Source organism: Akebia trifoliata, chromosome 1, assembly GCF_017979445.1.
Source record: "Akebia trifoliata isolate Shusen 1 chromosome 1, ASM1797944v1, whole genome shotgun sequence".
Lineage (NCBI taxonomy): Eukaryota > Viridiplantae > Streptophyta > Magnoliopsida > Ranunculales > Lardizabalaceae > Akebia > Akebia trifoliata.
Window position 1 is genome coordinate 28734535 of NC_141375.1, and position 127968 is coordinate 28862502.

Consider the following 127968-nt stretch of genomic DNA (forward strand, 5'->3'; position numbering starts at 1 on the left):
AAAGTCAATAACTGAAAATCGCCAATCAAGTTGAATGATTGTGTATAAATCCACCACAAGATCAGTCTATAGGCCCAAAAACATTCTAATTTCTATAAGAAAATAAAGAGAGAGGGTGGCATCAACTTTCCAGATGTAGGAAGCAGTAAATTGACATAAAGAATTGTAGTAATTTCCTCGCACGCTTCACAATAAACACGTATCAAACCCGGATTCTGTATAATGTCGATCAAAGGAATGATCTTATGCAATTTAAGTTGCAAAAGATCCTATCATGATTCCTGACTAATCCGATTCCAATTGACTCGTCCAAGTTTCAATTTGAATCAGTTATTATTATTATTTATTTTTTTACTAGAGTTTGTTTGTGATTACGGCTGGGACATCCTCTTTAGGCTTAAGAGGGTAAAAAAGAAAAATAATAAGGTTGGAGAATCTATTCTGGAGAAATATAAACGTAGTTTAAGGTATAAATTATATTAAGAAAAAGAGAATGGGACTCACCGTTGTGTTTTAGGTAAAAAATCCTCTATAGCTCTTTTTTTCTATAGCACTTTTTTGATGATTAAGAAAGTGCCACATCAACCACACGCTCAAGTTACACCGTTAAAAGTCTTGGATAATGTTATAAAAAAAAAACCTTTTTTTTAGATTATTATATATAGATATATATATAAATATATAAATCTGATTTAAACTATGAGATAATTTAAGATAAATCTTTTTCTTATTTCTTTTTAAGAACAATGCTAGAGTGACTGCACAGGACATTGTGTTCGAAGTTGAATTGACATGAAGGTGTGCTAAGAACCATAGAGGTTTTTCACTTATGTCTCAAAGAAAAACATCTATGATTCTTATCATACCTCCACGTCAGCTCAGTATTGAATTTAGTGTCCTGAGAAGTCACTTTAGCATTTTCCATTTTTTAAAATATAAATCAATTTATATCATTATTCATTACATGTCAATGGTTTGAATCGGTTTACTTACAAGGGATTGACTCGTTCGTTTCAGACCTATGAGTCGATCTCAAAATCCTGGTGGATCCTATACTCTACAAATCATATCTTCAATCAATCAATTTAGAAGATATGGCGTGATTTCACGAGACTTAATATTTTGAAAGATTTATATGACTAATCTTTGCCTAAATTACTATAAAACCATGTAATTTGGTGAATTTTCTTACTTATCGAAGCTTCGGGAGTTCTGCATTAGTGTAGTTTTTTTCTTCTTCTATGGCGTCCAAGCAAACAACAATCACTCTTCTCGTTCTCCTCTTCTTCCTCTTCTCTTTCGGTAATAATAATGCTTCTTAATTACTATCTTCTTCTCTCTTTGACTTTTCAACCTCAAATGACGTTTGAAGCTCTCTATCAAACATGCAGTTTGACATAGATAGGATATAATACGAGGGGAAAAAAAATCTATTGCCACACCAACTTTTACAACCCGTCATTTGATGCAGAGCCTCTTGCGTTCACTCTTTTGTCAAGAAATTAAGTTCTTGATCTAGAACGATGTCCCATTTCTATAGCAACATATGATGTCTATGCTGCACGTTTTGGTTGGCATTTAAATACCGCGGACTGCATGTCTTGTTGGAAATGAATTGATTAGCCAAAATGTGCCACACAGACATCATTCTTATCATATAGGAATGGGACATCTTACCTGATCCTGATTGGCTGATTCTATTATAAGAATTTAAAAAAACAAAAATAAACAAAACAAATTATAAAGGTTTGATTTGCTTAATTTTGCAGGTGAGAATGGAATGGCAGCAGATTGCCAATATTTTGGAGCGTGCTTGAATAACTATGATTGTCACACAACATGTGTGTCGAATGGTTACAATACTTATGCAGCAGTTTGTGTCCCTGACCCGGATCCGAAATCCAACAGCATTGGCACTCGCTGTTGCTGCATCATTACTGATTCACCTGCCCCACCCGCTCCGTAGAGTTTTATTGGGTCTCCTTTTTTAGGTTCTAGTAGTATATATTTGTATCCTTGTCAATTAGTTGTGATATAGTTTTAGATTTACTTGCTCAAGATGTTGGGGTAAATCCAATATGTTTTTATAGTAGTAATAAATTTGGATTTTGAGCCTAGGAGAAATTATGTTTTGTGAATTTCTATTGACCATCAAATTTTTATTGGGAATACATCAATGATCAATTAATAAAATTATATATATTACACCCACACCAAATGATATTAAAGAGACTAAAGAGAGGTTTTTTTTTTTTTTTTTCACACCAACTTGTACTTATAACACATCAATACTATGAAAATTAGATGTTTGTTTATGCTAGTTTGGTGTGTCACAAGTAAAAATTGACATGTTAATAGAAGATATCTAAAAATTTCTTAGAAAAACCTAATAGAGCAAAGACTTTTGATAATATGATGTCGTTTTTGCCCTTGATGCCCCTTGCTCTCTCTTGCTCATAGTGAATAAGAGAAAACTTTTTGATATGATCACTTTGCGATATTCAAAAACATGATTCGATGCAATGGAGTAGAAAATTAATTTTTTGTGTTTAAAACATGAGAAACGACCATCTACGTTATAATATAATGCCATTTAATTTGAAAAAGGCTGGTGTGTTATGAGTAAAAGTTATTGTACTAACCGAAATTAATTTTTATTCTAGTAAATTAGTGTCCAATAAACTAAGAGATATCTCTACCTTTATGCTATGTTTGGATTGAGAGAAATGGAGAGAAGTGAAGAGAAGAAAAAATGAATGAGTTCCTCTCTATTTCTCCCGTTTGAATTGTTAAGTCGGGAGGAGAAGAGAAAAGAATGTGAGTTTTCTTTCTCTCCAAAAGTGGCGAGAAGAGAGAAATGAAGAGAAATCCTTTTAAAATATTTTATAAGTCCAACTCTGCCCCTAGATCTCTTTTAAGATATTTTAAAATGCTAAAGTTATCCCAAGTTCTCTCCTGTCAATCCGAACGTGACGGAGAGAAATTGAGTTTCTCCTCTTCTATTCTCTCCACTTCTCTCGATCCAAACACAGCATTAGTTGAAGAAGAGAGATTTGCTGTTAAAAAAAAAGTGTGCTAACGTCATGAATCCATTACATAACACCACATGTATTGGAAAATTTTAGATTGACTGATTAAGCGGCGAACATTGTTTATATTGTTCACGAGGCATGCCATTAGTTCATCAACTTAGCATTACTTTTTGTTAATAGCAGAGTCAGTCTTGAAATCCTTACCACTCGTGTCTTTCTATCTCAATTGAATGTTTGGTGTTATCCGTGGATTGAGATATGAGATCAGATATTATCTTTAGGAATTAATATAATTTTTGTAGACAAAATTTTCTCAAGAATCCCTAGCCTCTCCTAATGACACTAGGGCTAAATGATACATAATTCCAGAGATTTAGATTATCTATGGGGCAAAACAAAGCTCAAGAAACCTGTTACAATTGTCAAAATCAACAATCATAAATCATTGATCTCAGTGCTTGAACATGAATCATTTGTGAAAAGTGATTCTGAAAATAAGTTTTTCATATCTTGACTTCTAATCCCTGATAACATCAGCTCTACAAAATTAACTAGGGGCATTATCATCTAAAAAATTAAAATTGGATCTGCGCCGCTTCTCGCTTTTCCCTTCTGGCCACTTTCAACTTCTCGAGAACGTCAAAGACACTTCTATGATTTTACCAAACAATAGTTTAAATATTGGAAGGACCAAGTGGGCGAAGTTGATAGACTGCAACCCGATTTTAGTGACAGATCACATTGAGAATGACAGTACGGTTGTGTCATCCAGCAAATGTGCCCCACAAGCACAAATACAAACATGAAGTGAGGCTAGATGTTATGCTTGCAACTTCTCCTAGATATCGATAGACCCACACCATCAGAACTGAACCAACCTCCTTGTTTTCGCATTCAACTCTAAGAAGTCCCTTTCTTAAAATCCCTGCGCTGGGTGGCAAGCTGTCTGCGCCATTCATGGATTGGGACCTGCATGGCCCACAAATGGAAAATTTTGGGCATTTTTCTGTTAGGCTGGAAATATTTGTACATTATATTTACAAAAAAGAAAAAGAAAAAGAAAAGAAAATACCTATACATGTATCAATCAGTTTTTGATACAATTAGATTAGAGACAGAAAACAAGGGTCATGCTGGAGTGACCTCAAGATTGTACCTCACATCGCACATCCTGATGTGGAAGTGTGTAGTAGCCATAGATCCTTTTTGACTCGTATCTCTATGAAAAGGATCTATGGTTCCTACACACTTTCACGTCAGGATGTGCGGTTATGAGGAAAAATCTTGAGTTCACTTCAGCATTATTCATAAAACAAAGAGAATAATATCCTTACAGCAGGAAAGCCACCATAGTCTCCTGGCTCTTTGATGTCTTTCGTGACACAGCTATTAGCAGCAAGGCGGACCTATAACCCCACCCCCCCAAATAAAATAAGATATTTTATTACTGAAAGAATGCTCCAAGTTCACAAAGCAAGCAGAAGGTAATAAAAAATCTGAAATTGAACTATGTCACCATGATTGCAGGGCTCATATTAAAAGCCTGAATTTGAAGTTAATATGATAGGTTAAACAAGCTACACACAGTTGAGCATCACTATTGAGGAGGTACAGAAACTAGTTTATATTGGTCTGGACTGGTCATCGAAGTACCTTTGATGCAACGGAAACATGATCTCGTATGGCTACCTTGCCTCCCAACGTAACATAGTCTCCCATCCTAGAAAGCCAAAGAAAAAATAATGATATTGGGACACAAAATTTATATCTTTGAAAGCATCAACAAGTTCTTAAAGTAACTCAAAGGCACTCAATAGATTTTCAAAATGTTGCAAGGGTAGAATAGTCTGTTCACAATTATTATGGGTTCATTGTATAGGTGTATTTCTGTCACCCTTAATTTATTCTAATATAAATAAGAGCTATCCCTTATCTTCTTGACCTAAACTCAACCCCATCAACATTTTCCACTCAAAAAATCAGAAATAGCTAGAAATCACATACATCACTGAACCAGCAATACCAACTTGTCCACAAAGAATGCAGCACTTTCCGATGACAACATTGTGACCTATCTGTAAGTTGAAGAGGTCGTACTAATTATAAATCCCAATACAAAATAAATAATGCGGTAAGATGAAAGCAACCTACCTGAACCAAATTGTCTATCTTGGAAAAGTCCCCTATAGTTGTATCTCTCCAACTGCACAACCAAAAGCTTGGTTAGATGATCAATCCAAGACACCCTATGCTCCCTACTGTGATTCTCACTCACTCTTGGACTTTTAAGAGATGTCAAATATTAAGAGAAACTTGTTCTGACAACATTATTTAAAATATTCAAAGGCAACATGTGTCTTACCTGCCTCTGTCAATGCACGTATTAGCGCCTATTTCCACATGGTTCCCAACCCTTGCATACAGCATCTGTAACAAAAACCACAAACATAAAAAAGGAAACCCCATCACTTACAAATATATATATATATATATATATATATAATATATATATATATATATATATGGGTCAGGTTCAAGGGCCATATGAGAAAACATATAAGAAAACTTTCGACGGTAAATAAAATTTTAAAATATGGGTTATAAATTTTGGATTGAGCTGATTTTTTGTGAGGATGATCTCTATGATGGGAAGATCATCCAAAAAAAAAAAAAATCAGCCCAATCTGAAACTTCTAACCCCATTAAAAGTGATTTAGAATGTGGACCGTCGATTTTTTACCAATTTTTATCACTAATTTGTAAATCACTTTTGATGGATTTAGAAGTTTCTGATTGAGCTGATTTTTTGTGAGGATGATCTTCTCATCATAGTGACCATCCTTGCAAAAAATCAGCTCAATCCAAAACCTCTAACCCTTATTTTGAAAAACGAAAGTTTTCTCATATGGCCCTTGAACCTGACCCTATATATATATATATATATATATAATATATATATATATATATATATATGGGTCAGGTTCAAGGGCCATATGAGAAAACATATAAGAAAACTTTCGACGGTAAATAAAATTTTAAAATATGGGTTATAAATTTTGGATTGAGCTGATTTTTTGTGAGGATGATCTCTATGATGGGAAGATCATCAAAAAAAAAAAAAAATCAGCCCAATCTGAAACTTCTAACCCCATTAAAAGTGATTTAGAATGTGGACCGTCGATTTTTTACCAATTTTTATCACTAATTTGTAAATCACTTTTGATAGATTTAGAAGTTTCTGATTGAGCTGATTTTTTGTGAGGATGATCTTCTCATCATAGTGACCATCCTTGCAAAAAATCAGCTCAATCCAAAACCTCTAACCCTTATTTTGAAAAACGAAAGTTTTCTCATATGGCCCTTGAACCTGACCCTATATATATATATATATATATATATAAATATAGGAAACTTTGGAAGTGTTTTGGCATATTTGGTTTTGTTTTGTTTTTGTTTTTTTGTTTTTTGTTTTTCGATTTTGTGTGTGTGTGTTGTGGTGGTGGTGGTGGTAGTTTCAGATGCAAATACACATCTCCACTATTTTTCATATTTTTTTTAAGCTAGATTATTATGTCTTCATCTTTCATGTGGTTTGTCATTTTGCTTTTTGCAAGTAGCGGTCCTTGTTAAGTGAATGGGAACCTCAGTCAATACCCAATCATTCCAAGAGTTCTGTGTATTGAGATTTTCAAAGGTTTCTGCTCTGGCATATCTTCCCTGTACAACTAGGTGATTTTTTTACATATTTAGTTTGACCATTTTCAACATAATGCAATTCCATTATAAAATATTGACTTTGGTCTTTCCTAAGAATTTCGTATTCATAATGGAATGGTTTCAAGAAAACAGCAATGAAATAAAGAAACAAAATTGAGTTAGATGAAAGAACTAATCAAAACATCACCAACCTGAGGCTTCTTCGACATGTTTCCTTGCTCGTCCACGAAAAACCCAAATCCTGTCAGGAAGCCGATTGACATCTTGATTTTAGAAAATAAAATACGCAGTCTAATAAAAACGTTATATTTTCGACGGAAACTAATGCAACTTCAACTGCAAAAGATAATTTCTAAGATTGACATTACATGGATTAGTTCATGGAAAGTGATTTTTATACCCCTCTGAAAAGTTCAACGGCAAAGGATTGGTATACAAACTAAAAACCAAAACTATATAGGACTAATAAAAATAAATGTAATTGCAGAAGAAAATAATACCTAATTAGAAGAAGTCTAAATCCTACCATGGATGAAATAACAAATGAGTTGGTATCAGATGAACATATAAAGTCATTGATGTTGCAGTTAGAGGCTTGGTGCAACTATTATGGAAAATTTAGGGAGAAGAGGTTCTATAGGACAAAAATCCCTACATCCTAAGAGATGATCTGTAGCTTAACTGTTCCTCATGTCTATTTGCAGAAGAATATACACACTGAAAATCCTACTAAACCCCGTGGTAATCAAAAGCCTTCCATGTGATAACAGGCATCACCAACTCTACTTTGAGAGAGATCAAGAATTAACTCCAGAATGTTCTAACAATGGAATAATGAATACATATTTAGGTAATCAGCCATCGCTTCACATCATTATGTAAGCTTGGAGGTATAAATAATTAAGGAGGGAGTAGAGATGGGATCTTACAAAGTTTGATGCTCTCCTGGCTACAAGAATGAAACGTGGCATTGCAATAATTTAAGGTAAAAATGGATGTTAAATAGAGACAAGAAAGGTAGAAACCTAATTAGGAGAAGAAACTCTAAGGGCGGAAGGGAAACAAGTAATATATTAGAGGATTAATAATGAGGAGATTTAGGTATGATACATGATGCAATAATCATTTAGACTATATACGGCAGAAAGTAGGAGTAGCAGCATTAACTAACAGTAGAAACATGAATGGATCTATGGCCAAGGTTTAAAATTTCGTTTCCGAGGAACTTTTAGGTCAAGGCAAAACCCAAACATACACTGAAAGGGAATGAAACATCACAAAAGATTCATAAAAACCAGAATTTAGGAGATAAATATTAAAAAGAAAACATGCTTGAGGATATAAAATGACACTTCAAACTATTTTTAACCAAATATATCCCAGTTTTTCATGCCAATGCACATCTATTAATCTGTAAACACAAGTTAATCGATGTTTCTAACTTGTCCTCTCTTCTTGATTTCTGATTTGGAAAATACTTAACATTTCGAGAAAAATCAGCACTAGCAGAAACTTTTATCGAAACTTAGATTCCAGACATGCTTCATATTGAAATGTTCATAAAATAGTATTGACCGATAGATCTTGAAACAGTATGATACTTTAAAACGTGTCCACGGAAAAAAACTACTTTACAACATAGTTTCAGAATCATAACATTCCATGCCAACCTCACACTTTTTTTTTATGGGCAAGCTAGACTTGAACCCACGGCCTCAAAGTTGTTTTGCAATGTCGTTAAACCATCTTAGCTATGGGTCTAAGCCTTCCATATTGCTATGTCTTTTGCCAACCTCGCACTTTTATTTTTTCTGATGGGCAAGCTGGACTTGAACCCACAACCTCAAAGTTGTTTTGCAATTTGTCAAACCATCTGAGCTATGGGTCTAAGCCCTCCATATTCTTATGTTTTTTGCCAACCTCAGCACTTTGTAGAACAGATTTCTTTATTATTTCCATGTCTACCTGCATGTGCTTATTCTAAACAATAAAATCACATAAGTGTGTCTAAGATTAATACAAGGTTATAGTTGACAGAAACAAAGAATGTAAAATCTTATTGCAAACCCCAACACAGTATATATTTCTAGCCAAAAGAAATATCAAGCCTTACCATCTTGGCCGATGCATGCTCCGTTGTGGATGACGCAAGAATAACCTATAGAACAATTACTAAGTGCAGCATTATACCTAGAGAAAATTCAATAGCTTAAGTTAAACAAAACCAATATAAAGTATAAATGGAACATAATGAGATAAGTAGAATTTGGTTTTGTGTGCAAAAAAAAAGGCATAAATGAAGACATGAGAGTTCCGAATTGGATAATTTGAAGCCATTATTGAAGTCAGAACCACTGTATAATGTATTTACAGAGAAAATTTGAAGCAGCATAAACAAGAAACCATACCCAATTTTCGTCGATTGCCCAATTGTAACCGCGGGTCCCACTACAGCTCCTGATCCAATATGAACATTTGGACCAAGTATGGATTCTGAATGAACTATAGCACCAATTTCAATGCGTGTAGTCGGATCAATGTGGGCCGACCTGTGGAAAAAGCCACCCCCATTATGCCACTTGTCAAACTCAGGATAATCTGGAATCCGCGCCATTCTCCGATCTTGTAATTTCAAGCATATGTAGGTTCCATTTAATTTAGTTTACAAAAAAATAAAAATGTGATATAAAATTCTTAAAAAATATATATAATTTTTAGATTGTAATTCTAAAATCTAAACACATTGATAAAGATATCTAACCAATCACACAAAGAACTATAACTTTTTTTAATCAACTGGAAATTATACCATATCAATGTTGATTCAACTTAATTGTAGTGATGAGAGGTTTTCAGCAAACATACCAGCATCGATAACGGTAGTATTTGATCCAATTTGATCGAATGAGAGGTCTGAGAATTTCTTGGGATTGACACACAAGTGAGATCCCCAGGAAGTAATCCATGGCTCTTCGATTCTTGATTGGAGTCGAGTTGATGCGCACCTAAGGGATACTTTTCTTACAGTAACCATCATAACTACCAATAACTAATCCTAAGATAAGCTAAATAAAGTTCTGAAAAATTAAAATTTGAATTCTGGATGAAATTGAAAGAAACCCTAGAACTCAGATCGTGAGAAAAAGAAATTGCATTTTTGCTACCTCGCGCACCATTTATAGAAAATAGGGAAAATTACTTAAATGACCTGGCGGAGGGATTTCTTTCTAATTAATCCCTAAATTTGGGGCTTCTCTTAATAGGTCATTAGTCCCTAAATCAACCTCACTCCGCATTTCTCACGAATGAAATGTTGAATCCGTCCTAACCGTTCCAACCCATCGTTTTTATATAAAAAAAATTAGATTTTCAATATCCCCATTTCGGAGACTCCGTTACAAGAACGCCAAGGATTTGAAAATGAAAGAAAAGCTGTTCTCAATAACTTTTTTTTCAAGTATTTTGAAAATATATGTAAAAAAAAAAAGATTATTTTTTCTTTATTTCTTAATGAAAATAAAGCATAGATAGTTTTTTTGATTTGAAATCATCTAGACAAGTCGTTATATCAAGTTTTTCGTCGAACTTTTCATGCATTTTGATTGAAAAAATTTGAAAAATAAAAACAAATGAATTTTACCATCGTCAAATTTACCAATTTTTTTTGTCGAACTCAACATTTAAAAAACATATATATCAAATTCAACAATAAAAAATGGTGAGTTTGACTATAAATACAAAATTATATGCTAGGCAATTACAATGTTGATGACCTCGACAGTAACGAGGGATTATTAAGAAATATAAAATTTAATAAATGAATTATCAAGCTATCACCCAAAATTCAAGAATCATTTAAAAAGAAATCCCTCCACTCGAGCCTTTAAGTAATTTTTCCTATAAAATAATAAATAGCCAGACTAACCTAACTAATTTAGTAAGATTTCAAATCTTACTAAGGTAATTGGGCCTACATGATGTGACAATTAAACACTGCAATCCTCTAGATTTCATGGTAAAACTCAAATTTCAAAATAATAATTAATAAATAATAAATAATTTTTTTCTAACTTGATTTTAATAAGGGCGACTCTTTTGAAAATAGAGGGCTACTTAATTCCCAGATTTAAATTCAAAATTAAAAGATAGAAATAACTTTTATTTTATTGAGAGTACTTCAACTTGTTTGCTCTTTATCCATGTGGAATTCGATAATATTTTTTATACTAAATGGTGATGTATTTAAGAATTTTTTTTTTTTTTACTTAGTACAAAAAGTATTTTTCTTCTTTGTTCCACGCATTCCAAAGATCGGTATGAGATCAAAAGGTTATTTAAATGGAAAACCCATGGATAAGATTTTTTTTTTTTTTTATATAAAAAATGAGAAACTGGAGAGACCTTCATCAATATTTATATTATGCACATTCCATCCCCCACTACTTATTAACTGGTTTTGGTACGATCGAATAAATTCTGATGCAAACATCCTCAGATGTGTAAACATCTCAATGGTGGGATCGTAATACCATTCAAGAACACTCAAATAATTTATTTTTTTGAAAAGTACTGAACATCCTAGAGTGTGTGCAAACATTTGTTAAAGGAGCAATGCTAGAGTAACTATACAAGACATTATGTTCGATATTGCACTGACGTGGAGGTAAGGTTTGCTCAGATCATTGACACTTTTCACTCGTCGCTCAAGGAAAGCATCTATGATTTTGAGCACTCCTCCACGTCAACACTGCCACAGTGTTGTAGGAAGTCACTCTAGCATTTTCTTTCTTAAAGTATTTGAGTGACCATCAATTCTCCAAAAGCCTACCTTATTTAGGTCCGTCAATGGATTGGATAAAAGTCCAAAATCAAATCGAATAACTTTGGATGTCTCTTGCAATCAAATAAGGGTCCGATTAGATTTGTTGTTTTGGTTCTTGATCAACCATTCCTCAAGTGGATAAAATGTAAGAAATTATATGTGAATTATAAATATGTGGATCAAATCAGATTTGATCTAATGCGAATTTGATCAGATTTGGACTACAACAGCCCGATCGATATTGTCCGCTCTACTCTGTTTTGTTTCATAGAACGCTATCAAGTACTGCTTACGTGATGATAGCTTGACACATGTGAATCGTCACATACGCGGAAAGCACTTCAAAACTGCATTTGTTAAGAGTCCTCAATGGCATACTTGTATTATTTCTGGGCTATCTTCTGTCAATTTGGGGGACCCGGGGCGAAGCCAATTCCGTGTGCATCTGAAATAAATATGATCAGATGCAAGCAACCGTTTTCTTGGAGAGTGGGCTACCCAACTAATTAATTGTTCGGTAAACCTACATAGAAATGTTGGTATGAAACCTTTTCCTTGACAATGAAATTTAAACTTAATATATTAATAATTAATATTAAATAAGAATAAATGAATATCAAATATTTTAATCTCTTAATCTTTTTCTCGGAAGTTTTTATTTATTTTAATCCTTCGGTAAAAACTACTTCATGAAGTTTTTATTTCTACCCTTCTCATTATTTATTTATTTATTTATTTATTTATGAAATATGTATGAGTCCATCTCTTATTCTTCTTTTAAGATGTAACATTTTTCAAATAATATTTTCTTTATGGGCAAAGAAATCATCTTAGTGATTTGTATTTTTGAATTTTTGAATTTTCTAAAAGTAGAGTGTTCGTACTTACGTCCCATTAAGGGGACCGAATGAACCAGGACTGAAGCCAAGGCATATGGGTCCCTCCCCAAGACACGTTCAACACCCACACATTACATGCATCGGGTGAGTGTGGGAGTGCCTTCGAGGGTGGCTGCGAGAAAATATTGCTTATACATTTATATTAAAAAATTCTAAAATCTTTGGTATTGAGTGGTAATTATAGACCATGTTGATTAAAACATTTTAAAAAGTGTTGATTTATGAGTGTTATTAGTGTGACCTACTTATCCAATGATAGATGAGTTGTTTATTTCTAGATGTTGGATGTTGTACATCAAAATCAACGAAATTGGTGATCCGAATTCATGGGCATCAAGCATTTTCCATCACATAATTTTTACTCATTGAAATTGACTTCTTTTTTTTATCAAACTTCAACTGGACAACATATTAATTGCAAATAGTGTACCACGTGACCTGTGGGTGCGGGCATCAAACTTTAAATTAATGTTTTGTAGGAAAAATTACATAATGGTCCCTAGTAGAAATTTTTCTTTCTATTTAATCCCAAGCTTTTGGGGGTTAGTTAAGTAGTCCATTTAGTAAATTTCCCTTTTCTTATCGGTCTTGAACCTCACTCTAGAGATTTCTCATGATTGAAATGTTAAAATTTTCATAACCATTCAAACTCATCATTTTCGTCCAAAAAAATTGAATTTTCGACATCCCGATTAAATTTTGCTGAAAAGAATTTGAAAAAGGAAGAATAAGTTTTTTTTTTTTTTTTTTTTTAGCATTTTGAATATGTGTGTGTAAAAACATTAGGATTTATCAATTTTCTTGCTTCATTTTTTGAATGAAAATCATTCAAGGATGGTTATTTTAGTTTTAAATTATCTACAAAAATCGTTATATCAAGTTTTACGTTGAGCTTTCCATTTATTTTAGTTAAAAAAACTCAAAAAATTACAAGCGGGTGGGTTTTACAGCATCGTGGTCGACAATTTTTATTTTTGAGTTCAACATTTTTATTGTTGAGTTCAATATTTTTTTTTTAATTGTCGAACTCAACAACAATTAAAATTGGTGAAGTCGATAATAATTATTGATGAGTTCAACAAATAAAAAATAAAAAAGGCTTAAACTCGACAATAAAAATATTGAACTCAAAAATAAAAATTGGTAACCTCGACAATGTAAAATTCACCTGCTTTCGTTTTTCCAACTAAAATATATGGAAAGATCAACTTAAAACTTGAAATAACGACTTTTGTAGAGGATTTCAAATTAGAAGAACCATCATTGATCAATTTTCATCCAAAAATGAAACAAAAAAGAATTGAAGAACCCTAGTTTTTTAAATACATATTCAAAATGCTTGGAAATTTTTTTGAAATGACTTTTTTTTCCTTGTCAAATCATTTTTCATTGGAATGAAGTCTCCAAAAGTCGATGGGGATGCTGAAAATCTATTTATTTATTTTTATTATTTATGAAAATGGTGAGTTTGAATGGTTAGGACAATTTTGACATTTCAAACGTGAGAAATGTCTAGAGTTGGGTTCAAGGACTAATTAGAAAAGAGGGTGGACTATTTAGCTCACCCCTAAAAGTTAACGACTAATCAGAAAGAAAAATTAGCAATAGGGAACATTAAGTAATTTTCCTTTTCTTATTAGTATTCTCAAAAGGAAATGGATCTCATCGAGTCCCTCCAATGTCCACCCATTAAAGAATTTGTGACCCCTAAGAAGTCACACTTTGAATGATTTGTGCACCTAAATTAGTTATTATACATGACTTAATTTTATCGATAAACATGTTTTTAATGAGTTTAGTAACTCAATGGTGATTGGATTTACATCTAGGTCTCTAGCATTATCACTCAATGGCTTTACCAATTAAGCTAGTTGGCACATGCATGGTATTATACATGATTCTTTGGTCCTTGGTTTAAGCTACGTTGGATGGTTTTGCTATGTGATTCCCTACTCTAAAGATGAATCAAGTTCATAATGTTGTAGAGGAAATCTAAATCATTCATATTTATCTTGGAGAAGAGGTCCTTGGTCTAGGAGAACATGAATGAAGGGACATCTCTACCAAAATGTTGGGCATCTCTAATATTTTAGAGAAAATTCCAAAACTATGTTCAACTTTTGACAAAATTTTCTACATAGCTCACTATTCGTTTTAATTCCAAAACACGAATAGCGAGATCGAAGCGATTTTAAAGTGAAGATCTAGCTCATAAAACTTTGTGAGAACACTGAATTTTATTTGAAAAGTGACAATTTAATCGGTTTATAAAAGTGATGACCTCGTTAAAAAGTGCGAAATCGTTGCTACTTATTCTAAAAATGACAATCTCATTGATTTATAAATTGGGTTATTTCACTAAAAATCAATGATCTACTTACTTTTTATCAACGAGATCATTAAATCGAATGGATTCAACCTTATACATATGCAAGGAAGGTAATCAAAAAAGAAATAAGACTAGTTCTTCTTTTATCACTTATGAGCCATGCAAGATGAAAGTCTCATGCATGGTTTTGAATGAGAGAAAGAAGTGGGACCCTGTAGATCCATTGTTTTTCCTATTCAAAGATCAAGCTTTGGTCTTTGTGTTTTCACGTAAAAAATTCTTTGTAGATCAAGAGATGTCAAAGGGGCTTCTTACTTCTTAAATAGACCCTCTTACATCGATATTATAAACACTGATTCATCAAGAATATGTACGAAAAACACTCTGAATATACAAGAAAAATCAACGATCTCGTCACCTTTTATCAACGAGATCGTAATTTTAAAATCTCTACAATCTTGCTATTCATGTTTTGAAAATTAAAATAAATAGTGCGACGAAATGGGAATTTCATCATATTTAGCACACAAAATGGTAATTTATCCTATATTTTATTATTTATCAATTAAATTTTAAAACATAAAATATTATTATTTTTATATTACTATAAATAAATGATTCAAATGCTTTAACGAAGTTAATAGTATTTTTGTAATATTAAAAAATTACTTTATATAAATTCCTATCAATAATAGTAGCCTTCCCTCGCATTGGTAATTGGTATCCTTGGTTAATATTATTATTTAGGGGTATTATAAAATAAAAAATCCAATTTGTGTCCTTCGAGTAAGTCCTCGTCTGTAATAGGAAAGAAAACATAGAAGCCCTTTTTACCGACTGGTTTTGATATCATCAGACTGACACGTGTCAGGACCACTTCGATGTGCGTGACCATAAGACCTATATAAATTATAAACCACTGGCACCTAATAACCAGAAATAGTGGCAAATCTCTCATCTTCGTTTCTCTGTCACTAGCGCCCTGAGAAAGAGAGAGAGAACGAGTCAGCTAAACTCTTCAAGCTCGGAGATGGACTTAGATCGACCTAACATTGAAGAATACTTAACACCCGATTCCATCCAAAAGCCCAACGAGAAGCTCCACCTGTAAATCTCTCTCCCTCTCTCTCAATCCATCTTCAGTTTTACCTTAATTTTTTTATTTATTTTAATTTTTGCTTAAATTTTCTTTGGTTTGAAGATTTAGGGCATGTTTCGATATCCATTTTGGCGTCAAAAAGACATTTTTAATATTTTTGATCGAAATGTTTTCTTTTTCTTACTCAAGTATGGCGATCCAAACAGGGTCTTATGTAAATCTTTAGTTATTAATTGTAATTTTGAACTAAATATCATCAGGAGAGATTTGCTTGACATTTCACCCACTTTAACCGAGGCTGCGGGTGCCATTATTGATGTAAGCCACCGATTGCTTTTCTCCGTACTCTATTATTCGTATTTTTCTTTTTCTTTTTATTATGGTTTGATTTAATTCAGGTTCCTTAAATTTGCAATTTCACTTGAACATGCTTATTGGGTGATGGGATACGTTAGTAAGAAATAAAATGAGTTATTTGATTATTGAATTGGAGTTTTAAGGAGCAGTGCAATTGTGAAATTGAATTATGTTTTTGATTTTTTTTTTTTTTCCAATATTAAACAATTGGGGATAAAGTTAAGGAAAGCCAATTAAGATGGTTGGGGTATGTAGGTTGAAGAAATGGGCTTGGAGAAGTCCAAGAATCCATTATGAAGAAGAATTTGAAGATACATGCTTTAAAAGAAGATATAGATATAGGAAAAGTTGAATTTTTAAATGATGCATGTTGCCCTTTCCAAGTAGTTGGGTTAAGGCATGTCAGATGATCAATGTTCAAAAGGGGCGTGTGAGAGGTATGCCTTGAGGCGTTCCCTTAAAGGTGCATTCTTTGTGAGGCAACAGCCTTTAATGGTGGCATGCACTTAAGACGCGTGCTTCACCTGTAAGATCAAACATAGTTAACAGACTGATATTGAGCCCATAATTTTTGGTCCCTTACTTGAGATAAAACAATAGATTCTGAAATATTAGAGATCAGAAATATAAGGATCAATTTTTTTTCTTAATAAGAGACAAAAGGAAATTTTTTTTTTCCCAATGAAGATGATTTTTCTTTCTACCCATCTTTCCCTTTTTTTTTCTTTGATAAGAGTTGAATTCTTGGCGACTCAAAGGGGTAGCCATTGTTCACTTGGAAGGGGCAAATGTTGTTGAGTATTGCTTGCAGACGTTGACTTTTTTGTTGCTCTCTTGCAAAAAGGGTACCAATTGTCGTGATCAATTTTATGAAACGCAAGTCTTTGTTTCTGTAAGAGTAAATATTTTATGATTAATCGTGTTTTAATTGGTTTGCTTTAAGAACTTAACCTTGTGTGCAATTAATAAGGGAGGTTCGTACAACAGTTTAATCAGAGTGCAAACGTGTTGAGACGTAGATTGGGTCTAGCTTGTTGAATCCAAGAGATGGTGTTCCCATATTTTATTTGTACATTGTGGGAGGTTCCAGTTATCTTCAAAAAACATTTATGTGTTTACACAAATTTTACACATCAGTAGGGCTCACTCGCAATTCTACAAAAACTTGAGTTGAATTCAATGGAGAAATGGATGGCTCAAAATGCTTTCACTTGTGGAACACTTTTGGTGGTTTACTGTTCTCTAGGTTGACTGATTTTTAGTTTGTTTGATCTTCTCATTTTGGATACCACACAAACCAAATATAGCCCTAAACTCATCTCCATGTGGACCATATGCTAGCATTGTGGTTTGGAATTGATTATATCAATGTCTACCCTATCTTTGAAACATGCCAATGATCCTTATCTTTGAAACTCGCCAATGATTAAACTTGAAATTGAGAGTTTACAAGGGTGAAAACAATTTGTTCAGTGATGGAGGGCGAATGGGCAACATGGTTTATTGATTCATCATACGAGTTGTATCTATTCTGAATTCAGCCACAATTGGTAGGGGTCACTTTGGTTCTGAAACGTACGTTATTGGCTTGGCGGACATCGATATAGGGATTGAAACTTGTGAATCAACTGGATCAATTGGAATTATTCTTCCATATGAGTATGCTCTTGATGATTGATGAAATCAAAACCAAGGTCTTTGGCCTTCACAGCTAGTTAAAGTTTCTATTGGATTTTCCCTTAGAAAGTTTTGAATCAAGGTTACTTGTTCAACACGGTAAAGTGCTTTTAAGGAGTACCACACTTGGTGTTTGTGACTAGATTCATGTCGTTTATGTTCATCCTTCTTTCCACTTGGGAGAGAGTACGAATAAAAACTTGCACTCTTTCAATTCCCCATTTTGAGGAAAGTGTATGCCTGGTTTTAACTCATAATTTGTTGATATGCCCTTTCCTCTCCATCCAACATTTCTTTTATAAAAATGGACAAATAATTGTAATGTATTGCTACAAAAGTCCAAATGGTGGTGTTGTACTTGTATATGTCCATGTAAACTGGTTTAATGAAAGTATTCTTTATATGTTTAAATTAGTCTTCACGTGGAAGTTTTTTTCCCACTGAAAGTAACCAAAGTATTGACCTTTAGTTATTCCTTTTATTTATTTATTATAAGCAGCTTCTTTATTTACTTTTTCCCACTACTTTGTCTCCTTCATTGTCCTTTAAGTTGTTTCTTTGGAGTTAAATATACTGTTTGTGCAAACTATTAATCAAAATACAACGCTATATGTCCATTTATACTAGTTTCACATAATTCTTTATATGTTTAATGTAGCCTTCATGTGGAAGCTGTTAGTTTGAAAGTATTGACTTTTAATTGTTCCTTCTCTACTTTCGTGTTTCTTTTCTCTCACTCTTTCTTTGTGGTTCCTTCATTGTCTTTTAGGTTGTTTCTTTGGTGTTCTTTAAATATGTTGTTATGCAATTTATTAATCAAAATACAACACTGTATCCTCATTTATATAGTTCATGCAGACTCCCATCAGTGTCTATAGCATGTTTTTTCATTCTATCTAATTATGATTTTGTTTCTTTTGTATTACCCCTTTGATATTGGTTATATTATCTTTTTTTTTTGCTTTCCTTTTCTATTGGGAAAAAAAAAAATTACTGAAAAAAAAATACCTTTAGATTTCTGTAGATTATTGATTTTGTTCTCATGCTTTTAATTTGTTCTCTGAAAACTTTTCGTACTTCCATGGGCACAAATTTATCAGTTAATTTTATGTATATGAGCAGGATTCTTTTACTCGTTGTTTCAAGTCGAATCCCCCAGAACCTTGGAATTGGAATGTGTATTTGTTCCCACTATGGTGCTTCGGGGTGGTAGTTAGATATGGGATTCTCTTTCCTACACGGTGAGACTCATCTTTAATTTTCAATTACAATTGGCATCTATGCTGCAGTGCAAGCATTTTAAAATAGACAATCCTAGTTTTGAGTTTATGTTGTTTTGTCTATTTGCTTTGGTTGGGGGTAGTAACATTTTGGTTCTTTAATCTTTATATCTGATTGGGCTTTATCTTGGTTATAATTTTATTGTAATTCACCATAATTTGGAATTAGAAGTAAATCTAGAGTTATAGATTGGGGCTTTCTCCTTTAGATTTTCGAATTTGCAAAAGAATGGCCTTGATGCTTTCCTGTTCATCCTGTGTTATTGCTGCATTTTCCTTTTCCCTTTTGAATTTATTACTTGATGTTTCATTTGCTTCTTTCCATGTTATTTAGTAAGAAGTGGTTCCTGTGATGAAGCAAACATGACAATTTTTTTTTTCTCTTCCGCCACATCTTCAAAAATTTCTTGATAAAAATTAAAGCCCATTATTTGATTGTTCTTTGGGTCTGGATGGTGGTGCATTTGACATTTTCAATCAATTCAATGACTTATGACTTGTAACTTGAAAAAAAAAAAAAAAAAGATTTATAATTTCAGCATCACTTTGGGATCTTTTTGGGTTGGTTTTGTATGTATTCTTTCAGAATAAGAGCCAAGCTTGTGGTTCAAAGCACAACTAAATTTAGGACGCTGTGACGTGTCTTCAATCCTTCTTAGCATTTTTATTGTATAATACTTGTTTTTATATTTCACAGGGTCTCAATTATATGGAAATTTGAGTTTTTGATAAGCCTACATTATTTGAGATATAGGTAGACTTCAAGTATTTCTGAAAACAAGGCTAAAAATATGTTGATCTGTAAAACCAAAAACAACATAAACCCTGCAACACCCTTATCTTTCCTTTTCAAATTGAATAAGGTTCTGAAAAATACTCAGACTAAAGCATAAAGAGGGTTAGAATCTATATATATTTGGAAAGTTGATGTCAATGTTTAAACATGGCCATTGTACCCAAATGGAGATGTCTCTGTGGCTGGTAATTGTTAATGATGATATCTCACCCTTAAGATCCTCACAATAAACATCCCATCCTGATATTTCTTGCCTAATATATATATTGATGTGGTCTCTTCATCATTGGGCCCCAAGCCCCTGAAGAAACCAGTTATTTCCTGAAACTCCCTCGCTCTGTCTCCCTGAATTAATAATCACCCATCCGATGGATGAGTACCCAAATACAGCTCTTGGGCCAATCTCTTCTGTTTGAGGCCCTAATAGATTTCAGCTAAGCCAGTGATCCTAAATCGAAGCTGCTGGATGTGATGTACAGGAGGTTATGCTTTGCTCCCCTTGGTTAATTTATTCATATTTATATTTCCATGTTAATACAATATTATTTTAGTTCAACGTCCAGCTTCTATTCAAGTAGAAAATAATGGATAATTGGTCCTTGCAGGACTGTTAGTTTATCTTCAAATTACTCTGATGCTCTGGGTAACACTTCTTGGTACAACTGAATTGGTTCCCAGCAGATTGAGTTGTTAACCTGTGCTTTGAGTATAATTATTTCTGTATCTTATTTCCTGGTAGTTGTTTTGGAGAGAGTTTCAGCAACTAACTTATTGTCATTTGATACATTGAGTTGTTAACTCACGTGGAAGCGCTTTCCATTTCTTGTTTCTCCTCTAGATTTTAGGATGCTAAGACGACCTTTTCCGCCCCCTCCGACTGGTGTGATGCTAGAATACCTATATATTATCTCCTCTTAAAGGACCCCAAATTAGTGTCTTGTGTGCAGATTTTAAGTTGCCAGTGAATTTTAACAATGAGGTTGGAGAAATGTTAGTGGAAGAGCTCCTATGTGTAACCTTGTTCTGTCCATTTATGTGGATGGATATGTCATTAACGTGGAAACAATTAGTTTATGTCTTTGTGTATGTATCAAAAGTAGTCTAATGTCTTCCTCGTCCACTTCTTCTTTTTGACGAATTGTAGCAAAATTATTTCACAACTGTTTTTTTTGTTTCCAGCACTGTTGCTCTTGTTTTGGCTATTTGACTTTATACATGCACAACTTGTATTAGGTGGATATATATTTTATTTTGTTATTTATTTATTTTGCACAATTATTTGATTTGGTTTTATACATGCAAATTTTTTTTTTTTTGGAAGTATCAAAAGTAGTTCTAATGTTGAACCACTAAAAAAGATTTGCATTATATATTGATGGGGATGTTCATCAGGAAAAAATTTGATCCTCAGGTTGGAAGTCATTTAGAAAAAAATTGTTGGTTTGGTGTTTAAGATAATAATTATGCATCGCAATTATCTTGCATGAAAATATGGTCTATCCATTTAATTGTCTACTTTTCATCTCCAGGGTGCTGATACTGGCAATGGGGTGGATACTATTCCTTTCCACCTTCATTCCAGTACACTCTCTATTGAGAGGGAATGATAAGTGGAGGAAAAAGCTGGAGGTAAGAATTGTTACTTTTCTATTTTATGCAACCGTTCCACAACTCCCATGCGGCCAGGGGTGGATTTATTTTGGGGGCAGTGGGGGCACTTGCCCCCACAAGAATTTTCGAAGTCTATGAGTGTGTACATGAGTTATTGCGACAGAGAATAGCGGTAGATAAGAAAATCCGCCACTATTGCCCCCACAATTATTTTTCCTCTATTGGTTGCCCCCACTAAAACATTTTTGCTCTTGGTTGCCCCCACGAGAGCAAAATCCTTGCTCCACCCCTGATGCGATTCATGGCGTAAACACTTTTTATGTGTGAATAACAAAATATATTAACTGGCAGTTTCAAGCCATTTGAATTTATAATTTAAATAAAATTTCTTTCATGTCAATAATACTTCCATTTTTCACTATTTCAAAATATTTAGTTGATAATCAAGCCAGCCATGCTTGGGAACGGGAAATTTAATTTTTGTTACCGAGACTAAATTTGTGTAGGAGTGAGGGTGATTGCCTATTGCTGTTCATAGGGAAACAGACATCAGGTGTATGAATGGTTTCGTACATTGATTCACATACTTGTACTTTTTCATTATCTTTGTATAAATGCATGTTAAGCTACGTTTAATATTTGCTCTTCAGAGGTATCTAGTGGAGATGATGTGCAGCTTCTTTGTGGCATCTTGGACTGGGGTCGTCAAGTATCATGGGCCACGGCCCAGCATGCGACCCAAGCAGGTGTGGTAAAGTGTTATCATATCTCTTAGGTGATATATGACGCAATACTTATTTTTGTACAATTCTTAACAGTTGTCAATGCCTTAATCCCTTTCATGGTTTGAACAGGTATTTGTGGCCAATCATACATCCATGATTGATTTCATTATTTTAGAACAGATGACTGCATTTGCTGTAATTATGCAAAAGCATCCAGGATGGGTTGGTGAGTTTATGGTCAATGACCCGTGTTGAATCCCTAGTTACTTCTGTAAAAATTCCATGTATTTCTTTTATTGGATGTTCTTAGGAATGGTTGCTAAATGCAAATTTTTTCCAGTATACTTGATGCACCTTTTTTGTGCCATTTGTTTTAGGAGAGAATTTCACGTCTTTGAGAAAAATGTTTTGTATCCTTGAAGCTGTATTATTTATGTGGCCTGCCTATGTATCTATCATACCTGTCAATCAGTGAGGGTGCCTCTTAAATGAACCATGTTGACAAACTTTTCTCTTTGTTTGATTCACTATTCTCTTGGTGCAGGACTACTCCAAAGCACTATTTTGGAGAGTGTAGGTTGCATCTGGTTCAACCGTTCGGAGGCAAAAGATCGTGAAATTGTAGCAAGAAAGTAAGCATTGTGATCTTGGCTTAAAAAAGGCTGAAAATTCCATGGAGCTACATACCTATATCACTAGCATACTGAGCTTGTATTTGCAGGTTAAGAGACCACATTCAAGGGGTTGACAACAACCCTCTTCTTATATTTCCAGAAGGAACCTGCGTGAATAACCACTATACAGTCATGTTTAAGAAGGTTTGTGTCTCTTCTGTTTCTCTGTAAAAGTTCTTTGATGGTTGGAGACAGCATGATCAGATACTTAAAGGAACCTAAACACTTTTATCTTTATTCTGTCCCCACATTATTTTTTCCTTTTATCCTTTATTGATGGTTAAAGGAATTTTTGTTTGAAGGAGAAGGGAGGGGGTTATTCTACTTTATGATGCCCAGGTTTGGACATAGATACAGAAAGCAAGGATACAACTCATCATTTTCCAAAATCTGGAAGATGGGGAGGAGTTTCTTACCCATATTGGAAAATATAGGATACAGTTACCTTCACGTTTTGAAGGATACACACATAACTCCACAAACATGTGTATATAAACACACAATAGAAGCATTTATATAATAAAACACAAAGTTGGGGTCCACTTGTGGGGGGATAAATGTCATATCCAGCTGCAGTGAACCACTTTTGCTTTTCTTTACTCTTCCTCCCCCACACCCTTCCTATTTTCAATAATACCCTTGTAACTTTACTATCTTTCATCTTTTACTCAACCCCAAAGTTTTTTTTAATAATACCCCCTCAAATTTTATTATTTTTTCTCTTTTACCCCCTTAACCTCCAGAGCGGCACGGGCGAATTTTAGTCTATATAATAAAACACAATTGTAGGGTCCACAGTTGCTACAATCTTGTGGGAGATAAACCTCCCATCAACTACAATTTTGTAGAATAAACCTCCTATCAAGATATAGTTTTGTGGGGCTAACTTTCTTTCCTTTACTCTTCATCCCTTCCAATTTTACTATATTTCCTCTTTTACGCCTTTAACCCATTTTATTGTTTTTCATCTTTTACCCCTTTAACCTCCTTTTTTTTTAATAACAACTTTTTCCCCCCCCGTTCTTACCTCCTTAACCCCAAAGACAATTGTCGGGTCCATCTTGCAATAATTTTGTAGGGGACAAACGTTGCATCGAGTTGCAATTTTTTGTGGGCCCCACTTTACTGTCTTTCTTCTTTATCTGTCTAATATATTTCCTCTTTTACCCCTTTAACCCACTTTATTGTTTTTCATCTTTTACTCCTTTAACCTTAAAACTGTTTAATAATACCCCTATAATTTTTTTCTCCTCTTTTACCCCCTTAACCCCAAAGAATGGCCCGGACTAACTCTAGTCTATGATATTCAAATAAGTGCTATGAAATATTCTATTTATTTTTCATTATTAATTAAATAATGCTGGAATATTGATTTAATATGATATTAATTCAAATTTTATGACTATTGGTAATATACTACTTTTTGTGATTATTGTTGAAATTAAATAGCAGCATACCTTGCTGGTATCATACCCATATGCATACCCCCCCATCCATACCAATATTATACTGATATTGGTACTTTGGTTATATACAGGTATTAAGGTTTACTCTCATTTATGAATTTACTTTGAGACACCTGTAGCTAAGTAGTTTGCATCTTCATTAGCATCTCACCCAAAGTATGCACGACCTAACATTTCTATTGGTGCAAGTATATTTTTGAAGTTTCCACGGCTTCTGTCAGTGTCAATTGCATCATTTTCATCCAACAATTATTGGAGGATTCCCAAAATGCATTGACATTGAAACATTCCAGTTTATGATTCTGACAGTTAACGTGTTCTTATAATGCAGTTCTATTTGTATGGCTAATTTTAAAGTTGTACCTTGTAGTTTTTGTTTTTTAATTCTTGCTTTTCTTTGTTATGTTAGGGTGCGTTTGAACTTGGCTGCACTGTTTGCCCAATTGCAATCAAGTACAATAAAATTTTTGTGGATGCTTTTTGGAACAGTAGGCAGTAAGTATCCCCTTGAAGGATACTATTTTGCTGTTGCATTGTGAACTGTCTCTGTAATTATTCACATGTCCCTTTTATCATGAAACATTTTTCTAGCAGCCTCTGCTAAAAATATACATCATATACAGTTGAAAATGATAGTGATATATATATATATATATATATATATATATATATATATATATATATATTGAAAATTTCAAAAAATGCCATAACCATTAATTTTTAATTTGACTTCATATTAGAAAGCGAGTAAAACTTTGTTTTTATTTTCTTAAGTTCAATTACCCTTCAATGATTCATTTTGTGTTCTATCGAACTTACTGTTTTGCAGGCAATCATTTACAATGCATTTGCTGCGCCTTATGACATCATGGGCTGTTGTTTGTGATGTGTGGTATTTGGAACCACAAAATTTGAAACCTGGAGAGACACCTATAGAATTTGCAGAGAGGTAACAGATCTCTTGATCTGCAATTAGTAGATAGTGATATTTAGCATTTGCTTGTCTTGGTTCTAATTGGTTGGACAAGCTCCTGTCCTACTTTTATTGTCTTAAAATAGGTGACCTTTATGCTTGTTTTATGCTTTTGTTTTCAGGGTCAGGGACATTATTTCTGTTCGTGCAGGTCTGAAAAAGGTTCCTTGGGATGGTTATCTGAAATATTCTCGCCCTAGTCCCAAGCATACGGAGCAAAAGTATGTTCTGTTCTGTTTTGTCTTGTAATTTTTTTAGTTGCAAGAGATTTTACAATTGATAAATAGATTTAAGTTTCCATATCTATGTATTATTTATAAGAAAATTAAAAAGAAAAATATAAAGCTGGATTGGAATGTTTGCCTTTGAGCTACTGAGATTATTTTGATTGGCTTCACCTATCAAAAAGCCTGGCTACTTACCTAGTTTTCTTCTTATGTATTGTTTTAGGTTCTAATTTTTTTCGTCAATGTATATCAGAACTTGCAGGTTATTAGGTTTGGTTCCTATCATCTGCCAATAATACTAGTTTTGGGGTCTTTTTTCTATTGTTGGCAGATTTGGGTTATTTGGTCATACTTTTAGGCTTCACACATTTCTTTTTTCGGGATTTAGAATTGGGTCTCACAAATCATCTTTACTAAAGATCTTAGATGTTTTGTTTGAGGGTCTTGTGTTATTTGATCATGACTTGGCTGAGTCTATCATGGTGGTGTTTGTGTTATGTTTTGGCTTGTCTATCAGGCAACTCTTATACTCCACAAGACATATTGAAGTTCACTGCATTTCTCAAAAGGAACAATTAATCTTCTACTTGTTTCCTCTTTTGAGAAGGTTATTGATTTAGTTTTTAAGTAACAAGTTTTCCTCTAATCAATGTTTGTTTTTTTATTTGCAGGCAACAGATCTTTGCTGATTCAATACTGGGACGCTTGGAGAAAAAGTGAATGAGAGCTGTCTACCTTTATTTCCTTTACTTTTTTCCCTTCCCTCGCTCCTCCCTTAAGCAGTCCTTTAGTTCGTTTCATTGTGTAGACTATATGCTTGGGTGTTCATGTTCGAGGAATTTTCCATTTTTATCCTTGTAGCTTTCGATGTACATTAAAGACAGTTCAGACAATTATACTTCCAAGCAAATTCAATTAAGCTAGTGCAGTTAAGATCATCATACAAATGCTAAGAAAATACATGTAGCTAGTTTTATCAGAGGCTTCAAAATGCAATTCTGAAGACTTGGTAGGTCGAATAACTGTTTCACTGTTTAGGATGAATTGAAAATTCTATTCCACCGGATATGTATATGCTATCATTATGAAATAGACAACCATTAGTAGAAATGACGATCAAATTAAGATTTTGATACGATGTTAGAGGAGGAAATCACATATTGACTCGATATGCTGTGTGGTGCACTCGTATGTTCCCTGTGACATTGCCAATGTTTTGCCCACCTTTGGTGGACGTATGTACATGTATGAAGTTGTGTTATTGGATTTGTTTATGTTATTTTGAATTGTGAACAATCGTTGGTGGTTTGTATTGACTTTGTAGAAAAAGTATTGGAGCATTTTACTTCCCCATCCACCATTTAGACTCTCTACGCCTACGTACTCTTTACACCTTAAAATCTCTCCAATCTCAACAGTACCACCACCCTAGCCAAATCTCATTTGTGTACTCTTTACACCCACTACACCTACCAAACGCCATTTATTCTTCTCTTTCTCTCTACATCCTCCACCGCATTCTCTCTTCTTTTTCTTCTTATATTTGCATAACAATACCCTTAAAAGTGACAGTTTATTATAATCAGCCATTGAAACCTCAATCTCATGGAAATCCAACAATAAACAAAAAAAATAAAATTTAAATTAAACAAAGGTAGGTCAGTACCACCATGCTATGCAGCCTATGACAGCCCACTTTGTGGTGATTTTCACTATGGTACTCTTCTTTTTGGGTGCCCATGTCATTCCTTCTACCTTTGTGGAGGCTTTCGACTTTGATACCCTTTTTTTTTGTCCCCAAAGTCGCCATTGTCCTAAATTGCTCCTTCCAAGATTTGAACCCAATACACCATGTTGGCTCTCATACCAAATGATATGAACTGATGAATTAACCAAAAATACCTTAAGAGTGAGAGGTGTAGAAAGTTGAGTCCATACCCCACATCACTTTGGAGTGCTAACAAAATATTGTTCAAGTGCCCTTGCAGAGGATCCTGCTACCCGATCTGCCCCCACCTCAAATTTTTTAAGGTGCATGAAAAGGGTAATTGTGTAATATTTTCTTAAGGGATTTTTATTTTTGGGGATTTTCATTTGAGAGAGTTTTACATGTTTGGGTAACACTGGGCTTTATAGCTAAAGATTTTTAGGATTGTAAAACTTATGAGAACATAGTGATTGTTCTTATTATGTTCTATGGACATAAGCACACTGTTGAACTATGTAAATCATTGTATTTTTTGGGATTGTGTTATATTTGCTATTTCATTTTTTTTTTTCTTTCACACTTACAGAAATTATGCTATAAACACATAAAAAGGAAGAATGAAGAAGAGAACAGATTGGGGAGAAACTTTAAGAGCCAGTCTCTTTCCCAGAATTTCCTCATTTTATAAAGTTGTCGCAACTGCCTCCTTGCCGCATTTCTAAAGAAGATGCCTACTATACACAGAACTCTATAGTAACCCTAGTTATATATATATTTTTCAGATAGTTCAAAGTGAAACCCTAGTTACAACTTTCATTTGGTTCATAAAGAGATAAGGCATTAATCTTCTTCTAACATTCAGAGCTGAAAGAGAGAGAAAATTAACATCATAAAAAATCAGGAAAAAAATATCAGAATATTTTAGAGAACTCCATTTTGTTCTCGTTGTTATGTTGCTTCATCCAACAGCTATTTCTCAAGCAAAGAGAATGGAGTCTTGTTCTCCGATCTCTGCTCGCTATCCAACTTGGAATATTGTTGTCTTTCGTCAGTGAGGGTGGTTTGAGATCCATGATAGGTAGATTCATTGGAAGAATTCTTCCAAGTTGTGCTGCTTTTGTTATCAAATAATAAGAGGGATTCAAACTCTTCATCTGTGATGAGGTCACACCTTATTTTTTCACCTTTATTAGCTTGGTTGCACTGTAGTGAATTTGTTTCCTCAACATTGCTGTTGCTACTCTTGTTATTATTGCTTTCAAGGTCTATGTCTTTGAACTTACTCAGAATAATAGTAGTCTTTGGAGAAGACTTCATCCAACCTTCTAAAAGTCTTGAAATGTTTTTTAAGCTTGAAGCATAAGTGGAGGTTTGTTTTAACCTTATCAGTGAGGCTTGGTGGATCTTATCTAAGATCCTTTTATCAGTGTATTTCTTGTTAACAAACTCATAATTTTTACAATTTGATGCAATGTAAGGATCAAAAGCCAATTGATAAATCTTAATCTTCTTCTTCAGGTGGGTGTTCCAATAGTTCTTTATATCATTCTGTCCTTTGTGGAAGTAAGAAGCTATGGATGCCCATCTGTTAAAAGAAAGGGTAAAAAAACACAGAAAAAGAGAAGATTTAGAAAGTATGAATGAATCAATAAGTATGTATAGTATGGTTGAACAACAACACAACATGATTAATCAAGAGTAAGTAACAATTTAAAAAAAAAAAAAAAAAGGTTGAGGTGACACATGTACTAATTTTTCAATGAGAATCAAATAGTGTTTGCGAATGAGTCCGACTAGCCTCACTAAGTAATGGTTCTTGGGCTCAAATTGTGGCATCCAAAACCATGATCCGTTGGTTCATTCAGGGTGGTAGAGACAAAATTCTATGTTGAATTTTTTTTTTCTTTTAAAAAAAAGTTATATTTTAACGTTGAATTTTAATTTTAAATTTGGGAGTTAGGTGGAAGTTTGGTGACCGTCCATTTTCAAAACCTTGGATCAAGTCTAGAACATATTTTTTTTATCTGAGTTTTTCCATGAAATCTAGAGGGCTGTGGTGTTGAGTTGCCAATGTGGTAATCCATTTGAGCAAAACGACCCTTAGTAAGGATTAAAATCTTACAATGTTAGTTAGGAAAGTGTAAGTGTTTGAGAATTACTTGTTACCCAATTAAGCTTGCAGATGAATTATCATTCTTTCTTCATGTGCGGTGAAGTTCCCAAGCTTGATTCCAGGTCTGACGTAATTAGTCCATCTCAACCTGCAACTTTTGCTGCACCTCATCAACCCTTCAAAATATAAATTAAAAGGCTACATTTATCAGTTTTAGGTAAGTGAGTCTGGTGGAAACGACCAAGTGTATGAGTTCTTTATCTTCCACACAAAAAATGAACAAAATTCAACAACATAAACCATAATGTATATAACAGATGTAGACATAAAATATTTGTTGTTTTCTTCATAGAAATTAACAAGAACACATATAAGAACAAAATGGGTAACTATTGAAATTGTTACCAGTGTTTGTAGACACTGATCTCCAATTTCTTGGTCCATGTTCTACAATGTAAGAGGCCAAGATGATGCCTTCTTCAGGTGTCCAAGGCCCTTTCTTCATAATATCTTTATCACAGAAAGGATACCTTTCTATCTATATCTTTATATGTACGTTGTTCTCCTCTGAACCATACATCCTAGAACATGTGGTTATTTATATACAAGACGATGAGAAGGCTCTTTAAATTAACTAGCTGATCTACCAAGTTGACTCACCTAGCTTTTATTTTAACTTTTCTTTTTGGGACAAAATTAATTGTCAAATTAAACAATTAAAGTCAGTTGAGAAGATGAATTTCTTCTTTGTCCAGTTTCTCCTTTGAATCACATGGATGGGCACTTAAAAAAAAGTGGAAATTTTAACTCAAGTCACTGTTAAATTCTTATACATCTTAATTATGTTGAAATGGTGTATGTGGTCTAATAGCACACCTCTAAATTATATATATGCTAGAGTTTGGCATTATCTTTGAGATTAAAGGAGTAAAAGAGGAAACATAGTAAAGTTAGTGATGCATTGTAATAAGCACAAGTGGGCCCACAGATCTGGATGAGTGATGGATTCAAAATAATTTGAAAATACCTATTCTTAAATGAAAACATCAAGATCTTCAAGATCCATAGCATGCTATGAACTTTCTGTTTTGAGGCCTGATTCCTTCATTCAACCTACTTTTTAGACGTTTTTGCTATTTTAGGAAAATTTTATTTTGTTAATAACTTTAGTTATACAAATCAGAATCACATAATTGATTTTCTCTTATTTCCAAGGTCAAGTAATATCTATTTCCATCCCTAGGTCGTTTTTATTATTTTTAGTAATTTTTTCTATTTTGACTATATCATGTTTTTTTAGAAAATAAGACTATTTAATTATATATAGTATTGTAACTTCAATATGGGGAACATCTTTGACTAATAAAATTTATGATTTTAGAGAGTTTTCTCTTCATTTTAATTGCTTGGTATTTTGTGTGAATCAACAAATTTTTGATGTCTAATTGTTTGATATTTTTTAGAGACAAATCAATTGGAGGATTGTTCTTCGCACTGCATTAATTGATAACATAACCCTTGACTCAAAACTCGCTTTCACCTTAATGTCATTGTACACAGTTGCTTTTTATTCCTAAAAGATAAAATAGGGATAAATTTAGGGGCATTTACGAAGGAAGCTGTGTACAAGAGATTGCTAAAAATTGTTTAATCTATTGGTTGTAATCTATGAAAATCAGCCCATATTAATTTACAATAATGAGGATCAGGCAAGGTGTTCTATACTAACAGTGTTTATGTGGCATGATTTGGTTGGAGTTTAAAGCACTTCAGTCTCTTAACCAAGCCCTTTTCGATATATAGTCCGTTGTGTTTAATCTCCAATAAAAACATGCCACATGGAAACAATAGGTTTCTACACACAAGGAGTGGGGCACTGTTCTAGATCGAGAATCATTCATTAAATAAAGAGTCGCAACCAAAATGGTGTATACGTGGCAAGTTTGGATTGGAGAATATATACATTGGGCTGCATGTAAGGCTTGATTAGGAACCTGAGGTGCCTTAAACTCCACCTCAAGCATGGCACATAGACACCATTCCTATAAAATAGAAACTAAAAACCGTATTGCATCCTGAGTCTTTAATAAAATCATAAATATGGATTAATGACGAGAAACCTGAAAAGGGAGAAGGGTTTAAAAATAGAAAAGAAAGGGATGCTCTTTAAACTCCCTTTCACTCAAACTCACCACCTCCCTTTCATCTGGTTTTAAAACTAGCTAGGTATCTCATGGGAAAAAGCTTTGAAGCGGGCAGGCCACTTCAAAGTTTTGACAGAGCCCTCTCCATTGGATTACGTGTGGAACTTTCGAGGTGGTATTTCCAATTTTGACAAAAATGTAGGAGTGTGAAATAAATTCAAAATACCACGTGTCTTATAATGAAGAGGGTTTCTCCAAAACTTGAAGTGGACTGCCCGCTTCAAAGTTGGACTCTATCTCATGTCGTCTCAATGCTCATCAATGTTGAGTTTACTCATTCGAGTCCTCTCATTTATGATTAGTCAAATCATTTAGATTCAAAATTATTTAATATATACTATATTTAAGTAATTAGGATGCTATCTCTGCTTCAACATTTCTCATTTTTCTATCTTGATTTTAGAGTATTCAGAATCAAGCTCCAATAAATTTCTATTTTAATGATTTTCATGATCATTAGAATAATAACATTTTCCCAACAAATCGATTTCGACTAATAAAACATTAATTTTTTTCATAGATTTCCTCAGTTATCAAACACACTTAGAGAATCTAATTGGAATATAATTAGTTTAGGTTTATGAATCCCTTAGATTAAGTCAATTTATCTGATGTATCCCTATTGAAAGTACATCACTGGCAAAAAGACCAGTAATCGAACAATATGTTGTAAGACGTTATCTGATGACCATATAAATCCCACATGTAGATGAATTTAGTTACAGAAGAGTTCACATTAGAAGCAATAACAAAGACAGGATTTTCTATCAGTGGGGGCTGAGTTTCGATTATCTTGATTTCTTTTTTTATGCCAATGTTGATCTCATCATTGTAGACAATATGGTTGACCAATACTCTTTATAATTTTCTTGTTATACTTCAGTTTTCATTTAAAATGATAAAAGAAGATAAAAATTTATTTTCCATTGAATTTCATCAAGAATGGGGTCGTAAAAGACCTCAAGGGATGCGGTGGTCTTTTATCCTCAACGTGACTATTTTTATAAATTAAATATGTTTTCAATACATGTGGACCAATTTTAATGGAGGATTTTTGTGGTCTACAAAATGCCGGTGGGAAACATGTCTAAACTCTAAAACACCATTCTTTTAAAAGAAGAAAAAAAAACTTTTCTTAAGTTAGTAAGAAAAATTTCCCGACCACATCACCTTGTGGCATCCTAAAATATGATCTAATGCCACAGGTATGTAGAAGACAAAATTTTAAAAACTTTGAAAAAAAAAAATTATTTTTCATGTTTCATGATTGAATTTTAAACTTAAGTTTAGGAGTTCATTAGTCGTCCATTTTTAACAACTTGGATCAACTCAAAAAAAGTACATATTTTGAAATTTTCTGATTTGAAACTGAGTTTTTTTTAATGAAATCTAGAAGGCTATGTGGTGTTGGATTGCCAATGTAGAAATCCATGTTAACCTAACAACCCTTAGTAAGATTTGAAATCTTACTAATTAGTCAGGATAGCCTGTCTCTTTTTAAAACTACGTGGCTCTTTTTAAAAATTACAGGGATATGTGCAATACTTATAGAAATGTAGGGGCATATCAAAATTACCTTTTCAAACTACACAAAATACATGACATCTCTTTGAAAATTCAGGGTTATCTCGAACATTTACCAAAATCTGTAGAGTACGCCAAATTTTTTTTTTTTTTTTTATAGAAAAAAATCAGTATGATTTACAACCCCCACTCGTCCCTACGTGGCTCCACTCCTGTCAAGAAATGGTTGGTAGTTGGAACTATCACTATGTAGATGATTTGATTGCGTGTGGGATGTGTTTCATTAATTCATGGAAAAACACATAAATTTCCATAAAGCTAATAAGAAGAAAAGGAATAAATTTCATCAAACAAGTTCGTTCAATATTGAATGAACTATACTAGATATCTCAACACATCATCCCATTTCCATCTGATTATCTAAATATTTGTTTTTGCTAAGAATCTGATTATCTAAATATAGTATAGTATGTTATTTTTAAATGATAATTAAGCTGTGCAAATTAGCTGGAATGAAATGTTAACTTATATTCTTGGTGAGAACTGAGAACATCATCGAATGGCTTAATCACATAAAACACCATTAATTAATGAGAAATAAAAAATAAATAAGGAATACGCTTTGATAGATGTTTCTTGTTGAAATCTACTATGGTGACTACATCCATATATAGATGACATGATCGTACAAACAAATCTCTGAAACTTACAGGAACTCTATCTCAGTTTTTTTCCTTTTCCCCTCTATCCTCGATTCCTTTCCATGAACAACGTACTTATATTATGTGATCACATTGTGGTGTGGGATGACCAATCCGATTTAACTATAGGACCCGCTTCGGGCTTGCACTAATCAATCAGTACTCAACGATAGTCCCCTCTCTCTCAACAATCATAAATCCCCCATCTCTCACGCAGTCATACTTTCTCCCTCCTTTCTATTTTCAACAAATGAACCAAGCCAGGCCAGCCCAACTGTTATATGGGCCATGCTTGGGCTTGGTTTGGAACCCCAATTAATAGGAGCATGTTCAAAGCCAGCTCTAGTCTGGCCTAATAAATTTAGACAAATTTCCTAAAACTCTGATCAACTTTTGATAAAATTTCGATTTCCACTCACTGTTCGTTTTAATTCCCAAAACATGAAGAGTGAGATCCAAGGTATTTCAAAGAGACAATCTTGCTAATATAAAATAGTGAGATTGCTACCTTATTTCAGTGAGATTGTCACTTTGACAATCTCACTAGTTACAAAAGGGACAATCTCACAGGTTTATTAGCTTTTAGCGAGATTGTCAGTTTATAAACCAATATGATTGTCATTTTTCAAATAAATATTAGCGATCTCGCTACCTTATTTCAGTGAGATTGCCACTTTGAAATGAGAGAAGGTGGAGTAGAACTGGTTTAAGACCATTAAAGGTTTCGGCCATTGTAATGCTATCAAGAGCATTAAGGAAAAAACTTTGCATTGACACTAAGTTGTGAGTCCAATAATAAAACATGGTAAACTCAGCACTGTAAGCGTGGACCAGATTTTTTTTTTTTTTTTTTCATTTCTTCGACTTTGGTATTGGGTAAGTCTTCTTGAAATACCCACAACGCATGTATCATAGTTTTGAAGCAAACACTCAAATCTAAAATGTTAGAATTTTAACTTCTTCGAACTTCATTTTTTTTTATAAATTGTAAAAACTAAATAAATTATACATCTAAATGTTCAAAATTAAGAATATATAATCTTTTATTTGTCATTCACAATAAAAAAATCGTTGAAAATGATGGCAATCACCATTGGAAGAAAAATTATATCTACACGCTATCAATCTCTAAGGGCCCTCCAATTTCTTTGGGCACCTCAAATATTTAACTATTTTATTAAGAGCAATCCATGTTTAAGGACCTTCCAACATAAACAATAACAAATCTCTTGTTCTACATACTTGCGACTCCGGCAACCTTGGAACTTGGGATTTCAACTCCATTGGTTCCGATGACCTTTGACTCCGACTCTATTGATTCCGATGCATTTATCCTCACATATCATTGGTGTTTCTACTCACAGGTTATCTATTTGGGTGACCTTCAACTCCGACTCTAACTCCATTTATATGATTTATTTTAATTTAAGAATGTATAGTTAGTTGTTAATCTTTTAATTCATGAGTGTTTGTGTATCTTTATTTTCTCAACAATAGCATGACCAAGTTTTATAGCCCCATTTCATTCATTCCCAATGGTCATTTTTGTTGATTGTGTCAAAATCGGACATGTTTGAATCCATGTCAAAAGTGGACATATGACATGCTTCCATATATGTCAAAAATGCACATATGACATATCATACTCTATTTTGGTTCACTGTGTCAAAAGAGGAGAAGAAGAAGAAAAAGAAAAAAACAAAGAGATCAAAGAAGAAGAAGAATAATAAGAAAAAACAAAGAGGAAGAGAGAGATTGGAGGAAGGGGAGGAGAAGAAGAAGAAAAATAGATTGAGAGAGAAGTCGAAAAAGGAGGAAGAGAAGAAGAAGAAGAAAGCTGAGAGGGAAAGGGAGATTGGAGGAGAAAAAGACTAAGGAAAAGGAAGATCCAATGAGAAGAAGAAGAAAAAATAGAGAGGAGTGCCCAAAAAAAATTATTTTTTCCCACTTTGGAGGGCCTTCAAAGTTTCTTGCGTGTTAATAAAATTTCCCTCATTTGAAAACCTAATTATATGATGAAAAAGAGAAAAATGGTAGTTCAGGTATTTCAAAAACATTACAATGTGAATGAAGTCCAGAGACTATTAAGAAAAGAAAAGTTTACAAAATAGACTATCAAGAGACAACCCAAAACTTATGGATTATTAAGAAAATAAAAGTTTACAAAATAGATTGTGTTATTCATCTCATTTCAACCCGCGATTACAAAGTCCTTGAATATTTTTAAACAAACATTGAAAAATCTCTACTAAGAAGGACTACTTAGTTAAGTGGTTAGACCTTGTGGAGGTTGTTCCCAAGGTCTTAGGTTCAAACCCCTTCTTACACTAATCGCTAACCCTATCTAGCCAAAAAATAAAAAATAAAAATAAAAATAAATAACATTAATAATTAACAAAGGTTCTTGGGCCCACATGGATAATTACATTGACAATCCAACACTACGACTTTCTAGATTTCATGGAAAAAACTCATATTTAAAATAAATAAAAAATCATGATGAACTTCATCTAAGGTGTTAAAAATGGTTGGTAACTGAATTCCCAAATTTTAATTCATGGTGTTGAAAATGGAAGGTTACTGTCCCAAATTTAAAATTAATATTGTCCTTGAATTAACTGTCTCATTGGCCCAGGTTTTGTTCTTGGGCTTTTACCCTCAAAGGCCTCGGTACTATGCAGGATCGATTTACCCCTTATAAATATCTCAAGCATCGCACTCCTAGGCGATGTGGGACTAAACCTCTCACCCCATGTTGTGCTACATCTAGGAGTATTGTCCCTAAATTAACTATCCCATGGGCTCAAGGTTTTGCTTTTGGGCTTTTACCCTCAAAAGGCTTCAGTACTATGAATGATTAGTTTATCTCTTATGAATACTTCATGCACCATACTCCTAAGCGATGTGGGACTAAACCTTTCACCCCATGTCGTGCTACCTTCAGGAGTGGGTTACAACATATTATTTATACCCCTTACAAAACATTATAACACTCATTCAAACAATTTCAATAGTTGTTTACAATTATAGAATTAGACTCATATAAACTTTTAAACCTCAAAAATAGAAATCTAACAAAGGAGAGAGAGAGAGATAGAGAGAGAAAAGACTACTAGTTGCACCCCAACTTTTACTTATTTTCAACTATTCCCATATTTTTTATTGGGCGATTCTCCATTTTGTGTGCTAAATATTGGGGGTGCACATTGGATCTGGCCAAATTGAACCGAACCAAACCAAGGCATTTTAGATTGGTTTGGTTCGATTTTTGAGCTCATCTGTTCGGTTCTGATTTACAATTTTGAAAAACCGATTAATTTGATTTAGTTATTGGTTTAGGGAATCCTAGAATCAAACCAAATTCATTATCTATATATATATGGTGAATGTTAATGTCCAATATTTTAGAGGAACATTAGCATTGTCCAACATTTTTTTTTCCAATAATACCTTTTCTTGTTTTATTTTTTTAGTGAAAAAGACAGAGGTGTATTGGTCTTTTACACAATAAATGCTTGTTTACATAATAAATACTATGAGTATTTAGGTATTTTGAATTTAATATCTTTTTTTTTGTAGTAAATGCTTGGGTAATCAATGTTAACATAATAAATGCATTTATTAATGACATAATAAATGCAGATGTAAAAGATTAAAATACCCTTATCTTTTTCACTAAAAGATAAAATGAGGAGGAATATTATAAAAAAAAAAGTGTTGGACAATGCTAATGTCTCTATGAGATCTTAGACGTTAGCATTCCCATATATATATATATATACATTTATTTAACAAATAAAATTAATATAACAAATTTAGTCACCACTCAAAGTAGTCCTAGCTATCTAATGAGTTTCAATTTTGAAAAAATCACTCATGTTATAGAGATATTAATATTATATTGCCAATCTCATTTTCTTTGTTGCATTTTTTGGTTGAAATCATTCATAGTTGTGGGTTTTTTAGTCGTAAGATTTGATAATTGGTGCCTTAATATCTATGTTTAGGAGACTTGAGAACCGAATTTAGATTAGTTTGGATAGGTTTGAGATTTTAGGGCGTAGTCAGTTCGGTTTCTATTCCGGATTCATAAAATCGATCAAGTTTATAATTTATGAATTCACTGATAAAATACTAGCGATTTTGTTATATCAGCAATCTTGCAAGTAATTTATCAACGAATTCCTTGATTATAAAAATGACAAATTCATTGTAAAAATATGTTTTGGGAATTAAAATGAACAGTGTACCCAAAACCAGAATTTTGACATAAGTTGCACATGTTATGGGAAATGTCTCTTTTTTATTTTTAATTGGGGTGTAATAAATAAAAGTTGGGGTGCAATAAAGACTCTAAAAATAAAGAAAAGGCACTTTCCATACTAACATAGTAAGATTTTAGCCGTTACTAAGAGTGGTTGAGGTCAAATTGATTATTACATTGGCAAAATCCAACGCCACCTCCCTCTAAATTTATGGAACAACTCATATAAACCCCCCTCCACCCAACGTGAAAAAAAACCTATATTTGATGGCCTAAGGTTGTCGAATTTCATAAAATTTGACGGATCAAGACGTCAAAAATTTAATTGTCAAATTTTCTTTTTCGATGGATCAAAACCGTTAAATTAGTGGAGGATGGGAGAAATTTGATAGCTCTAAATCATCGAATTGGGGATCATCAACATTTCAATAGTCATAGGCTGTCAAAATTCGTTTTCTAAAATTTGTAGGCTTTGGCCCGTTGAATTTTTCTGGCAACCCACCCACCCACACCAAAAAAAAAAAAAAGAAGAAAAAAGAAAAAGAAAAAAAGAGAGTTGCTATTGGCACCCCAACCCTTTCTTATTACACCCCAATTTGCTAAATTATTTCTTACACCCCACTTAAATTAGAACAAAATCTTCAAATATTACAAAGGTTGCACTACTCAGAAAAAAAAAGGGGGGGGATCAATAGCTGTCTACAATTATGATTAGTCTCATATAAAATCCTAAACCTATATATATATATATATATATATATATATATATATATATATATATATATATATATATAATTCTAAAAAAGAAAAAAAAGAAAAAAAAAAGCATGAGAGTTTTTAGTGGTACGCTAATTTTTACTTATTCTCCACTATTAATATCTTATTTTCTTTATTTTTAACTGTGATGTAATAAGTAAAAGTTGGTGTACCGATAGTAAGTCTAAAAAAATTCAACAAACCATTTTTCTTTTGTTTGGGTTTTGAAAAGAATGGCTACTGACATTCCATGCAATTCTCAAATTTAAAATTAAAATAAAATGATAAAAAATAATAATTTTTTTTTTAAAATTTGAGAGAATTTTATCCTGTACAACCCCGTGCATCGGATCATGTTTTTATGCCCCAAGGTGACCTCAACAACCCTTATTAAGAGTTAAAATCTTACCAAGTTAGTGAGGCTAGTTGAACTAAAAATAATAATTAAAAAAAAAATCAGGGACACGTGCGACCAGTCTATCTGTAATACACTTTTCGTTGTTAACGAGGCTAGTCGAACTACAGTGACTTCTTATGAGACTGCGTTCAACTGCGTTGACGTGTTAGCGTGCTACAGAAATCATGCTTTTCCTAAAGATACGAGCGAATAACATGTATGTTATTAAAGAGTTAAAATCTTCCTAAGTTAGTGAGGCTAGTGGAACTAAAAATAATAAATAAAAAAAATAAGAGGGGCACGTGCGACAGACTATCCGTACTGTATTTTATTTATTTATTTTAATGAGGCTGGTCGACCTGCAGTGACTAATTATGATACTGCGTTCAACAGTGCTGACGTGTTAGCGGGTACAGACCATAACACTTTTCCTAAAGATACGAGATATTAACATCTATGGTTTAATATACACTAGCATCAACATAGTTTTGAACGCAGTGTCAGAGAAAGTCAGTTTAGAACCGCTCTTTTTAAAATCTTCTGACAATCTACCGAAATTTTAGTGTCCGGATATGGAAAATGGAGGAGTACTTACTACCCAAGTTCTCCACCGTTAGATGCTCCTTAAACTATCTGTGACGCAAATCTCAACACTCACCAGCATATAAAGCCAACAGGGAGAGTTCTCTCCTTGTTTGTCTGCGTCTCTCTCCTTCTAGAAGCAAGAAATTAAGGTAATTTCAATTTCTTCTGAAATTCAATGACTTTGTTTGGAATTCATTTTCAAGTAATTAGATTATATAATTCTAGTTAGATAATCATTTTTTCCCTCGAATCCTGCATTTGTAGTCTTGTTTGTATTAGAGTTTTTCATTTCTTGAAGAAATCAAGGTTGGGTTGGTCTTAACTTGTAAAATACGGTTCTTGGATTCTTTATTTGAATTCTTGTATTATTATTTAATTTGTTGCTCTCGTCATCTTTTGAAGAAATCAAAGTTGTGTGATTCTTTCTTTAAAATACAAAACTAACCCAATATGTCTGCTAAAAAATTCTTACAATGGAGGTTTTGCATGGGGTTCTTTCATCAGCCTCCATTTGTATTCTTGTATGATTTTCTCAGTTTCTTTTGGATTTACTAATTTCTTGAAGAAATCAAGGATAGGTTGCTCCTTTTTTTTTATTTAGTAATTTTTTGAAGAAATCAGGGATAGGTTACTCTTTTTTTTAACATGCAAAACTTATCTAATTTGTAAACTTAAATCTTTGGGAAGCGTTCGAAGACCCTAAAGAGGGTTAAATATTTTTCAATACATGAGTTAGAAGTTTTGGAATGGGTTGATTTTTTGTGAGGGTGATCTCCATGTTGAAAATATCATCATCATAAAAAATCAGCCCATTGTAGAACTTCGAACCCCATTAAAAGTGATTTATAAATAATTGACGGTCAACAATTCTTCAACTTGTAAATTGAGGTTAGAAGTTTCAGAATGGGCTCATTTTTTGTGAGATATCATCTTTTCACCATAGAAATCATCCTCACAAAAAATAGTCCATTCCGAAACTTTAACCCATATATTGAAAAATGTTTGGCTCTCTTTAGAGCCTCCGAACGCACCCCTAAATCCTTACATGGGTTAGATTCTTGAGTTGTATGGATTTCTTTCTGAATTAGGTGATTAATTATCTTACCACCATTACAATCATTTACAAAACACGATAACATAATACGTGATATGTTGACAATTAGACCACCAAACCAACATGTCATATTGACTCACTTGCTCATTATTAGTTATCAATCATTGTGGTTGGAGTAAATGTTCCTTTGTAGTTCATCCTTGAACTTCACCGTACTAAACTTTAAACGCCCATCCTAGGATTGTTGGTGAGAATGCAAAACTTTGGGAAATGTTAAGACCACTTAATTGAATGTTCTTAGTATACAATTCTTTGTCCTTACAATCAATGTACAATGACAAGATTTACAGTGGGGGATGTTACCCCCATAATTTTTTTTTTTTTTTTTTTTTACTCTGATTTCCCCCCACATGTTTTTTTTCTCCTACAATTTTTTCCCACTCTTAATAGCCCCAGCTTACCAAACAGAAAAAAAGTTGCCCCAACGTAGGCAAAATCCTGGCTCCCCCCCTAGATTCATTGATAGGTAACAATTGTAGTCAGCCAATATATTCTGAATGACTACAAATATATGCATAATTGAATTGAATCTCAAATAAATGGAACAACCATTGGTGTCACTGTAGGCCAAAGGTCTACATATTCAATCCACTGATTGAAGGGGAGAACTAGTTTAAGACACCACTAGATATACAGTCACACTTCAAATTAGATTTATGTGAATTTAGGCATGTAATAGATAGCATTTGATTTTGTGTATCATCACATTAATTTTTAGATGATTTTATTAGTTAAGAGATTGTTGAGTTAATTTTAGCCACTTAAATTTGGAATTTTTTTGATCAATAAACTAGGGTTAGAGGGTCCCTCCCTTTTTATTAAACTCATCGAGAATAGTTACAAGTTATATCATTTATAAGAATTCTCGATGACTTATGAGAAATACATGGCATATCTTCAGTTACCAAAAAATCATTCACATATGCACCAAGTCGAGCTAGGAAGTCTGCTGCCCTATTTGCCTTCTCTCCAAACAAATTCAAAAGAACACCAACTACAATTCGATCTTAAGAGTTACACCTCTTTCACTATCTCTTCATATTTCCACTCTGGTTGTATGTGACCAGTAATAACATTTATCGAATAAAGAGTATCTGAACTAATTAAGACAATAAGATGCCCTCTCTTCAATGCATAAGACAAGACTCCTTTTATGACATTTAATTCCACAAACATAATGTCTTCTTCCTCACATCTCATCCATCCTACAAAAATAAAATTTCCATTTGAGTCTCGACAAATAAAACCCAACCCAAACCTCCTTATTTTTTATTATATCCATCCATGTTTATTTTTATAACTCCTTCATCATTTGGGCACTTAAATTTGGGAATTTAAGGTTAACAAAAGCAAGTTGCTGGATATTTCTGGAAAAAATTAAAAATAAAATATTGAAGTTTGGAAGGTCAAGATTCTTTAAGAAGGAGATTGGTTGGCACTAGTTAAACATTTTTTATTTTTTATTTTTGCTAGTTAAGCAAGAGGGTAGTGTTCACTAGAAGTATAGGTGGGTTCAATGGGACTTGTACCTCAGCGTAAATGTTTTATAACCTTGAAATTCCTGGATATTGTGATCTCCGGTGGCGATCTTATTAAATAGAGAATGGTTACATGTAGTTAGATAACTAACCTAACTTAATGCAGCCTAATACAATATATCATAACTACCTTAAACTACATCGAGATCCGATTATTCATTTTTTACCTTAATACAATACTCCATAATCTAATACTCTAATACCCTCTCACAATCACATGTTCCTTTGAAGAAGGAATGTGTGATTGATTATGTAATATCAAAGCCTTTGATGTTAATGATTCGATTGTTGCCGAATAAAATTGATCGTACTCCTTGGAGACTATCAGTTGTTTGTTGATGGATTTTTATTGAAATTTCACGTTGTTGATTAAAAGAAAGAGTTTCTCTTGATTGTTTGCCAGAGAGAGAGAGAGAGAGAGAGTATGTCAACTCAAATAGGTATCAATTCGAAAATAATTTGATAATGAACTGATCTCAAATGAACTAATAAATATGCTCAATATCAGCTCCTTCATGGGCTTGATCATTGACAATGGCCTCTATGGACCTTTAAATAGAGAACATACCTCTAAAGGCCAAAGTGAGCATGATTCTCAAAGGTTCAGAGGATCCCCATGAGTATCAATTCGAGTCTTGCTCCTCTCATAGATTGTGAGCCATCTTTATTTATCTCAATGACATTCTCCTCTGGTGCTTGCCAAAACAAATGTTTAACAGGGGGATATACCATGGAGTAGCAACAGCCTCAATTGGGCGCTAATTGATGAAGAATCATCATCAATAATTGTATCCTCAAACATGTTCTTGATGGCTGATTCCACTTGCTTGAACACGGCCTCCATTGAAGTCGATTTCTCTTCAAATATCCTTATATTTCACTCTCTCCATGTAAACACCATCTAAGTGATGTGTTTACTTGACATCCGAAGGCTTTTAATCACCAAAACTTCTACTAATACTGAACCTGAATCCCCTCCTTTAAGATGCGGAACCTTCTCAAACATTAGTTCCACACCCAACTAGAAAAACAATAATAAAAAAATAAGTGGTCATTCGTTTCTTGGTTCTTGTAGTATAACTGACATCGCGATATCCATCCGAATCCTCTCTTATAAAGATTTTCGATATTAGAGAGTTTCCTATGCATAGCTAACCAAGCTACGAATGAAAATCTTGGTACACACCTCTTGCTCCAAACGATATTTTTCCAATCTGATGAACCAATATTATCAAACAATCTTGGTTTCGAAGATTTCGAGAAAAATGGGGTGATGGAAAGCCAAATTCCTCTCGGAGGGAGGCCGTTTAACCTTGCTCTCACATGTGCTCACCTCTATCCCAATCTACCTTGTCTCTATTCTCCCTATTCCAAAGGTAATTTCAGATTCTTTAGAATTGTGCTTCGCTAAGTTCTTTTGGGGAAGTATTGAGGGGGAGAGGAAAAATCATCTTGTAGCTTGGCAAAAAGTGTGTAAACCAAAGTTGGAAGGTGGCCTGGGTATTAGAACTCTTTCAGAGGTGCATAAAACGGGCTTAATGAAAATTTGCTAGAGATTGACAAATGAGAAAGGTCTTTGGATAGATTTCTTTAAGAATACGTCTGTATGTTAAAGATGGAAATTGGTAGAATCCTTCAAATTCAAGAGGTTCTAAACTATGGAGAAGTATTAAGAGTTTCCTTCAACTGACAATTTGCCTTTCTAAAAAGTTGATTGGAGATGGAGCAACATCATCACTTTTCTTACATAACTGGAGAGGATCTTGTCCCCTAATCGACTTCTACCCAAATGAAAATAAAAATAATATGGTGAAGGAGGTCTGAGGTCAAAGTGTTAGGATGTTTCTAAGCTAAGAGACCTCGTTGAGAATCCTAATGCTGTGGCAGAGATTCTTGTATCTAACGTTCATCACAGTAGCTTTGATAAAACGATCTGGATGGCTTCAAGATCAAGAATGTTTTTGTCTCGTTCGGCTTGGGACTCTTTAAGGGTAAGAGAAAACTTATCTCACATATGTAAGGCAATTTGGAATTCTCAGGTTCCTACAAAGATGAAGACCTTGGAGGGTAAGATATTTCACAAAGCTTGCCTGGTGGACTTAGTCTAGAAAAAATGGGGTTTTTCCATGGCTTCTAGATGCCCTTGTTGTGGAGTTGAGGTAGAAACAGTCTTACACATTTTCTTTCAATGTTATTTTATAATAAAGGTGTGGAACTTCTTTAACTGTCACCTCCTAGAAATGGAAACCAAAATAAATGTCACATGCTTTGTTGCTTAAATAGGGGCTATCTAAAAAGTCTCAATTTGGTACAATTATTGGTATGGTCCCCTGGGTAGCCTATTGGAATGTTTGGTTAGTCAGGAATAGATGCACTTTTGATAGCATGACTCCTAGTGCCAAAGGAGTCATTCACAGTTGCCTTAAATGGATTAAGGAGTTGGAGGAGTATCAAACTTTCAAGTTCTTCTTTAGATGGTGCAATTCCAAAGGAGTCATTCTCATTATACAGTCATTGTTCGTTGGCAAAGACCTCCTTCAGGCTGGTTCAAATTAAACTCTAATTGGTATGCAATTGGAAATCCAAGTCATTCAGGAGGGGGTGTCATTCTCTATGATGAACATGGAGACCTTGTGGAAGTGGGGCATTGGGATTTTGGTGTTGTGACAAACAATGAAGCAGAAATCCATGCTTTGATAGCTGCTTTGGAGAGTTTCCAATTAGTTGAAAGAAAAATCATCATTGAATTGGATTCTGCAATCATAGTGAAAGGTCTCCTTGCTCAGAAAGTTTCTTGGAGACTAGATCAATGGGTGCATAAAGCTAACAAGCTGATTTCTAAAATTGACATTCGGATTAATCATGTTTGGAGAGAGGTGAATGCAACTACAGACGCCCTTGCTGTTGCTACAACTCATAATTCTTCATCTTCGATCTTCAAACGAGTTTTGGATTTGCCTTTAATTGTTAAAAACACTTATTTTGGTGATAAGCTTGAACTTTCTCAGTTTCGTTTTGTAAATCGCTAGGGACCTCCCTATGTAAAAATTTTACTAATCTAATACACTTTCCTTGCTTGCTTAACCAAAAAAAAAAAAAAAGATTTGACTATAAACTTACTAATAAGATTCAATGTCCAGGCTATCTTATCCCCTATTAATCTTCTTGGGATTGGTTTGGACTTGATGAATTCCTGCACAGTAAGCATTCGTTCGTTATATGGTTCTGGGAGAGACCAACCATTGTCAGAAAAAATTCATTAACTCTTGCACTGTTATGGATATTAAATTGATTAACAGTACGATGCCCATACCTACTTTCTTCTTCTCACCAGGGATCCCTCCACATCACTGTGTTTTCTCCGTTCCCAACTATGTATTTGATAATATTTCGAATAAAATCTCACACTTTCACACTACCTCTCCAAGCCCATAATGCATTCTTTGGAATTTGACATCCACAAATATCTCCATTGGCCACATATCTTTCCCTCATCCACTTTGCCCCGTTAGTTTCATTTTCCAGTAGTCTCCAATAGAGTTTATCCATGCCAATTTTGTCTATCCTTGTGATGTCAAATGCCAAGGCCTCCTTTATCAAGAGGTTTACACACCTTATCCCAACTAATTGGATGAATAGACCAGACAAGAGTAGGACCACTCTAAAGAAAATTATTCAAGATGTTTTCAATTCTTTTCAAAACACTCACATGAATATTGAAAGAGGCTGGCCAATAAATTTGGAAGTTAGATAGGACATATTTAATTAATTCCAATTTACTTGCATAGGACAACATATTTTCTTGCCATCCCTCCACCCTTTTCGAGACTATCAATTAAAGGTTGGCAAAGAGAATGAGTCAAACGAGATAAAAAATGGGAAGACCCAAATATTTAATTGGAAGAGAACCACTAAACCCAAGAGTTGACAAAACGATTTCATAATTTTTACAAGATTCATTGAAGAATACATGACTCTTAGCATCATTGACTTGAAGACCAGAAGTATTATGTAAAAGATCTAACACCTCCCGAATAGATTGAATCGAAGATAAGTCATTTTGAGAAAATATCAAAACATCACCTGTAAAGACTAAATGGGAAACACCTTGAAGCCCCATAACATTAGGTAGCAAAATAGAATTGGAGAATATTCTATGATTAAGTATGCATGAAAAATCCCCCTTAATAAGAGTGAAGATGTTAGGTGACAACAGATCCCTCTGTCTAAGACCTCGTCCACTTTTGAAGAATCCATGAGATGTTCCAAGAGTCATCTTTTTAGTTGTGAAAGGTAATTAAGCCTTTGAAGGAAGGTGGTTTTGGAGTTAGAAGCAGGGCAAAGCTAGGATTTTGCCCATGTGAGGGCAACCAACAGTAGAAAATATTTTGTTGGGACAACTAAGAATGGAAATTTTTGTGTGGGGGAAAATAGTGGCATATTTTTTTTTTCTGCTGCTAAAATCTATCGCAATAGCTCACTATTCCATTGATTTGAAAATTCTTGTGAGGGAAAGTACCTCCACTGTAAATCCACCACTGGTTAGAAGATTGCTAGATGTCCTAGATGTAGGTAAGACAAATTGTGCTAGAGACGTACTTTTAGAGTAAACATGTAAGTACATAGTTTTGAAAAAAGAGGAGACTAGGTTTGCTTCGATGTGCTATGTTTGTTGAAATAACACGGAGTAATTGTTGATTCATTTAATTTTTGAATGCCCCGTGCCTGTTGTGAATGTGGATGCCTTAGTCTACTGGTGTATTTTAAATATAATAAATTAATAGGAAATAATCTCTTAACCAATAAAACACACAATATTTTCGCTGTTCAGCTATGCCTTTATCCACATATGAGAGTTGAAAAAGTTTCACTATGTTTGAAAATGATTACAACCCCTTTTTTTATAAGTTGGGGTTGGAAGGGAACTCCTTACTCCCTATTAACTAACCAACTACACGAAAAGACCGATCTTTTGGAGAAGGGGCGAACTATAAATATAAGAGTGTTACAGGACTTCAATAAGGTATGACACACCCGAAAGTGGAGGAAAATATACACTCAACACCCATGTCATCCATAAAAGGTGGTAAGAATTGAACCCGTGACCTATATGAACGTAGCACTTTGATACTAGGTTAACCAACTATATACTCTATATACTCTAGAGGGTCATGGGACTTAACTGGGGTATGACACACCCAAGAGTAGAGGAAAATATATACTCAACACTCCCTCCACGCGTTAATCTCCAAAAGTAACATTGAGTATAGTTATAAATTAAATCCTCAAAAAAAAAAAAAAAAAAAAAAACCTACGACTCCTACAAAATACAATTTTCATCATGAATGACTGATAAGCCACCTCCTTAATCTTCTTAACTAACTTCTCAACTAATTTCTCATACTTCAAGGAGGGTCCATCTTTCCAATACTGATCCACTTGATTACACATAGAGAATCTGAGCTGATCATTACACACAATGTGGTTGGAGAGAGCAATATTAATTCAAAGCTTCTAGAATGGCTTTAAACTAGTTTAGACTATTGGATCACAACTATACCATCAACAATGCACACGCCCGGAGCTCCGAATCTGAAACGGCCATTGGATTCATATGCCCAATGAATCCAATACTAGCTCTTATTACTGAAAGAGAAGCATTGGTGTTTACTTTGATGTACCATCCGCCGATGACTTCCCCAAAACATATTTAGAAGGTCGAAAGATTGAGTTAATCAAGCAACCCCATTTTTCAAAGAATGAGGTACAATCACCTGTCGCACCATCATCAATAACGGTTCCATTAAATCTCTCCTAAATATCAGTTGAAAAGAGCTCCAAGAGGATTTTCATGTGGGAAATTTTGTGTTCAAATATTAGCATGCTGCCTTCTTTCTAACTCTCCTTCGGGTCCTAGACAATTTCCCTTCTTGGAATTTTGGGCGGATAGAGAGGACCTTTTGAAGCTAATTAAAGATTCATAGAGTGAAGACATAAGAGGAGATCTTTTACTTCATTTTTTCCTAAAATTAAAAATTAAAAGAGAGGTTAGAAGATTGGAGCAAGAATTTGGTGGGGAATGTGAGGTAGAAATTAAAGGAAGCTGGAAATAAGGTTCAAGTCTGAAGAAATTTTGGCATCTTGAGGATGGGATCATTGCACTTATTTGGAGTGTTGGAAGGCAAAACAAAAAGAAAACAACGATTGGGCATCTCTTGTAGACAAAAATCTAGAGTGTAGTGGCTTTATGATGGGGACAGAAATACTAAATTCCTTCACATGACGACAAAGATTCGAGCTTCACAGAATACTATCAAGAAGATTAAAAAGGAAGATGGGACAATCCTTGAGGACTCACAACAAATTGGAGATAGACATGAGGAAAGCATATGATAGATTGGAATGGTCATTCTTTGTGGTGGTGATGTCCGACTGATCACTTTCTGAAGTTGGCTAATTTGCGAGTGCCTTGAAAGTGACACTTTTTCAGTTTTGATTTATAGATCTTCTTATGGGTACTTTGAGACTTCAAGGGGTTTGCACCAAGGGGATCCTCTATCACCAAGGCTCTCTATTATAGTAGAGGAAGCATTGTCTTGGGGTTTTAATAACCTAGTCTGCACAGGCAAAGTGAAAAGATTCAGAATCGTTAAGGAGTAGCTCCTTCTCATCTTATTTTCCGGGATGATTTGATTGTCTTCACCAAAGCTACTAAAAAACCTTTCTCAAATCTCAAAACTTTTCTTAAGGATTATGAGAGGGCATCAGGACAACAAGTTAATGTGGAAAGGAGTAGATTTTTCCTACCTAGAGGAGTAGAATTGAGGAAAATCAATGTTATTAAAGAAAATCTTGGTTTCTCTAAAGGATCTCTTCCTTCGAACCATCTGGGTGTACCACTTTTCCATGGGTAAGGTTTCAAAAGATATGTGTGCCAATTTGGTCTCTAAGATCTCTCAAAAATTGGAGGGTTGGAAGGCTAGACTTTTATCGAAAGGTGGAAGATTACCACTCCTCTCTCATGTGTGTTTCTATTCGCATTTATGTCATATCCATCTTACCTATTCTGAAGTCGGTTTCTACTCTTTTGGAGTCTTGTTTCTCCAACTTTTTTTTTTGGGTGGGGTGTTTTTTTTTTTTTTTTTTTTGGGGGGGGGGGGGGGGGGGGGATAGTTCATAAGCACCACTTAGTCTATTGGGAGAAGGTATGTAAATCGAAAAAGGAAGGAGGCTTGGGTATTAAATAGGTGAAGGAAGTTCATAACACTGGGATGATCAAGCTTTGCCGGAGAATCCATTCTGAGAAAGGTTTATGGGTTCAGATTCTTCAAAATAAATATGCTACGGATGGAGGTTGGTGGTCAGCCTCATCGACCACAAGGGGTAGAGATTTTGGAAAGAAATAAAGAAGTTTATGCATCATACCATTGAGCAGACTAAATGGTTAGCTGCGGATGGCTCTAGAACATCTTTATTTCTATCTAATTGGCGTGGTAGTGTGCCACTCATTGGTCAATTTCCTTATGGTATTAAGACCTAGAAAGTTGGGGAGGTTTGGATGAATGGGTCTTGGAATGAAAGTAAAATCAAGGAGTTGTTCTCTGATCAGGATTTGGTGGAGGCTATTATTCAAACTGAACTTCCAAAGGTTGAGATGAGAAGCGCTTTCTCGAGTATTTTTTGATCTAAGGATGCTTGGAATTCACTCAGATCAAGGGGATTAGTGAACAAGGTCTGGAAAGCTGATGTCCCTACTAAGAAAAAAAATTGGCTTAGAAAGTATTGCATGGTGCCTGTTCAGTTGATGTTAGGAGGAACAGATGAGGGACAAGCATGACTTTGCTACAAAAATGAGAAGTCTGTTAGACACTTATTTTATGATTGTCCCTTTGTTGTTCAGATTTGGAATTTCTTCTCCATGACTCTGCTAAATTCTGCCCACGCGGTGAGTCTGTGTACTATTAGCAAGTGGAGTTCCTCTAACACCACCCAATTCTTTGGTGGTTTATGGTGTCAATGGTGATCGAGAAATGAGGTTATCTTTGGGCACAAGATCCATCCGATTAAATCAATTATCTCGAGATGCCTTATATGGATTCAAGATCTGAATAGCTCTATGTTTCAGTCAGTCATCTTCTCAAGAAGAAAATAAAAGAGTAATGGAGTTGGGCGTTACTCCTAGGACAATCCCTCCTCTTCAAAAGGTCAGTGTTCAATGGGAGAAGCCTCCAATGGGTTGGTTAAGATTGAATATAGATGGAGCTGCTAAATACAATCCTAGTGTTTCTGGTGGTGGAGGTATTTTACATGATGATAGAGGAGAGCTTTTGCTTACGATTTCATGGTCTTTTGTCTTTTTTTTTTGGCAGGCCGCACGTACCATCCACCTGAATGTGACAACAATTAAATATACCACTTTATCTAGAGGGGGATATAGAGACTCGAAGGTGTGACCTGGGGAGCAAACCCAGTCGCCCTTACCATCTCAGCTAACCCTTGGTGGGCTTCATGGTCTTTGGTTGTGGAATGAACAATTATGCTGAAAGTTAGATCACTTTTTGAAGCTCTATTGTTACTGAATCCAGCCAATTCAAACTTGATTATTGAATCTGATTCTTCTCTGTTGGTGAATGGTTTGAAGGGCGCTAGAGTCCCTTGGACCCTTGATCATTGTTGCAAAGAATTTTTGAGGAACTTCAGTGGTTCAGGCGACGGAAGGTGCAACACATATGGGGGGAAGCCAATACTATCACAGATTTGCTAGCAAAATTTGCAGTTCTAACACAAGATTCTAGAGTTTTGGATGATGTTCCGAGTCTGCCCATTGGAGCAAAAACTTGCTTAATGGGGGATAAAATGAGTTTACCTATGTTCAGACTTGTTAACTTGAGGAGTTAATGCTCTCTCTTATACATTCTTCTTCATATTAATAAACTTTTACTGCTTGGCATAAAAAAAAAGGTGCTTCTTGTAAATTATTTTCCTGTTTACTATTATGATAACCAAAGTAGGTATCTTCTATAAAACATGAATACATAAAATTATTTTTGTAACAGTACAGGAATCTTCTTGTAACAGTATACATATGCACACAACTCTATCTAAAACACAATTATTTCTGTCTCTGAAACTACACAAAGTTGGTGGGTGCCTCTATCTTTGCATGAAATTCTCTTTCCCCTTATTAACTATCATAGTACTCTTTTTTTTTTTCACAGACTCAAAAATGGAAAACTTAGCCAGCGGAAGCATTGTGGGGAATGGTGGCATGCGTATTCTCCATTGGACAGTCCTCCTGAATATTCTCATTAGGCTACCGATTACTTCTATAATGAGATTTAAGGTGGTATGTAAATCATGGTGTTCTTTGTTCAGTCAACCAGACTTCATAGAATCACACCTCATTCAGTCTCAGAAAAATATGGGTTTTATCACAGAAGGCTTTAGTAATAACAATGACGAAACTGATTTATATCTTTTACAAGAAGACAGGTTGGATAAAGGGATGATAACACAACTGCATTCACGACCAGAAATTAGAGATTTTGTGTTAATTGATTCATGCAATGGGCTAGTATGTTATAAAGACGATGATGACAATATTCTTATTTACAATCCTGCGACCCGCGAACTATTTAGACTCCCTGAGGGACCACTAGAACACCCTGACATTTGTTTTGGTTTTGATTCAAAGAATAATAAATACAAAGTCTTCCGTCTTATTGCCAATCATGTCTCAGTGCCTGAACCGTGCCGAATTGAGGTCTTTACTTTGGGGAGTAATTCATGGAGGCAAAAAGCAAATGTTCCTTTTATTCCCACTGATAATTGGCATGTCACAGCTAGAGGTGCTATTCACTGGCTGTTCCACAGTAAGGGGGCAGAATACAATAATCATGATCTCTCTGACAGTGATGATGACGAAGAATACATTAATTCTGTCCTCTCCATAAATATCAGTGAAGAGGATTTTCAAATAAATTCTTTACCTGAGCAAGTTGGGGAACAAGGACCTTGTCCTTTTTTGGTTGAGATGAGAGGCCATCTTTCACTTTGCATGATTGGAGCATCGACAATGGTCATTTGGACTTTAAAATACAGCAATGAAGAAGAAAATAACAGACCCAGTTGGATTAAAGAATATAGTTTCAATTTGGGAAGTTTTATAAGGCCTAATTTGGAGGTTTTCCCTGTACCGGTTCGAATGAATCAGATGCTACTTTGCTGTGGACGCAATTTATACCTTTTCAATCTGGAATCCAAAGCTTTAAGACAGATTGAAGCGGGTAATAAGAAATTTGTTCGTGCATATCCTCATGTGGAAACTCTCGTACCGCCATGTAAGTATTGGTAGTGGACTAGTAGAATTAAAATAACATGATTTTTAAGAAGTTTAAGGGTATTTTCTTTGATGATCTTGTTTTCAAATGAAATAAGATTGTAAGCTTGTATCCATTGTCTCTATGTATTTTCTTTGGTGATCTTTTTTGGCAGGTCTCCTCGACATCTCAGGTTTTTTCTTATTTGCTAAATGAAATCTCTTAAATCTATATAAGAAAGAAGAATGATTGTTATTGCTGGCATTTTTCTTTTTGCTTCTATCAATAAATGTTACAATGGTTCATAAGACGGGCATATAGAAGTTCTCTTACAACTGACATTGATTGATTTGGGTGATTCTTAACCAGTTGATACTTGGGTTATAGGAAAATACCCAACTGCAACTCATTGTCTAGTGGACTTCATTATTAAAATAAAATAAAATTTAGTAGATATCTATATATTTATCCCTAGATTCTCTCATTATCATTTATCTTCACTCAAGTTTCTTTTGTTTTGTTTTAATTGAGGACAATCTAGATCAAACATGATGAGGCCCAATTCTGGGTCTGGCCAATACTAAACGCCTACTTATGGAATTAAAAATGGTAAAAAAAAGAAATAGATAGCCAAAATTTTGAGCAATATATAACTGGCACTTGAAACATCACATCTTTTGGTTTTTTTGCAGCTGGTGAATATGTGCATTCGGACCTTTCATCTGAGAGTTTAACTGTGGAGCTTGCTTTACCAGGTAACTTTATGGTTCGACTGAACGAATCTTGTTTCTTTTTTCATATTTCATCATAGTTATTTTATACCATTTTTTGGCATAAAATTTAATTAAACATTGGATGACTGATAGATGTAACATATACATATATGTACTTATTTGTTGACGAATAAATTACATTTTCTTTTTGCTCGATCTTCTTTGTGTGTGTATGTTTTCATCAAGGTTTCAATGTTTAAACCTTATCTGTGAATTGCTTCCAAGAGATTTAATTCAGCTCTTCAATTTCCCATTTGAAACCATTTAGGCTTATACAAAATAATCAATATATATATATATATATATATATTTCTTCTAACACTTGTAGGAAATTATAAATTAAAGGAAACCATCATCTACCAACATTTAAAACCGTACACCTAGTTTTGAATTATATTTTCTAGCAAGAAGTTTCTTCCTTTTGTGGTTTGTTTTGGCAAATTTGAAAATTTGTTATATATGTAATTTATTATGAATATCATTAATATTATTGTTTACATGGTGGGCATCTTGCAAATACTTCAGATTATAGTTAATTTCCTACATATGAGACGATTCTTTTAGAACTTCATGACATGTTTCTCTTCACTTTTAATTTTCAGAAATACTAAATTTTAGGTTTATATGTATTGATATGTGGCTGTTAAATTTCTTCTCCAACCCATAATCCATATAAATTAATGTCTGAAAACATATGCATTTCTATGTTTCAGTTTCTCTTTCTTTAATTAAACCATAAAATAATATGAACAATTGAACAAAAGGATCGGAATGTGTGTGTGTGTGTTTTTGTTATTGCTTTTAGACTTTCTTCAGTTGATTAGTACTTTTTCATTAAATTTCTTTTGTTTACCTTTTCTTTTTGGAGGAAACATTATTGTACTGTAAAGTATAAGTCATCAATTTCAACTACTTTACAATATGAATTGATTATGTCAGTTGCATTTTTTCCTTGTTCAGATGTAGATGGTGGAAATGAAAAATTAGAGGATGCTGTTGATTGTGAACTGAGGCTTGGAGTTGGCCCAATGATTAGAAATGATTTTTTTACTTATTTGGATATCATTTATGAAGATGGAGATCCGATGGATGAGGACGAGGATGAAGGCGAGGATGCTCAGGGTGAGCATGTGGATGTGGATGGAGTTGAATATCTTGAAGATGAAGGTATTGACCTCGAACTGAGGCTTTGAATTGGAACAACAGTTGCAGTGACTTAGTATACTTTTTAAACTTCTACCAACTTAATTTTTGCATTTTTTCCTTGTTCAGATGTAGACGGTGGAAATGAAAAATTAGAGGATGCTGTCGATTGTGAACTGAGGCTTGGAATTGGCCCAATGATTAGGAATGATTTTTTTACTTATTTGGATGTCGTTTATGAAGATGAAGATCTGATGGACGTGGATGGAGTTGAATATCTTGAAGATGAAGGTATTGACCTCGAATTGAGGCTTTGAATTGGAAACACAGCTGCAGTGACTTAGTATACTTTTTAAACTTCTACCAACTTAATTTCTTGGACTGCAACTTAATTTTCTTGGACTGCGCGCATGTCTTGATAATCATCCAAACAATGTGATACATGTTTATTGCTTGTTTATTTCTGATCAGGAACTTAACAAAATATATTAATTTGGTGGGACTTTTCTAGCTTCAACCCACGGCTGTGGCTCTCCCTCAAAAAGATGCTATGTGATATGAAACTCATTCACTAATACACCAAAATTAGGCACTAGTTAATCCGATGGGATGTAAAATTAATTGACTCCTTATCACTTTGCGCGCATGGTCGTAACAATAATCTCTTAATTGATCCCATCCTAGATGCGTAGGTAAGTTCATTTGGCTCTTTTTCAGAGAGAGTGAGGGATGTAAGTTTTATTGACCGATGGTTTAGATGAGCCCCACACCCATTCATTTAAAATAATTATATATAAAAAAAGAAAGATTGGATGTAGTTGTACACGATAAATTGTAGCTCTATTTCATTTTAGGAATGAGGCTTTGTGCTTTGCCCTCTTACAAGCGTTGGAAATTTTCAATGTTTCCTATGCTAACATTATATCGAGATGGACTCAGCACTTATGGTTAAGACCTCCTTGGTAGGATTGAATTATGCCCTGGAAGCTTGATCATTGGGTTCATATATAAAATCAAAAATCTTTTGGCTTGTTGCAATTGGAAAACCCAACACATCTATAAAGAGGAAAATTTGGTAGCTGATGCGCTAGCGCACGTAGCCATTTTAAACCGTGCCTCCTTTTCTTTTAATTCTATTGAGTCCACCCCTTTGAAAGTCAGAACTTGCTTAATGAGTGATGCCCTCCAACTTCCTCAATTTAGACGTGTAAATTAAGGGTTTGCCCTCTGTGCTCTTTCTCTTTTTTCTATATACAACTTTCTCACTTAGAAAAAAAAAAATTACTTAATAAACCCTAGAATTTGGGCTTCTTTCTAAATATCCCCTTTATTTTGGACAGTAATTTGGTAGTCAACAAGTAAACCTTTTCATTCTTAATCCTCACTCATCTTAGGAAATATTTTAAAATATAAAAAACACTCCTTTCTCACCACTTTTAACGTACTTGAGTTGTTCAACGACGAGTATGAGTCATTGGAAGAGTTTGTTGATGAATGAAAAATGGAGAATGATTTATTTATAATTTCATAGACAGAAATTTTGAATATTTAGTGATTAGCATTTGATTCAATTGTACGTTTTGCTCCTATAACATTTGCATTTTTGTGTACTTTGGACAGATCTATCCAATGTGAAGCTTGAAATATCTGAAAGAGCATAAATCGTCGAGGTCAATTTGAGATTGATGTTGATTGTTCAAAAAAGTCTTTGCAAAATTTTTGAACAATTTACATCAAAAGATGGTGAGGTTGAAGATACCAAGATCACTTCCTCCAAGGGTTGTTCTACTCCATCCGAAACCTTATTGATCAGGCCCAGCAACCCTATTTTGTTTAGATCATTTGCAATTAGACAAACATGCATGTTGACACATGAATTTTTTTCTTACATGACGTGATTTCGTAGCATGAGTGGATCCTTTGTATTTTTCTTTTTTTCCCATTTTCAAAACCTACAATCAAACCAAAAAATCATTTTTTTTCCTAATCTGATTTAGGGCACGAATGAATCAAAGAGGGATGAGGTGTTATTTCTTTCAACGTGACAATCTCTTGACTGTGGAAGAAGTGCTATACGATGCTACTGGGAAATCATTGCCATGTTGTGTACAATTAGGCTTAATACACATCAACGTAGCCCATCTAATGATTGCTCAGTGTTCAATCGTGCCTACAAGTATGCTATGTAACTCATGCATCTGAATAAGATGCATAATTTTTACAATAATTACAAGCCAACACTTACCAAGCAGGTTAAAAGTACGTAAGTAATGATACATGACCTGGGTTTGAAATCTGCCTTCACCTATTAAATATTAATCACTAACACACTCATTTATCAAAATTATACAAAATAAAATTTTAATTTTATATATCACAATTTTCTTTAATAAATAATTAAACATATTTTATTGGAAGCTTATATTACAACTAATAATAGAGTACATAAACTCAAAGGAGGCTGAAAAATCCTACTAAGTCTAAAACAAGAAAAAATAAAAATTATAAATTACAATAACTGAAACTTCTAAAATAAAAAGTAGAGAGAATTTTTGTTCACAAAAAAATCAATCTGTGATTCACAGAATTCTGAAAGATCATCACACGAAACCTAATAATAGTAGTTTTGGAAACTGAGGATACCTTCAATCACAGGGGTTCGTATGATTAGTTGACCTGCAATTCTGTAAAATTTCATATTGATTTTTTTTTATTAATAATTTTTTTAATTTAAAAATAGAATACTAGAATCAGAGAAAATGGAAAGAAAACAAATATAACATCAACTAAAATAAACAGGACATTGCTTATCTTTCGATGTTGGTAAGATAAGTCCATCCCGGCCCACCGAAACATCACAGGTGGCATGCATCTTGTGGTGCTTACTACCATACATCACCACCTTAAATTTTATTGTCGACTTCAGTTCCAAACGAAAAACCAACGTACCCTTCATTCTATCATCCATGATTGCCTGCCACCTGTCACTGCTTACCGTCAACGTTGCCCCACTCAACTCTCCATGAATCAACGTCGTGTTCTTTGACGGCTGATAAAACGGGAAAAGTAACTGCGTTACACCCATACTTTTGTCCCGAAAATAAACCGTGGCGTACATTGTATAGTAATAAATCCCGATTTTTTGGTTCGGGTTCCGATCCTTTACGTCGAACGATACTCGGGCGTTTTGAAAACCGTTTTCTTGGTTCAAAGCAGGCATAGAGAAAGAGCTGACGTGGAACCTAGGTCTGTGGGGTCGTAGACTAATCCAGAGAATGAAAGATATGATGCCTAAGATGAGTAGAATGATTAAGAAAACGGCGCATATTAGCTTGGAAACGCGAGTGGTGAGGCTCTCATGTACACGGTGCGCATAATAGCGTGCGGTGCGGTGACGCTGAATTGGGCGGTTTTGTTGGGTGGTTTCCATTTTCCGGCAAATATGAGGGGCTTTGTTGCACTGTTGTCTGTTGGGAAGATGGTAACTGAGGATGTTTATGAGGGAAGGTAGCTGAGAATCGAAGGGTTTTCAGAAGAATATTTGCTTTTTTTAGGGGGAAGAAAAGAATAAATTGGACTTGGAGCTACACTTTTAGAATCTTTCAGGGCAGTTTTTTTTTTTCAACTTTTTTTAGTTTACACGGTAGGAACACTGTTGCATTCGAATAATCTTTTAGGGTTGTGTTACCCTCTTGGATGTCAGCCTCACAAAATGTAAATATTTTCACCACGAACATCAGAAAAAAAGAAAAGAGAGATGTAATGGGCAGACCTATCTGCTGCATTTTTAATACAAAAACTACGAAACATTATTAAATTTGTTACTCAACAATCCTTTCTCTGAGATCCACATCTTTTAAAGCGATTAAATGCATGTATTACCCTCAGTTCCAGCTATTCTCTCCAAAAACATGAAGAAGATATAATAGATATTTAATAGAAGAATTGAAAGTATCACATATATTTAATCCTTTTAAAGGATGTGGATCTCACTTTTAAGTAAGAAAATCGCTTTCCTTACTAAGTTAATAAGGAAAATTTTCCTTGCCGCAATACACCTCAAAACATGATTTAATGTCACATGTTGTTGAGGACAAAATTCTAAGATATTAAATTTTTTTTTTCACATAATCTTAATTTTCACTACTAAATTTTAATTTTAAATTTGAAAGTTCAGTATAGGCCATTTTCATTATCTTGGATCAAATTTAACAAAGTTTTTTTTTCTTCATAATGACAGCAAATACTGGTTTATTGAAAATATGTACAAAAATAAATCCTTCAATAAAGAACATGTTTAGGATGCAGTTTATAACATATTAACCTAAAATAGACTTTTTGAAGCAATTTATAGGAAAAATACCTAAATCACCATTTTAATGACAATTTTAAAATTTTAAAAAATCCTGATTGTTTGAGAGGCAGCCCTTCCATATTTTAATGAATAATATTTGAGATATTCATATGTTTAAAAATTGACGCAAGCCCCTTCACCTTGGTATTCTTTTGTAGACTAATGAAAAATCATCTAAATGATCATTTATTAAATGCCAAAACACAATTTTAAAAGAATTTAATTCAAATGTCCATTGAATCGAATCAACTTGAAAACTAATGAGGCAATTCAAATGGGTCAAATAATATTATTATAATCTTATGCATATTCTGAGTCCACAATGTTTCTCATCATCCATGATTAAATTTGTGACCCAAGACTTAGGGGTGATATAAAAAAACTTAATTTATTAAATTAATGGATCAATATTTTTCACACCCCGAATTCTGGGTCCACAATGTTTCTCATGATCTATGATTAAACTTGTGACCCAAGACTTAGTGGTGATATAAAAAGAATTAATTAATTAAATTACTGGATCAATAATAATCTTCATATATTTTATTATTATTATAAAAGAACTTAATTAATTATTCTCTCATTACATTTAGAAATCTAGAACAAAAAGAAAAGAACCTCTTAAACATATTAACATAAGTCTAATTAAAACCTTAGCCCCATACACCCCTTAACATTAATTAGTAGAGCTAAATAAACATCTAACAAATAAATAACTATAGGTGAGAAATAATCATTAAATTATTTCCTCTCGATCTTGTGCATTGTCATCACTCCTTTCGATCAAAATCTGAAATTTTGTAAAAGAAACATAAGTCACAAAGCTCAGGTAGGAACTCATCTTTACATTTTTCTAAGAATTAATATAAGAAAAATAAATAAAACATGAAAATTTTACAAGAAAAAAAAAATATATTCATGATCAATTACAATAGTAAAACTTCAATGATAATAATAATTTAAAAAATATCATAAAGTATTGTTACCATTGTCATTGTATTTTAAGCTTAGAATTCAGTAACAAATCTAACTACATCACAATTTCAAATATGGAACTCTCACATTCTATCATAAATATTTTATTTTAATTGAGGGGAAAAAGAAAAGATGAACAAACTTTTTTTTTTATGATGAGTCTATGATTCAACTATGTTGATTTACTTGGTTCTATGAATAATGTTTTTTTTTTTAATAATAACAAACGATCAAAGCTCTATTGATATTAAAAGTAATTTTTTTTCAAAGATGAAAATCTCTCTCTTTCTCTCTCTCCTAAGGATGAGATTAAGTTTTAAAACAAAATAAAGGTGTGTTCTTACAAATTTCAGAAATAATGTCATAAGATATTATCTCATTTATTTACTCTAAATATTAATTCTCCTACCAATCTAGGTCAGTTACAAATTAAGAAAAATTTTAACTATCTTAAAATTCTTTCCTTACTTCAACTTGAATATAAAAATATTAATTTGAATTTAAAAAAGAATTTTGACTTGAACCAACTCTATTTAAGAAATGATTTTAAATTTTGAAAAAAATTTCTTATCAATTTTCATATTAGTATAATCTTTAGATGATATAAAGGTTGAAATTAAAGTTACACTTATTAATTTTTTTTTCTGTATTACTATTCAATTAAAAAGGAAACAAAACACATATTAAGGACCTCCATAATATGAAACTTTCTATAAAATTTATTTGTATTCTATTTAGAGATTGAATGACACCAAAAGAAGACTCAATGTAGTCTAAAAATAATTTCGGCAATTTTGACTTAATTGAGGAGGTATTTTGAATATTTCTTTTAAAACCTAAAAGAACACCAATTTTTCATTAAAATCCTTAATTTTAAATTAAATAAAAACCCTCCCTATACATTATAAATTACATTATAACACCATTGTCAACTAATCATTTTTATAGTGACTCATTTATCATTTTTTTTAACAAATACTATCCACATCACATGGACTTCTATGATTTGAGTTACTAATTTATCTACTAGGTTTATTTATTGGGTCCATACATTTTAATTAATGACTCAATTATATGCAGACAAAATTTTTATAATAGTAACTACTTTTTAAATTTTAACAATGAATGGAAACATGACATTAATAATATATTTTTTTTTCATAATTAAGTTGACTTCAAATTTTTGACAATTAATTGTTTAACATAATAAATTATTGAAATGTTGATTATGAAATTATCATTATGTCAAAACCAAAAATATTAATTATAATATATCACCATTAAAGAGGTTTTCAAGAGTATTATTGATTAAATAATTTCATGGGTTTTTAGATCAGGGGTATTACAAGATTAATTTAAAAATAATAATAATAATAATAAAGAATAAAAATGTATTTTTGTTCTGCCCAAAAAATTATATATACCCAAATAATTAAATTTAGTTTATGACCTAACTCAATTTATGTTCAAGTTGACTCAGAGAAGCTGACTAGGAAAGTTGGTTCTACTGAGTTTGGGGCCAACTCTCCATGAAATCTAATCAGATCATGTCAATCAACCAAGTTCTATAAATCGCTATAATCTTGATTGAATTTTGTAGTGACTCAGCCACAAACTTGGTGGAGTTCATTGTTTTAGTCAATTTGCATGAATCAACTTGAAAATGCACCATTAAAAACTTCGCAAGTTCATTTGGTTATACACAACATTTTTTTGTGGAGAAAAAAATAAATAATTTTTATTTATCTTAGATATTTGACTCATTCAAGGCAATTCACAAATTTTCGAGTTGATTTAATTTAATGGATATTTGAGTCAAGTTTTAAAACTATGTTCTAGACATTAGATTGATCTGCATATACATAAATTTTTTTGTCAAATGATGATGACAATCAGTATAATCGTCAAGGGATTTTCAATCTTTTAGACAATTTTCATTAATCTATACTAGAAGAACAAGGTCAAGGGACATATCAACACTTTTTATAACATAGGGATGTCTCCAATGTTCAAGAAAACGTGGAAGGACCACCTCTAAAAAACACACAATTTCCTTAAACTTTTGAAGTTATTTTTGAAGGGAAATGCAAACGTCCAAAATCTCATGGGGACGTTAGCATTCTCCAACACATTTTTTCTTCTTCTAATAATACCCTTAGTCATTTAATGAAAATACGAGATATTAGTCTTTTACATAATAAATGTTTATTTACTTATCAAAAGCTTTTCTTTTAAATAATAAATGTTGTCATTTAGTATTTAGAATAAATATCTTATTTGCAATAAAGGATTCGGCAATCAATGCAACCATTCATTTATTATGTAAAATACCAACATACCCCTATTTTTTTACTAAAAGACAAAATGGATAAAGGTATTTTTGAAAATAAAAAAATATATGGTAGAGAATGCTAACGTCCTCACGAGGTCTTGGACATTAGCATTCCCTCTTTTTGAAATGGGTAGTTCAATTATTTTCTTTTAAGTATTTTTTATCATAATAATTTATAAATCCTGTCCCAAATAGTCCATATTCCTGATAGGAGGACTTTTTGGTAAGTTTTTAGGAAAAAGATGTCTATGGCGTAATGATCCCTTTATTTTTTTGAATGTGAGTTTTTTTTATGAAATCTAGTTTTTTGCGGGTTGAATTGCTAATGTGATCATCTGTGTGGGCCCAATGAACCTTAGTAAGATTATAAAACTTATTGACTTAGTCAGGCTAGCCTTGTTCATAAGGTAAGGTTTGTTAAATGAATCCGGCTCATATGCACCCGGGAGGAGGATTGAAACCTTCCTCCCACACCTAACACATACCACGTAAGCCACAATCCAAAAAATTAAACTTGATAAGGAGTTTTGTTTTTTAAATAAAAATGCAACAAATAGGTCTAGTAAATTTCTCAAAAAAAAATCTTAAAGTTGAAAAGTTTGAATTTTAATTTCATTATTATTTAAGTTAATTTTATTACAAATAATAATAATTTTACTAATAGAATTTTTCTTGCAATGATTGTTATGATGAAAATGTCTCAATTTATGGTTGAATAATTAAAAATGTTATCTATTTTCAATGTGGGCATTCGACATTATTGAACCATTCACCAAGATTGTTAAAAATACAAATAGACTGGCAATAGTATTCTAGTTGGAGTAAAACTTTTATAATCATTTTTATCAAGCCCAATAATCAACTAGAACTCAACTCCAACCCTTTTGCGTCTGATTAGAACCTGATCAGTAGAGAGTACAATGATCTTAAGGTATCAAAAGTATAATCTTTTTTTTTTTTTCAACTACAGGGGGTTCCAGACATGAGGATTGGCTAGTAGGGGTGTAGCAAGTGGCTTCTTAGAGCACCATATCTTACCCAAATCCCTTAGGTATTGCAATACACCCCCCTCCCCCACAAACCACACATATTAGGTAAGAAAGGATAAATCCAGGTGGCCAGTGAAGGGGCTTGAACTCAAGACCTCTCCCTTTTTGGAGGGATGCCTTGGCCATTGTGCCCAACACTCATTGATTTCGAAAAGATCATGGTTAGTTTTAAAAGACGAGCTCAGATCTTATGCACCCAGGGGGAAATGTTGAAACCCTCCTCCCATACCTCAATACATGCCACATAGGTACATAAAGCCACAATCCATAGTGATATTTTGCTCACAGACCAACACCGTTTTAGCATCTAACACTGATGACATAAGTAATAAGAAGGGAATTTCTCTCTCCTACCCACACATTCATTGCCTAGAAATTTTTATCTTTAGATTTCAAATCTAAAAAAGTATTGTGGGATCCACATGGATTATCATATTAGAAATCGAACACCACAACCTTTTAGATTTCATGAAAAACTTCATGGTAAAAAAAAAAAAAAGGAAAAAAAAAAATCGATCTTGATCAATGGTGTTGAAAATGGATGACTACCGAGCACCCAAATTTACTAAAATACAACGGTGAAAAATAATATTTTAATTTTTTTTCTTTTTTTTGAAATTCATAGAATTTCATCCTCTACAACACTTTTGTATTGGATCATATTTTTAAATGTCACAAGGTGATCTTATTAGGAAATTTCGGTATTTTACCATGGGCAGGAGAGAGAAATTCTCTTATTATTGATTATGTTATCAGCGCCATATGTCGAATGGTGTTGGTCTGTGAGCAAATAATCACTCCACCATCCAAGGAAATTTTAAAAAGGAGATGTTTTAGGCTTCAATCCCTTGGATTGTGGCTAACGTGGCATGTGTTAAGGTGTGGGAGGAGGGTTTCAATCTCTCTTCCTCATAACATTTTATTCGTACTTTTTATATTCAATTCATCTAACTATGAACGAGTGTCTCCCCAGGATCAATAGGGCAAAGGGTTAGCTTGGCTAAGCTAATTTAGATACAAATTGTGCCCCATTTTTGTATAGTTTAGTTTTTTCAAACACACAAACACCGAAATGCTACTAAGCCGAGCTACCATGTCTTCCTTGTAAAGATTTTAAATTTAAAAACCTTAGAAGTTAGAAACAGAAAATATATTTAAAACCCAAAGGGGAGTTCTCTGAGAAAACGTGTCAAGGGGAGAGCATCCTGGGTGGGACGGAACTTTCGCTTGATAACCACTCATAGAATTACATTAATGAGAGCGTGAACACAATATCCTAATAACTTCAACAACAGAAGCAAATGGAGATGAAAACAATCTTTATTTCTTCACAAATAAAAGAATCATACATGATGAGACCATCTCTCTCAAGCATATGGCTTAGACCTGAGAGAATAAGACATCATTTTTGCCTTTATTACCTTGGATTTTCCCCAACTTTGGAACCCCAGGACAAAAAACCACATTCAACAAAACACACACACACACACACAAAATTTAGCACAAAAGAAACTAGACCTTAGTTAATAAAAGCACATTGTTTCCTGATTTCACCTGCCTTGCCTGTAAGAACACCAATCTCACCCATTTTTACCATGGAGTTAGCAAAATCTTTGAAGAAAGTAGATCCATGGGTAATAGCTTGAAGTTTAACATAAGCTTTCGTCTCAACGTCGTCAAGAAGGGCTGCATCAGATTGGAGCAGTCCCCTTCTTTTAGCCACAAGTGTGTAATAGTCTTCATCGAACGTCTTGAAGCTACCAGGATCCATTTCTACAATTGTTGTAACGTCACCTGGCTTACATTTTTTTTTCAACTCATCAATGTAGCGGGGATCCAACGTCGGGTCGGTGTCACCCTTGCCTGTGAAGTTGTACAGGCGATTTGTGAAGGCTGGGCAGTGAGCGTTACCAATTGTGTGTCCACCTGATACAAATTAAAGGGAGTTCAAGTTCGATGGAAATTTCAATGCAAGATCTTCAAGTTTTCCTTGCAATGTTGTACAAAATCAAAGAGTTGCGACATATGTTTTTGAATCTAGCTAGTTTGTGATTGATCACCAGGATATACTTGCAAGAATTTCAAGCCGAAACTAAGGGTAGTTTTGTTATTACAAAGCTTGTTTTAGGGTTACAGGAAATTAAAATCAAAAAGGAAAACTAGGGTTTTAGGATTATAGAGATTTGAGAGAAATCCTGGTCTGGAATTACTTTCTTGAGATTAGTGAATCACTTTCATCTCATCCATGGACGTGGGCACTACTGAAATACATAGCTCTTGCCATGTTTTGATTGTTCTTATTTTCGGGATATGATCTAACAGTTGTCCTTTTCATAAAGATTGAAACACATACCTGACAAAACTGCTAGGTCTTTCATATTTAGACCTTGTCTGCTAAAAAATGTTTTCAACTGGGTGATGTTTGCAAAAGGAGGTGGTAGATTTGCCAAGGCTTCTGAGGCTATCGATACTCTCCCGTCTCTCCGCCCTGTGGGGACTTTCCAGAATGAACCCTTGAGCTAAAAGTAATTTATTTAGTTAGTAATACTGGGTCACATTTGTTTATTGATAATCAAAATTTAATCGACTTATATTAATATTACCATGAACACCGCATCTCTAGCTACCAAGGCAAGGATGTCTGCACATGAGACAACTCCAGGACACACTTTCTCTACTGCAGCTTTTACAGCATCGACAACGTGGAATCCTCTGAGGCTTTGATTCGGGATCGCAGCTTTCTCAGTTTGATTTTTCGCTGTAGAATTCAAGAGCACCGAACCATCGCATCCCTGCAGAAAGATCTTGTAAGACAAATTTTATATTAAATTTTCTTAGACAACATGAAGAATTCAAATTATTTACCCTAACAAAACAGTCATGAAAATGCATCCTTAACAAAGGAGCGGCAAGAGTAGGAGCACGTGAAATGTAGTTTGCTGTCGTCTTTTTCACTATTGCCTCTGCAGTGGGGCAGGTTTTCGCATAGAACCCTAATTTCAAGGCCTTGGCATTTGTGGAATCTAAAGCAAGAAGAACAAGTGCCAATTGAAGAAACAAAACTGATAGAAGCCTTAGAGTAGCCATGTCTATGCTTGAAATGATTTTGAAACTCTAAGTACTGAAATGCAAATGAAGACAACCCTAGTTATACACTTGAGCCTAACCCTTTGAACTTGTCATTGAAAGGCTGTCATTGATTGGATGAAAAATTGTCAATTATTGTAATAAGATATTGTTCTTTATTGGATAGTACAAGTGTTGATAAGGCAGGATTGAATAATTCAATAAGACTAAAACAAGGGATTGGCTTAAAACTTGTTTTAGAAGTAATCCTAAGAGACTTAGCTCTTCATTTCTTCGAAAGTTAGAATACAACCCATGAAAGGTGGTGGTGAGACAAATAGAATAAGAAGAATAAACTTGCAATGTGGCTTTCCACAACCCCAGAAAATAAAGAATTGATCATAGGTCTGGATGAGCTGGTCATGGATTGGTTCAGCGACGGTTTCCTTGCATGCCACGTGTACAAAAGATCAATAAACCGACTCCTAAGTATAGGTGGCAGTCTTCTGATTGCAAAGTTGAATCAATTTTTTCAGTCGAGCTGGATTGAAGGCTCATTTAAAATATAAAATCTTAAAACGCCATCCCACATAAATAAATAAAACTCAGATCAGAAGTACAAGTAATTGAAAATCAAATTGCTGAAAAGAGGGATTTTGGAGGGAGTTGACCTTGCAAGCAACATGGCCATCACATGTACTTGTTAAACTGAAGCCTTTTTTAATTGTAATACTAAATTTAGAAGCCCAACTTGCATAGAACATGCTCATTGGAGGTCAACGCACCTGACAATGACATCCTTGCCTTAAAAAGAGCGATTGTTGTGCTAATTTGGAAGTAAAAAAAAATATAATTAGATGCTAAATCTATGATGTATTACACTAACTTTACGATTAAAACATATCTTCATTACATGTTAAGATCGACTTGGTTGATTAAATATTTATTTTTGCAAGATTTGAAATTCGTGCGGTTAGGATGTATATATAGAACATAAGATCATTACTCATAGATCCAATCTCGTTTTCTTTAAGATTAAGTGATTTGTTGAGATAATGTGGATAGCCCAAATCATTGAAACGAATCAGTTTTAATTTCTATGAGGTGGGACAGTACCCTTTGATTATGGACTTCATATTCAAGCAGACTAGCTTAATTATAGTAGAAGGCTACAGCTCAAGTGTCACAAAAGAAATGATTGAAATTGGGGGGTACAGATTCATCAATTTCTTAACATGGTGAGTCACAGGGATATTTGACTAAGGTCAAATATAGCATGTTAGATTTTGGGTGGGTTGGTTTATCTGAAATCTAAAATTGTATATATTAGGGCTGCGATCATTCCCAGTAGTCGTAAAACTTTCTGCCTCTAAATGAGATCAAAGTTAATTTCTATGTGAAGATCAACTCATCATCATTAATCATTTTAGAATGCCATCTAAATGAGATTACCTACAACCAATTTTTTTAAGGATTGACTGAAAATTCTAAATTGTGCAACCCACGAAGACAGGCTTAGCTAGGATTTAGTCTTGAATCAATTTGTCTTTCTTTATAATTCTTCTTTTATATTTATTCTTTTGCAATAAGATTGAATATATAGTAATTTACTCCCACACTGTTCCAAGGGACAAACTTAACTTAATATTTGGGGTTGGAAAATGGAGTCTTGCTCCAATGGGGGTGTTTGGTAACGGATTTTGAGTTGGATGACACCAGCTTTATTTTAGGGAGTAGGAATTCCAAATCCCGTATAGCTTAATTTTTTCCAAATGGATGTTAAATATGAGCCGTGATAATCTGACTACCCCACGTGGCATACTCAATGGACTACCTAACATGACAAGTTTGGGAACCATAGATCTGCGCTCCTTGGGATACACTGTTCCCTAGAGATATACTTTTTTTAAAAAATTTATGGGGAAGTGCAGTCATGTATCCCGAGAAGCGCAGATCTATGATTCCCAAACTTGTCATGTCAGGATAGTCAATTGAGTTTGCCACGTGGGGTAGTCAGATTATCACCATTCATTAAATCTTCCTGTTATGTTGGTTTTTCTTCCAAACAATGTCAATGAGCCAGGACATCAAATTGCTAATGGCAGCTCTCTTTCGGATTATCGACCCAAGCATTTCGGCCCACAAAGTTGATCTACACAAAAAAAATCAGTTTGATTGGTGCTTTGGGCTATCGGACTTAGTATTTCCCGTTTGGGATTTAAATCTGCAAACCTGAACTTTTACCCATGGGCCTCGACAATCATGATAATGACTGATCGATCTGATCTGATGATGGAGATTTCTTAGGCACACCATCTTAATTTATTCTTGTATTTCAACCATATAAAACTTCTTTTGATTTACCTTTCTAGACGATAATGAGGTAGATTTAATATAATTATTCCCTTGATTTGAATAAAATTTGAATTTCCTAGCGTTTACATTATCATTTAAAAGTCCAAAAATATATTGTGCACCTTAGAGTTGGATATATGGCTACTATACTCTCAATCCTTTTTACATAGAATTACAAATATTTCCAAGTCTCATGAATGATGGATCAACTACGTGAAAACTGGAAAATACAACGGGCCAAGGCCCACGAATTTTAAAAATGGAATTTCTACGGCTTAGGACTGTTGAAAATTTTTATGTTCCTTAGATTCGACTGCTTAGAGCCATCGAATTTCTCCCATCCCCCATTAATTTGACAATTTCAGTCCATCAAAAAAAATTCGACAATGAAATATTTGCCATCTTGATCCGTTGAATAAGGGCTTTTTCCATGTTGTGATTCATATCCAATTTTTATTTCTATTTGTCAAACACTAATCAATACCAATTTTATTATTATTATTATTATTATTATTATTATTTTGTATATGTAGCTCTACAATGGATGGGTCAAACAATAATCACATCCACTTTAGGGTGAACTTTTTTTTTTTTTTGCTAAATGACTTTAAGTGTACTCGATTAGCCCTCTTTCATTGACAAGGTTTAGGTCAAATAAATAAAGATTTGTATAATTGGTTCGAAAAAGTTTTTAGGGAAGATATAATCTATTGGTGTGTGATTGCAAAGTATGAAATAATCATTCTTTCAGAAAGAAAAAAATGTGTAATTTTTGTTTCTCTTACAGGAAAAATATACATCTGCCCAAATGCAGGAAAAATGATTCGGTCAACCATATGAAATTCCTTATTTTGCTCTCTAGCAATTAGACCAACTTTTAGAAAACCAAAACATGACCAGTTTTAACGTTTCACAAATGTTTTTTTTTTTTTAATTTCATTTTTTCAAGTTCTTTTCCCAAAAATTTGATTTTCCTATGTTTTCTCCGCAGTACACTAGAAGTTCAATGGGTCAGTTCCGGTTGGATTTTATAGGAATCAGAATCAAAACCGATAATTTTTCTGGATTCCAGTTCCATCAGTATCGGTTCCTATTCTCAAATAAATTGATTCTGAATGAGAATCATTAAAAAAAAAAAATTGCTCTTTAAGCAGTTCCAATTCTCAAGTTTTATCAGTTTTTTTTATCTCAATTTATTCAATACAACGTGATCCGACTCGAATTGATTCCAATAAAAAGAGATCCAGAACTGTCCAATTTGTTAGGTTCGGTTCCGATTAAATGAGTACCATTAAGGCCTCAAAATTTTACGGTATTTTCTTTTAGAAATACCCCTATTAAATGGGTGATAATCGGTTTATCCCTTTGCAAAATACAAGATTAGGTTTACCCCCCTTGACCATAAGTCTATGTTATGTTTTGTTGATGATTACCATTAAAATTTTGATTCAAATACTTAAATGATTAAATCGAAATTCCATTGTTAAATCATCAAGAAAAGCAACATTAATTTACCATAAAGGGGATAAACCTAATCTTTGCATTTTTCATTTCATACCATAAAGAGGACCCCTTCTCCTCACATGACTGTGCAGAGAACCATAGATATTTTCTCGGGATACACAATTGTGCATCCCATAATTATATATATCCCGAGGAAAATTAATGGTTCTATGCATAACCACACGGGCAGAGTTTGAGGAGGAGGAGGAGGAGGAGGAGGGGGGAGTCATGATAATCGGGGGAGGGGGGGGGGGGGGTTATCATTATTCTAAGAGTCATGATAATCTGATTATCCCACATGCCACACTCAATTGATGCTCATGATGTGGCAAGTTTGGGAACCATAGATATATACGCTTCGGGATACATGGTTCCCTCAGGATACACATTTTTATGAGGAAGTTCAGTATTGTACCCCGAGGTGTACAGATCTATGGATCAATCGGCCAAAAATGTTAGACCTTCTTAACCAGTCTGAATGCATCGCTTCAATCAACGCTTTTTAGGACTAATGATTATGTAATTCAACCTGATAGCGTGACTTAAAAACTCACCAACATGTCATGCGCAAGGAATCGTAGATTCTTTCGCTTGGGATATACAATTGTACCCTTGGGGTACACAATTGCAGATGGCAAGTCGATTGTGTATCCCGAGGGACATAATCTACGATTCATTACCCATGGCACATCGGTGAGTTTTTGAGTCACACTATCAAATTGAGTTACAAAATCAACACTCTTTTTTAGTGTCAATATAAATTTGTAAACATTCTAAAATTGAAAGATTCATGATAATATGACTCGCCAGGTGGCTCACTCAGATGACTCCATGACGTGGACAAGTTCGGGAATAGTAGATTTGTACACCTTGGGATACAATTTTTCATGGGGAAGTGGAATCATGTATCTCGAGGCGTACATATCTACGGTACATGAACTTACCACGTCATGGAGCCATTTTAGTATGCCACCTGGTAAGTCATATTATCACGAATCAAATATAAGAGTGTTGATAATATGATGCGGTTTTAGTGCACACCCTTGATGCTAACTGAGTGTTTTCTCACAGCCCAACAAACATTTGATATGTGACACGAATGACATTAGCAAGAGAGAGAAAGCTTATGTCTCTTGCCTGCTACCTACACATTTATTTTTTTAAGATTTCAAATCTTAAAAAGGGTCGTTGGACCCACATTGATTATCACATTTACAATCCAGCAACATAGCTTTTTAGATTTAATCAAAATATCCATATTGAAAAAAAAAAATTAAGAAAAATATTATTTTCAAGCTTAATCCAAGGTGTTGAAAATGGAAAGCCAACGAGCACCCAAATTTAAAAATAAAATTCAACGGTGAAAATTAAATATTTTTTAATTTTCTATTTTTAAAGTTCATATAATTTTGTCCTCTACGGCTCCATTGCATTAGATCATGCTTTTGAATATCACAAGGTGATCAAATCAAAAAGTTTACTTTTTTTCACTATGGGCAAGAAAGAGAAAAGGGCATCAAGGATTTTAACTAAAAACTACGTCATATTATCAAAATTCTAAATATAAAACACGAAAAAGACGGATCCAACACTTTAAATATTGGGTGGAGTAGTTGTTCATTTTCGAAGACATGGATCTCAAGGAAAAAAACTGTTTTCTCATATATCTATATATGGGTCACGTTCGCTGGCTAACTTATTGGCAAACTTTTTGGCAAACTGATTTACAGCGTTGGATCTAACGGCATCGAACGGACGCGATTTGATCTCACACGTTATAAAATTAATACTATATTTGCAGCGCCATCCCTCAATTATGCCGTATTTTTTGTTTCCTCCCTCTCTTCTTTAAACCTGAGAGAACAGAACTGATCTGTTCTCTTTCTCTTCGTCTTCTCTCTTCGAACTCGTGTCCTTTTCTCTCTCGCTCGCACTCTCTTCTCACTCGCTCTCGCTCTAACTCACTCATTCTCTCTCGCTCGCTCTCTCTCTCTCACTCTCTCACTCACTCACTCACGCTGAAACCCTCGCACTAAAACCCTCTCTCTCGCTCTTTCATTCTCTCCACCTTGAAGAAGTGTTGAGATTTTCAGCACAGAGTAATTCGATGTTCAGGCTGTTCTGTAAGCTTAAAGCAGTTGAAAAAACTATGAGGACCTGGAACAGAGTCATTTGGTAGGCTTCATGATCAAAAGGAAAGAAGTTTTCTTGAGGTTTAAAGATCTATCCAAGGAAATCCTTTGGAAGTAGCTCTTGTGAGTCAAGAAAGGAAGAAAACAATTGAGCTTAATAGAGAAATTGATCTTGAGGAACTATTTGCAAGAAAAAAATCTAGAGTTCAATGGCTTAATGAGGTGGCGATTGCCTTAATGGATTTTTTTTTTCACCATGTGAGGATCTTGAAGGAGGTGAATACTACCCTTAATTATTAGGCTAATCCCTAAGGTGTCTAATGGCAAGAGCCTTGATAGGTTTAGACCCATGTCCTCGTGTAATTTCATTTACAAATCCATTTAGTGCGAGAGAGAGGGTTTTAGTGCGAGGGTTTCAGCGTGAGTGAGTGAGAGAGTGAGAGAGAGAGAGAGAGCGAGAGAGAATGAGTGAGTTAGAGCGTGAGCGAGTGAGAAGAGAGTGCAAGCGAGAGAGAAAAGGACGCGAGTTCGAAGAGAGAAGACGAAGAGAAAGAGAACAGATCAGTTATGTTCTCTCTGGTTTAAAGAAGAGAGGGAGGAAACACAAAATACGGCATAATTGAGGGATGGCGCTGTAAATATAGCATTAATTTTATAACTTGTGAGATCAAATCGCGTCTGTTCGATGCCGTTAAATCCAACACTGTAAATCAGTTTGCCAAAAAGTTTGCCAATAAGTTAGCCAGCGAACGTGACCCTCTATATATAGGGAAATGTTCAGCACCCTAAGTTTTACCACACACTTTAACAAACGTTTTTTGTCCTACATGGGTTAGAAGTTTTGGAATGAGCTGATTTTTGGTGAGGATGATCTCTATGATTAGAAGATCATCCTCCCCAAAAATCAGCTCATTCCGAAATGTTTAGCCCATGTTTACACGTAAAAATCGTGGACCGTCCATTTTTTGTAAATCAATTTTGATGGGGTTAGAAGTTTTGGAATGAGCTGATTTTTGGTGAGGATGATCTCCTCACCATAGAGATCATCCTCACCAAAAATCAGCTCATTCCGAAACTTCTAACCCATGTAAGACAAAACGCGTTTGTTAAAGTGTGTGGTAAAACTAAGGGTGGCGAACGGGACCCCTATATATATATATATATATATAGGGTCCCGTTCGGCACCCTAAGTTTTACCACACACTTTAACAAACGCATTTTGTCCTACATGGGTTAGAAGTTTCGGAATGGGTTGATTTTTGGTGAGGATGATCTCTATGGTGAGGAGATCATCCTCACCAAAAATCAGCTCATTCCAAAACTTCTAACCCCATTAAAAATGATTTACAAAAAATGGACGGTCCACGATTTTTCAACTTGTAAACATGGGGCTAAACATTTCGGAATGGGCTGATTTTTGGGGAGGATGATCTCTACCAAAAATCAGCCCATTCTAAAACTTCTAACCCATGTAGGACAAAAAACGTTTGTTAAAGTGTGTGGTAAAACTTAGGGTGCTGAACATTTCCCATATATATATAGGGTCAGGGTTATTACGACCCCTTTTGCGACACACCATTTTGTCTTATATGGGCAAAAATGTTTGGAATGGGCTGATTTTTTGTGAGGATGATCTCTGTGATGAGGGGATCATCCTGGCAAAAAATCATCCCATTCCAAAACTTCTAACCCCATCAAAATTGATTTACAAAAATTGGACGGTCTAAAATTTTTCAACTTGAAAACATGGGGCTAGAAATTTAGAATGAGCTGATGTTTGGCAAGGATGATCTCCTCACCATAGAGATCATCCTCACCAAAAATCAGCTCATTCCAAACATTTTTTCCCATATAAGACAAAATGGTGTGTCGCAAAGGGGGTCGTAATGGTGGTCGTAATATATATATATATATATATATATATATATATATATATATATATTAAATCAGATTTAATCATGATCACAAGAGGCTGAGATGTTAGTGGATCTGTGCTGCAGGTGTTGAACGAAACGTGGAAGGAACGGTTTCACCTAATAGCACCGTCAAACTTAACCTTATTCTTCCAATATCAACACGACAAAATCCGTTTATGGCACCATCTGCATTGTACTGGGCTACTAGCAACGTGGAAGAAACGGTTTCATCCAATAGCACCGTCAAACTTAATGATTCCTCCAATATCAACACGTGTCAATCATCTTCACATGCATACCCTAAAGAACTTGTATATATATACCCTCCCTCTCCCACAAGCACCATCACCAACTCTCTCACACACAAACCAAACCACAATACCCAAACCATAAAAAAACCCTAAATGGCAAGCTTCACAAGCATAGTAGCTCTCCTACTGGTGTTGGCAGCCATGGCCGAGGCATCCATCTATAGGACTACAGTCGTCACTACCGAGACCATAGATAACATCAAAAACTCATATAAGAGTCAGTGCAGTCAGGAAATAGAGAAGTATCCAGTTAAGGAGTGCAAGAAGTACATTCAGCAGTGTGTGCAAAGAGGAGGATTGCTTTTCTCAAGTGTGGGGAATTCTGAATGTGATCAAGTGCCAGAGCAATGCTGCCGATCACTCAGGCAGATGAAGGATGAGTGCAAGTGTCAATCACTGAAGCAGATGGCTGAACAAATGCAAGAGAGTCAAGAAGAGATGAAGCAGAAGATGGCCCTGAGTATTCTGTCTAAGTGTAACATTCCTATCATGTCTTGCCAGTATCAAGAACTAGTGTACTAGAAAATTTGTGAAGGATAATAATAAACACGCATCCTCATTATTAGTTCATTATAAATATGGACTAATAAACACATGATCGTGTGTTTGTGTCTGTACTAGGCTTGAATGTAGCTTTAGCTTTGTTCAAGTTAAATAAATTGAGGTTGCAGTCTCTCTCTCTCTCTCCCAATAATCAGATTGAAAAGTAAAAAAGATATTATTAGGAAAAGAAAAGTAAACTTATTAAACTAAAAAAAAAAAAAAAAAACATTGATCACAGGAAAGTGACCAGTAATGATAGTGGCATCAAAATATAATTGATTTGAGTCGTGATAATATGACTCCCCCCTTTTACACATGCTCCCTACCACCCCATCACATAACCATAGATTATTTGCCTCTGGATGCACAAGAAAAAGATTTATAATTATGCTTATCCTAAGGCAAATGATCTGTGATGGGGGCATGTTTCACAAGGGGCATTAGAAAATTATTACACAACTGATTTTTCATGAAAGAGTTTTTTGGGTAGAGTCGTGATGATCTGACTACCCCACGTGGCAAACTCAATTGACTCTCCTAACGTGACAACTTTGGAAACCATAAATCTATACGCCTCAAGATACACAACTCCCTCGGGATACACATTTTTATGAGGGAGTGCAGTTTTGTCTTCCCATCATTGCTAAAATGGCATTTGTTGGAAATCAAATGGGCCTCCGAAACCCAAGATGCATGTAATTTGTTTTCATTAATATAATTTTTCGCTTATTTAGCCCACAAAAAAAAAGTGCGTGCCACGTGGGGTAGTCAGATTATCACGATACTTTTGGGTATCAATCCAATAGTTCCAAAATTTCACACGGTCCATTGTTTCATATCACCATTGTAATTTTGATGCATAATGTGTATAAAACTAACATTTTAAAAAATAATAATAATAATAATAAAAGAAGAAGAAGAAGAAGAAAGAAAGAAAGAAAGAAAAGTAAATAAATAAATGGTATCTGCTATATTAGAAAGATAGATGCAAGGGATAGTTAAAAATTTGGGTACTAAGCATCTTATGTTTGTGAGTTTTGATTCATAATAATGGAGTGTTGTCAATCTTTGGATCCATTATAAATTTTATTGCATAATGTGTAGAAAAATGGAAAAACAAACATATTAAATATGGATATTTACAAAAAAGTGATCAACTTTTGACAAATTTACGATTCTGGTTCACTGTTCATTTTAATTACCAGAATGTGAATGATCATGAATTCGGAAAAGTGACTATTTATCATGTTTTAAAGTGACAATTTCGCAAGTTTAAAGCCACTAATTGGAAATAGTCACTTAAAACTTGCAAAATAGCACTTTAAAACTGCCGACTTCATTATCGTTCTAATTTTTTTTATAACAAAAATGTGATCATTCACGTTTTGATAATTAAAATGAACAATTAGCCAAAATAGTTAATAATTCATTTTCTACTCAGGAAATAGTAATTCACACTATTAATTATACCTTCTCATTTCAATAGATTGCACCAAAACATAAATTAGATGGAGTGAAAAAAATAGAGAGAATGTGAGAGTTTTGTATAAAGAGTTCATCATCTATCCAACGATCACTAGGGCTGCAACTCTAGCGGTTTGGGCCGGGCTGGAGATCAACCTGTGCCAGACCCAAACACCACAAAAACTTGTGCCCGTGCCCAACCCGACACCGGGCTTGAAATGCTCAACCCGAACCTAGCCCAAGTCGGTTGATCAGGTTAATTCATTCCCCATTAACACTAGATAATTTGATAATGACAACGGCTTATATAAACGGAAGTAGTATGTAAAAGAACTTAAAATTTACAATTATTTTTCCAAAAATTGTGTTTCAAAATTTACATATAAAATTATAAACAAATTTAAAAAGACGAAGAAAATGTAGATTAACTAAATTACCATCTTCATTTATTGACTATTAACTGAATTTCCAACAAAACAAACATTTACACTGTATGACAATATAAAATTACATAAAAGACAGTATTAATTAGAAAATAATTATTTATTAAATGAAAATAATCACACATTAGTCTTCATATATAGAGTAACCAAAATATATACATACTAAATGAATACAAAAGAAATTAATATATAAGGAAATTTTAAATTATAGTCATATTGCGTTCGGGTTTGGGCCAATCGGATTGTCCGATGGCTATGCTCAAATGCAACCCGATTTGAGTCGGACATTTTTTATGTTTCCTGAACACAAGACCAAACCCAAGCTAACTATGCCTAGACCTGACCTATGGCCAGGTTTGGCCCACCCAAGTTGCAGCCCTAGCGAGCACGTCCTCGCACAGAGAGCTATTCCATAATTTTCCAAAATAATCATGTTATATGCCTCTCTCACTCTTTAACAATCCATCAACCTCTTTTAAATATACAAAAATCTTACCCTAAACAGAATGCTAATCAATTTAAATTATCTATTTGGAATCTTTCTATTTTAGAATCCTTTTCCTTAAAAGTTAAAGACTATGCCACATGACATGATAAATGAGTCCAATGGAGACATCGCAATGTCGACCTAAATAACTTTGGGATACATACTTTTGGGTCCACGTGCGTGTCTAATCTAGATGGAGTGCTATTTTATCTCTCAAGAGATAATACCAAAAGCACTACTCAATGCAAAATCTTTAAAAAAAAAAAAAAAAAAAAAAAAAAGAAGAGAGGGTGTTAAATATCATATGTAAAAATGAGTAATGATGAATGCACAGAGTTTTGGTATGCGGTTGGGTACATAGCTGACGTGGCAAGGGCATAGAACCAAACATTTTTTTCCTGTGTATTCAGATAAAAAAGATCTATAGTTCTGTGCCCTTGCCATGTCAGTCACGTACCCAACTGCCTGCATTCATCACTACTCTATAAAAAATGGTGCGCTAAGAAGCCATGGTAAGAAGCCAGTTGGCTCACCCCCTTCTATCTTTTTTTTGAAAGGTACTCACCCCCTTCTATCTTAATTTGGTGAAATATCATTTTCCCGTCATCTTATCATTTTAAAATAAACAAAAAAAGAATCAATACAACAGTAAAAAAAATGTGATTTGCTAGATATTTTCTTATTGTGGACTGTATGACTGATCCATTTTCTCTAAAATCAAATACCTGTACTTGACACATCCAAACCAACACAACTGTTTTTAATTGACTCGACTCGTTGGACATTAGAGCGGAGTCGGAGTTTTCAAGTTTTAAAACTACGTTTTTAAACTGCTACAAAGGATCATGATTTCGTCATATTCTTGGAGGGAAAGCTAAAGAATATAGATAGCATGGTTATGATACACTCTTATCCTTTGGTGTTCCTTTCTAACTTCCCTGCCCGTTACGTATCTCTCTCTTGTCTTCTAGAGAAGTTAGTCAACTTATGCTCCTTTCCTCCCTCCCCCGCCAGCCCCACTGTCCACATGTAAGCTTTCAAACTGTCACGCTTGGTAAAGTCGTGTTTTACTTTCCCCTCAAAGCAAAAGCTTTATTTAAAAAGAATGGGAGGAAGTTACGTAAAAAATGTGATTCACAAGTATCCAAATTCTCACATAAAGTGTAAAGTTCTTCTGAAATATATTATATTTATTAATAATGATGAATGCATTCGGTCTTGGTACGCGGTTGGGTACACAGCTGACGTGTAAAGTGTACAGAACCACACATCTTTTTTCCTATGTATCCCAATAAAAACGATATATGATTTTAAGCCCTTGCCACGTCAACCATGTACCCAGCCACACACCAAGACCGCGTGCATTTATCATTACTCTAATAAAGATCGAGGGCATTCACGACTCTATATTTATTAGATTAATGATAAATGAATGCGGCCTTGGTACACCACTCGTGTATCCTGATGAAAATCATCTGTGATTATGTGCCCTTGCCACGTCAGCTGCGTACTCAACGGAGTGCATTCATGGCAACTCTATTTATTATTTAATATCAGTTTGGGATTTGGAGGTTAAAATTTGGACCCTTTAGTACTTGGGTGGTTCCAAAGCTACCAACAACCATATCTAAAAGAATCAGATAATGTGTTGCTGGTTCAATCAATCTAAACCACTCCCGTCCACGGGAATAATTATAAAATCAGATTCCACATCGGTATTATTATGGGCAGATTGAAGTGGGGCGGTAATGATACCAACTTCATCAAAGCACTCCTCATCATGAGTCACGTGATTTGGAAGGATAAATAAAAAAATTATTATATAAAGGAGAAGTGAGATCCACGTATCATTAACACATTAAAGGATTAAAGGATAGACCACCATAGAACTTGAGGTGGAGATTTGCGCCGACCAAACTAAAGGGACAAATAAATGAAAATAAGAAATTAGAAGAGGTGAGGATGATGATGTGGAAGTGAATTAAATATATCTAAGTAGATCACTTACGTAGTCATTTAAATTGAAGAAATTGATGTTGAGTGATTATTTTTTACGATAATATCCTTGAGTTAGGGCCTTCTCTCTCTCTTCTAACCTTAGAAACTAATAGATGTAGGTTAATTTTTATTTAATACAAACTTTCACCAAACACAACTAGAGAAATGGACAATATATCACAATCGATGCTCTTGAAGGTTTGTTGTTGATATTTTACTACTTGTGGAGACAAAATATCACACACAAGGATATATGTGGTTCGTAGTATACCTAAGTCTACAGATTGGAATAAGAATAATCACTATTTTCTCATTAATTTTATAGTCTAAAAGATCTTTATTTATAAAATTTGAAATTAAATCTTCTCAATGGTAGTGCCTCACCCACACAACTCTACGTAATGCAATAAAATACAAGACATTAACACAATAATTTGATCATTGTTAATGAAGTACTTAAAGATTATTGGTCAAGCTTACTTATAGACAATAAATGGGTTGAATACTATGTTACTATTGAGTTTAGTCCCACATCGGATACAAATTGCCTAATCTCTTTCCTTATAAGCTCCTGAGCCTCTCCACTCATTGTCAATTGATTTTGAGTTGGATCCCCAAATTTATCAATTACATTTGTATAGTGGCCAAAGTCTCATTCTAATAAGGGAGAAGTCTTGAGTTCAAGTTCCTCATTAGCCACCTATAGGGATTTGTTCATATTTACCTGATATATATGGGTTGTGTGGTATTACATGTACTCAGGGATTTGGATAAGATATGGTGGTCTAAGAGGCCACTTGCCCCGCCCCTAGTAGTCGGGTCTACTATCTAGAATCCCCGTGATAAAAAAATAAAAAGAATACAATGTTACATTTGGTTCCAAGTATAAAGTCATTGATCCCATAATAGAATAAGAAATTGGTTAAGATAATAATAAAAAAACATCATGCACATTTTGTATTCATAGAAGGGTTATATCTCACTTTTTTAGTACACTTTTTTTTACACTGAAGTAACATTTTCCTTATCATATATAATTCACAACCGCACAATGAGGTCAGCTGTCACCACAACGATTTCTGTTCTAGATTTTAGAATCAATTTTTATAATGTGATTTTGATAATTAAAAATTAGAATCTTGCATTAAAAAAAAAAAGCATTAATCCTAATCAAACAGTCCCCTAATTAGTATAGCTTCATCCAATGTGGGATGAATTTTTATTTTTATATTTTGAATTCGAGGTATTCAAGCCTCTTAGAACAATCGACTAATCCTACATGTACCAGATAATTAATTTTCGAGATAAATCCATGACTGTGGCCCCTAATCCAACTCAAGACCTCAGCTACGAGAGATGTGGTCTTGCCCATCTCACCAACCCTTAGATGATGCTGTGTGCGAACCAATCTTGCCAGTGCGATACCAACTACAAACCACAATCAGAAGCACAAGATCATTGACAATCAAATTCGATGGCATGACTGGTAATTGAACAGGATTTTAGGGGTATTTATGGTATCCATCTTGTTTAAGCAAAACAATGCACGTGCTGAACTGAATGCCACGTGCACGATTTCCTTGCTCGGTATATAGATCCTCTACTCCAGATGGACGGTAATATTACCCAACACCAACGTCACATATTGCCACTTGACTTAATATCTTCGATACGATTTTAAAGCCCATCATTTTCAGCCCTGGCCCATGCTATAACTATAGGATTCGATCAGGATTGAGAAATGCTACTCTAACTACGGGCAGTTAGACCTATATATCCGCTTATCTTCCACCATAATTATCACAACAAGTACGAAGCTGACTTTTATACTTATGTGTCATTATTATGATTATGGTAGTTATATATGATTAGGATCCATAAACACATATATCTACTCTTATATGTACAATATATTTTGTCTTATGTGAATTAAAAGTTTGTATTGAACTGATTTTTGGTGACGATGATCTTTATGATGAGGATATTGTGGGGGGAATTCTGGAATAGGACACGTGGCATGAGTTTGAGCTCGGAAGTATCTCCAAATCTCGGATTGACGGAAAGTAAGCCCGACAGATTGAGATCCTCGGGTACAAGTAAATGATTGAGCTCGGACCCTAGCCACCGGTAGGTAAAATAGGTCGGTTGAAGGCAGCATAGGTCGGTTGTACGGATCTGACATATGCGACAGTGGACTGACAGCATTCACAGCTCACGTCATCACAGAGGTGGCAGAGCAGTTGCAACAACTCCTGCAGTTGACATGTCAGGGAGTGAGCTAACTGCCCAAGGTCACTTCAAAGGATGGCACAGAAACCGAACCAGATAAACGCCTATATAAGGAAGAAAACTATGGGTAAAAGAGGTTCGAATTCTTCTTCTCTCAAACACTACACTGATCGATTTGTCTAACTTGATTGTCGGAGTGGGCTGATTTGCAGGTCCGCCCGAGCTTAGAGAGAAGGAAAGTGTAGAGCAATTTCGTGCATCTACAATTTGGCGCCGTCTGTGGGAAACTTACAGGGACAAAAACGACCAAGATGGGAAGAGCTAGAGGCGAAAATCGTGGAGAGCCATCAAACCCGCTACCAGCAGACTCGCCTCCAAACGCGCAAAACCCAATGCTTGCAATGTACAATTTACTAACGGAGATGAGAGAGGAAATGCGCAGGGGGTTGGAAAAACAAAATAATGAGATAGTGAACATAAGGAGGGAAAATGAGGAGCTCAGAAAAAGGCTAGGTGAGCGAGCGGAGACCGGAGAAGGCCCAGGTGCAGAGCGAAGTAGTGATCACATTGTCCGAGCGCCAAGGACGGAGGCGGACTGGACCGAAGATTCAGTAGCAGTCAAAACGCAGCAAGGAAGCTCCGAAGTCAAAGAAACGATGACAAGAAAAGAAATAGAGGAAATGCTCAGGAGGAGGGATGAGGAATTCGCGCGAGGGAAGGATCCCGCACAAAAGGTACGGAACGCAATTCGGGAACTCAAAGGGACACCATTCTCACCTATGATAATGAACTCAGAACCACCCAGATCGTTCCACATGCCGAAGTTTGAAACCTATGACGGAACACGAGATCCTATGGACCATATACTGCACTACAGAAGTCAGATGGTGCTGTACCAGAACGACGACTCGTTACTCTGCAAGCTATTTCCATCAACCCTGAGGCTCGGGGCCATGATGTGGTTCCAGGCCTTACCAGCTGGGACCATCACGAATTTTTCCGAGCTAGAGGAAATGTTTGTTGGGCAGTTTGTGCATCTGCAAAGGAAGAAGGTCGGAGTTAACACTCTGTTTAACGTTCGACAAGAGAACGGGGAGAGCATTAGGTCGTTCGTAACCCGTTTCCGAACAAAAGCCCTGGACGTAGAAGGCATGGACAAAGCAACGGCCTGCGCGGCGTACATTGCTGCGGTCATCCCGGGGACACGGCTGCATGAGTCCTTGATCAAGTCTGACCCAACTCGCCTGAAAGATTTGTACGCAAAGGTAGAAAAGTACATCCTGGTGGAAGAATCCGTGAAGGGCAGGAGACGAAGCGCTCAGACAGTGGCCAATAGCGAAGGGGGAATGGAAGCTGCCAAGGTACCAACCCACACCGGAGTGGAAGGAAGTAAGAAAAGGCGGAGAGATTCGAACGAGCAGTCATGGTGGAAGAAAGGCCGGGTGTATACCCCGCTCAATGAAAAACTATCCGTGATACTGAGGCACATAAGGGGGGAACCCGATTTCGTCCAGCCACCACGGGGGTATAAGGGGAAACCCGGAAAACCGTACTGCGAGTACCATGAGGCTGAGGATTACCCTACTGAAGATTGTTACAGGCTGCGCCACATCATCCAGGATATGATCGAAGCCGGGAAGCTCAAAGGTTATGTCTCCGCGGGAAGAAGAAGAGGGGAGACTACCGAGAGAGCCGAACGAAAGCCCGAGCAAATAAGGCCAACTAAAGGCGGGCGTCGAGAGACGGAAGAGCGCAGGATAGTTCATACAATCACGGGGGTGCTGGGGGCCGAAGTGCCATCTAGGCGGGAGATCCGGGAGAAGGTGAAAAAGATCCGACATATGGTCGGAGTCAACAACGTGGCATCAGGAGTACGGGTAGCAGGAACGATGTCCAGCGGAGCGGATTCCCGGGCGATCGTATTCACAGAGGATGATCTTAGGGGAACGGCAAGGCCCCATCAGGACGCATTAGTGATTGCGCTCCTAGTGGGGAATGTCGAACTCCGAAGGATATTGGTGGATTCGGGAAGCGCAGTGGATATTCTATTCCTGAGCGCGGCTAAGAGGATGGGGGTTTCAGAGAGCTTGGAACCAACATCAACCCTCGTTTATGGCTTCAACGGTACTCCGAGCAGTCCGGTGGGAGAAATCACACTCCCGATCACAACAGGTTCGAAGGTGGTAATGACGAGGTTCGTGGTGATAGATGCGGACTCAGCTTATAACGCGATCCTGGGGCGGAGGTGGATACACGAGATGAAGACAGTGCCATCAACCTATCACCAAGTTATTCGTTTCCCGGGTAAGGAAGGAATAATGGAGATCAGGGGAGACCAGGAGATGGCGCAGAGGTGTTTTCACCTGACCTTGAAACAAAACCGAGGCCCCGAGGAAATTCCTCAGAAGAAGAGAAAGGTACCACCAACTGGGAATGAAGCTTTATAGCAATTACAGAGGCAGCCGCAACAGGAGCAGCGGGTAACAGTTGAAGAAGTCGAAGCCGTGGACCTCGGCGACAATGGAGGACATCTAGTTAGTATTAGTACCACAATGTTGCAGGAGGAGAAGGCAGCACTACTCCAACTTCTGAGGGCAAACAAGGACGTATTCGCATGGTCATTGGAGGACATGCCGGGGATAGACCCGTCGGTGGTGTGTCATAGATTAAATGTCGATGAAAGCTTCCGACCTGTTAGAAAGAAGCCAAGGAGGCTGTCGCCGCGCCTCAGGCAGGGGGTAAATGAGGAAATCGAGAAACTTTTGAAGGCCGAGTTTATCAGGGAGGTAGAGTACCCAGAATGGATAGCGAATATAGTGGCAGTACCGAAGAAGGATGGGAGGGTGAGAGTATGCATCGACTTTACGAACCTGAATAAGGCGTGCCCAAAGGATAGCTTTCCGCTGCCGAGGATCGACAGGTTGGTCGATGCCACTGCTGGTCATGAGAGAATGTCATTTATGGACGGCTACTCAGGGTATAACCAGATCCCCTTAGCAGTGGAGGACCAGGAACGAACATCATTCATCACCGAGCAAGGATTGTTTTGTTTTAAGGTTATGCCGTTCGGCTTGAGAAATGTCGGGGTAACTTACTAGAGACTCGTGATAAAAATGTTCGAAGGATTGATCGGGAAGATCGTGGAGGTATATATCGACGATTTATTGGTAAAAAGCAAGCGAGCAGGGGACCATCTGGTAGACCTCAAGCAAACATTTGATCGGCTGAGGAGTTTCAAAATGAAGTTGAATCCGAAGAAGTGTGTCTTCGCCGTCTCCTCTGGGAAATTCCTCTGGCACATTATCACCAGGAGAGGCATTGAGGCAAACCCAGACCAGATCCGGGCGTTGGTAGAAATGCCGAGCCCCACTAACCAGAAGCAGGTGCAGAAGTTGGCAGGGAGAATAGCTGCGCTGAATAGGTTTATCTCCAGGGTATCCGATTGATGCCGTTCGCTCTTCACGTTGTTGCAAAAGGAGAAGAATTTCGCCTGGAGTGTGGAATGTGAGGCAGCGTTCAACGATCTGAAGAGGTATTTGGGGCAGCCACCGATCCTTAGCTCTCCGGAGGAGGGAGAGGAGTTGGGAATTTACCTGGCAACTAGTTCGTCATCAGTAAGCTCGGTTATCTTTAAAGTCGATATGGGACGGGAATACCCCATCTACTATGTCAGCAAAACGTTGGGCTTATCGGAGATGAAGTACACCTGGACGGAAAGGGTGGGGTTGTCACTCGTCTACTCAGCACACAAACTCAGACCTTACTTCCTTTCACATCGCATCCGAGTTGTTACGGACACCCCGTTGAAAGAGATGATGCACAGATCCGAAAAGTCGAAGAGGATGGCGAGGTGGGCTGTAATCCTCGGCGAATACGACTTACAATTCGAGTCCCGGACAGCAATAAAGGGACAGGTATTGGCATATTTCCTTGCGGATTTCCCGGTTGAGGATCCGAACTGGGAAGAGTTGGAGAACGAAGACGAAGGGACGGGAGAAGCGGAGCTGTGGGACAAGCAGGCGGGATGGAGAATTTTCGTCGACGGGTCGTCGAATTACTCAGGCTCGGGGGTGGGAATAGTAATTGTAACTCCAAGCAACGATAGATTGGAAAAGATAATCAAACTTGGGTATGGGGCATCAAATAATGAAGCTGAGTACGAGGCAGTCATCCACGGGCTGAGAATGGCAAGCGAGTTGAAGATCAGCCGGGTGAAGCTATGCACCGATTCCCAACTTATAGCGAACCAGTGCAACGGGAAATTTGAAGCAAAGGATAAACGCATGGCGAAATATCTAGTCTCAGTTAAGCGGGAGATTAAGAAGTTCGACCAGGTGGAGATATGCCAGATACCAAGGGATGAGAACAGGCATGCGGATTCGTTGGCTTACATTGCCTCGATGCTAGGAGAGACGGAAGGACGGTCCTTACCGGTGGGATACCTGCCTAAAGCAAGCATCGAACACGAAGAAAGGGAGTGCGCGCAGGCTGGAAAAACCTCGGGATGGATAGAAGAGTTCACGCGGTATCTCCACTCAAAGGTTCTGCCAACAGACAAGGGGGAAGCCAGAAAATTACTTCGGCAGGTCGGGAAATATACTCTCGTTGGGGAGGAACTGTATAGGATGTCCTTCGGAGGACCAATTCTCAAATGCCTTACTAAGGAAGAGTCCGAGCTCATAATGGCGGAAATCCACAAGGGAATTTGCGGTAATCATTCGGGAGGACGGTCGCTCGCCAATAAGGTTATCAGTCAGGGCTATTTTTGGCCTAGAATGCAGGAAGACTGTAAGAAGTATGTAAGGACCTGTGACCAATGCCAAAAACATGCCCCCTACATCTGCAGCCAGCCAGCGAACTCCATCCCATGAAATCACCCTGGCCATTCTCGATATGGGGCATGAACATTGTTGGACCTCTGCCTCGGGGAAAGGGGGGAAAGCTGTTTATCCTAGTAGCTACAGACTATTTTACTAAATGGGTGGAAGCTGTCCCCCTCACTCGGATTAGGGAAGAGGAAGTCATCAAATTCACTTGGGAGCACATCATAACGCGCTTTGGGATCCCTTACGCGTTGATTTCTGACAATGGCACGCTGTTCAAGGGCAACCGTGTGCAATCGTACTTCAAGGAATACGGAATCCGATCACTGCAGTCATCACCCAGATATCCACAAGGAAATGGCCAAGCTGAAGCATCAAACAAGACAATCCTCGCGAACTTGAAGAAGAAGCTGGCGGAACATAAGGGAAGATGGGTAGACGAGCTACACAGCGTCCTATGGGCATACCGAACCACGGCAAGAAGAGCAACAGGTTCCACTCCGTTCGCGCTAGCCTATGGAACGGAAGGTGTTATCCCAACCGAAGTACAGGTTCCTACTACGAGGACGCAAGTGGTTGAGACAGAGTTCAATGATGAAATGGTGGCTCGGAATTTGGATTGGTTGGATGAGACATGGGAAAGGGTCATAGAGAGATTGGCAGGGTACCGGAAGGTGTTGAAGAGGTCTTATGACCGGAAGGTACGTCATAGGGAATTCAAAGTCGGCGATATGGTATTACGAAAGGTATTTTCTAACACCAAGGAAGTCAATAGTGGAAAGCTCGGCTGTAATTGGGAAGGACCTTACATCGTGCGCAAAGTCGGGGATATAGGCGTGTACTACCTGGAGACGCCGGCAGGGGAGGAGATTCAATCACCATGGAATGTATTCAATTTAAGGAAATATTATCAATAAAGTCGTGTTTGCCTCTACACTTGCTATTTAAGGGAAAGCCTCGGCCCCTCCACAGGAGCCGAGCCCAACTGAGGAGTTGGTCGGAAGGGAAAAGCCTTGGTCCCACCACGGGGACCAAGCCCAACTGAGGAGTTGGACTAAGGGAAAGCCTCGGCCCCTCCACAGGAGCCGAGCCCAACTGAGGAGTTGGTTCGAAGGAAAAGCCTTGGTCCCACCACGGGGACCAAGCCCAACTGAGGAGTTGGACTAAGGGAAAGCCTCGGCCCCTCCACAGGAGCCGAGCCCAACTGAGGAGTTGGTTGGATGGGAAAAGCCTTGGTCCCACCACGGGGACCAAGCCCAACTGAGGAGTTGGATTAAGGGAAAGCCTCTGCCCCTCCACAGGAGCCGAGCCCAACTGAGGAGTTGGTCAGAAGGGAAGAGCATTGGTCCCACCACGGGAACCAAGCCCAACTGAGGAGTTGGACTAAGGGAAAGCCTCGGCCCCTCCACAGGAGCCGAGCCCAACTGAGGAGTTGGTTCGAAGGAAAAGCCTTGGTCCTACCACGGGGACCAAGCCCAACTGAGGAGTTGGACTAAGGGAAAGCCTCGGCCCCTCCATAGGAGTCGAGCCCAACTGAGGAGTTGGTTTGGAAGGTAAGTGCGTTGGCCCCTCCGCAAGGGGCCAAGTCCTGGTCAAGGCATTAATTAAGGCAAGTTCTCGGCCTCCAACGAGCGCCGAGCCCCACGATATATGTCAAGGTAAGGGTAGCTATCCAAGGATTCTCTTACGACACAAACCCATACGAAAGCAAAAGAGAAATGAGCAACGAAGGACAGGTAACACGAGGAGTGCGAAAAGCAATTTTATTTATGTAAAAGTGACCTTTACATTCCAAAATTCAAAAAAGAAGGGAAAGCAAGATTACAAAAAGAGAAGAGAAAATCTAGACGTTCGCCCCGAGACCGGCATCTGCGTCATTGTTGGTTTGATCTTCGGCCGTTTCTGCCAAATCTTCAGGAATAGGCTCGGGAATGCCATCGATGGTAGGCTCAGTAACAGGCCCGGGAATAACGGCTGGGACAACTTCAAGTTTCTTCGCCGCCTCCTCGGCCTTCTTTAGCTTCGCCTTCACTTTGTTATAGGCTTTCTCCCAAGCCTCCTCCGAAGAGTCAAGTTGTGCTTGAAGGGAGTTGAGCTGATCCTGGAGGGCTCTTTCTTGCTCCACTTCTTTGGCCTTCACCAACTCTTTCAAAGAAGAGATCTTCCCCTCCGCAAGAGCGAGTCTGTCCTTATTTTGCTCCAGCTCGGATAACGCGCTATCCAGGCTTGATTGGAGCTTCTGGGAATTGGCCGCAGCTGCATCCCTTTCAGCCTGAAGCTGAAGAACACGACCTTCCGCGGCCCGAAGGTTATCCACGGAAGCGTCGCGAGATTCAACGAGCTTGGCCATGGCGTGTTGAGCCTGGTCAGGAAGGAAGAAACGGCGTTAGTAGGATAAAAGAGCGGAAAAGATATAGCAAATTAGAAGAAAAGAACAAGTAACTTACCACGGCCAAGGCTCGGAACGCGTCGCGTGAGAATTTCGCCGAATCAGCTGCAAAACTTCGGCGAACCTTCTCGACGTCACGCGGGAGCGCGGACGCATCAAAGATTGCCCGGGCTATTTCCGGGTCAGATAAGGCAGAGTCCTTATCAGACACCGGCTTCCCCCGGATCATGGGTTGTACCACCCATGGAGAGGGAGGGGGCAAACTCCCCCTCTGCGCCGATCCAGCCGAGGATGCATTGGACGGCTCGGCTGGATGGTTGGATTCCTCGGGTACCGGAGGTGGTGGCAGCTGGAGTATCGGGGCCGGAGAGCGAGGCCCCTTCTTAACCTCTTGAGAAGAGGCTGATGGTCCTCCTCTTCTTCTTCCTCGTCCGGAGCGGCACGACCCGCCCCGGTAGCTCCGGTAGGAAGGGTGGGGGGAGCCTCAGCAATTTCCTCCTCGGAATCTGAGCCGAGGATTGGTGGGGGGCGCTTGGATTGAAGCGCCATGTCGGATTGGCGTATGGAGGGAGGGAGAAGAGCTGTCACTTGGTTGTAGAGTTCGGGGTTTGCAAGAAGATGAGCGATCACCACCGACTCCCCCGGGAACTTATCCTTGCTCGGATCTGCAATGTCGTTCAAACCAACAGACAGGACGCGCACTACGATAATAGCCCAACCGACCGTCGCCCTCGAAAAACGAAAAGGCTAAGATACGATTCGCCATAAAGAAATCATTAATCCTAGTTGAGATCCAATGGGAGGTCGCCACGTGTTAGCTCACTAATTTCTTATTAATATTCTCGAGCACCCGAGCAATTCGCCCGAATCCTCGAGAGGGGGTATTGTGGGGGAAATTCTAGAATAGGACACGTGGCATGAGTTTGAGCTCGGAAGTATCTCCAAATCTCGGATTGACGGAAAGTAAGCCCGACAGATTGAGATCCTCGGGTGCAAGTAAATGATTGAGCTCGGACCCTAGCCACCGGTAGGTAAAATAGGTCGGTTAAAGGCAGCATAGGTCGGTTGTACGGATCTGACATATGCGACAGTGGACTGACAGCATTCACAGCTCACGTCATCACAGAGGTGGCAGAGCAGTTGCAACAACTCCTGCAGCTGACATGTCAGGGAGTGAGCTAACTGCCCAAGGTCACTTCAAAGGATGGCACAGAAACCGAACCAGATAAACGCCTATATAAGGAAGAAAACTATGGGTAAAAGAGGTTCAAATTCTTCTTCTCTCAAACACTACACTGATCGATTTGTCTAACTTGATCGTCGGAGTGGGCTGATTTGCAGGTCCCCCCGAGCTTAGAGAGAAGGAAAGTGTAGAGCAATTTCGTGCATCTACAGATATCATCACCAAAAATCAGTTCAATATAAAATTTTTAATCTCATTAAAAGTGATTTACAAAAAAAGAACGGTCCACAATTCTTTAACTCATAAACATAAGACAAAACACATTATAGATATATGAGTAAATATATGTGTATACGGATCCAGACCCATATATATGTTTATATAAAGGTCCTCATGTTCTTGTGTGCGATGCCAAGAAAAAAGATAGAAAAAAAGAAAAAGAGAGAGAAAGGTGAGATCCTGTGACAAGTAGAGGAATCTCATCAAGTTCAATCAAGTAAGAATAGCTGCAAGAATCTAGCAATGTGGCAGAGGAATCAAAAGATGGTCAAGACAAACAGTTAATGCTTACAGTTTCGTTTGGAACATATAGGTAAATTATAAACCCTGTTAATTTCTTCTCTATTTCCATTTTAAATACAAATAGATTGTTTAATCACAAATAATTTTGGTGGTCTGGACCCACAGAGCATCAAAATATGATAGATTGGGAGATATCAAATTATGTCCTCTATATTTTAGTAAATTTTTAAGAAACATAATCAACTATCTTTATTCTACATGTCTATATGTTATCAAATAAACTAGATTCCAGCTAATTGGAGGGTGATTATTGTAACCACACTTGTTTTTTCCAAGTTGAAACATTCAACCAACGAAGGCCTTGTTCTTTCGAATCTCATAACCGTTAAAAATTAACTTTATTAATTATTAATTCTTCTTCAGCCTTTGGTTATTCTACCGTTTTATTTAGAAAAATACTTTTCTTACTGATTTAATAAGATTTCAAATCATATCAAGTCACTAAGCTTAAATGGATTACCAAATTGCCAATCTAACACCATAGCACTCTAGATTTCATGGAAAAAACTAGATCCAAAGAAAAAAAAAAATCAAATCCAATATTATTTTTTTGGACTTGATCCTAGATTTTGAAACTGAACTACTAGTGAACTCTCAACTTTAAATTAACTTGGGTCATATATTTGATGTCATAAGGTGTGCTAAACCACTCTCCGTAAGATTTCAATAAGTAAGACTAGCCTTACTATTTTAACTACTCAGATTTTCAGACACTCCACTGCACGATTTCTCCTTGAGTATTGATAACCTGACGCTTTTGTTTTTGCAAACGTTCCTTGTACACTCTTATCATAGAATCATAGATTCTTTGCTTCAGAATACATGTAAAAGATTTATGATTCTGTAACTGCCAGGTCAGAAAACTTATGGGGGGACGTCTAAAAAAGAGAGCTAGATTATCATTAGTCTTTCTCCTCCTCTATGAGTATGAAGCAGTTAGTGGAGAATTGTTAAGATGAGAGAAAATGATTGCTAGTAAAGAAAGAAAAATAAAAATGAAAAAGTAAAGGACCAAGGCTTATGTGAAAAATGTTACGATGTACGGTTACGCTTTGTTCACATTAGATTGAAGTCGTCCATCTAAGATGAGAGTTAATTCAAACATTTTTTTGGGGGTAAGTTGGACATACACTTTCGGATTTTTGTAAATAATTGAGATACCCTCTGGATTTCTAGTCTGATGACATAACCCCTTGACCATGGTCTTCTATGAGAGACTTGAAAAATTCCCCAACTCGACCTCTTGCCAAAAGCCCTGGAATTTCCCTCATCAAGTTAGGTTTTGGTGCTAAGATTTTGCTAAAAAAATATTAGATTGATTAGTTTATTTTTCACTTGTTTTGTACTTTAGAAATATATTTATTCCGTCCAATAAATCAAGAATAAAAATGATGGGTTTTTTGAAAGGGCTTCCAAATAAATCAAAGGTTTTAACTAAAAAATAGTCTAAATTAAGGTTTTCAGCAAGATGTTGAAAATGAGGTTGTTTTGGAGAATTTAATACTGCAGGGGTGCCTCAAATATTCACCAAAATCTATAGGAATGTTTTTTAATTCGAGAATTCAAGGTCAAAAAAATGAACCTAAAGTCCACGCACCCTTTTGTGGACCGGTGAACACTTCTTTTATTTTATTTTTAACTTTCCAAGTCCCATCAAATAGACGGCTCAGGTAAGAGGCAAATTATAGATTTCTTAGTGATGCATTTTATTTGTGAATCCCTAACATCTCAACTGTCTATTTTGATGGCCAATACTTCAAAAGAGATAAATATTTATTTTGTATTATTGTGACTAGATCTCAAGTCACACACAAAAACTCGATTATTAAAATTAATCTTTTTCTAACACCGAAGTAATCAATTCTAACAATCAAACTCCAAGAATGTGTTGCAAAGCAAATGCAAGCAATGATAAAGAAAGTAAAGAAATGAAAACACAATCACAACACAAGATATAAGTGATTCACCCACAATGGAGTTACGACCATGGATAAATCGATAAATAGAAATCCACTACTCAAGAAAGAAATTACAAATATAAAGATTTATACTTACTTCCATACTTGTAATTTCTTCCTTGAATATTTGATGTTTACTTGTCGGTTTGGCCCATTGTGAGTGAACCACATATATCTTATGTTGTAATTGTGTTTTCATTTCTTTACTTTCTTTACTATTACTTGAATTTGCTTTGCAACACATTCTTAAGGTTTGGTTGTTAGAATTGATTATTTTGATGTTAGAAATTACAAGTATAGGAGTTTATACTTACCTACAATTCTCTAGTGAAACCCATCAAATCTCTACACTTAACTTTAATGAGAATTTAAATAAGAAATCGATCTCACTCCAGTTATCACAAACCCTCAACAATCATGTGAATATTATCCTAAAAAATCTTAAGTATTTAGATTTTACAAGAGAAGAAAAATACATAAATAGAAACTCCATACTTCCTCACACTCTCTAATAAAGATAAAACTCCCTTTCATAGACAATAACTATCATCTAAGAATCATTTTTATTTCTCATAAACTAACAAAATGACATTACTCAAAATACCCTTGAACAAAACTCATTAACCTTAAAAAACAAAAGAATGATAATTTTATATCACTAAATCCAACATTTATTTTTTTTACTTTAAGATTTTTAATTGAAATTAAGGTATAAAGGTAAATTAAGCTAAAATGATATCTTTTTGAAAAAAAACAAAAATATAAAAGTGAATTCGATTTAAAATCAGTAAAGCATATATGTACCTTTTAATAAATTTAAGTAAATACAAGACACAGAATATACAACCTTATCTTCCAAAAGAATAATGCTGAAGTGATCTCAAGATTGGACCTCACATCGCATACCATGACGTGAAAGTGTACGAGAATCATAGATGCTTTTCCTCAAAATACAAGTGAAAAAGTATTTATGTTTTCTATCCACTTTCACAGAAGGATGTGTGAATTGTTATTGGGTCAGGAATTTCAACAAAATGTTTAACCTTAAACTATCCTTCTAGAAATATTGCTAATAGTAAACTAGAGAAATAGGGTCACGATTTAGATAACGATCTTGCTTTTCATCTCGTTCACAAATGATATTGAGTCTCGAGATGACTTTAGTATCTTGGATAAGACAATATTTTCATTTTAGATTAATAAATGGGCCATTTCTTATCGCGTGGTCTTATGGCACATATTAAAGTAGAATAAATACATAAGAAATAAAAATTTGTATAAAAAGTACACTTAAAAAAAGAAATTTACCAAAATACCCACATGCTTATGTCCAAAGTGTATTTATTGCACTTTAACGTGTGCTCTTTGGGCACATGTTAACAAAACCCAAAAATTGAAGAAAAGAATTCGGATGTGACATTCAATCTCAGCAACAATGTGTCTACTGACTTAGGAAGGTGAACATTAGACTTCTGAAGATTTGAAATCTAAATAAGGGTAGTTGGGTTCAAATCGATAACTATATTAGCAATTCAACAGCACAGGACTCTAGATTTCATAGAAAAACTCAAATTTGAAGGAAAAAAAAATTCAATTTTTTTAAAGCTTTATCAAGGTTTTGAAATAAATGGCAAAATTTCCACCGAACTTCAAAATTAAAAATTAAAAATTTAACTGTGAAAAATACTTTTGTCTTCTATCACTTAATGAAAACTCTTGATTCCCAGTAAACCTTGGCTTCAACTTTTGATTTTTTATTACATGATTTATTAATTACTTAATTTATTAACAAAAATATATAATAAAGCTTTCACTAATCACTACCATTGACTTTGCCAAATAATCAAGTTTTGAATTTATTATTTTTTTGAGAAAGAAAAGTCAAATAAACCTTAAAAAAAAACTTAAATGCAATGGGGTTGTGAAAATTTTCATGGATTTAAAAAACACTTTGAAACGAGTATTATTCCAATTAATTTTTAATAATCTCTTAATAAAGGCCAATGTCAAGGGATCATCAATTTTAATACATAGGGGGATATCTCAAATGTTCATCAAAATTCAGAATGTTATGCCTAAATTACCCTTCAACAAATTGGGCCCTACTCAAAGAAAATAAAGCTTCAATGAACATCATTTCAAGCCCATCAAATCATGAAAAACTGCCTCATTATCAGTTGGTGAAACAAAGACAAAAGACACAGATAATCAAGTTGAATGGTGCTTTTTAAACCTTTTTAAAATAATAATAATTGGCTTTAGTCAATAAACCAATCTGTAATTAATTAATTTCTAAACATATTTGAAGGGATCTTCAAAAAACAAAACAAAAAACTACCGAGTTAGTTGGGTCCAAAAAGAGAATTCTCGTGAGAAAAACTAACCAATTTACAATAAACCCCCTATTCTCTTAAAAATTAAAATATATGAGCTATCGATTCTCAACTTAAATCGTATGGTTCTCTGAATCTCAACAGTTTCTGTCAATTTATGGTACCTCGGCTCTATAAGACAAATTCCTAATTCTTCTTTCAACGATTGTTTTTCTCTTGTTCAAGAAAAGACGAAATTTTCTTGTTGGAACGAAAAAGACAACCGTTTCCGAGCCTTACAAAAGACGAAACCCAAGTTGTTGATGTTAGAGGTCAGTTCAACTACTGCCTACCAAACCCACCCCATAAATATATGTATCTTTCGCTTAATAAATAAGTATTTGATCTACTTTATCTCTGATTAATTTTTGGGATATTTACGAAAAAAATGACCTACTTTTGACGAATTTACGATTGTGATTTACTGTTCATTTTAATTATCAAAATATAAACAATAATGAATTCAGAAGTTTTTAAAGTGACTATTTCACAAGTTTAAAGTGACTGGAAATAGGCACTATAAAAACACCTAATTCATTATCGCTCTAATATATATATATATATATATATATATTAACAAAAACGTGATCATTCACATTTTGGTAATTAAAATGAATAATTATAACTGGAATCATAAATAACTCATTTCAATTCACGAAATGGTAATTCACCCTTAATTTTTTGAGAGATTTACTTGTTGCAATTTAAAAAAAAAACTTCCTTACATTATCAAGTTTGTTACTAAACATACCTTACTTTATAAATTAGGCTAGTATGATTAATTTTGTAAGATTTGAAATATTACTAAGAGTTATTAGGGTCATATGGATTATCAAGTTAATAATTCAACATCACAACCTTCTAGATTTCATGGAAAAATTCATATTCAAAAGAAAATTTTCATGACAAAATCCTTTTTGAGCTTGATCGAAGGTGTTGAAAATGAATGGTTACTAAAATCCTAAATTTAAAATTTAAATTAAATAGTGAAAATTAACTTTTTTTTTTTTTAGTTTTTATTTTTATTTTGTTGTTGTTGTTGTTGTTGTTGTTGTAATTCTTAGAATTTTGTCCTTTATAACCATGTGGCACCAAATCGTGTTTTTGGATGCCGGAAGTTAATGCGATTAACATCCACTCTAAAGTATGTTGAGTAACAAAATAATTGCATCAATTTGAATTTTATAACATTAATCCCCACTCAAAGGTTTGGTGGGTAACAAATTTGTTAGTCATGTTGAAGTGACATTGAAATTTACATCTTTCCACACATTGCTGACGTGAAAGTACTTGTAGAACCATTGATGCTTTTCACTCTAATTTAAAGGAATAGCATCCATGGTGCCGTACGCATATCCACATCAGCAATTAATGTCTTAAACATTGTACATTTCAATGTTAATTCAGAATTTTCCAACTCGTTAAAGTAAGGTTTGGTGGATAACAAACTAATCCTATGGTCACACGCACCACCCCTTCAAAAAGTCTTATGGGCAACCGGTTGAGCGATCAATCGAGTGCAGCCTTAAGAAATTCATTGTTTCGTGGGATTTCATACACTTGACCCACTTTTCTTGAAAAGCTTATCAAGGTTCGTCTTGCCACTGGGCCAACCCTTCGGGGTTTAGTGGGTAATAAACTATATAAAGTAAGGTTCCATTGGAGTTGTAGACCACAGATGGGGCTTTTGTAATAAAATGCAACACAGGTCTGTTAAGGTAAATCTCTCTTAAAAAAAAAAACAAATAATGAATATGTGTTGAAATTTGAAACAGAGGGTTAAAATGTCAGAATTTAAAACAAAACGAAAAAATTGCATAGAAGGATTAGAAATAGTAGATAGCAAAAAGACGGGAAGTCCATTTTTATTCCTTGACTCTCACGATCTTGATTCTTCCGTATCTCTTATTCTATTTATTTTCTTTAAAATAATAGATATCTTCAATTAGCGATAAATGGGATTTTGGTTTATCTGAAACAAGAGTAACTGCCCCGTTCGCTACGCATATATAGTTACCCTTTCGTCTCTCTATTTTTCCTTCTTGAAACGGTAGGTTTTAATGGATTTTCCTTCTTGAATAACTGTTTTATTGAGTTTCCTTCTTAACGTTTTCCTTTCTCTTGTTCTGTTTGGGTTTAGGTTTGTGATACCAAATTTCTGAATTTCTTTTCTGAGCTTGAATCAATAAAATGACGATTCCTGGTCTTGATGAAGGCTTTTCGGCCATAAATGAAAACGAAACGCCTGATAACTTTGTTGTGGACATACAAAGCTTGTCTAATGGAACCGAAAAAGACGCCAATTCAAATTCAAGGATTACTGTAAGAAATTTACCTTGTTTTTTAATTATTAATTTTTATTCTTAAGTTTGTTCTTATCTAATCTTCTTTATTTTATTTAATTTATAAAAGAAAAACGGTTTTGTTAGATTCTATGCCAAAGCCAAACAAAGAGGAGGCCTGTTTCTTTTGTAATTGATGATGATTTAAGAAAATATAAAAATAATAAATTATTTCAATTTTAGATTTTTATGTTGATTTTGGAGAGACCTTCTTTAACTTGGATTAGATTAAACAGATTAATTATTTGGGATTTTTTTTTTATGTCTGTGAAGGTAAAATTGCAGAGAAACCTTTCTCGAAAAGGGTCTCAAAGAGGCGAAAGGATCACAACTACCTTAGCTTCTGGTGGCGTTGCTTCAGATGGAACATCATCTAATGGTACCTTTCTTTACTTTTTTAGAATTTTTCATTAATTACAAAACCAAGACTCCATTTTTCTTTACTTGTTAAACTATATGATTAAAAGAATCGGATTCTCTTGTTGATGATTTGGGTTTAGTTTTCTATTCATCAATTGGATTGAAAACCACTCTTAAGAATTGCCTGAAATTCATTCAAACTTTGATTTTTAGAGTCCATTAATTGTAACTTGGAAGTTCAAAGGTGTGGGATGAATGAAAAGAGAGATTCTATTACCACACCTACTTTTTCTAAGAGCACACCAATTCACATGAAACGAAGTAGTGGCACATATCTTGGGGTTCTCTTAGTAAAAGTTTGTGTGGCAATAGGTCAATTTTTTTTTTTTTCATGAAAATAGATATGGGCAAGAGAAGAGTACAAAAAGGGACAAAGTATGATTCCAAAATTACTTGCCAGGCATAAAAGGATATACACCCATTTTGTTATTTATTTATTTATTTTTATGAAAATGGGTTTATGAAATTACCTTTCCATATAGGTTTTCATTTTCATAAAAATGGGTTTATGAAATTACCTTTCCATATAGGTTTTCATTTTCATAAAAATGGTCTTTTATTTGGAGTTCACAAGAGGGGTGTAAAAGTATATAATCACAAAAGTTACAGTAAAACAGGCGCTATTTTTGGTAAATTTATTTTTAAAGGGTGTCTTGGCTGGTAATTTCAACAAAATACTCACCCATTTTTGGTAAACATCCTATGGGCAAGAATGCAAGATAATTCATATTTTGATTTTTTGGAATAAATTATAAATGTATTGCATAATTAAAATTTTAAAATCTCTTTGAAAAATTTAAATTTCAAAGTACTTCTCTTGTGCATGTAATGTTTCGTCAACAAACGCTAAACTTTTCGAAAAAGAAAAATATGAAAAGAATTTGAGATAAAAGCTCTATTTAATACGAAACAAATCATTTGCAAATGTAAATGATTTGGTGGAATCTAATTTACAGAAGTTTGGTTACATTCAGAATTTTTTTTGTACTGAAAATTATTTACATGAACCTCTTAAACCCTATACAAATTTCAGCAAATAGTTTGCAGTTTAAAAGTGATGCAAATCATTTGCATGGTACCAATCAGGGCTTAAGAAGTCCATAAAAATCTGAATTTACTTTTTAAATAAATTATGTAATTGTTCATCAAAATATGGTATAGATCGAAAAAAAGAAATACTTGCAAGGAAAATTTATTTATTAAAATAACACAATCCTTCTATAAGAGCATCTCCAACAAATTCTTTAAAGTCTGTTATTTCTTTATTTCAAAGAGTGGAAGGTGAAAAAATTGATTTCAACCTACTCTTTAGAAGTAAATATTAAAATAAAGAGCGGGGTTTGACTCTACATTTAGAGTGTTCAAGACTAGTTATTTTAATGTTAAAAAATGAAAAAAAAAAACATTTTTCTTACTAACTTAGTAAGATTTCAAATCTTAACTAAAGGCCGTTGAACCTACATGGATTATCACATTGGCAATCGACACAAAATCTTTCTAAATTTCATGGAAAAACTCATACCCTTGCTCTCAGATGCTGAAACAATCAACAAATTTTATGTTAGTTATAATAATATTTTTCACTTTTTGAAAAAAAAAAATTGTTCTTCACTTTAGTTAGAGCATTGTTGGAATGCTTTAACTAAAGTGACATTAACAGAATGTTTTAAACAAATAGATGGGGTAGTACTATTAGTGTGAGTTTGTAAGCGCGCGGAAAGTGTTCTTTTTTTAAATAGTAACCACGTAATGATCATGCTCTTATAACAACTTAAAGTGGATGACCTTCGCTAACAACCACTTAAGTTTTCTTTAGAGGTCCCATGTGACCATTAAATAGACGATAGAACACATACCTAAGGTATTGGCCACATCACCATTACTCTATTCTATTTCTTATTGATTAGCGTTTGAATATAGTTTACAAAACTATATTTGGACTAGCATATTAATGAATGTTACATCATTGACTTACCAAGTCATCAATGTAATAATAATTGGACACTAACTTGATGATCCAATTAATGATTTTTTCTTTTTTTTATATATATTATAATTTCCCCTCACTTTAACAAAAGTTTAATGTAAGAAAAATACCATTTCATATATTATTTATTTTTATCAAATGTTGATATAGAAATAAAAATAAAAGTAAAAAAATTGTCTGTCTGTCAATGATTTGGATTATGTGTATGTTGAGCTTGAAAAAAATAAAATATTGAAATCGATATTTCAATTATTAATGTGTTGAAAATGCATATGTATTATAGTTGATGAAATGAACGATTGGATCAAACGTTATGATTAAATGTTCAAATTTATGAGTTTTTTGCTTCCTTCATTATTTATTAATGTAAATTGTTGAAATAAATTAAAAGTTACATCTAAATTTTCAAAATCATGAGCATATCATTCCTAATTATTTATCATTCATCACCTCAAATCGTCAAAATGATGAACCATAATCACGATTGAAAAACTATTGAAAAACTTCTATATTAGAAGAAAGAAAAATAAAAAGTTCACTAATGCGCAATCAAGTTACTGCCCATATGTATAAGGGTGTTATTTGAAAAAAAAACAAAAAACAAAAAACGTTTAGAGGGACTGAGAGAGATTGGTGGGGTCACATGCACTAGCAGGACTTTTGAAATATCTCGCATGGTGGAGCTGACGGTATTTGGTCAACTATTTTGTGTGTTGTGGATGGTTGGGACTTGGTCCATCCTATCAATCAATCTATCTATCTATCTTTTTGGTCTGGCTGTCTTTTTCCATCAAATCAGGTGGACTCCACTTATGTATTAAGAGAATAAAGACATATTTTCAGACCAAACGTACAGGATATATATTCTCTCCTTTGTTGTAGGGGATATTATAGAGTACTACAGTACTAACTTATGAAGAAAACTGCAGGTTCTCATCATATCGGGGAATGCAATTCCGTTGAAAAGTCAACAGTTACCCCACCAATATCACCTTTGGTAGGAATGGGAACCACCGCAGAGGCCATCAAGATCACAGCTGAAAGCAGCAGATGCAGGAGATACGTCAAGCACCGCTCCTCTGCTTGGATGGTTGATCCTAAGAGGGTCCTTTTCTTTTTCGCCACCTTGTAAGTCAACTTCCTCTCACAATGCCACGTGTGTTAATTAGTGGTGCAACTTGCTCCAGTTCGAACCAAGAACCGAACCAAACCGATAGCTTAGGGGTTGTTAGGTTCAGTTTGGAATAAGTTGCAGTTCTATTCCGGATTACGAAAATGGAGAACCGATCAATTTTGTTCGGGTCTCGGATCAAACTTATATAGAACCAAACATAATCGAGAATCGAACTCTTATGCAATATATTTATATAATACTTATTATGATTTATTTTAGGAGTGAAGACATAGATTTATGATTTATTGTATGAAATTTTATGTTTATTTTTTCATTAAAAAATATTATTTACAATTTATAGAACATTGGCAATTCGTAGAATCGAATCGAACCGAACCAAACCGACTTTAATTCGATTTGAATTGGTTTGATTCCAATGAAATTTGGTTCGATTTTGATTCTTATTTAGTAGAATTGACTTATGTCTGTTCAATTCCAATTTGACTTCAAACTAAACCAAGTTGCACCCCTAATGTTAATACGTCTGGACTTAAGTACATATAGCTCATCAATGTTTAACCGATATAATTAATTAATGGGAGTATTACTTAGCCATTATATTAGAGTCGTGATAATATGACTCACCAGGTGGCATACTCAAATGACTCAATGACGTGACAAGCTAGGATGTGGTATATCTGAATGTCTCGAGATACAAGATCACACTTTCACATAAAAAGTGTATCCCGAGACGTACAGATCTAAGGTTCCTAAACTTGTCCACATCATTGAGTCATTTGAGTATGCCACTTGACGAGTCATATTATCAGGACTCTTAGTATTAATGTCTAGAAGTCACCAATCGTGACACATTTTAACTTGGTGTGTAGAAAAACAATCGAAGTGGGGGCCAACAGCCAATATAAGAACAATTTTGGTTACATAAATGGCCCTTCCTAGTCTAAAAGCTAAAAAATACATGGTCTGTACATGGATGATGTGATAAGGGTATATTACCGTATTGTCTTTTTCCTCGTGTATCCCAAAGAAAAAGATCTATGATTCTGTGCCCTTACCACTTCATCACATTGATTATCACGACTCTTATTGATGGTTATACCTTGTCAAGATGTACATTGACAATAATTGTCCATATTCCTTGAACTGTACCATGTCAATAATTGTGTGTGTGGGGTTGGATTGGTGTCAGGTCAAGCATGGGAACAATGATATTGATATATTTCACTCTTTCGATGGCCAAAATCAGTAGTGGAGACGACATCCCTCAAGCACAGTAGTACTGCACCCATAGAGATTCCTTCTTCCCGGCCCTAAACAAACCAAAAAAAAAAAGGAATGACTTTGATTTTAAAAGTAGAATGTAGAACACAGAACAAAAGGCAGACAGAAAAGAAGTATAATTGAGAATGGTTTCTTCTTCAGTGGCTTTCCATGTCTCTTCTTCCATTCTTTTTTATTTCTTTCTCTCTTTTTGGGCTTTTGAGAGATGATGAAAGGGAAAGAATGTTTTTAGATATATATATATATATATAATCTGTAAGAAGTCGCCACATAATGTGTTCTCAGTTGTCTACTTTTTCATTTTTATTTTTATAGTCACATATTTATTATGTCTGTAATAGCGGATATTACAAGTACCACCAACTGAGATGGTTCCCTACAAATTCCCTAAGGAAACTTTTTTCTTAGGCAAATTTGCTCACAGACCAACACCACCGCACATCCATTGCTGAGAAATCTTTATTTTTAGATTTCAAATCTTTAGAAGTATTGTGGGATCCACGTGGATTTTCATATTCGCAATCGAACACTACAACCTTTTAGATTTCATGAAAAACCTTATGGTAAAATTAAAAAAAAAAACCAAAATTTTTTATTATGTATTTTTTTGAAATTCGTAGAATTTCACCCTCTACAACACTTTTGTATTGGATCATATTTTTGAATGCAACAAGATCTTATAAGGAAATTTCAATTTTTTACCATGGGCAGCAGAGAAGATAAAATTTTCCTTTTATTACTTACGTCATCAATGCCACATGTCAAAATGGTGTTGGTTTGTGAGCAAACAATCACTCATCTCTTTGGTTTAGTGGGCACTAGAAAAGTTTCATAGAACATAAAAAAAAGGTTTATACTACATCCATGTCACTTGAGTCTAGAGAATGAAAGGAACTATCAAGTTATCAACCCTCCCTACTATGGGGTAAAAGTAATACATCCATGGGTCAATGATCCCCATTATTGGACTCAAGTCATAACTCTAGTAACAATTGTATGAACCTGGACCCATCATCCCAACTGATAAATTTTAAAGCCCAGATCCTTTATTATTAGCCCATTGGGGTTAAGCATATTATTTTTCTCATATAAACACTATACAAAAAAAAAAATCCTTATTGAAGGAGAAGTTATAGTGATTTGGATTGGATCATGGTCGAAATCTGATCTATTATGATCCAGTAATTTGAAATCTTTATTAAGGATTTGGACTCTGAGAAGGATCCAATTTGCTGATTGGAAGAGGCTGATCAGATAAATTATGAGAAAGAATGTAAATTATATTACATATTTCTAATTCAATATATGAAGTTTATTTATATTTTGTATATCAAGGTGAATTTGTTCCATTTGAGACCCAGATATTATAACGGAATTAGATCCTAATATTCAGCTTTAACAAAACTCATTACAACAACAAAACGATCTAATGCTTATATATCAGATATTTTCTAGGTCCAATACGTAATATAATTAAGGAATTGATCTAAAAGCATTAAAGTAGAAGAACTAGGGTTGCAAACAGGTGGATTCCCCATATATCTAAATGAAATATCAGCTCCGATTCTTATTTGTTTCGTTCCCGATTTGAGATCATGAGATTTATATCTATGGGAACGGATCTTGGGACATATGGAAAAATATATGTAAAAACAATGTAACATAAATAAATTTTCAAAATATGGGTTAGAAGTTTCGGATTGAGCTGATTTTTTGTGAGGATGATCTCTATGCTGGGAAGATCATCCGGAAAAAAAAAAAAATCAGTCAAATCTGAAAGTTCTAACCCCATTGAAAGTGATTTAGGATGTGGATTGTCAATTTTTGTCAATTATTGCCAATAATTTGTAAATCACTTTTGATGGATTTAGAAGTTTTAGATTAAGCTGATTTTACAAGTTGAAAAATCGTGAACCGTCCATTTTTTGTAAACCATTTTTGATGAGGTTAGAAGTTTTGGAATGGGCTGATTTTTAGTGATGATGATCTCCTCACCATAGAGATCATCCTCACCAAAAATCAGCCCATTCCAAGACCTCTAACCCATGTTTTGAAAAATGTGTTTGCCAAACTGTTGGTCATTGAACGCTACATATATATATATATATATATATATATATATATATATATATATATATGGGGCGTTCAATGGCCAACTTTTTGGCAAAACATTTATCAAAACATGAGTTAGAGGTTTTGGAATAGGCTGATTTTTGGTGAGGATGATCTCTACGGTGAGGAGATCATCCTCACCAAAAATCAGCCCATTCCAAAACTTCTAACCCATGTTTACAAGTTGAAAAATTGTGGACTGTCCATTTTTTGTAAACTGTTTTTTATGGCATTAGAAGTTTTGGAATGGGCTGATTTTTGGTGATGATGATCTCCTCACCGTAGAGATCATCCTCACCAAAAATCAGCCCATTCTAAAACCTCTAACTTATGTTTTGCCAAAAAGTTTGCTAAAAAGTTTGCCATTGAACGCTACCCTATATATATAGGGTCAGGTTCAAGGGACATATGTAAAAACAATGTAATATTAATAAAATTTTAAAATATGAGTTAGAAACTTTAGATTGAGCTGATTTTTTGTGAGGATGATCTCTATGATGAGAAGATCATCTGAAAAAAAAAATCAGTCCAATCTGAAACTTCTAACCCCATTAAAAGTGATTTAGAATGTGGACCGTCGATTTTTTGTCAATTTTTGTCATTAATTTGTAAATCACTTTTGATGGATTTAAAAGTTTCTGATTGAGCTGATTTTTTGTGAGGATGATCTTCTCATCATAGTGACCATCCTTGCAAAAAATCAGTTCAATCCAAAACCTCTAACCCATATTTTGAAAAACCATTGTTTTTTCATATGTTTTTACATATGGCCCTTGAACCGCCCTTATATATATATATGGGTCCCTTTCAGCTACAAACATTTTGGCAAAACATTTTTCAAAACATGGGTTAGAGGTTTTGGAATGGGCTGATTTTTGGTGAGGATGATCTCTACGGTGAGGAGATCATCCTCATCAAAAATTAGCCCATTCCAAAACTTCTAGCCCCACATTTACAAGTTGAAAAATTGTGGACCGTCCATTTTTTGTAAACAATTTTTGATGGGTTAGAAGTTTTGGAATGGGCTGATTTTTGGTGATGATGATCTCCTCATAGTAGAGATCATCCTCACAAAAAATCAGTCCATTCCAAAACCTCTAACCCATATTTTGAAAAATATTTTGCCAAAATGTTTGTTGCTGAGCATTTCCCTATATATATAGAGAGGGTCAAGTTCAAGGGCCATATGAGAAAACATATGTAAAAACAATGTAATATTTATAAATTTTCAAAATATGGGTTAGAAATTTCGGATTGAGTTGATTTTTTGTGAGGACCATCTCTATGATGAAAAGATCATCTAAAAAAAAATCAGCCCAATCTGAAACTTCTAACCTCATTAAAAGTGATTTAGAATATGGATCGTTGAATTTTTGTCAATTTTTGTTACTAATTTGTAAATCACTTTTGATGGATTTAGAAGTTTCAGATTGAGCTGATTTTTTGTGAGGATGATCTTTTCATCATAGTGACCATCCTTGCAAAAAATCAACTCAATCCAAAACCTCTAACCCTTATTTTGAAAAACCATTGTTTTTTCATATGACCCTTGAACCGCCCCCATATATATATATATAGATTGGTAGGCCTGTCAACGGATAGATATCCGATCGGATAGTGCAATATCCGAATTCGAATCCGAAATTTTTTGGTGATATCCGAATTCGAATTCGAATCCGATCGGATACCACTAACCAATATTCGAATTCGTATCCGAATAAATTATCGGATATCCGATATTATCCGATTCGAATCCGAAAGTTACTATCCGAAATCATTATTCGAAATTATCTAAAATTTATTCGAAAAAAAAAAAACCAAACCCTAACCTGACGATGTCACCATGTCGGTGAGCTTTTGAGAGAGAGGGAGAAAGAGATTCAGACGTCGATTCGGCCTATCCATGGACGCCGATGCGCAAGGTGAGCCGCTGAGAGAGATTCCGACGATAACCGCGAGGGGTTGAGATCGTGAAAGACGATGAGGGTTGTCGGCTGTTGGGCTAAAGTCTGTAAAAAGCTTTTGAGAGAGAGAGAGAGAGAGAGACAAACATAGACTAACGCCGATTCGACATGTCAATGGCCGCTGATGCAGAAGGTGAGCCGTTGAGAGAGATTCCGACAGGGTTGAACCATTGAAGACGATGGCTGTCGATGAGGGTTGAAGAGCGAAGACGACGATGACTGCCGATGAGAGTTGACGAGGCGATGGCTGTCGAGGAGGCCTATCGAAGAGGGTAGAACCGTAGAAGACGGTGAAGGCAGAGCCGCAGAGGTTGCTGTCGCCTGTCGGGCTGAGTTCTGTTCGACAGAACCAGAGTTCGAACTTCGAAACTTAAATATAAAAAAATATTTAAAAAAAACTATTAGTTTCGAATCGGATATTATCGAATTCGAATTCACCTATATCCGAATTCGTATCCGAAATGCTATCGGATATTGAAAACTATCCGAATCCGAATTCGATATCCGAAAATTTCGGATAATATCCGATTTTTCGAATTCGAATTCGAATTCGAATTCGGATTTCGGCTATCCATTGACAGGCCTATAGATTGGTAGATATTTTAATGAGAAAAAAATATTAGTATTCAACTAAAACTGACAATTATCTTTTAGAGTAACAATGTAACTTTTAATTCCTCAATTAAGAGTTAAGATTAACACTGAATTCTTCAAGAAAATCAAAGTTTTGAGAATAATTAGAAATTTATGTTATGGATCATTTATTGTTGTTAAAATTGAATAAGAATGTGGATGATGAATGTATGCTTACCTAGAGAGAAGGTCAAAATTAAAGACTTCATATTCTATTTATATTTTAAGTTTAGTTAAAGTAAATTGAATTCAAGATATATCTTGGTTAGTATTTATTGAGACTATCCAAAATCGAACCCTAAAATGGTCAGGTCCATAATGATAGATTCAAAATCGATTAATCAATTTCAGATATATTGGGAACCCAATGACACCCTTAAGAAGAACCATCCATCATTAGAATATATGTTCAATAATTAATTACTAATAAATAATAATTTTATGGGAAGCAGGACTTGAGCTCACGATCTGAAATATGCTTCGCAATGTATTAAACCAACCAAGCTATCGGTCTAAAGCTCACATAGACTTCTTGCCCTAGATTAGAATTTAGAAAATAAAAAAGAAAATACCTTTTTTGGTCCCGATCAAAAGCATTGAAATGGATGGCCATTGAACGCGAAGATTTAACATCCAAATCCAATTAATGGTAAATTTTTATTTTTTTTCAAGTTCTTAAATTATTGTGCTCTCCATCCCCGTGCAAGCTGATCATGCTTTTGGATGCTACATTAATGGATGGTCATTGAACTTTTCTGATTAAAGTAGTCAGGGAAGAGTCGTTCGAATCATAAGTTATTTGATTTTCTATAATTAGTGATCAATAGAATCGCAAGACATTGTTTGGATGCAGGGGTAGCCATAGGCTAGCCAAGGACAAGATGAAAACAAATTGTGAAAATTATATTGAACCATAAACAAAAAGCCACTTGTTAGGGACATTGTGGACTCCAAGGATGCTCAATCCACGTCATCTCAACAAGCGAATAATATCTTATCCTGGATTTAGACTATCCTGGGCCTAGCAATTCCTATATCACCTATACAATTTCTTTTCTACGACTTACACTTATATAATTTTCACGTAATTGAACTATAAAGACATCTTATTGCGATGTCTTTTAGAGTAGAAACCTGGGAAGCCCTACTTTGTATCCAACTTTGCTAACATCTTCTTGGACTTGTTGTCTGAATTCTCTGAAGCTAAATTTTCTATAAACCGAAGGTTCGTTGCAACTCTGTATGACAGTATCGTATGAAGGACAGTAGAAATACGCCACCGAAAACCTTTCCATGTGTCTATTTGTCATTACTCGGTGTTCGACACTCTTATAGACACCACTGCTCCATGCCTGAAAAACGGACCATAACGAAATATGTTAAAACTTCAAGAATATATATATATTGTATCATTGTCAGTGTATGATTGGCTCATCACATTATTTTGTAAGAAAAAGTAACTAACAAATATGAAGAAAAAAAAAACACAGCCACTCTTTTCAGTATCTGAAGCTACTTAAGCCACGTTTCTTTCAAATGCAACACAAGTGAAACCAAATAAAATCATTATGTGGAAAACATTTTGAGAAAAAAAAAACAAAAAATAATCTTACATAAGGGCCCTATTGTAAATCTTGGGCAACATATAACACTAAAAGTAAGAAACGTCATTACAAAGTCTACCTAAAGTAAACAAGAATGATTGTTTAATTTGATTCTATTAGGTTTGTGTTTGATTTTTCTAAGTTTCTTTATATTTCCTTAAACATATTCTGATTTAACCATCGATTTATTTCAATAAAATTGTTTTTTTTAAAATCAGGTATCCCTTTAGACAGCGGACCAGCGCAATATCTGGGCTTTGCCCACTCCATACATTGTGGACTTGTTCAAGGACTAGTCCTGGGGCACGTCCAACATTCGATAGTCTTAGAAAATACATATAAATTTGTTTAAAAGTGCATTATTCTAAGGTTTACTTTGTAATTCACATTAATTTTTAGCTCGTCAATTTTAATAAAATTCAAAAATCATTACTCCAGAGTCCAGACTTACTCGATCTGGGCCCATCAGTGAGAAGTTATTTCTATTTAAATCCTATTAAGGTCCCAGTAATTAGCAATCAACAATCAAAGAAATAATTTATTTATCAGAGGTATATATATATATATATATATATATATATAGTAGTTTTTATTTATTTCATTTTTTGCTAATCAGGTATATAGTGGTATTATTGGTACAAAAACATACCTGAAATAAGTCACCAATATTAATAATGAGAGCATCTGGATTAGGTTTAACAGTGATCCATCTCCCATCTTTCACCAATTGTAATCCACCAACCTGGTCTTGATACAATATAGTGAGGAAGTCACTATCGGTATGTGGCATCAACCCGAATACCTCAGAAGAAATGGGGCATGGTGGATATCTGTTCAATCGAAGATAGCAAGTATTTGGCAAGCAGTTTTCTGAGAAGAAAGTAGATTCATGTCCCAAGTTCTCTGCTAGTATTTCAGCTACATTATGTGCCAATGTTGAAACTGTTGTTGCAAACTCTTCGACGGTCATTCTGAAACATTTTAATTGTTCATAATATACTTAAGAAATAGTGTATTTATAGGAGAGAGAAAAAAATGTAATAAATCAGGAATCTAGGCACATATATATCATATTAAGCAGGGCTGGGAATTAATCCCATGCAAATTAATTAGAAAAAAAAAGTGGTACATCAGACGAAAATATGGGTTTAAAAACGTGTGGCAAAATATGGGTGTTTCCTCCATGCTCTAATTTATGGGTGTGTTAGTGGGTGGTTCTATTTCAGTCCTTCAACATTGAATTTTATTGATTCTAGTTCTTTCGATTTCAATTGCTGAAATTATAGTCATCAAAGATTTTCTCCTTAAACAATAGCGATTCATATATCTTATTGGTTTCAGCTCACAATTGATTCAATTAGATTCCAATGATCTGGCTCTAATCAATTCCAATAAAAAGGGATTTATAAATTTGGGTTTTTGATTCTAATTCTGATTTTTCTAATATATAAATTTAGAAGTAATTTATCTATTTTAAATAATATAAAAATATAATGTGTGTAAAAAATACTACAATTACAAATTGAGTATATAACATTTCTAAACGCCAAAGGGTTGCCTAGTGGCACACTGAGCCTTCATAAACTCTTCAAAAAGGATAGGTCAAGTGTTTAAAACCCTACGAAATTACGAATTTCGTGGGGTCACTTTATAGGATTCAATTGGTCCTTGACGCAATCAATTGCATATAAGACCTTTCAAGAGGACGGTGCTTTTGACCATTAGTCCCACCCTTCGGGTGGGGATACCACGATAAGAAAAAGAAATAAATGTCTTCATCCATAGAAGTTTCCTGCCAATAATTACTGGTGGGCAATGAGAACCACTATTGAATCTGATGGGACGTTAGTACGTTTGTCCATCCAAAAGTCTGCAAATTTTTAATTATTAGATGGAAACCAAACAAAATTTCGCATCAAAGAGAGAATCTTATCCCTGGGAGAGGGAGATTCGTGGTTTACGGCCTTTGTAACAAGCATGGCTTGATGTGTAAGCTGTTAGGAAACATTGTTGGGCCGCTCAGAGAAGGAGATACTGGACATGGTACGTGTATGGGTGTAAGGGACATAATATTGTATTTAAGTAATAAATGAGGTGATCTGATGTGTAGGAGGAAGCTTCCATGCATGTACACATACACCTGATGGGCTCGAAATGTGATTGGCCCCACAACAACCAGAGAGGCTGTCTGACTTTAAATAGCACGAATCGATGTATGATTCCTGTACACTTCTACGTCAATAACGTGAGATGTAAGGTACAATCTTGTGGTCACCTCAATATTATTCAAAAAGAATAGAAGGATAGTCTTCTCCAATTTGATATTATTTGAAATTTAAATTGGAGTGTATGTTTGTAGTGTAAATTCTACTGCAGACTAAGAGTGGAATTTTTTAAGTAGAGATATGAAGTACAATCTTGAGGTCACTTCAACATTATTCAAAAAGATTTAAGAAGAAAGTCTTCTCAAGTTTGATATGATTTGGAATTTTAATTAGAGTCGTGAAAATGTGATTTGTTGGGTGGCATATTCCATCAATTCCCTGACATGACAAATTTGAGAATCATAGATCTCGAGATACACAATTTCACTTCCCTCATAAAAATGTATCTCAAGGCGTATAGGTCTATGGTTCTCAATTTTGTCCACATCAAGGAGTCAATTGAGTATGCCACCTTGCAGGTCATATTATCAAGACACTTTTAATTATTTCTAAAATATTAACCACTTGTTTTTTTTTTTTTTCTTTTCTAAATCTAAAGGTACTCCCCACTTTTGGTGAGAGTGAGACTAATCTACTTGGGACCGCAAGCACCACCATCCAACACCATATCACGTGTTATAGTATTTAAGTAGTCACATTTATGTGGAGGGACATGTAGAGACTAGAAATCATGACATAGGGAGCAAATCAAGTCACCCTTTACCATCTCAACTAACCCTAGGCAGGTGAAAACAAAACTTTCAATATTTCAATGAGGGTAGGCCCTATTCTTTTCTTATTTATTATCAAGACATTTCCCCAAGGAGAATAGAAGAATACTAGGAATAAAATACCTATGATGCCAATTGTGAAGAAAATGAAGATAAATTATGATTGTACTTACATAGGTTTTCACTATATAAGGGTCACCCAAAATATCCAATAGAATGACATTAAACAAGGCTTGTTGTGGAAAGTATACATGGTGTCCTTGGAGGCAACGTCATTCCTTGATGGCTGGATGTATAGCGTGCCACGCTCATAGAGTTTCGTGTGGATCAAGGTGGCGACCCATATGGGTGTATGTTTCACGCATGTGAGGTTGTCTACTTCTAAAATCTCTCTATTTTTAAATTATTTTCATGGTAAGCCCAATGTCTAGTAGTAAGTCTAATTAATTGTACGACATTATTCTTTGACATAACATGAAAAGTATACCCTTATGCCAACTCGTATCGAAGAAAAACCATGTGATCACCTCACTTGGAGAATACCAACACCAAACATGTTTTGACATTTTCCATTAAACAAAAAGCTAAATATGGGAGGATGAACCTAGGGATTCCCATGGATCCCTAAGAAACATGTATTAGATTCTTAGGAAATCTATGTAATTGCTACGGTTTTAATGGCACCCATTTAACTGGCATCAAAATTGATAAGATAGTTCTGATTCCCTTTTTATTGGAATTAATTAGAACCGGGTCTTTTGGAACTTAATTGATTGAGAATCAGGAGTTGAAATGTTTTAAAAAGAAAATTTTAGATGGTTATGAATTATGCTTTCATTGATTAATTTAAAAATCAGAACTAATCAATTAGAATCAAAATTCAAAAAAATTAACAATCCCTATAAGACACAGATCGTGTTAGAATTGACCCATTTAACACCGCTATTTTTTTCTTCTTATCTCCTATGGTGGCCTAGAACTCTATTGGTTGGGGTTGGTTAGGAAGACTCAAATATCTACATGGGCACATTAGTTGTTCCCAAGGGTCATTTGCTAAAGTGATCATATCACCAAGAGAACGTGTTTGACCCAATCTTAGCCATGGTTTTAAATCTCATCCAAGACCAAGAGGACTTGACTGAGTCATCTTGATCTCGTTCAGCAATGATACAGATATATGATGTGTCTCAACATTCATATCTTCTCATGAGATAAATGAGATGCCTCTGATGATATTTTGAAAATCTCATTCAAGTCTATAAAACTTGGACGAGTCAATTAGGATTTTTGTTGATTTTGATTAAAAAAATTAGAATTTAAATATTTATTATATATATTAAAATAATATTTTATAATTAAATATATTTTAATCTATCTTATTTCATTAAAAAATTATAATTATTTTAATTTAAATATATGTAAATCAATAATTATAAATCAAGTTAAATGGATTGTCTCATCCATGACGTCAAATCATGATTTTTAAACTCGTCAAAATCGAGAAATATCGCCCGAGTTAACTTGGTATTGGAGCTGAACAAGACCAACTCACAAAGTCATTTTTTGATCGAAATTTAGAATTTATGTTCAATTTTATTAATTATCTCACAAGACGTCTCAAATTTATCAAAAAACTCATTCAAGACAACTCAGTATCGGGCCTGGACGAGACCGGACGCGAAATTGAGTTTTAAAAGCATGTGCCAAATTGAGTTTTGAAACCATGGTCTTAGGTCTTAACCTCGTTATATTGGTTGGACGCTAGGTGCGCACGTTAGACTAGAGCATAAGAAAACAACAACAAAACCACATAAAAGAAAGAGAAAATCTACAACTTCCGTACCTGAGGGTGTTGTTGACTTTTCCTCCCGATCCCCAAATATCAGTCAAAGGGATATGAAACGCTTCTGACCACGAGAAATCCCTCAAACTAGTAGCCGTTGGAGTCCCCCAACGGTAACTATCAGCCGAGAAATTCAAAAGCTTCTCTTTAGATTTCTTATCGAACGGCTGACCAAACACCTTCACCTGCTCTCCACGCATTCTATCCAAAATCTCACGAGAAATTCCATGATTCACAACTTGAAAGAAACCCCACTCTTTAGAAGCTTCAGCTATCTCTCTCTTGCACTCTTCTCTCTTTTTACTACAGAGATTTAAACGGCTAAGATCAATCAAAGGGAGATCACATTCCTCGACTCGGAAATTTTTATTGTAATTCGGTTTCACTGAATCATCTCCTTGAAGGGTTGATGTCTCCTTGAAAAGGGTCTTGTAAGCCTTTTGAAATGGTGGGTCTGATTCCATGTTTAGCGGCTGAGAGAAGAAAACAAGCAAAGAAGAAGAGATTAGGTTAAAATGTAGCTAAGACGTTTGTGACAGTAGAGACAGAAAAGATTTTGGAAATATGGGTTTTCTTTTGTTTCTAATCTTATCGTCTTCGATGAAAACGTTAAAAGCATTTTAGTTTCGTACTTTGTTATGAAATCGATTGCTCATCATCGTAATATTTCTTGGAATCTCAGAGAGTTTTACAAAGAAGATCTTAAGTTTTCATCGTCAAGAGAGCGCTGGATTCAATTGGTCCAGCAGATCATTGAGCTGTAAAAACAGTATGAATTACTAAATACAGATGGTAAGAATGCAAAGTGCAGCTGGACAAAGTTTTGACCAGCTGAAATGGACTGCAGAATAATTCTATCATGAAAATTACAAGAATACAGGCTTACAGCTTTATATTTACTAACATGAACGTGTGGGGTAACGGATTAATGTGAACGCCTTTTTGGGTTGAGTCTTTAGAAATAGATAGTCTAAGGCGCGTGCTTTGGGGAGCAAAGATTTGCTGTTACCAAAGTAGAATTCTACGCTATCAAACTAATTGAAAGCTGACACGTATCCATCTGTTAATTTAACAACTTAGGATCTTCAACTGATAATGACAAATCCCTAATCCATGCTGGGCCTCACTTTAAAACTTTCGTCACTGCTTACTTCATCTTTTCATCTGATGCCGTTGATTGTGCCAAGTGTCACTCAGATCTTTTAAGAAACATCAATTCTAGCAGTTTGGTTGACCCAACTAGAGAAAAGGATATATGGTCCGTCCTGTATTGCTTGGTTGGTGCACCAGAGTGTAATTCTGGGTGGGTTAGTACATTGTGGATCTTGTCCCCAAAATTTTTTTCCACGTGAGTTACTATTTCGTGCCCCCTGACGTGGACTTACAAACTAAAATGAAATGCATCAATCAAGATGTTTTTGGTTTGTAGCATAAAGAAGTATGCAAATGGGGGGTTTTCAGACGTAGTGAGAGAGAGAGAGAGAGAGAGAGAGAGAGAGGGAGGGGCACAGTATTTTCAATGATCCCAGGTCATGACAGCTAGATTTCCAGAGGAAGTACAGTACAGGGAAGGTCATATAAGTAGGACAAGTGGCAAGCATGATTGTTATAAATAAATAAAAAAATGGACTGTGGTGATGACAATACAAGAGCTAGACCAATTGAACCATCATTTGTTAATCAAATCTTAATAATATAAGATGAGTTAAGAATTAATTGGCTTAATTACCAGTCAAGTCTTAGTTAGAGCTTCTACAATGCCATGGAAAGCTTCCATCGTGGTCTTGAAGAAATGTTTCCATGTGGTTGTCTTTAGCTGAAAAACAGTTTTGTTGGAAATTAAGAGTATAAGCACGATATCTGCTTTTCAAAGGAATTTCTACTTAAATAAATAAATGGCGACTTGTCATGCTAAAAGGAAGGAGACGGTCGACAATATTAGATATAACTAATGCAGTTATACACCCAAAATGATAAAATAAAATATAAAAAAAAACCTGATTATATTATTTTTATATAGTTGATCTAAGACCATGATGGTCAATGAAGCAAACAAAACAAAGAGAAACAAAATAATAAATAAATAAATAGTAAACAAAGAGAAGGACATACGTAAGTGCCCACATTGGAGTTTTGGCAATTTGTGGGAAAAATCCAGAATATATATGAGAGAGATAGAATAAGGTGTGGGTTAATGAACTAGGAGGACTGGGTTAAGTATGGTAGTATGGGGTTGGTTACTTTAAAAACATAAATTAGCGAAAACCCATGTCAGATTAGAAGAGTTTTAAGAGAAAAAAAAATAGAAGAGAGAGTGACTTACTTGAGAGGAGAGGAGAGGAAAGAAGTGAAGAGTTATGGAAGGCAGTTTTCATGAAGATTTGATATCGGAGATATTTATAAGGAAGAAATCAATCATTAATGAGGCAATGAGAAGAAAATGAAGACTCGGGGCGATAAGAAAAGTCTCTGGTTGAAGCGTAGAACACGCGTCTCTTAATGTTATCAGACAAATTTAGTTGGGATTTTTTTTTTTTTTTTTTTTAGCAATGGAGGTTGGGGGGGACTTTGGTGTATACTGTATACTAGTACAAAGTGTACTCCTTACATTTGGCTCTCATTTATCCAAGTCTCTCTCACCACACCAACGACCAACCTAGGGTGTGTACTCCTTTTCATTTGGTTCTCATTTCTCCAAGTCTCTCTCACCCTTCTCTCTCTTTCTCTCTTTCTGTCTCTCTCCCCAAACAGAGCACATGATTAGTTACTATACCCAATTGTAGCATGGAGTCCATGTCGGCACTTCCGTGGCTGCTAGTGGTGGGACTACCTCTCACGTGCCTTCTCTGACCAACTTTGACTTCCACATCGACATGTTAATTGGACTATTCGGTCAATTCTACTAAAATTAGTATCGGGATTGGCTAATACAGTAAGTCTTCGTTGCACATTTTAATTAGAGTCAAAAGATTTTTCTTTATTGATAAGCTGAGACTATAAGGGGCCCACCTTGATATATTAATAGCAGTTAGAACCGATGATAACACACATTGAGATCCTCTAGGAGGATATTATACAGTTCCATAGGAACATTTGAAGAATCTAAAATACAAAAGTTATTATTTAACGCTCCTCTTCTAGCCAACCAATATGTTACTTTATTTGATTCCCTTCAAGTAAATTCCAGCACAACCGAATTAAAACATCGCATAACGTTTTTAATATCTCTAACGAGGTTTGTTAATCTCCATGGTGAATTTCATTCATCCTTAATATCTTGGACAACCATTAATGATTCTGAATTCACAATTATATTTGAATACCCTTTCATTCTAAGATGATTCAAGCCTTTGTAAATCGCTTCCATTTCAACAACTACTATATCCATATGATTTGATCGACAAAAACTAGAAGTAACCATTTCACCATTATGGTTTCTCGCAATAAAACCAAATTCATCCCCTATTTCTAAAAGTGACCCATCTGTATTCATCTTGATAATTCCCATTGAAGGAGGACTCCATCGAATAACTTGACTGTTTCTAGCTTTTAACGTTCCCTTGCACCCCCTAATCTGAATAATATTTAGAATATCAATACTTGATGTCTTCAGACCTTCAAGCTTACCACAAACATTAGTCAAATTTAATCTACATTGTTATTGCCTATTGAGCTCTTTATCATAAAAAATTCGACGATTACGCTTACTCCAAATATGATAAATAGTTGAGCAGAACATTAGGCTCAGAATGCTCGATATTTTCGAGGGATACATCTCCAAATATTATCATGCTTAACATGTTTCCTTCTCATCCATATACTCTATATATTATTGTTATTGATTATTTTCCAAAATAATTTCATGAGATCAATTGTATTCTAATCTTTGATTCTTTTAATTCCAAGTCCACTTTCTTTAAAAGGCAGACAAACTTTAGACCAACTAATGGAATGCAAGGATTTTCTTGAAGAGGATCCACTCCAAACGAAATTATTCAACAAAAATTCAATTTTATTAAAAACTCCTATAGGCAATGAGAAATAGGAAGACCAATAAATTTGAAAAGAGGATAGAACTGATTTAATGAGTTCAAGCCTACTAGTGAAAGATAAAAATTTTGATTTTCAACCCTCGATACGTTTTTGAATTTTCTCAATCAATGGGTAGTACATGAATATTGTCAAGCGAAAAGAGAACAAAAGAAGACCTAAGTAACAAATTGGAAGATTTCCTTCTCTAAATGATAGGGTTTGAAGAATAAGATTTTTGTTAGTACACAATCTACAAAAAAATAAGTTAATCTTCTCAACATTAATTTGAAGGTCAGAAATATTGAAAAAATCATCAAGGAGGACTTTGATATTCGACGCAGAATAAACATTATTCTTAGAAAAAAGAACGACATCGTCTACAAAAATAAGATAAAAAATATGCGGAAGATTATTCTCGGTCGGAATAGAAAAAGATCATTCTCAATTCTATCTTTAAAAATGCGAGAAAATACTTCCATAACAATAGTGAAAAAATATAGGGTCACATTGTCTTAACCCACACTTACTAGGAAAATACCCACATGAAGATCCATTTAGAACAATTGAAAATTGAGGAGTAGAAATGCATTCCCTAATCCAAGAAATCCAAATTTGATTACAACCCAATTGATTGAGGATAATCAAAACGAAATATCATCTAACTTATTTCATAAGTTTTCTTTAAATCAACTTTGATCGAGAAAAAGGAGAGCTCGATTCAAGATGGGAATTACAAAAAAGTTCATGAGCTAATAAAATATTATCAGAAATATTTCTTTATTTAATGAAAGTCGAGTGATTCAAACTAATGATAGATGGTAAAAGATTTGGAAGCTAATTAGCCAAGATTTTAGTGATCACTTTGTAAACAAAATTACAAAGCGAAATAGGTCTAAATCTACCCAATATGTTGGCATCTTTCTCTTTGGGAATAAGGACAATAAGAGTAGAATTCAATACCCTAAGAAGTTTCCCATAAGAAAAAACAATTCAAAATAGCTCGAATGAAGTCCTCCTTAACAATACCCAAAAGGAAGTAAAAAATTCTACACAAAACCCATAAGGACTAGGGGCCTTATTAAGAAGGGATTAGAAAACAACATATGTAATTTCTTTTCTAGAAACTGGATTAGATAAAAATTTGGATTGATCCAAAGATAGTTTATTTTTAAAGGGGATAGACTGGCAAGGGGCATTAGAAGAAGAAAAAAATACCTTCTAAAAATAATCAATATCAAAGTCTCCAATACGATCTTTACCTCTAATAAAAGCCCCCTAATCATCAATCAACTTATAAATATCATTTCTCACAATATTAGAGGTCACTGAAGCATAGAAGAATTGTGTGTTCGTATACACCTTCTTTTAACCACTAAATGCAAGATTTTTGTTTGACCATGGACTCCTCCGCCATAATTACTTTAGTTAATTCAACAACGGCTTCCTTCTTCTGATGAGTAATTTTTGTATTAAGAGGCTCGACTTGAATTTTTTGCTAGATATTTTTGAGATTGGTTTCTACCTCAACTTTCTTGGTAGTAACATGTCCAAATTTATGTTGATTTTAACTCATTATTGCCATCTTAACCTGTCACAGCTTGGATGCTAGAACAAAGGACGGGTTACAATCTATGCATGTGTTCCAAGCATTCTTCACAACGTCATGAAATCCCTCTTGATTAATCCATGCAATAAAAAAAAAAATCTGAAGTTGCTCTTATACTTTCTATCTTAATCTACCAAACTGAAACTCAACAGAGAATGATCCGAAAGTCCTGAAGAAAAGTAATTTAATAGCACATTAGCCCATTTATAAATCCATTGGATGTTAACTAGAGCTCTATCGAATCTACTTAGAATATGCCTATTATTTGTCGCCTTATTGCTCTAAGGAAGGAAGTGATCAATTATGACCATGTCTTGTAAACCACAAGAATTAATGCAGTCATTAAACTCTTCCAAATACCAACGAGGTGCAAGATTCCCCCCGATCTTTTCATTTTTAAATCTTATAGTGTTAAAATCACCAATGACCACCCAAGGAGTTTCTATGCTTGCTGCCATTGAGGTCAACAAATTCCATAACTCAACTCTATCTAAACAAAAATTTGTCGCATAAATACATGTGACCAAGAATTATATATGTTGTTTAATCGATGAACATGACAATTAATAAATTGTGACGATTCTAAAATTTTATCCAATCTAACCTTCGTAGGATTCCAACCAACCCAAATTCTTCCTTAATCATCTGAAACATAATTATCTATAAAACTCCATCACTTATAAATGCTTCTATGGGAATCCACTACTCTAAATCCTTCGACTTTAGTCTCATTCAACACTAGAACATCAAACTTTTTCGAACATTTAAAGTCCCTGACTACTCTCATTTTGCTAATATTGTTCAGACCCCTAATGTTTCCACAACCAAAATTCATAGACATTTACCCGATTGTGTGCCTTCCACGGTAGACACACCTTTCGAACGAGTCATAATTTTTGAGATTTGCTTTGACTTTGTTTTCTTCTTGGTTGTTTTTGACTTACCATTCGATCCTTTTTTTTTCCATGAACAGATTTGTTGGCAACATTTTCCATCGTGTTCACCTTATTGATTTGCAAGGAACGATATCTCCCTTCGATCTGCTCCCAATGCAATTTCCTTTTAAAGAATAATTGATAAATCTTTAATTTCTACCGAATTTGCATCCATTGTATCCTTTTCTTTTCTCGAGTCAGATGATTTAGGAAATTCTACAATTGGTTGCTACATTAATGGAGTGCTTACCATATTTAAATTTTCACATTCAACAACATAGGAATTTGCTTTGATTTTTCTTCTCAGCATTAGTTTCCAAATCTGTTGCATTACCATCTTCCCCACCATGAACGTTGCTTATTGGAACAATGGCAAGCTCCATGTTTTTCATCACCACTAGGACATTAGTTTGTTGTGGTGCTTTAACTCTCTAATCATACATCTACTTGGGTTGTATTTTTTGTTGATTTTACCGTTTGATTTTCGGGCAACGAGCCTTTGGATGATCAAATGTCATACATGGATCACAACACTTAGACTTCCATTTGAATTGAGTCAATTGCAATAACTCTATTCCTGATTCTCTAGTAAGACGAATTGACTCTGGAAAGTAGTAGTCTAGTTCAATCTCTACGCAAATCCTAGCATAAGATAAGCGAGTTCTTTTGACTCTTGACTTGTCCATATGAAGAGGTGTTCCAAACATACTTCCAATAGATCCCAAACATTCAGGACCCCAAAATTAAAGTGAAAATTGTGGCAATGTTATCCATACTGGGATTGAATTGAGCATCTCCCCAGAAAGAATCAAATCTAAGTGCTATCTCCTAAGAATCAAAGGACGACCACCTATTGTCCAAATTGTTGAGTTTAAAATAGTTGCGTAATCTTTCGAAAGGCTAAAACTTAAATAGAAATAACCTATCATCCATCAAAATGATCTCAATAAAGCCTTTAATCTTCCAACGTTTATTTATTGCTGCCTTTAACCCCATAAAATATGACCTTTTACCCAACACATAACCAAAAAGCGTGTTCTCCCAGCGATCAGCTTCTTTTAGGATTTCCTCCTTTAGAATAGAGATAACTCTTTTCCCCTTTAGGTCTGGTTTTGCTTTGAGGGATTTATCCATGGTGATATCTCCACCTTGAAAAAGATTTCTCCACAAAAGCCACTAGACAATTCACTCATTCTAAGAATTTTTCGAGATTTACACACAAAAATTTGCAAGTAGTTCTTATATCAATCCAATGATTGAGACAAACTCCTTCTAAGCCCTGTTTTGATAAATCTCTATACTTAGTTAGGTAGAGCTAGAAAATTGTCAGAGCTCCCTCAACTTCTCTTAGTTGTTGTTAATATGAAGCTCCTTCGAGATTATGCACAGATAATTGCCTGTTTTGTTATAAATCTTATAGAGTTAAAAGTTAAAATACATAGCCTGCTCAGCAAACTGTTTGAATCATTGCACGTAGCCCAATGTTTTTAGTCTCCAATCAAAATGTGTCACATAGACACCATTCGCATAGGTACAAACAATACACTTTATTGGATCATGACTCTTAAAATTATGCGGGATTCATTCCTATAGAATATGAACAATGTGTATGTGGGTAGATTAAATCGCATTAGTCTTGCCATTTACTAAATGGCACACAACCCGATGCTTTTAATTTCCAATAGAAATATTGCATGTGGACACCATATGTTGGTATAGGAACAAGATCTCATTCTGGATCGTTACTCTAGAAAAAAAAAGAATTGTGATAAAATGACGTGTTAAAACGTACGTGATTTATATGTGCCAACTCCATAGAATCGTAGATCTTTTTCTTCGGGATATACAAGAAAAAAGATCTACAGTTCCGTGCATTTACCACGTCAGCCATGTACATTTTAGCATGACATTTTATCATTAGCCAAAAAAATAAGACTAACTAACCTCTCTAAAATAGTTAGGCTCACGTACTAACCAACACCTCTTGGTGAATGTCTTGATAAGGTGGAGCGGGTCCTCTGCAATATACTTTTCCTATAGTAGCTTTCCAATAGTAGATATATCATGTTGAAAGATAAAAACTAACACATCAGTCACGTATTGATAAGGAGTCCTAGGTGTTTTAAACACCACCTAATACGTGCCACATAGACACCTAACCTATTTGATTGAAACGGGACACTATTGGATCCTGGGTCTTTCAAAAATATTTAGGGTATATTTGATTGCACATAGAAAATAGGGTGGAAAATGACATCTTTCAAGTGTTTGATTGCACATGGAAATGAAAATTCATTTTCTGCCTTAATTAAAAAGTTCATCAAAATTCTTGATGTTTCTAGATTTAACGATTTAGAGCTATTGAATTTCTCTCATCCTTCATTAATTTGATAGTTTCGACCTGTTGAAAAAAAAAATTAATAATGAAAATTTTGACGCCAATTTCACCTCTTGATCTGTCGAATTTTATGATATTTGACAGTCCAAAACCGTCAAATTTGAGCTTTTTCACATTGTGTTACCTCTGCCACCACGACCACATCCTCACCTCTCCCTCTTCCTTCTCATCTTCTTCTTCCTCTCCCCCTTTTCTCATCTTCTTTCTCCTATTCCTCCTCATCTCCTTCTTCTTCTTTTTTCTCATATAATTTCTCACAATTTTATCTAATTACAATCAAACAATAGAATTTGATTTTCCAACTCTAACTATTTTCCATCACTAATTTTCATGAATTTCAAATTCTATAAAAAGTCATTTTTCATACAATCAAACATACCCTTAATTAAATTTAAAAGTTTCTAATAATTCATATAACGTAATCAGACTCCCACCCACACACATATAGACTTACCATTGGGGAATCGACTAAAGCGATATTTTAATTTCCCCCATGTGTCAAGGAGAAAGCGGGGCGGGGCGGGGCACCCCAACAATGTCAATTTCAATATTACTCCAGCACGACTCTTTTAATAATTATAAATAAATAATAAAAAGTGTTCAACGATAATCGTTGCAAGTTGAAGAAGTCGTATCAAAGTGTCAACACTTTGATGCCATTTGGCGTCAGAAGTTAGAATACAACCTCATTGGATACGTCGTGTCCAACGATCGTATGAGATTGTGCAATTTGGGACATCCGCTATTTAAATATCTCATTCGTTTGCGGGCCATGAATTTTATCTCATTCGTTATTCTTCTTTTATTGCCAGCCAGCTGTGTCTTTATTTTTAAAAGTTACTATTTTCACACTAACTTTTACTAACGCCACACCAACTTTGTGCAATTCTTTGACGTGGCATTACCATCTCTCCTATTTCTTCAGAGTTAATTCTGCCAACAATTTACTCGATAATTCAACGATTCGCACATGTTACACCACGTGATCACGTGCCCCTCGGACTTGTATGGGGTCGAGCGACAGGGGAGGGTACGATATGACATTTAGGTTTTCTGTCGGTAAGTGCGAAATTCCTACGGATTGAATTAGGCTGGCGTGTTAATTTTTGAAAATGGACTCCTATCGAATTTCTAAATTTAAAATTATTTTTTTAATAGTAAAAATCATCTTTTTTTTTTTTTTAATAAAAAAGATCTTTAGATTTTTGGATTTTACAAATTTATTATTGAATAATGATTTTTTGATAGCTCCCTTTAACACAAACCCTCCTACACTTCCTAACTTGGTATGTGTCAAAATCACAAATTTTTCCTCGAGATACTTAATTTTATATATTTATAGGGATGTATAATTATGTATCTTGAGATTAAAAAATCTATGGGTATATGGGTTTGAGTGTCAAAGGGATGTCAGAAAATGATGACTCATTTTTATTTGTTCATAGTTTTTGGATGCAATATGAAAGAGCGATGGAAAAATTATCTTACTTAATAAGAAAAATGTGTATTTTTAAAATTAAAAAAAAAAAAAATTAATGTGTAACAAGGACTTGGGCCCACAACCTCAAAGTTGTTTCGTAATATGTCAAATCAATTGAGCTATTAGATCTAAAAAAAAAAATTTAATTTGTTATGAAAAATGTTGAATTGACTTCTTTTGATGTTGTGTAGGCGTGGTAGAATGCAAAGAATTATTAACTTTTAAATTTATATCTCGATGAAAAAAATCTATACTTCTCTTGCCATTAGCACAGTGGTGAGAACAATTTCAAATGAAATTAATTTAGAATGACTCTTTTATTTTATTTTATTTTTATTATCTTAACTGTTGTAAACTTTAAAGCATAATCAACTTGAAATTTGTTGAGTTTACTTGACTCTTTTGTATTTCAAGAGGATTTTATTGTGAAATTCAAATAAAATAAATCTATCAAGTCAGGTTTATTTGGCTAAATCAAGTCCACTCAAAATGTAATATCTATGTGGAGGACAGTTTTTTTTTTTTCAGCGTAAATTAATATACTTTTATTTATCTATTTTTGATAGAAGTCAACCAACTAAAATGGTGCAAATATTAATGGTTGGAAAGTGTAGACGAATTGAAACTTTCGGTGGTAGGGTCAGTGGATATTAATGAAGATGGATAACTGAAAACGAGACAGCTTTCCTTTTCTTCATTAATTTAATTTTTTCAACAACAAGCAGAAGCAGTGTGTATTTCGCGTTAGAGAATTTATTGTAATTAAAAGAAAACCTTTTTGGTTGAAAACCTAAAACATAATAATACTATGAGTTTTGCTAATGTGGCCCTAAGTGCACACGATCCAATAAATACACTTTGAAAAGTGGAATTTGAGGGTATTTGGATAAGAAATAATTTTTTAAGGGTATTTTTTTATACAAGGTATATTTATTGCACTTTAACGTGTACGTTTACAAGACCCTAATACTATTATTTGAAGAGACCGATTAATGGGAGTTCGATAGGCTCTTATAGTAAATTATATTAAGAGAGATTAACCGGGCATACTTATTTGTTGTAATTTTATTACAAAATTATGAATCTAATTATCATGACTAATTTGATAAGATTTCAAATCTTACTGAAGGTCTTTGGGCCTACATGGATTATCAAATTTGCAATACAACAATATAAATTTTTAGATTTCATGAAAAAACTCAGATTCAAAATAAATAAATTAAAAATAAAAATAAAAAGTTTTTTAAGCTTGATCGTAGATGTTGAAAATGGATGACTATCGAACTCACAAATTTAAAACTAAAATTCATTGATGAAAATTAATTATTTTTTGAAAAAAAAATCTTTTTCTAAAATTATTTTCATTATATTTTAAATTACAAAAAAATCCTTACAAAAATTAAATAAATCCTCAAAATTAATAATATAAAATATTACATTTGTATACTTTAAAATTAAAATTGTGAAAATTAATAATTTAAAGTTTTTGTTTTAAAGTTAATATAATTTTTTCCTTTACAACCTCGTGGGATCAGATCATATTTTTGGATGCCATAAGGTGAGGTCAATGGCTTTGGGTAAAAGTTAAAATCTCAATAAGTTAGTAAGGCTAGTGAGACTTCATGAAATATCCCACAATCCCTAGATTTATGTTTATTAGTTTTAAAAGATTCTATAGCAAAAAAAGAATAATTTTACTCTATAATTTTATCGAATAAAAAATTCTTATTATTCTTTTAAACTATTTTATTTTCAAAAACTCCACATTAGTTATAATGATATGTATATATATAGGGTGGCGTTCGGAAGCTCTAAAGAGAACCAAACATTGTGCCAAACATTTTTAAATGTATGGGTTAGAAGTTTCGGAATGGGCTGATTTTTTGTAAGGATGATCTCTATGATGAAGAGACCATCCTCACCAAAAATCAGTCCATTTTGAAACTTCAAACCCTATCAAAAGTGATTTACAAAAATTGGACGGTCCATAATTCTTCAACTTGTAAATTAGGGTTAGAAGTTTCGGAATGAGCTGATTTTTGGTGAGGATGATCTCTTCATCATAGAGATCATCCTCACAAAAAATCAGCTCATTCCAAAACTTCTTATACAAGTTTTGAAAAATGTTTGGCACAATATTTGATTCTCTTTTTATATATGGGAAATGTTCAGCACCCTAAGTTTTACCACACACTTTAACAAACGTTTTTTGTCTTACATGGGTTAGAAGTTTTGGAATGGGCTGATTTTTGGTGAGGATGATCTCTATGATTAGAAGATCATCCTCCCCAAAAATCAGCCCATTCCGAAATGTTTAGCCCCATGTTTACAAGTTGAAAAATTGTGGACCGTCCATTTTTTGTAAATCATTTTTGATGGGGTTAGAAGTTTTGGAATGAGCTGATTTTTGGTGATGATGATCTCCTCACCATAGAGATCATCCTCACCAAAAATCAGCCCATTCCGAAACTTCTAACCCATGTAGGACAAAACACGTTTGTTAAAATGTGTGGTAAAACTTAGGGTGCCGAACGGGACCCTTTATATATATATATATATATCAAGGGACGTAAGTAAAAACATATGTAAACACACAATCATTTTTCAAAATATGGGTTCAAAGTTTCGAATTAAGCTGATTTTTTGTGAGGATGATCTCTATGATGAGAAAATTATTCTTACAAAAAATCAGCACAATATGAACCTTCTAACTCCATCTAAGAGATTTAGAATGTGAACTGTCGATTTTTTACCAATAATTTGTAAATAAATTTTGATTGATTTAGAAGTTTCAAATTAAATTATTTTTGTGAGAATGATTTTCTCATCATAAAGATCGTTAGGGGCAGAGCCAAAATTTTCTTGTAGTGGGGCCAAACTATGGTTAGTTGTATAGTGAAGAACTTGAAAATGAATGGTTTTAGGGTGAAATTTAGAGGTTTTTTATTAGAAGTTGAAGAAAATGATATTTAGGTAATTTCCAATTAGTATATGAGAAGCCTGGTCAAGAGGTAATGTCATCAACAAAAAATTGAAGGGGAGGGGGAGGAGGGGGGGGGGGGGGGGCGGAGAGCATAAATTAGAGGGAGGTGAGGATGTGGTGGGCAAATGGGGAGAGAGGTGAGGGAGTGGGGACAAATAGGGCATGTAATTAGTTAAAAATATAGGAGTGTCTCAAAGTTCTGTCGGGCAATTGCCCCCACCAACTCCTTACTAGCTCCGCCTCTGAAGATTATCATCACAAAAAATCAGCTCAATTTGAAACTTCTAACACATATTATAAAAAATGATTGTTTTTACATATGTCCCATGAGCAGTCTCATAAAAAATATATTTGTTTTAAGGATGTAGAGGATAGAGGATGATAAAGGAAGGGGGAAAAAAATATACATAATTGATTTTTTATTTTTATAAAGTATTTTTTTCCATTTTTAATAATTTTTTTTAATAAGATCAATTTATTTTTATTTAAAAATAATTTTTTAATATTTTTAATTTAAAAATAATTTTTTAATATTTTTAATTTAAAAATAATTTTTTAATATTTTTAATTCAAAAAATAGTTTTTAAAAAATTATTTTCTATTTAGAATAAAATAAATTAAAAAAAAAATCATTTTAAGTGATGTTTTTTGGAGGTAGTTTGGTAAATGGGAAAAACACCACTTGAAGTGGTGTTTTAGGCTCCTTTGAAAATTTTAAAAAAATTTATTATCTTTTTTAAAAATATTAATTTAATTAGATTTTTTTTTATTTTTTTTGGATAATGCCAATACTCTAATTGGTATTTTCTTCAATAGCATTTTGTCACATGCATGTACTTGAATGATTGCAATGGTGCTATGTCAAAAACAAAATGATATCTCTACTCATAGGGTTCACGGCCTAGTAAGATATTTGAAAAGAGTTGTGATAATATGACTTGCCACGTGGCATATTCAATCAATTTTCCTGACGTGACAAGTTCGAGAATCG

The 127968-nt window shown here is 34.8% G+C and overlaps 11 protein-coding genes and 1 pseudogene across 24 annotated transcripts; 7 read left to right on the forward strand and 5 right to left on the reverse strand.

Moving 5' to 3' along the window:
* Positions 1 to 3445: 3445 nt before the first annotated feature.
* LOC147411499 (putative UDP-3-O-acylglucosamine N-acyltransferase 2, mitochondrial) lies at positions 3446 to 9917 on the reverse strand. Of its 6 annotated transcripts, none has more exons than XM_086449242.1 (10): positions 9615 to 9906; positions 9158 to 9371; positions 8863 to 8939; positions 6941 to 6990; positions 5395 to 5459; positions 5184 to 5235; positions 5037 to 5107; positions 4686 to 4752; positions 4367 to 4438; positions 3446 to 4001 (listed from the first exon to the last, which is right to left on the reverse strand). In XM_086449242.1, the coding sequence occupies exons 1-10, from the start codon at positions 9784 to 9786 to the stop codon at positions 3933 to 3935; spliced, it is 909 nt and encodes a 302-aa protein (XP_086305368.1). In that variant the 5' UTR covers positions 9787 to 9906; the 3' UTR covers positions 3446 to 3932. The 6 variants fall into 6 exon arrangements, 5 of the variants coding, with proteins under 5 accessions (XP_086305368.1, XP_086305385.1, XP_086305377.1 ...); XM_086449259.1 differs by having other exon boundaries at positions 9158 to 9298; positions 9615 to 9881; XR_015180268.1 differs by lacking the exon at positions 5037 to 5107 and having other exon boundaries at positions 9615 to 9907.
* Positions 9918 to 15716: 5799 nt separating this feature from the next.
* GPAT9 (glycerol-3-phosphate acyltransferase 9) lies at positions 15717 to 26603 on the forward strand. The gene is made up of 12 exons (XM_086449289.1): positions 15717 to 15906; positions 16159 to 16216; positions 19055 to 19173; positions 21538 to 21637; positions 22270 to 22365; positions 22474 to 22570; positions 22889 to 22976; positions 23066 to 23162; positions 24894 to 24979; positions 25314 to 25433; positions 25580 to 25678; positions 26356 to 26603. The coding sequence occupies exons 1-12, from the start codon at positions 15830 to 15832 to the stop codon at positions 26402 to 26404; spliced, it is 1086 nt and encodes a 361-aa protein (XP_086305415.1). The 5' UTR covers positions 15717 to 15829; the 3' UTR covers positions 26405 to 26603.
* A 1758-nt stretch (positions 26604 to 28361) lies between these two features.
* Positions 28362 to 43432, reverse strand: LOC147411501 (transcription factor MYB60-like; annotated as a pseudogene).
* Positions 43433 to 45062: 1630 nt separating this feature from the next.
* LOC147411502 (uncharacterized) lies at positions 45063 to 45617 on the forward strand. Its single transcript, XM_086432157.1, has one exon. The coding sequence runs from the start codon at positions 45063 to 45065 to the stop codon at positions 45615 to 45617; it is 555 nt and encodes a 184-aa protein (XP_086288283.1).
* A 4175-nt stretch (positions 45618 to 49792) lies between these two features.
* Positions 49793 to 55353, forward strand: LOC147411503 (F-box protein CPR1-like). Its single transcript, XM_086453122.1, has 4 exons — positions 49793 to 52928; positions 53600 to 53662; positions 54641 to 54847; positions 54953 to 55353. Exons 1-4 carry the CDS (start codon positions 51674 to 51676, stop codon positions 55138 to 55140), a joined length of 1713 nt encoding a protein of 570 aa, XP_086309248.1. The 5' UTR covers positions 49793 to 51673; the 3' UTR covers positions 55141 to 55353.
* Positions 55354 to 57259: 1906 nt separating this feature from the next.
* On the reverse strand, positions 57260 to 58302 carry LOC147411504 (NDR1/HIN1-like protein 13). Its single transcript, XM_086453240.1, has one exon. It carries the CDS (start codon positions 58251 to 58253, stop codon positions 57606 to 57608), a length of 648 nt encoding a protein of 215 aa, XP_086309366.1. The 5' UTR covers positions 58254 to 58302; the 3' UTR covers positions 57260 to 57605.
* Positions 58303 to 65052: 6750 nt separating this feature from the next.
* Positions 65053 to 66620, reverse strand: LOC147411505 (peroxidase 27-like). Its single transcript, XM_086453292.1, has 4 exons — positions 66399 to 66620; positions 66137 to 66325; positions 65887 to 66052; positions 65053 to 65459 (listed from the first exon to the last, which is right to left on the reverse strand). The coding sequence occupies exons 1-4, from the start codon at positions 66618 to 66620 to the stop codon at positions 65053 to 65055; spliced, it is 984 nt and encodes a 327-aa protein (XP_086309418.1).
* Positions 66621 to 74909: 8289 nt separating this feature from the next.
* Positions 74910 to 75338, forward strand: LOC147411506 (2S seed storage albumin protein-like). The gene has a single exon (XM_086432169.1). It carries the CDS (start codon positions 74910 to 74912, stop codon positions 75336 to 75338), a length of 429 nt encoding a protein of 142 aa, XP_086288295.1.
* A 6595-nt stretch (positions 75339 to 81933) lies between these two features.
* On the forward strand, positions 81934 to 85078 carry LOC147411507 (uncharacterized). The gene is made up of 3 exons (XM_086432182.1): positions 81934 to 82042; positions 82275 to 84397; positions 84443 to 85078. The coding sequence occupies exons 1-3, from the start codon at positions 81934 to 81936 to the stop codon at positions 85076 to 85078; spliced, it is 2868 nt and encodes a 955-aa protein (XP_086288308.1).
* A 15-nt stretch (positions 85079 to 85093) lies between these two features.
* Positions 85094 to 86851, forward strand: LOC147411508 (uncharacterized). The gene is made up of 2 exons (XM_086432189.1): positions 85094 to 85414; positions 85457 to 86851. Exons 1-2 carry the CDS (start codon positions 85094 to 85096, stop codon positions 86849 to 86851), a joined length of 1716 nt encoding a protein of 571 aa, XP_086288315.1.
* Positions 86852 to 97116: 10265 nt separating this feature from the next.
* Positions 97117 to 102974, forward strand: LOC147411509 (uncharacterized). The gene is made up of 5 exons (XM_086449300.1): positions 97117 to 97337; positions 97428 to 97609; positions 97903 to 98008; positions 100966 to 101164; positions 102361 to 102974. The coding sequence occupies exons 2-5, from the start codon at positions 97478 to 97480 to the stop codon at positions 102446 to 102448; spliced, it is 525 nt and encodes a 174-aa protein (XP_086305426.1). The 5' UTR covers positions 97117 to 97337; positions 97428 to 97477; the 3' UTR covers positions 102449 to 102974.
* Positions 102975 to 108043: 5069 nt separating this feature from the next.
* GA2OX8 (gibberellin 2-oxidase 8) lies at positions 108044 to 116001 on the reverse strand. 9 transcript variants are annotated; one of them, XM_086449323.1, is made up of 6 exons: positions 115656 to 115860; positions 115273 to 115359; positions 114176 to 114301; positions 113544 to 114016; positions 109415 to 109736; positions 108044 to 108513 (listed from the first exon to the last, which is right to left on the reverse strand). In XM_086449323.1, the coding sequence occupies exons 3-6, from the start codon at positions 114200 to 114202 to the stop codon at positions 108283 to 108285; spliced, it is 1053 nt and encodes a 350-aa protein (XP_086305449.1). In that variant the 5' UTR covers positions 114203 to 114301; positions 115273 to 115359; positions 115656 to 115860; the 3' UTR covers positions 108044 to 108282. The 9 variants fall into 9 exon arrangements, with proteins under 9 accessions (XP_086305449.1, XP_086305470.1, XP_086305480.1 ...); XM_086449344.1 differs by lacking the exons at positions 114176 to 114301; positions 115656 to 115860 and adding an exon at positions 115867 to 115922; XM_086449354.1 differs by lacking the exon at positions 114176 to 114301.
* Between the last annotated feature and the right edge of the window lie 11967 nt (positions 116002 to 127968).

Bases quoted from the DNA above. Each gene is read 5' to 3' on its own strand.
- LOC147411507 (XM_086432182.1), top strand. From the start codon at position 81,934: ATGCGACAGTGGACTGACAGCATTCACAGCTCACGTCATCACAGAGGT. The intron at 82,043-82,274 runs GTCACTTCAAAG...GGAAACTTACAG, and splicing joins GAGTGAGCTAACTGCCCAAG to GGACAAAAACGACCAAGATG. The intron at 84,398-84,442 runs GTACCACCAACT...TTACAGAGGCAG, and splicing joins TTCCTCAGAAGAAGAGAAAG to CCGCAACAGGAGCAGCGGGT.
- LOC147411504 (XM_086453240.1), bottom strand. From the start codon at position 58,253: ATGGAAACCACCCAACAAAACCGCCCAATTCAGCGTCACCGCACCGCA.
- LOC147411503 (XM_086453122.1), top strand. From the start codon at position 51,674: ATGCACACAACTCTATCTAAAACACAATTATTTCTGTCTCTGAAACTA. The intron at 53,663-54,640 runs GTAACTTTATGG...TTCCTTGTTCAG, and splicing joins TGTGGAGCTTGCTTTACCAG to ATGTAGATGGTGGAAATGAA. The intron at 54,848-54,952 runs GTATTGACCTCG...TTCCTTGTTCAG, and splicing joins TGAATATCTTGAAGATGAAG to ATGTAGACGGTGGAAATGAA.
- LOC147411505 (XM_086453292.1), bottom strand. From the start codon at position 66,620: ATGGCTACTCTAAGGCTTCTATCAGTTTTGTTTCTTCAATTGGCACTT. The intron at 66,326-66,398 runs GTAAATAATTTG...ATCTTTCTGCAG, and splicing joins TTCATGACTGTTTTGTTAGG to GGATGCGATGGTTCGGTGCT. The intron at 65,460-65,886 runs GTATGTGTTTCA...AATTTGTATCAG, and splicing joins AGACCTAGCAGTTTTGTCAG to GTGGACACACAATTGGTAAC.
- GA2OX8 (XM_086449323.1), bottom strand. From the start codon at position 114,202: ATGATGAGCAATCGATTTCATAACAAA. The intron at 109,737-113,543 runs GTACGGAAGTTG...AAAATGTTTCAG, and splicing joins AAAGTCAACAACACCCTCAG to AATGACCGTCGAAGAGTTTG. The intron at 108,514-109,414 runs GTATGTTTTTGT...TCCGTTTTTCAG, and splicing joins ATATTGGTGACTTATTTCAG to GCATGGAGCAGTGGTGTCTA.
- LOC147411502 (XM_086432157.1), top strand. From the start codon at position 45,063: ATGGTGCAATTCCAAAGGAGTCATTCTCATTATACAGTCATTGTTCGT.
- LOC147411506 (XM_086432169.1), top strand. From the start codon at position 74,910: ATGGCAAGCTTCACAAGCATAGTAGCTCTCCTACTGGTGTTGGCAGCC.
- LOC147411508 (XM_086432189.1), top strand. From the start codon at position 85,094: ATGTTCGAAGGATTGATCGGGAAGATCGTGGAGGTATATATCGACGAT. The intron at 85,415-85,456 runs GTATCCGATTGA...TTGTTGCAAAAG, and splicing joins TGAATAGGTTTATCTCCAGG to GAGAAGAATTTCGCCTGGAG.
- LOC147411509 (XM_086449300.1), top strand. From the start codon at position 97,478: ATGACGATTCCTGGTCTTGATGAAGGCTTTTCGGCCATAAATGAAAAC. The intron at 98,009-100,965 runs GTACCTTTCTTT...AGAAAACTGCAG, and splicing joins AGATGGAACATCATCTAATG to GTTCTCATCATATCGGGGAA. The intron at 101,165-102,360 runs GTAAGTCAACTT...GATTGGTGTCAG, and splicing joins CTTTTCTTTTTCGCCACCTT to GTCAAGCATGGGAACAATGA.
- GPAT9 (XM_086449289.1), top strand. From the start codon at position 15,830: ATGGACTTAGATCGACCTAACATTGAAGAATACTTAACACCCGATTCC. The intron at 21,638-22,269 runs GTAAGAATTGTT...TTTGCTCTTCAG, and splicing joins AGTGGAGGAAAAAGCTGGAG to AGGTATCTAGTGGAGATGAT. The intron at 23,163-24,893 runs GTTTGTGTCTCT...TTGTTATGTTAG, and splicing joins ATACAGTCATGTTTAAGAAG to GGTGCGTTTGAACTTGGCTG.
- LOC147411499 (XM_086449242.1), bottom strand. From the start codon at position 9,786: ATGATGGTTACTGTAAGAAAAGTATCCCTTAGGTGCGCATCAACTCGA. The intron at 9,372-9,614 runs GTATGTTTGCTG...TGAAATTACAAG, and splicing joins TACTACCGTTATCGATGCTG to ATCGGAGAATGGCGCGGATT. The intron at 8,940-9,157 runs GTATGGTTTCTT...AATTTTCTCTAG, and splicing joins GGGCAATCGACGAAAATTGG to GTATAATGCTGCACTTAGTA.